The 144,179-nt window shown below is 35.2% G+C and overlaps 1 protein-coding gene across 1 annotated transcript; it reads right to left on the bottom strand.

Moving 5' to 3' along the window:
• Positions 1 to 33,215: 33,215 nt before the first annotated feature.
• LOC141394702 (uncharacterized) lies at positions 33,216 to 35,072 on the bottom strand. The gene has a single exon (XM_073969532.1). The coding sequence runs from the start codon at positions 35,070 to 35,072 to the stop codon at positions 33,216 to 33,218; it is 1,857 nt and encodes a 618-aa protein (XP_073825633.1).
• Between the last annotated feature and the right edge of the window lie 109,107 nt (positions 35,073 to 144,179).

Genomic DNA, 144,179 nt, shown 5'->3' with positions numbered 1-144,179 from the left:
TGAGGATGTGAAAACTTTTTGGAAAATGTCGATAAATGGCATTGTGCTACAAAATTTGAGCAGAAAATTATTCAAGCGTTCTGATGTGAATTTCTATCGTGTTGGGATCCATGGACAACGAAAATGCCTTTAGTTAGTTTGGGTCACTTCGATTTGTTTTTTTATAACGGTAAAAGTAGTGAAAATCTGGGTTTATTACATTTGCAATTTAAAGGGGCATATCTTCTTTTTTTCACAACGGATTTCTATTGATTCTTCTTCCTTTTAAAGATGCGAATAATGTCTTTCGAATAAGTTATTATTTGTTTAAATCGGTTAAAAATGGAGGTTTAAGCCTGAAACCCCCCACAACAAAACTCTAACTGAATTTCTCACAATTTTCAAAAATATAATAATGTCTTTTTGTTTTGTTCAATATTTATTTTGAAAATTGTGAGAAATTCAGTTATAGTTTTGTTTGTGGGGGTTTCAGGCTTAAACCACTATACTTAGCCATTTGTGAACCGATTAAAAAAATAATAACTTGTTCGAAAGATATTATTCACCCCTTTAAAAGGAAGAAGGATCAAAAGAAATCCGTTGTGGAAAAAATAAGATATGCCCGTTTAAATTTGAAAGAAGCTCAGATTTTCACTACTTTTACTGTTATAAAAAAATAAAACGAAGTGGCCCAAGCTAATTAAATGCATTTTAATTTTAATTAATTAATCCATGGATCCCAACGCGATAGAAATTCACATCAGAACGCTTGAATAATTTTCTGCTCAAATTTTGTAGCACAATGCCATTTATCGACATTTTCCAAAAAGTTTCACATTCTCAAGGCCAGAACTGCCTAAAGGAGCGTTCCAATGCTTTTGCGATGTATTAGAGAGTTCTTAATTACCCTCTTGGCTACAATTTTTGTCTTTGTGTTGGATCGAAAATCTTAATGGGTTGGCTGTTAAATGCCAAAATGTCAAAAAACGTGGATAAAAAACTTAAAGTCAACATCGGGAGGCTCGATTTTCATCGTAGACATATGGTCCAGTAGACTTTTTTGCTCAGTTCAACCCCAGGAATCAGAAACGCGAAGGGCCCATTAAGGTTTTCAAATCGCCCCGGCCTAGTATATACACTTTGATACGAAATATGTCTGTCTGGTTTGTGCGCAGGATAACTCTCGAACAGTTGAACCGATTCGAACCAAATTTTGGGAATCGTAATATTTTGTCCAAACTTAGTTTAAGTTCGAAGATGGGCCATATCGGTCCACCCCTTCTGGTACCTCCCCCACAAAAGTTCAAAATTTCTGTGTAAAATGGTCTGAACGATAACTCTCGAAGGGAGCAATCGATTTTGTCAAAACTTTGCACATCGTATTATTCCTTCCAGATAAAGATCTGGTTCGAATGTGAACTATATCTGTCCACTCATTCGGGTACCTCCCACACAAAATTCGGATAAAGTGAAGTTTAAGGGCTCCTCTCGGATGGTTTTCCAATTTTTTCAGTAAGTTTTCCTTGCGGCTCCCTTTTAGATCGTACCATTTTTTTCTTGCGGAAGTCCATACTTCCTGAGATATTGGCCCAAAAGCTCCAAGAAACCCTGACGACACCAACCAAAATGGCAAATCCATAAGATAAACCTCGCAGGGAATTTCTGATTGGTGCAGGATTTGCACATCTTATTATTTCATCCAGTCATATATCAGGGTGGAATATGGATTGTATCGGTCCACTCCTTCGAGTACCTCCCACACAAAATTCGGATAAAGTGAAGTTTAAGAGCTCCTCACGGATCGTTTTGAATTTTTTTCAGTAAGTTTTTTTTGTGGCTCGTTTTACGACGGTACAATTTTTTGCCGGAGTAAGTCTATAATTCCTGAGACATTGGCCTAAAAGCTCCAAGAACCCAGACGGCACCAACCAAAATGGCAAATCCGCAAGATAATCCTCGCAGGGAATTTTTGATTGATGCAGGCTTTGCACATCGTATTATTTCATCCATTCCAGTATGGGATTGAAATATAGACTATATCGGTCCACTCCTTCGGGTACCTCCCACACAAAATTCGGATAAAGTGAAGTTTAGGAGCTCCTCTCGCATCGTTTTGACTCTTTTCTAGTAGATTGTTGGAGCGGCCTCATTTACAATGGAACATTTTGTTCCGGAGTAAGTCAATACTTCCTAAGATAATGACCCAAAAGCTTCAAAACCCTGTCGGATATTGTGCAAGATAACTCTAAAACTTTTTCAAACTTATTTTAACATAATTTAATACTTTGAGTCCCTTATGAGGAAGTTTGGTTGCCAAAAATGTTTAGTATATGTCAATGATTTGGTATAAGCCCACTTTACGGTACCTACAGATTTTAACGCAAACTCGTGATATAAAATCAATATATTTTATATACGGCATAATTATTGTGTTTGGTTTTGTTGTTTTTTTCTTGGTCGGTGGCTTAGAGTATTTTTCCGTCAACACAGCTGACTGATACGTACTTACTTGTTGTAGTTGACTGTATCCTTGATTTTTGGGAGGTTCGGTATCTGTGAACCGGAATCGGAGAAAAAAGTACAAAAATCTTCTACAAGTAAACCCAAATTCTTAGCGGTTTAGAAGATATGTGCTTAAGCAAATTATCCCTTTTGACATCAAGGCCTCAGGTCTTTGGGGCCCATAACCGCGAAAGTTGAAGTGATAGGGAAAAACTCCTTAATTTTGGTCTTCTATTCCGCTGCGGTGTCAGAATATGGTTAATAAACCATGACTCAAAAAATTACACACACACTGATATTTAAACAAGCTACTCAATTTTTTTGTTAGTCATCCACATAGTTCCCGACAAAATGGTAAGGATGGCCAAATCGCCATCGCCAACATGGTTTCCGGAAGCAGCATAGCGCTTAGCTTCATACCATAAGCACACATGTTAGCAGAGGACGTAACCAGTACAAGTTGTGTAACTATCCGGTTGTAGTGGCGCTAGATTTGTAGATATCATTCGACACGCTCAGCTTACAAATTTACAACAACAATTCTTTCCACATGGATGATGGTACAGGTCGACTGTGTAAGAAATCCGACCCCAAATTACCACAAGATTTTTAGGGTCACATTCGACAGTCTATTTAGATCGTCCGGGCATGTCACAAGTTGATAGCCGGCAGCAGTTAGGGAAACCATGTTGGTTACAGACAACGCGATGGGGCGGTCTGTTGTAAATTATGCGGCATGGTTGTGGTCTGGTTATGTTACTGATACTCAGTGGAAGATACTCCAAACCTGCCAAAATGCTGCCCTAAGAACTGCAACAGGGTGTCTGCTCATGTCGCCAAGATCAATTCCGTGCGCCGGCATAAGAAAATGCTGTCGATGCAATGCCTGCTTGGGTGTTGCCGACATAGTCATTCATGTCACCAACATAAGGGTTGAGATATCCCGCCCAATTTAAGATAGGTTAACTGTTTAAGTCATATTTCAAATCGATTCTAAATAGAAATTTTTTGTTCCCAGTGGATAGACAATATTTTTAACGAAAACCGCCAATATATGTTCTCGTTTTGAATCCAACGGCCACGACGAGGGCATATGGTCGGTATCTTCCAAATTGCCACCCGTTTCTCAGTCGGAGAAGCCGAAGGTACAGACGCCAATAAACCAGTCACACATAGTCTCTCTTTGGATGGCTTCGGGAAAGGTTCAGGAACACCGATTTTGCCCCAGGAAAGCTCAAAGCCTTCAAATGATTCCGACCATTCTGAGTATAGTGGAGTTGGAGAAGGAAAAGGTGCAGCATGGGGGGCTAAGTGGCTGGAACCGGTGACGGACCTACAACCTCTAAGTACACTATGACTCGAAGTTGATTGTGCTGAAGTCACAAGAAGAGAGTTTGAAGAGGGGGCAATTTTCTGAGGGCCTGCTGCAAAGCGGATGGTGGGTCATCTGTCGGGCAATCATTCGACTTTCTATGAGAGAATTTTTGCAATAACAGGGAAGCCAGTCACATTCGACAGCATGTTCACGTTGTCCGCGCTTGCCACAACAAGAAACAAGGTCCTCAAGTCCGTAGCCGCATCACTTGGGGTGCAAATAAGAAACCTTGTTGACAACATATAACGCGATAGGTCGGTCTGGTCGCGATAGGTTACAGTTGCACATACCATAAACAACTATCGTATAAATACGATAGAGAACATTCCCCATCTATCGCAGCTGAGGAGCGTCAGCTGCCACGACAAACCAGGGAAGTTTTGGCTCAGCTATGCTCGGGTGGGTGCAGCCGTCTAAAATCCTACAGGGCAAGGGTCGATGACACCGTGCAAAACATCAGCCCAGCATGCAGCACAGGTCCGTACGACGCACTGCACCTTTTCAACATCCCATCAAGGCAACCACATTCCTAGAATTTGAGATAGACCCAGAGCCCGATTAAGCAGAAGAATAAACATACAATCATATAATAAAACAGGCCTGTACGGCGAACTATATTTAAGTGAACAGGAATAATAAGTATAATTTCGTTAATGAAATACTAAGCGCTTCCTCTTATTCCTTGCAGGAGCATAATGTCTTTACTGATAATACTCCCTTTTAAAAGAGCTCATATGGGGCGTCATCGTTGTTCTTTCCAAAACATGAACCAATATTTACAATTTTCAGAATGGAGTTTTTGTATCCTCTAGCAACACATAGTATTTTTACAAAAACCCCTCGAAATACATAAAATTGGGAAATACCGGCAAGACTAAAACCAAGATATTGCCGACATAGACAGAGGTGTCAAAGGAGGGAAAATTTTATACATGAAGATCCCTCCTAAAGACTAAATACCAAATTTCAGTCGTTTCGCTGGAATATGTGGGCACAATTTTTGCTTTTATAAGATCCCCAACCAAAGCTGTGATACTCGTCATTATAATTAAAATCGCAAAAATGAAAAGTTGGGATTAATTTCCGGCTATTGCGATATCTTCGTTGTTTGACCACCTACGACAACCTACTATACATTGTTGTAAAGGTGATATTTTCTACTTTCGTTAGCAGGTTTTGCTTTTGATATACCCTTTATAGATCCGGAGATATTCGCTTTAAAATAAAACGTTGACTTTTTCTTGAAATAAGTTTTTTCCCCATTCCGATCCGATTAAAATTCCGACCTATAGTGGTGTAGGGTATAAATATCGAAAAAATACCGACAAATTTCAAGTGGAAATTTTATACATCTAACGAAGACCAAATACCACATTTCAACCATTTAGGTGCGATATTATGTCCACAAACTTTAAAATACCGAAAATCGGGAGGTACCGTTCTATGGGGGATATATGAAGGCGTGGAGCTATACCGACAAAGACGTGGACCTATACTGTTAATTCTCTTCTGGAAAATTTTGCACACCCACGGAATACTAAATATCAAATTTTAGTCATTTTCAATATACCGAAAATCGAAGGGAACCGTTCTATGGGGGCCTACATGAAGACGTGGACCTATAACCACAAACTTCAAGTGGAAAGTTTTATACCCCAACGAAGACCAAATACAAAATGTCAGCCTTTTCGAGGGATATTGTGTTCATAACCTTAAAAATACCGAAATTCGGGAGGTACCGTTCTATGTGGGCTATATGAAGGCGTTGAGCTATACCCGCAAATTTCAGGTGGAAACCTTTATTAAGCTGAAATCTTCAAAATACTGAAAATCGGAATCGGGCTCTATACGAAGACGAAGACCTATAAGGACAAATTTCAAGTGGAAAGTTGTATACCCCCAACGAAGACCACAGACCAATTTTCAGCCATTTCGGTGGGATATTGAGCGTGATTACAAGGTGGGATATTGAGCGTGATACCCCCTACGGAGATTAAATACGAAATTTTAGCAATTTAAGTGCGATATTGAGGCCACAACTTTCAAAATACCGAAAATTGGGATATTGAGGCAACATCCTTCAAAATACTGTAAAGCGCGAGGTACCGTTTTATGGGGCTATATGAAGTCGTGGAGCTATAGCGACAAATTTCAGGTGGAAAGTTTTATACCACCAACGGAGACTTAATACTAAATTTAAGCCATTTAAGTGGGATATTGAGGCCAAAACCAGGGCTTCGGAGTTGGAGTCGGAGTCTGGAGTCGGAGTCTAGCAAATTTTGCTGGAGTCGGAGCCGGAGTCGTGACAAAAAGCTCGACTCCGACTCCGGGCAACAATCTGTTCTACATTCATCAAAATTTTTCAAATCAATTTAAATTATTTAAATGATCATAATTTAAAAAAAAAAACTCTTAATCTCTATTTTGACTACAAAATGCATATCGGAAACATTTTTGGGTCAATTTATTGGAATAATGTTTGCATGTTCCAAAATATACTTAGGAAAGATCTTTTAGAAGATTTACAGACATTTTATAGAAGACTCACTGGTCTTCTCTTGTGGCTTTTATTAGAAGTCATTTATGTCTGCTGTGAAAGTACTTTAAGGGAAATCATACGAAAGACCTACTAGACTTCTTGCTGAATTTATATGAGAAAAGTTAGAATCTTCTTAAAGACGATGTTCGTTACAAGGTTTCTCTACCTAAACACCGACATACGAGTATATTTACAATTTTCCGAATTTGTCTTATGTACCCAATGAGAAATACCAAATTACCATAATTACTGACCGGTAACACTCTTCCTGCTATTTTTTAAACGACATATTCGGTCTTTTGCAGAACCATGCGCTTTTATAAAGAAGTCTGCTTTTTTATAATAGATTAGTGTGTGGTTATCTATAAGTAAACCTACTTAACCATTTCTCTCTCTATTTAAGGGGATATTCCTATGCTATCCTGTTGTTCTTCGATGAGAAGAGATCAAATGATTTTTCGATTAAGCCATGCATCTGGGATAAATTTGTCAATATATTTATGCTGAGGAATGAAAATTATTTAACATATTGACGTTAAATTATGAGCATTACCTCTATAGGATGGTGGATATATAAATTTCTAGAACTATTTAATCATTTCAGTTCGGCTTAGCCGTACTAAACGTTGGTTTTACTTGTGTTCTTTTTGAGGTGGTAGACAAAAGACACTTTCCACCATAAGATACTAACTTGTCATTCCGTTTGAAACACATCGAAATATTCGTCGGGAACTTTATAAAGTATAAATATGTAAACTTGATTTAGTATAACGGCACGGCCCGATTTTATGTATTTCGAAGGTTTTCTTTTGTCACATTAAATGGTACGTAAAAAATAACTATGGACGGACAAGAATCCGAGATATTGTCCTTGAAGATGAAGAGTTATGTAGACAAGTGAAAAGTGTAGTTATGTGTAAATCAAAATTCTTAACGGTTTGAAGAAAATGATCAGTTTTGACATAAAGCTTTCAAGTAACCTTAACCACGAAAGTGTATGTTAAGGGGCAATACGCTATTTTGGTCTTCTATCACTTTGCGATGTTAAAATATCGTTAATTTTCCATAACTCAAAAATTATAAAGAGTGTTACCGGTCAGTAGTTAAGGTAATTTGGTATTTCGAATCTCATTGGGTACATAAGACAAATTCGGAAAATTGTAAATTGTCGGTGTTTAGGTAGAGAAACCTTGTAAGGATACCGTCCGATTGCAGTTGCTTTGAAGAGTTTTACTACATGTTCTGAAGTGTGAAGTTTGCTGAAGTGCTGTATCTTGAAAGTTTAAACTGAGATGACTTTAATTTAAGTTGTGAATTTTATTTTATCTATTTTCGGAGTCGACTCCGGAGTTGGAGTCGGAGTCGAGAAAAAAAAATTTGACTGGAGTCGGAGTCTGACCAAAAATGGCTCGACTCCGAAGTCCTGGCCAAAACCTTCAAAATTCGGAAAATCGGGAGGTACCGTTCTATGGGGCTATATGAAGGCGAGGAGCTATACAAACAAATTTCAGGTGGAAAATTTTATACCACCAACGAAGACTAAATACCAAATTTTAGCCATTTCAGTGGGATATTGAGGCCACAACTTTCAAAATACCGAAAATCGGGAGGGATCGTTCTATGCGTGGCTATATTAAAACGTGGACCGATATAGGCCATTTTCGATACCAAACATCCTAGGAGTAGTAGAAACTTCTATGCCAAATTATGAAGCTCTATCTTAAAAATTGCGAGATGTGTCCTGATTTACACAAACGGACGGACTGACAGACGGACATGGCTATTCCAACTTAGAATTGTATACTGATCAAGAATATTTATATACTTTATAGGGTCTCCAATGGATATTTCGATGTGTTACAAACGGAATGACAAATTTAATTATACCCTCCATATTATGGTGGAGCGTATAAAAAAGAATACGGCCAAAATGTGTCCACACTGAATGTATTTTCAGCGTGCCACCTATACTTATTTTCACTTCCTTCAATACTAATCTATGGAGAAGAATAAATTATGTTTTAATGTGCCACTTTGTTGTATAAACGGCTGAGTGTGGCATGAGTTAGGAGAGTATATTAAATAAATTTGCTGTTTATTGTTATTAAGAAGCAAATGACATCGGCTTATCAGTGGGCGCAACTACTACTTGTCGTCATCTCTTTCTTTGGCTGTTTGTATGATTTCCCATTTCGGCATGTCTTTGGCTCAACAAGATACGAAGAATGCAAAGACACGGCATTTGTCAACTGTCAAAAGATTTGCATGCAACACGAAATGTTGTCGAAATTTTGTTTTCCTTCTTCTCCCAAAATGGCAATTTTGTGACTTTTCGATAAATACAATATTTAACAACAATATAAGTAGTATCTCCTTGCAGCCAGCCAATCGGTGGTAGTCAAGTGAAATTAACCGAACGCAAAGACACAAAGATCCAATAAATAAGATATCAAACTGCGGTAATAGCTGTTTCTTTAGTTAATTTTGTTAAAATAAAACAAATTGCCTTTGGCGGGGTCAACAAGTGTCTGTAATAAAACACAATAATACACTTGTCTCCGAATATGTCTGTTGCGTGATTACACACGCATACAAACTAATGTAAGATTTCAATGCAAATTCCTTTAATGGAATTTTGAAAAAAATAATAGAAACGTTTGCTTTCTTTAGCAAATGTTACTTAAGATTAAGTTTGTTTACCGAAAATGCATGTAACATCGCGAAATATCTGTCACAGACCCCCTTGTGGTATACCATTTTCATTATGACGAGATATGGCAATTTAGCGATGTGTTTCTGTGCGGAATTTCATATGGAGGTTGGGGTTCGTCCAGAATAGACATAATTAGTTATTGTTTATGATCGTAATAATTTAGGGTGTGAAATGGACCAAACATAATAAGCCGATGGACACGAAATTTCAAACAAGGTTTGGTTTTATAACAGCAGTACAAGATGTGAGAGTGAACATAAAAAAAATTGAATATAGGTGAAGCCAATGTTCGCACTAATATAATACTATTGCAGTATACCATAAAGTATGACTGTAGTTGGACCAAACGAAGTGTTTTTGAACAAAACTCAAAAATGTCGCTAAAAAGTTAATTTTCGTGAAAAATTGGTAAAAACACGTTGAAGCAAACGAGTTGCTTATGCTGTTATTCGATTGCTGGTGAAACCATGGAAATTACGGATATCCGTTCAAAGAAAAGTAGAAGAATACAAATTGTGGGTTACACTTCTAATGTATCAATTTTCAAAATCTCTACTACATCCACCATTTATGGATGCTGACATTTTAAAGCCATTTTTTGTATTTTTGATCTGGATGCGACGTGCATTCGGGTATGATTAAATTACTCGCGATTACGCATAAATTGATATGTATATTAACTATGTAGCCCCATTGTAATATTTTCCCAAAGGCAAATATTTTGGGCTATATTTTTTTCTAAAACCCCCCTAGATATTTTAGTTTTTTAACGGTCCGGATCATATAAATCATAGGGTACTGCAAAAATAGAAAAATTTGCCAAAAATGTTTTTGAATATATCGCTGGTTTAATCGCCTTATATGTGGATCGTTTTCACTTTAATAAATAACTGAATCATCATTCGCAAGTGTGAGGAAACGAAGAAACAGAAATTTCACGAAATTTATGAATGTACATTAGGCGGCACGGGTTAACGTTAACCGATAGCCATAAAACTTCACATATATGTAAGGCTTTTGAATAAAATGGAAAAATGTACGGGGTATGCGTTTCAAAAAAAGAAAAAACAAGTAAGCAAAGGCTATAGTCGGACGGGGCCGACCATGTGATACCCTACACCACAACCTCTAGGAAATAGCCATATGCAACCACTTTGCACCCTGAATGTCCGGGTGTGATTCCCAGGCCTGGCCACATCAAATCAAACGGTAATGCTGCCGATACTTTTTGAGTATTTCAGCCATGAAAAACTTCTCTACAAGTGACAACTTAGGACTCGCCTTTTGGATTCGGCGATAAAAAATACGTCACATATCAATTACAAAACATGAATCCATTGGTATAAGATAAGCCTCCCTTGTCCTTATTGTGATATATGTGGAACAATTATATAAATTATACATACATATATACATATATACCAAAATTGGAAATTTAACATTGATTGTGGGTTTATTAAAGATCTATCGTCCTCACATATGCTTGGTAATGCAAACAGTTTTGTGATTTTCAGGGCATTTCGAAAATAGTTCATTGTGGTTATATACATATTTTATACCGATAGAAATAACTAATAATGAATAGAAAAATTCAAATAATTTGCATGCAAACAAATTTATAAATCCCATAATTATTCATATTCAATTACACACCAAGTACGATAGTATAAGTCAGCTCCGCTAACGGTGATATATGTATGTGCCTTCAGCATCTGACCAAAAAAGAAACAAACACAATAATTATGCCGTATAAAAAAATCTATATATTTTTGTATTTTGTAGGTATCGAAATGTAAGGCTATACCAAATCAATTGTAGTAAGCTAGCTTCTGATCTTTGAAAAAGTTTGAGAATTATTTTTGGAAATTTTGGACCATTACCTCAATAAGTATGGACTTACTCCGTAAAAATTGTACCGTTGCACAAATCCAAATTTTCTGGCCAAAACTATTTCAACGTCCATTTTGTATTGAAATTAATTATTATTTATAGTAAATGTGTACAAACAGCAATTCTTACGTTTTATCGACCAAAATTACCAAAAACTGCCAAAATTTGTTGACAGGGTGGTCCCGTTGTGTGGGGTCTAAACCAAAACATTGACCTATGTTGATAATTTTTGGTACGAAGGATTCATATCTTCCAAGAAGTCAAAATACCAAATTTCAGCCCATTCGGTCATAAAGTGTCGCTAAAATCCACAAAATATCTAAAATCGGACAGTACTTTTATGTGGGGGCTATGACAAAAATTGACCTATTTTCAACACTCTGAACCTCTTAATCTACACACTGAAACCCTTAAATATGAATTTTAAGGAAAATCGGTTGATAGATATGCGTATTACCGTTCTATTTCAATTGGATACTACGTACAGTCACAACAGGTATTTACAAAAAAGTCTCCCATCTTAAAATAGAAAAATCCACTTTATTTTAACTGTGGCAAATTTGAGCACGATTTGACTTCTGAAGGTGTGGACCGATATAGTCTTACCCGATCTATATCTGGAAGGAATAATAATATATTGAAAGTTTGGACCTAATCGATTTCGCACTTCGACAGTTATCGTTCACACAATTTTTCAGAAAATTTTTAACTTTTGTGGGGGAGGTGCGCAAAGGAAATTAAACTATGTTTGGGCAAAAAAATACGAGGCGCAAAATTTGGTTCGAATCGGTAGATGCGTTCGGGAGTTATCGTCAGCTAGACAGTAAGACAGACAGATAAACGGACAGGGCTAAATCGACACAAAATTGTTTGAAACAAATTTCGTCCAAACATACTTGGGGTCTAAAACCATTTTTTCGATGGGCACATCTTTGGTCGTATTTTGTATATTTTATATTAACCTAAAGGCTAAGGGTATAAAATAGGGGGCGAAGCGATCCCATGCTGCAATATTTGTATAAAAATTCAATTGGACAACTGAACTGAAATTTCTCTGTCATCCTTGAGACAATATGTAGTATCAGAGGAAATTGTGGTTCTCTACACAAAACCCATTATATATTAGACAGTAGGCCAGTTATCTAGCAGACACGTTATTGCAATTTGCATCAGGGGAAATATCAGTATTCGTTTTCCCATATGAAGACTACTTTGCCGTTATGAGCCCTCCAGGAAGTAAAATATGGACCAAAAATAAAATTTGTATATTTTTTATACAAAAGTAATGGTCCATTTCACCCGCTAAATAATATCGGATCATCATCCAAAATTGTAGGCATCTTCTTCGACCTAAACCCTTACATCGTGCAAAATTTCGTGACTTTTTAGCTATAATTGCGACCTCTAGTGTGTTGTTGATTATACTTCAAGCAAAAAACTGGATATATTAGGCTGTAACTCTGTTATCTGAGCACGTAAATCAACGTAATTGGCATCAATGGAAAGGTCAAGCGTTCCTCTTCCAAGTATAGCTTACTTGCCCGGAATGTCTCTTCCGGGAAAAAAGATATAAGCTGTATATTAAAAATTTTCACAATTATCACACAAAAGTTGTGGTCCATTTAACCCTCTAAATATTATCTGATCGCCATCTCTAATTGCAAGCTTTTCCTTTGTCATATACTCTTACTTTATTTCTTACTTTATTTATTTATTTTCGAGGCGATCTGACTATTTTTGCGACCTACAGAGCATCTACAAAATCGGATAAAAATTATGTTTTTGGTCCATTTCACCCGCTAAATATTTCACGATCATCACCAATTAAAATAGCGATCTATTCTGATGTGAAACCGACCTCCATACCAAGTTTCGTGACGATCGGTCCATAATTGCGGCCTGGAGTTTGATTACAATTTATAATGGACAGACGGACACACGGACGGACGGACGGACGGACACACGTCTCAAAATCGCTTTATCTCGCCGAGATATGAAGATTGGTATACCACATTGGGGGTCTCCGATGAATATTTCGCGGTGTTACATGAATTTTTACCAAAACAAACTTATAATACCCTTTCCACATAGTGGTGTAGGGTATAAAAACTTTGTCCTTTTTTGGGCCACCCTGATTTACATCAATGGTTCTTGATGGATTTTATTCAAATTGGTTTAGATCGGATCGGAGGCGCATAAAAGCTGTATGCACTTTGTACAAATTATAAGAATAGAAGAATAACTCCGAACTATTTTCTTACAATTTCTTCACTAACTCACAAACACGGTGCTCTTGAAGCAACTTTAAATAGAATGGATTCTGAAACTACAATGTTCATAGATGAGAATAATCAAAAAACAAGAAAATCGCCGGATCGCTTTTTAAATAAATCGCAAATCAAGTTGACATTTTTAGAATTTTTTTAGATTTTCACGATTTTGCTTGAAAACCGCAAGTCCAATTGAAATGGGACTATAGAAAATGTTGTAGCTATGTTTTAGCTGTGAAAATTCTCTACAAGATTGGCTTTCGCATCTTTTTCCTAGGTTGTGCCATTTTTGTATAAAAGTTTAAGTTGTTAATTTGCAGTCATGACACTGTTTTATAAGGAGACAATATAGTCAGTGCATTGTCCCAAATTGAAGTTCTATATCTAACAAATGGCAAAACCTACAAAAATACCATAGAGGTAAATATTGTAGAGAGTTTTCATAGCTACAACATTTTTTTCGTCCCATTTCGATAGGACTTGCGGTTTTTAAGCAAAATCGTGAAAATCTAAAAAAACCCTAAATATGTTAACTTGAATCGCTATTTATTTAAAAAGCGCATTGGCGATTTTTTGTTTTTTGATTATTCTCATCTATGAACATTGTAGTTTCAGAATCCACAAAAACTTCCCAGGTGTACGCACCTTCCATTTAAAGCTGCTTCAAGAGGACCGTGCAAAATAAATTTGCAATTTTTTTTCTTACAAAAATATTATAAATTTGCTCAATATATAATTTTTGTTTTTGCTATAATATGCAAACAGCTAAGCACATTTGTATAGTTTTGGTTTCGTGTGAATCTTCGGGATGTTTAGATTACGTACATACCCAGCAAAAAGTTTGCATCCAAAGAGGCAGTTCAATCATATGTATGTATGTACAAGTGATTTGGAAGTGCATCACATTATGCATTTTCACTCATTATTTTTACAAGAGCGTGACCACAGAAAGAGGCACTCCATTAGCACTACATTTTAACTAAACCTTTGGCACTGCATTTTAATGACCCTTTGGCCCGGCATTTTACCTATCCCTTTAGCACTGCATTCTAACTGACCCTTTGGCGCTGTATTTTAACTAACCCTTTGGGGTAGAATCGGATACAGTTCAAAGCACGTGTTTTGATACAGGCATTCTGGGGAATGTGTGCAAGACATTCCAAAATATACCAGAACAAATACCATGCATTTATTATTTGTGTAAAACAAAAAAAATAAGAACTTTATTACATTAACAAAAATTATGAAAATTCTCCATCGAATTCAATCGCAACCATGAGTGTTTCCTCCGCTCTCCATTTAATCCAAGCTGAACAGTTTTTGCTTCATCTGCTAAATGGGTTTGTATATATAAGCAAGTGCTAATAAAATGTAACGAACGGAGTGCTTTTTTCACGACTCCGTTTGAACTACATCCAGATGCTGTTAAAATGTGATAAATTACTCCGTTCGGAGTGCATCCAGATGCTGGTAAAATGTGAGGAATTGGAGTTCCTTTTTCACGATTCCGTTGAACTGCATCCGGATGTTGTTAAAATGTGACATATGGATGTGATCCTTTGGACTGCTTCCAAATGCGGTAAAAATGTGAGGAATAGAGTGCCTTTTTCACGACTCCGTTTTAACTGCATCAAAACAGACCGTGAAATAACTAGTCCACATTGCACTACTTCCAATTTATTTTGCTTGGTATTTTTTAAATATTTCTAAGATGCATAAGTAGCCTGAATTTTATTAAAAACAAGTTGTAAACTACCAACTTTTTTGCATTCAATCTTAATTTCCGCAAAAATTTTCAACTTTTTCACTAAAGTTATGGGACCTCAGTAATTATATAGTATATAGGAAGCCATAAATTATATGTTAGAGAGGCCGTTTTTTCTGCGTGTATATACTTTATAGGGTCGCACATTTCAATGCTGTACAAACGGTAAAACAAACTTTATACACCATCCACACTATGGTGGAAGGTATAAAAAGAAGGGTACGCAATAGGCGCTGAGTAATCCCAATAGGGTCAGTAGAATAGAAAAAGGGAGACAGGTCCAACAGAAGCAATAAAATACAAAATATCCAAATATTAAATTTGACATTTTCAATCAATCCTCTACACAGAAAAAAAGCCACCCCGGAAATTTTGACTAAAAGCTTTATCACCATATTTTTGTCGAATGGCGATAAAATATAATGGGAAAATGTTTTCCAAACATGAAAATGTTACTAGAAAGCGATCAATAAACGATTTTAAACATATAATATATTGAAATTTGTTTATGGTTATTAATAAATTTCTGTAGTTAAAATGGTTTTCAACGTTTGTCCTATGTTCTCGCTCTCAAGAGCGAGAGAAACAACTTTTTTAGGGCTTAAAGAGAGCGCTACAACAATGTGCTGTGTTTTTTTCTTGAGATGTGAGTGTCATTGCTATGTATATTTCAAAGAATGGTGATGGAATTTTTGCGGCATGGAGGGATGGTGCGTTTGTGTGGCATTTGGATTGTTTATTTATTTGTGCTCGGGTGAAGGCTTGTATGTATACAATAAGTTACTGTTTTTTGTTGCTGATTTTTATGAACCTAACAAACGAAGAGGGAAAGAAAAAAGCGGTACAAGTTCTCGTGTTTTATTCTGTTTGGTGGTTAAGGAAGGCAGATAAAAATTTTTAACCATCAGTTTGGTTTATTTTGGCAGTTTCTTTAAAGCAGTCGTTGTATGTGCATCGGTAGTGCAGAAATAAATCTGAGTTTGTGTGTTTTCTTAAAGTAAAGGTGCTTTTCAAGTAAATTAAATGGCCAATACATTTTATAATTGAATTCACGAATATGAAAAAGGATAATACGAATATTTTATTGGACAAAGAAACAACCGCATGTGATATTGGTAATAATATCAAAACATTTTATATATTTGAAATATGTATGGATGTACTATTTCTCACATTACAGATACCCATTTTCCGCTGCTGATTTTCAATGTGGCAGAAGAATGTGTTTAAAAAAAAAAAAAAAAAAAAAAAACAACAAAATAATTGTAAGTATGAATATTTTTTTATCGATTGGAAAAAATGCATTCAACAATTTTTTAATCTAGAACATATTTTGTTTTTATCAAGAAAAATGTGGTATATTTTGATAAATATGTTTGTCAATATGTAAAATATTTTATCAGTTTAAAAATAAAAAATCGATAAATATTTTAATCAATATCACAATGTGGAAAAGGGTATTATAAGTTTGTTTTGGTAAAATTCATGTAACACCGCGAAATATTCGTCTGAGATATGTGTTCCCCCCCATGTGTGTCCGTCCGTCTGTCCATTATAAATTGTAAACACGCTCCAGGCCGCAATTATGGACCGATCGTCACGAAATTTTGTATGGAGGTCGGGTTCAGATTAGAATAGATCCCTATACTTATTGGTGATGATCGTGAAATATTTAGCGGGTGAAATGGACCAAAAACATAATATTTATCCAATTATATTGCAGGTCTGTAGGTCTCAATAATAGTCCGATCAACGCGTAATTTTAAATAAGGTAAGAGTATATCACAAAGGACAAGCTTGCAATTTGAGATGGCGATCGGATAATATTTAGAGGGTTAAATGGACCAAAACTTTTGTGTGAAAATTGTGAAAATTTTCAATATACAGCTTATATCTTAATTCCTGGAAGTGATATTCCGGACAAGTGAGATATACTTGAAAGTGGAACGCTTGACCTTTCAATTGATGCCAATTATGTTGGTGTGCATGATCAGATAACAGAGTTACATCCTAATATATTCCGTTATTTGTTTGTAGTGTAATAATAAACTTGCTAGAAGTCGCAATAGTCACGAAATTTTGCACCGGGTAAGAGTATAGGTAGAAAAAGATGCCTACAATTTTGAATGATGATCTGATATTCTTTAGCGGGTGAAATGGACCATTACTTTTGTATGAAAAATATAAAAATTTTATTTTTGGTCGATATTTTAATTCCTTGAGGACATATATATTTCGCAAAGTAGCCTACATATGGGTAAAAACTACTGACCTTTCCTCTGATGTAAATTGCAATAAAGTGTTTGCTAGATAACGGGCCTACTGCCTAATATATAATGGGTTCTGTGTAGAGAACCACATTTTTATCCCATGCTACTTATTGTCTCTCCAAAAGTCTATGTAACACCACGAAATATTCGTCCTAGACCCCTCTTTTGGTATGCCGAAATTCATATCTCGACGAGATAAAGCGATTTAGCGATGTGTGTCCGTCCATTAAAAATTGTAAACAAGCTTATGGCCGCAATTATGGACCGATTGTAACGAATTTTTTAAGGAGGTTGGGTTCGGGCCACAATAGAAATGATTAGTTTTTGGTGATGATCGTGAAATGTTCAGGGGATGAAATTGACCAAAAACCAAATTTTATCCCGCAAAATTTTAAACAAAGTTTGAGTTTATTATGAAGATGAAGCGTACAAACCAACGTGAAGATCAGATAATACTTAGCGGGTTAAATGGACTGAAACTTTTGTGTGAAATTGGTAAAAATTTCAATAACGTAGCGGTTAAACAACGGAAGTAGTAGTACTACATAAGTGGGTTTCATTACATTTTACGTGAACTAAATTTTCCTTTCCTGCTACAAAAATTTCTTTGTCATGCTAGATAACTTTTTGGTTTTGGTCATAAGTATTATACATTACACCTCTGATATTTGATAATTAAATTTTCACAATCATTGAAAGAAGTTCCGTGGAGAGCGATTGCCCAGGGATAGTTTTCTTACTTGTTTGTTTTTTTTTTTATTGAATATTTGAACTTTTTTATCAAATGGCTACAATTTTTTCCGTGTCCTATTTTGTGTTACATTCTTAGAATCCGTCTTTAATACGGCGTCGCAATGGGAGAACTGAAATTTAGCTGGAAGGTACCGCCAGGGGCTATTGGACATGAATAAATTGCAATTGTATAATTCAAAGTTGTTAGTGGTTATACTTTTATGCCATTTAATTACTGTTCGTAGTCAATTGGTAAGAATTTCAAAAAAAAATCTTTGTACGGGTCTCACCTCTGCACATCAAGAGTGACCCACATTTTCAATTTCAGAATTCTAGATGCATGCTTTCACTTACACAGCATTTTGTGCTTCTTGGGAATTTTCGTGTCCTTCCAAATTTCAGAATATAGAAGTATATTTTAAAAAATAAACTGCTTATATTAACACGGTGCCGTGACATAACTCCCAAAACGATTTTGGGAGTTATGTCCGCCTTGGTTTGCGAATTGTAAAAATATCTGTTAATAAAATCGCGCTATTTTTTCAAAAATATTTTCGTTTTTCAGAAAGTATTTGAATATTTGTACAACCACTTTTAAACTTCTTAAATTGTGAACATATTTTTCACAAATATTTTCGACTATTTTTTTCTCTCTTAAATTGTGAAAATATTTTTGAATACTTTTGCAAAAACTTTTTATTTTCTTAAATTGTGAAAATATTTTTGTAAAAAATCACGCGATTTTTATACCCTATACCACAATGTGGAAAAGGGTATTATAAGTTTGTTTTGGTAAAAATTCATGTAACACCGCGAAATATTCATCGGAGACCCCCAATGTGGTATACCAATCTTCATATCTCGACGAGATAAAGCGATTTTGAGATGTGTGTCTGTCCGTCCGTCCGTCCGTCCGTCCGTCTGTCCATTATAAATTGTAAACACGCTCCAGGCCGCAATTATGGACCGATCGTCACGAAATTTTTTATGGAGGTCGGGTTCAAATCAGAATAGATCCCTATTCTTATTGGTGATGATCGAGAAATATTAAGAGGGTGAAATGGACCAAAAACAAATTTTTTATCCGATTTTGTAGCGGCTCTGTATGTCGCAATTATAGTCCGATCGCCTCGAAGTTTTAAATAATGTAAGATTATATGACAAAGAAGAAGCTTGCAATTTGAGATGGTGATCGGATGATGTTTAGAGGGTTAAATGGACCACAACTTTTGTGTGAAAATTGTGAAAATTTTTAATATACCGGTAATATCTTTATTTCTGGACCACACATTCCGCCCACATAAATAATATTTGGAAGGACAACTCTTGCCCTTTCAATTAATGCCAATTATATTGATTTATGTGGTCAGATAACAGAGTTACAGTCTAATATATCGAGTGTTTTGCTTGTAATGTAATTAAAAGCATACTAGAGGTCGCAATTATAGATCAATAGTCACGAAATTTTGCACGAGGTAGGGGTTTAGGTCGAAGAAGATGCCTACAATTTTTGATGATGATCTCATATTATTTAGCGGGTGCAATGGACCATTACTTTTGTATGCTAAACAAAAACATTTTAAGTTTTGTCCATATTTGAATCCCTGGAGGCCATATACCGGCAAAGTCGCCTATATATGAAAAATTAACTACCGATCTTTCCTCTGATGAAAATTGCAATAATATGTATGCTTAGTAACGGACATACTACCTAAGATATAATGAGTTTTGTGAAGAGAACCACATCTTCCTCCCATGCTACAAATTTTCTCTATCATGACAGACAAATTCCCAGTTCTTACAAATTGCGTGGAACCCTATCATATTACCTGTCCAATTGTTCAAAATTTAAAGATGTAGCGGAAATTGCTAAACAAGACCAATTTTCAAATTTAAGGATATTTCTTAAAATGTACTGTATATAATTGTTCCACAAACATCCCAGTAGGGACAAGGGAGCCTTCTCTCATATCAATGAGAGCACCCCGATTAATATAAGCTCAATGATATGTAGACAGCGGAATTTTACGCAACACCTATTTTTGTAAAATTTGTTTTTGGCATCTAATTAAATTCCAATCGAAATATATCACATATGCAAAAATATGCGAAATGTATAAATTATGCATATGCAAATATTATTTTTGCATATGGAAATTTTCAGTATTTCACATATTTTCGTATGCTACATATATTTCAATAATATCTTCTAAAATGTTTATGTGTACATTTTTCCGTTTGAAATTCACTTCAGACAAGTCAAAATGTCGAAAATGGGGAGCTTTCGTTGTATGGGAGCTATATGAACGCCTAGACCTATACCGACAAATTTCAGATGGAAAGTTTAATACCCCCAATGAAGACTTAATACCAAATTTTAGCCAATTCGGAGGGATATTGAGACCATAACCTTCAAAGTACAGAAAATCAGTAGGTTCTGGTTATGGGAGCTATATGAAGACGTGGACATATAACGACAAATTTCAGGTGGAAAGTTTATTTTACCTCCAACGAAGACTGAATACAAAATGTCAGCCATTTCAGTTTGATATTGAGGCCACAACCTTCAAAATACCGGGTATCGGGAGGTACGGTTCTATGGGAGCTATATGTAGACCTGGACCTATACCGATAAGTTTCAGGTCGAACATTGTGATGAACGAATACTTAATACAAACTTTCAGCCAATTCGATGGGATATTTAGGGCACAAAGTCTTGCATATGGTTTAGAAAATATATCAAAATATGCAAAAAATTAGGTCCAGACTGAATTTCCGTTCAAAAATTACTTATTGGTGCCACAATGGTACAATTGTTTGCACACCCGCCTTGCACGCTGACTGTCGGCCGTTCGATTCCCGGCCAGCAAACATAAAATTTCCAACGATGGCAAAATACCCCTCAGAAAAGTTGGCGACATTTTCTGATTATTTCAACCATGTACAACTTCTCTACAGGTGGTGTTTTAAGACATGCCTTTCGGACTCGGCGATAAACAGTAGGCCCCATACTATTGCTGTAATATGAATCATGGTGCACGCCCTATCCCTTCTGTGATGTTTGTGGAACAATTATTATATTGTTATTTAAACTTAATGTGATAAGGTTGCAGACTCCAACAATTTATTTCTTACTATGAGCTTATTTGTCCAAAAGAAACTTTGATTTGCTGAAAGCTAACTCGCAGGGTAGTGGTGTAGGGTATCGTATGGCGACTATAGCCTTTGCTTACTTGTTTTTATTACTTTTGCCTGCGGCGCTTTTCGTTTTTCAGAAAGTATTTGAATATCCCAGCAAAATAAATTGGAAGTAGTGCAATGTAGACTAGTTCTTTCACGGCATGTTTTTATGCAGTTCAAACGGAGTCGTGAAAAAGCACTCCATTCCTCACATTTTAACCGCATTTGGATGCCATCCAAAGAATCACATACATTTGTCACATTTTAACAACATCCGGAGGCAGTTCAACGGAGTCGTGAAAAAGGCACTCCAATTCCTCACAATTTAACAGCATCCGGATGCAGTGCAAACGGAGTCGTGATAAAGGCACTCCGTTCACTACATTTTATTAGCAGTTGTTAGAGATCCCTACATGTACATAAATCAGTTTGTACATCTCTACAGGCAGCGGAATACATTTCCAAAAAGAGATAATCGTGTTAACATTTCCAAACATTTGTTAATACAAACTAAATAATGGGGGTTATCATGAATGAAATTTCCCCGTGAGTTTGTTTTTCCGCCGTTGCAACTTAAGGGAGAAAGTGAAAAAAATTCACGGGGAATTGCCGTTCATGATAACCCCCAATATTTAATTTGTGAACATTTTCCGGTAACTCACGAGAAGAAAATTTCCCAATGGAGTGCTGTTGGAGTACATGTCGAAATCTTAACTGGTGATGGGAAGACAATATCAAACCCATTTAGCAGATGAAGCAAAAGCACTTAAGCTTGGATTAAATGAAGAGCGGAGGAAACACACATGTTTGCGATTGAATTCACTAGAGAATTTTCATAATTTGTGTTAATTTAATAAAGTTATTAATATTTTTGTTTTACACAAATAATAAATGCATTTTGTTTTGTTATTCAAAATACGTGCTCTGTACTGCCTTCTATTCTACCCCAAAGGGTCAGTTAAAATGCAGTGCCAAAGGTTCAGTTAAAATGCAATGCCAAAGGGTCAGTTAAAATGCGGTGCAATGGAGTGCCTCTTTCCGGGGTCACTCCCTTGTAAAAATCATGAGTGAAAATGCATAATTTGATGCACTTCCAAATCACTTGTACATATCATTTAACTGCCTCTTTGGAGGCAAACTTTTCGCTGGGTATAATTACAAAAACTTCGCGCGATTTTTACAAAAATATTTTCACAATTTAAGAAGATAAAAAGTTTTTGTAATTATATTCAAATACTTTCTGAAAAACGAAAAGCGCCGCAGGCAAAAGTAATAAAAAAATCGAGCGATTTTTTACCAAAATATTTTCACAATTTAAGAAAATAAAAAGTTTTTGCAAAAGTATTCAAAAATATTTTCCCAATTTAAGGGAGACAAAAAGTCGAAAATATTTGTGAAAAAAAAGTCGCGAGATTTTTTAGAAAAATATGTTCACAATTTGAGAAGATAAAAAGCGGTTGTACAAATATTCAATTACTTTCTGAAAAACGAAAATATTTTTGAAAAATAGCGCGATTTTCCTAACAAATACTTTTACAATTTAAAACTTTTCTTAACTGCTACTTACATAATTTGGTTGGCACTAAGGCATTCTCAAATGTATAATTCGGCTAACATTCTAACTTCTACTCTAAAATTTAAAAAAATTTATAAATATAAATTTCAAAATTAAGCAAAGAAATAATTTATAAATTAAGAAAAAATCGTTGGGAGTTACGTCCGCAATTTTTTTGGGTGTTATGTCCGCTTTGCTTCACGGACATAACTACCAACGAATTTTGGGAGTTACGTCCGCAAAGCGCAGCGGACATAAAGCCCAAAATCATTTTGGGACTTATGTCCGTGGGAGTTATGTCCGGGCACCTATTAACACTATATCCCAAGTGCATTTCTCATACCAAACTTCACATTTTCAGCACTTATCTTCCCCAAAAATTAATTATAGCACTATTTAATACTTTTTGTATACATAAGTACGAATTTCCAAAACCTCCTCCTTATCTCGACTATAAACACCAATTACTACCCTAATACCAAATTTGGTATCTTTTAGTAATTTTCGTAGCACGAAATTCCAAAACCATCCCATGTCCCAACCCTACACACTAATAGTGACTCTGAGACCAACTTTCAGAATTCTGCTTCTGTCTTACACCTAATACCAATTAAGTACGATTTAGTAGTTTTCGTATACGTATAGTTCCTATTACTTAAACATTCTCTATATATCAACCCTACACACCAATTTCATATCTTAGAATTCCAGCTCTACAGTGTACGAAATTTGTTACATGGTTCAGATATACATATCAACTCTACGTCTAGAGCTTCATTCTAATTTCAACATTCAAGCTTTTAGCTCTATCCGTTCAATAATACCAAATGTTACCACATTATGTATATTTTATTACTTTTCGTACACATATTTGGAATTTCTTAAACTCTTTAGTACGCCTATCTTACAATCCAATAGTAACCCTCTTTCCAAACTTCAGAATTCCAGTTCTACCTCAAGTCACAGTGTTAGGTTTTTTTGTTAGGTTTTTACGATTTGCTTGAAACGGTAAGTCTTATTGAAATGTGAAAATCTTATAGCTGTGAAAATTCTCTACAAGATTGGCTTTCGTAATTTTTCCTAGGTTGTACCATTTTTGAGATATGAGTGAATATTGCGAATAGACTTGTTTCTGTGTACCGACGCATTTAAGGTTAAAACAAGTAAGAAAAGTCTATAGTCGGACGGAGCCGACCATGGGATACCCTATACCGCTATCCCTGGACAATCGCTCTCCACGGAACTTCTTTTCAATGACTGTGAAAATTTAATTACCAAATATCAGAGATGTAATGTATAATACTTATGACCAAACCCAAAATGTTATCTAGCATGACAAAGACATTTTTGTAGCAGGAAAGGAAAATTTAGTTCACGTAAAATGTAATGAAACCCACTTACGTAGTACTACTACTTCCGTTGTTTAACCGCTACGTTATTGAAATTTTTACCAATTTCACACAAAAGTTTCAGTCCATTTACCCCGCTAAGTATTATCTGATCTTCACGTTGGTTTGTACGCTTCTTCTTCATCATAAACTCAAACTTTGCTTAAATTTTTGCGCGTTATTATTTTGACCTACAGAGCCGCTACAAAATTGGTTAAAATTTTGTTTTTGTTCCATTTCATCCCCTGAACATTTCACGATCATCACCTAAAACTAATCATTTCTATTCTGGCCCGAACCGAACCTCCTTAAACAATTCGTTATAATCGGTCCATTATTGCGGCCTTAAGTTTGTTTAAAATTTTTAATGGACGGACACACATCGCTAAATCGCTTTATCTCGTCGAGATATGAATTTCGGCATACCAAATAAGGGGTCTAGGACGAATATTTCGTGGTGTTACATAAACTTTTGGAGAGACAATAAGTAGCATGGGATAAAAATGTGGTTCTCTACACAGAACCCATTATATATTAGGCAGCAGGCCCGTTATCTAGCAAACACTTTATTTCAATTTACATCAGAGGAAAGGTCAGTAGTTTTTTTTCCATATGTAGGCTACTTTGCGAAATATATATGTCCTCAAGGAATTAAAATATCGACCAAAAATAAAATTTTTATATTTTTCATACAAAAGTAATGGTCCATTTCTCCCGCTAAAGAATATCAGATCATCATTCAAAATTGTAGGCATCTTTTTCGACCTATACTCTTACCCGGTGCAAAATTTCGTGACTATTGATGTATAATTGCGACTTCTAGCGAGTTTATTATTACACTACAAACAAATAACGGAATATATTAGGCTGTAACTCTGTTATCTGATCATGCATACCAACATAATTGGCATCAATTGAAAGGTCAAGCGTTCCACTTTCAAGTATATCTCACTTGTCCGGAATGCCACTTCCAGGAATTAAGATATAAGCTGTATATTAAAAATTTTCACAATTTTCACACAAAAGTTTTGGTCCATTTAACCCTCTAAATATTATCCGATCGCCATCTCAAATTGCAAGCTTCTCCTTTGTGATATACTCTTACCTTATTTTAAATTACGCGTTGATCGGACTATTATTGAGACCTACAGAGCCGCTAGAAAATTGGATAAATATTATGTTTTTGGTCCATTTCACCCGCTATATATTTCACGATCATCACCAATAAGAATAGGGATCTCTTCTGATCTGAACCCGAGCTCCATCCAAAATTTCGTGACGATCGGTCCATAATTGCGGCCTGGAGCGTGTTTACAATTTATAATGGACAGACGGACGGACACACATCTCAAAATCGCTTTATCTCGTCGAGATATGAAGATTGATATACCACATTGGGGGTCTCCGAAGCATATTTCGCGGTGTTACATGAATTTTAACCAAAACAAACTTATAATACCCTTTTCCACATTGTGGTATAGGGTATAAATATTGAAAACATTTTAATTATTAGAAACGGAATAAGTAAAACAAAATATCCTTAAACGAGGCTCGAAAATCAAAATAAATTCTACATATTTATATGAAAAAATTTGGTCGCAAGGTGTAAATACTCATTGATGTGGCGTGTCCCCAGTCGTTTTGTGCTAAAAAAAACACTGATATTCATTAACATTTTAAAATCTATATATATATATAAAATTCTTCGAGACTGCCATGATGTTCGAAATTAAACTCCTCCGAAACGGCTGGACTGAATTCGATGAAATTTTGTATGTGGTGTTTTTAGATCTGAGAATAGGTTTTTAGCTATTTTTTATATTGGTCAGTGGAGTGACCAGGGTACCTCCCCCACAAAATTTTTTAGGAAAACGTGAAATCAAAGATAATTTTGAACGTATTGTTTAAAAATTGATTGCAATACTATGGTAATAACTGTCTTGATCCTGAGTGGTCATCTCGGAAGTGGAATATCGCGGTCAGCCCAATTTTTTAAAAATGTATAATTATAGGTAATATCATTAGTTTTAGTAAGCGTGACTACAAAAACGCTATAAGCACTGGCTTCAATAATTGGGAAAGCGCGATCAACCCCACATTTTGGAATACAGTACAACCCAAATAACGTGAAATCTCCCTTGACCGAAATTCCAAAAAATCGATTGAGAAATCAGGCAAAACATAATTTCAAAGATGGTTAAATAACTAGAACGTCTAAAAAATGTGCATCGGTGTATCTATAAACTATCTGAATGTATATGGGGTTCTTTAAATCTGACATGATTTCCTAAGTAAAACTTCCGAATCGGCTGGATTAATTGGATGAAATTGTGTGTAGGTTCATAAGGTGGGAGAATACCGAAAATGGAGGGTGTGGGGGACCTCCCCAACAACGGGTTTTAACAAATAGCTAAATATCAGAGATTATTAGACGTATTGGTACTCAATACAATTGCAATTGTGGCCTCTGCCATTAATGTGTGTTTTGGAAGCAGAATACCGCGATTGCGTCCAATTTTTGAAAACTTTATTCTTACTGATTAGATTTACAAATTTAGTAAGTGGGACAGCAAACATGGTATGAACATTGAATTCAGTGCTTAGAATAACTCGATCAAGACCACGTTTTTTTAATACAGCAAAGTCTAGATAAACCCAATAGCATTTTGAAGTCATTTTTTATGAATCACAGATGTTTTCATGTTTAGGAGTGCAAAATAATAACGTGTTCAATGAAACATCTCTCTGTTAACAAGAAGTAAAAACGACGTTAAGTTCGACCGGCCCCAACTTTTATGCAAGCCACCATAAATTATATTGAAATCAGGTTTAAGCCATTCTGGTTGAATAATGTGGCTAAAACATTCAAAATCCCCAAAAAATCGGTAGGTATCGTTTTATGAATGAAAACATGGATTTATACCGACAATTCTCTGCTAAAATATTTGATACCTCCAAATATAGCCATTTCTGTTGAATAATGCCGCTAAAACCTTGAAAATATTGAAAATCGGAAGGTACCGTTCAATGAAGGCTACATAAAAAAACTTCTACCGAATATTCTATGCGGGAATGTTTTATACCCACAATGAAGACAACAGACCAAAATGTTATAGCCATTTCGGTTGGATAATGAGACTAAAACCTACAAATTATCGAAACTCGGGAGGTACCGTCCTATATGCCGATAATTCTCTGCAGAAATGTTTTATACTCCCAAGGAAGACTAAGTACCAATTATAGCCATTTCGTAGGAATAATGTGGCTATAAACTTGAAAATACCGAAGATCGACAGCTACCGTTCAATGAAGACGATTTAGAAACCTTGACCTGTACCGAATATTATATGTTTTATACCCCCACACTGAATGCTAAATAACAAATTGCAGGCATTTCGGTGGGATAATGGATTAAAACCTCCAAAATATCCACAATCGGGCGGTACCGTTCTAGGGTAGTTCTATCAAAACGTGGACCTATGCTGATAATCCTATGCAAAAATGCGTTATGCCTCTAAGGGAGACTAAATACTAAAGTATTGTCATTTCGGTAGGATAATGCGGCTAAAACCTTGAAAATTCCGAAAATCGGGCGGTCAGTCGCTTCTATATCAAAATGTGGACTGATATAACCAATTTTTAATACCAAACATGCTACGTGAAAAAAATAGAAACTTCTGTACCAAATTGAAAAGCTCTATGTTAAATATCGCGAGCTGTATCTTGATCAACAGATAGACGGACATCGTTATATTCACTTATTTTTTATGTTGATCACGAATATATACTTTATAGGTTCTCCGAAGAATATTCCGATGTGTTACAAACAGAATCATATTATGGTGGAGGCTATAATTAAAGTAATCTTCTATTTTACATCTGGAGATACCATTGCATGAGGGTTATACCAAAATATCTAGAGGTAAGCCTAAGCCTTACACGGAAATCCAAAATGACGGGCCAGCAACGCGGAACCGGGTCAGCTAGTATCTATATATATAAAAAGAGCTTAGTGATGACTGAGTGAGTGAGTGAGTGAGTGACTGACGGGCATATCATTGCCCAGACGAAACCGCTGAAGCTAGAAAGCTGAAATTTTGACTGTGCGTTGCTGTTGGTGTGTAGGCGTGAGATAAGGCTGGGTTTTTGGAAATTCGACCTAGAAGGGTACGAAAAGTACTAAAAGGTACTAAATATGGTACCCTTTGTATTAGGCAAACGGGAAGAGCAAGAATTCTGAAATTTGGAGTGAAGGTAACTGATGGAGAGTTAGAAAGATGTGCCAAAGGGTTTTTGGAAATTCGACCTCTAAGTGTACGAAAATGTCTAAAAGTTACAAAATTTAGTACCAGTTGTATATTTTGAACGGATTTAGCTAGAAACTTTGAATTTGGTATGTAAATGAAGGTTGGGAAGTGGTGTTTATAAAAGGAAATGGCTTAGGAAATTCATACTCATGTGTACGAAAAGTACTAAATGGTACTAAATTTAGTACAATTTGGATTTGGGTGAAAAGATAGAGCTGGAAACCTGAAATTTGGAATTAAGACTACGAACGGAGTATATAATTGAGATATGGGGGTAGTTTTGGGAATTCGTACTTATGTGTATGAAAAGTACTAAATGGTACTAAATTTACTACAACTTGGATTTGGGTGAACGGATAAAGTTCGACACCTGAAATTTGGAATTAAGATTACTGTTGGAGTGTAAAATTGAGATAGGTTTGGAAATTCGTAAATTATGTGAACCAAAAGTACTAAATGGTACTATATTTAGTACAACTTAGATTTGTGTTAACGGAAATAGCTGGAAACCTGAAATTTGGAATTAAGATTACTGACGGAGTATAGGATTGAGATATGGGCTTAGTTTTGGAAATTCGTACTTATGTGTACGAAAAGTACTAAATGGTACTAAATTTACTACAACTTGGATTTGGGTGAACGGATAAAGTTCGACACCTGAAATTTGGAATTAAGATTACTGTTGGAGTGTAGAATTGAGATAGGTTTGGAAATTCGTAAATTATGTGAATGAAAAGTACTAAATGGCACTATATTTAGTACAACTTGGATTTGGGTTAACGGAAATAGCTGGAAACCTGAAATTTGGAATTAAGATTACTGACGGAGTAGTTTTGGAAATTCGTACTTATGTGTACTAAAAGTACTAAATGGTACTAAATTTAGTACAACCTGGATTTGGGTGAAAAGATAAAGTACGAAACCTGGAATTTTTAATTAAGATTACTGTTGGAGTGTAGAATTAAGATAGGTTTTGAAATTCGTAAATTATGTGAACGAAAAGTACTAAATGGTACTATATTTAGTACAACTTGGATTTGGGTTAATAGCTGGAAACCTGAAATTTGGAATTAAAATTATCGACGGAGTATAGGATTGAGATATGGGGGTAGTTTTGGAAATTCGTACTTATGTGTACGAAAAGTACTAAAGGGTACTAAATTTACTACAACTTGGATTTGGGTGAACGGATAAAGTTCGACACCTGAAATTTGGAATTAATATTACTGTTGGAGTGTAGAATTGAGATAGGTTTGGACATTCGTAAATTATGTGAACGAAAAGTACTAAATGGTACTATATTTAGTACAACTTGGATTTGGGTTAAAGGAAATATCTGGAAACCTGAAATTTGGAGTTAAGATTACTGACGGAGTATAGGATTGAGATATGGGGGTAGTTTTGGAAATTCGTACTTATGTGTACGAAAAGTACAAATTGGCACTAAATTTACTACAACTTGGATTTGGGTGAAAGGATAAAGTTCGAAACCTGAAATTTGGAATTAAGATTACTTTAGGATTGATATAGGTTCAGAAATTCGTACTTATGTGTATGAAAAGTACGAAATGGTACTAAATTTGGTACAATGGGGATTTGGGTGAACGGATAGAGCTGGAACCTCGAAATTTGGAATTGAGATTACTGGTGGAGTGTGAAATTTCGTAGTTTTGAAATTTCGTACTTATGTGTACGAAAATTACTAAATGGTACTAAATTTAGTACAATTTGGATTTTGGTGATCGTATAGAGCTGGAAACCTGAAATTTGGAATTAAGATTACTGTTGAAGTGTAGGATTGAGATATGAGGGTGGTTTTGGAAATTCGTACTTATGTGTAAAAAAAGTACTAAATGGTACTAAATTTGGTACAATAGGGATTTGGATGAACGGACTGAGCTGGAATGCTGAAATTTGGAATTAAGATTACTGTTGCAGTATACGATTGGGGTAGTTTTGGAAATTCGTACTTATGTGTATGAAAAGTACTAAATGGTACTAAATTTTGTACAATGGGGATTTGGGTGAACGGATAGAGCTGGAATCTCGAAATTTGGAATTGAGATTACTGGTGGAGTTTAGGATTGTGGAAGTTTTGGAAATTCGTACTTATGGGTACGAAAAGTACTAAATAGTACTAAATTTAGCACAGTTCGGATTTGGGTGAACGAACTGATCACTGATGAAGACTAAGAAAGATGTACCAAAGGGGTTTTTTTTTGGAAACTATGAGTGTACGAAAAGTACAAAATTTAGTACAATTTGGATTTGGGTGAACGGATAGAGCTGGAATCCTGAAATTTGGAATTGATATTACTGTTGGAGTGTAGGACTAAGGTATTTTTGTAAATTCGTATTTATGGATATGAAAAGAACTAAATGGTATTAAATGTAGTACAACTTGGATTTGGTTGACGGATAGCGCTTGAGTCTTGAAATTTGAAATTAGGATTACTTTTGGGGTGTAGGAGTTAGGTGATTTTAGAAATCCGTAATTATGGGTACGAAAAGTACTAAGTGGTACTACCTTTTGTACAATTTGGATTTGGGGGAACGAACAGAGCTGGAATCCTGGAATTTGGTCAGACTACAGTTGGAGTGTAGGATTGAGATGGAGGTAGTTTTTGAAATTCGTACTTATTGGTACGAAATGTACTAAATGGTACAATTTGGATTTGAGTGCACGGATAGCGCTGGAATCCTGTTATTTGGAATTACGGTTACTGTTGAAGTGAAGGATTGAGGTAGTTTTGGAAAATCGTACTTATGGATACGAAGAGTACTTATTGGTATTAAGTTTGGTAAAATTTGTTATTGGACGAACGGATAGAGGTGGAATTCTAAAAATTTGAAATTAATGTTACTGTTATTATTTGGTATTAATGTCAGTGTGGGGTTGATATATGTGGTTGTCGAAATACGTACCACATGTATACGAAAATTACGAAATGACACTCAACTTGTTATTGGAGTCAGGGAGAGTGTTGCTGCGTAGCGTTGGTATATGGAGGTGGTTTAAAAAATACGTGCACAACATAAATATACGAAAAGTACTAAATCCTTTTAAATTTGGTATCGGGTGTAGAGCTGAAATTCTACAATTTGTTCTTGGGAAGTGGCGTTGAAATTAGGAAATGGTTTTGGAAGTTCGTATTTATGAGTACGGGCAGTACTAAATTTGGAATAGGGTGAACGGATAGAGCTGGAATCCTGAAATTTGGAATTAATATTACTGTACAAGTGTAGGATTCACGTAGTTTCGGAAAGTCGTATCCATGGGTACGAAAAGTACTAAATGGTACTAAATTTGGTACAATTTGGATTTGGGTGAATTGATAGCGCTGGAATCCTGAAATTTGGAATTACGATTACAGTCGAAGAGTAGGATTCGGGTAGTTTTCCAAAATCATACTTATGGGTACGAAAAGTACTAAATTTAGTACAGTTTGGATTGTTCTAAATTTGGTACAATTTGGATTTGGTTTAACGGATAGAGCTGAAATAGTGAAATTTGTAATTAAGATTTAACAGTAATTGAGGATTGAGGTAGTTTAGGAAAATCTTACTTATGGGTACGAGTAGTACGAAATGATACTAAGTTTGGTACAATTTGGAATTGGACGAACGGATACATCTGGAATCTTGAGATTTGGAATTACGATTACTGTATTTATTTTGTATTAATGTCAGTGTATGGTTGAGATATGTCGTCGAAATACGTACCATAAGTATACGAAAAGTACTTAATGATACTCAATTTGTTTTTGGGTATAGGGGCAGTGCTGGACTGTACTTTTTGGAGTTAGGCTGAGTATTGCTGTGTACAACGTTGATTTCGCCGTTAATGTGTAAGGGTGAGATACGGCTGATCTTTTTGAAAATCGAAATAAAGGGGTACGTACAGTACTAAAATTAAAATAAATATTATGATTAAAATTGGTATAAGTGCAACAAAATTTTCAGTGTTTGCAATTTCCATATTATATATTGTTTATTTTTTATATCCTTTCCGCATACGAAGTAGCGGGCATTTTGCTAGTATTATATAAATGAAGTACGCCGAGTTATTCTAGAAGAACGAACAAAGTCTATTTTAATTTTATAAATATAATTTTATTTTTTAATATTGGGACAATTTAGTCGTGTCCCTATTTTTTGTCATTCCCGTGCGCCAATGTGTTTATTAAGAAAAAATGCTTTAAACCGGTTTTTTGTTTATATGTAATCTGTCATTCCCGTTAGTTTTAAAGATAATTTCTTAAGCCTTCATTGAATTATATTATAATTTGTAACAAATTTTGAAGATTTCCACATTTAAATCTAAGAATAGTCACGTTTCTATCATTACCCTGGACTCTTTACTGTGGGTATATTTAATGTAAATTTATGATTGTTCAATATTTAAATATCATTTCCGCTGGTCTATGTCATTCCCGTGGGTTAAAAAATCCTTAAAAATACATGACCCGTTGCTAATTTATGCATAAAATTGTCTTATAAAATAGTATCAGCCGAAAAATATTTATTTAAACCCAAGAGTCAGACATATCTCATCACCACATTCCAAATTGCAGGCTTATAGGTCTACCCATTGCAGCATTCAGCATCGAATTTTCGTGTGAATTTTTAAAAATCCTGGCATATCTCATAACGTAGAGATTCGCAAATTCATCAATAAAACACAATTTACAAAAAAAAATTAGTTATTTATTAAATAAATAAAATTTATAAAGTAACATCTAATAATAATTTAAATTTCTTCTTCGGCCCGTTTACAAAGATATCGTTTAGTCTTTTGTAGAAATTTACCACGATTTGGCCAATACAGTTCAGCTATAAAGCACGCAAATGAGCAAGTAAAACACACAGCAAATACAATAACAAGTTGTGTAATATCTTCCAAACGGACTGGTTCAAAAGTGTTGGGCACGCTCATATCCAACAAACGCATACGTTTCATTTGTAAGGCTTCAAGAAAACCAAATTCTTTCCAATGTTTTTTCAAACCACTTTGGATTGTACGATCGATTAAAATGTCCAAGTCGTCTTTAAAAGTGGAATTCACCTGCAAAGATAGTCCCAGTCCGAGCATACGAACAAAACACATGTCGGATAAGCGAAACAAAGGTCTAGAGAAAAACTTTTGTTGTTCCTCATAAAGTGGCCACTGGGCTGAAGTAACGGCATAGAAATATTGAGGGTTATAATTATCACGCAATTCATATAACTCCCTGAAGGTGGGAACTACCTTGGCCACGGCTTTATAATCTGAAAGGTTGCCATAAACATCCAACAGTGCAAATTCATCTCGTTGTATGACATAACGCATTCCTGTGGCTTTCATAGCCTCCAAGGATGAGATTTCGGCTAATGTTGGTGGTTGCGTTTTATAAGATTGTAGGTAAGTCACGAAGGTTGTGTTAAAAATGATGCCAGCTAAGGAGACCATGATATAGAGGCAACTTCGTATACCAACAAAATTGTGTTCCATTTTGTACGAATTTCCTACCAAGCCATTGAGAATATAAATACACAATAGCAGATCTCTTATTCCAATAGGGAGACCATCAACCCACATTTTTGAAATCAGAACCATGGTAATTACCACCGAAGTAATAAATATGAGTGAAAACGTGACCATATCAAAGACCTCTGTGTAAAACATATAGCCCGGCATTTCTTTGCCAACTGGAATCATTATACACCAATCCATATAATCGTAGACCTGCGAAAAGTCCATATCCGAGCCCATCAAATTTATAGAAAGTTCGGCAGACATGTCATATATTCCTTCCTCAACCAGTTTGTCCCAATTGCTGGTAACAAAATTCGTGTCACTGTCACCAAAATTCGGTATCTCTATGGTGGCATTATGTTGTCTGGCAAATGCCGCAATCAAATGTCCAACATAACCACCAAGTATAACTTCGCCGTTGGCTTTTCTTCCCAAGGAAAATGCCTTATTGCTGTCCTTGTTCATGGCAATTCGTATGGTCCGCCCATGCATGTTTTTGATGGGATTATCGTAAAAAACAAAATCCTTCGATTTCAGAACTTTTTTGGTCAGCATCGAAAATTTTGGAAACAATTGAATCACATACAACTCTTCCTGGCTAAGAAATTCGGAATCTTTTACTGCCGCAACATGAAAAGCTTTTCTTTTAACACAATACTCCAAGAGTTTCCTTAAATATTTCGCAGTTACGTTTCTGCCCGCCACTAAAAATAAACGAGTTTTTATGCTGCGTCTTAAGGATGTCCATAACGCCTGCAGCAATTTCTTGTCCTTCTCTTCATTTCCCCATATGGTTACCAATGCAAATAGCTCTCGATTAAAATTACGCCACAGAAAATATGAAGTTTGTCCCCTGAAATTCATCACCGAAATATTGTAAACTTGCATACATATTCGCAACACTTCATCCTGATTATAGGTCATGTTGTAGTATTCAGCTTCCTTAGTATGACTTGAAAAAATCATGGTATGATAATCACGCTCCTCTTTGATTAATTTTGTGATCTCTGCTATCCTTGCGCTTAGCGCATTTTCAATGGACATTGTTTGCAGGAAACTTAGCAGAACAGTGGTATTAGTTAACGTTGTCATTTCTCTTTTACTACTGAATTCTTTGGACATTCAACTTCGTTTAGAAATTTTTATGAATGACTGACATTCCGTCAGTGATTACCGGAAGGAAACAACTACTTTGTTTTCGATGGAAAGAAGGTTAAACGCTACGTAGGCTCAAGGGAATGGTCTTTATGCCAGTTATAACGTCATTAGTATGTCACTATTAGTTATTGGTATGGGGAAAGGGCAAATACAACAACAAACTGGTTTTTATTGTCATTACATTTATGGTAAGCATGACGTCATACTAAAACATAAAACACGATTATTTGTCGTTATTTCTGCACCCGTCTATGTAAGGCTGTTTTGTCATAGTTATTGGTCGACCTCGATTTCGTGATCCTTGGGGATTCCATTCAAGGGCGATCCTGTTTATGCTATGAACAATTATTCTAAAGGTAAGACTAAACCACCTCAATTTTCTACGTTTATGCATCGACTTCTGGTTCATTATGTTCTATACACAGGAAAAATAGCCGCCCCGGAAATTTTAATTAAAAGCTTTATCACCAGATTTTCGTCGAATGGCGACAAAATACTACGAATATATTGGGAAAATGTTTATCAAATATGAAATGTTACTAGAAAGCGATCGATAAACGATTTCAAACAAATAATTTATTGAAATTTGTTTATGGTTGTTAATAAATTTCTGTTGTTAAAATGGTTTTTAACATATGTCGCATGTTCTCGCTCTCAAGAGCGAGAGAAAAACTTTTTTACGCATAGAGAGAGAGAGCGCTACAACAATGTGCTGTGGTTTTTATTGAGATGTGAGAGTCGTATTTATTGCTTTATGAATTAGGTTTATGCACACAGAAAAAAAAAATTGTAGCCATTTGATAAAGAAATTCAAAGATTCAACCAAAAATTTATCAATTTTCCGGCAATAAAAAAAAATTGTCATATTGACAAAACTCGATAAAATGTTGTGATCACAAAGTAAAAATACATGTTGATAAAATAAAATTGTAATATTGATTAAAATATTTATCGATTTTTTTATTTTGTACTGATAAAACATTTCACATATTGACAAAAATATTTATCAAAATATTCCACATTTTGCTTGATAAAAACAAAATATTTTCTTGATTAAAAAAATTGTTGAATGCATTTTTTCCAATCAATAAAAAAATATTCATATTTACAATTATTTTGTAGTTTTTTTGTTAAATACAAACCCAAACGCCACAAAAAAAGATACATACACACATTTATAAATGGTGGTGGTTATTTATTTATTATTTGAAATGCCAAGAACAAAAGCAACACCAGACGCATAGGTACATAAAAAATAACAGATGAAAGAAAGAAAAACGGAATGGAATAATTAATAACAGAAGTACATAATTATTTAGTGCCACACATTAATTTTAATATAAGAAAACAAATAAATCACTTTTAAATATAAAATACAGGGAACATCATTAAACGTTGTGAAATAAAACACATTCTTCTGCCACATTGAAAATCATCAGCGGAAAATGGATATCTGTAATGTGAGAAATAGTACATCCATATATGTTTCAAATATATAAAATGTTTTGATGTTATTACCAATATCACATGCGGTTGCTTCTTTGTCCAATAAAATATTCTTATTATCCTTTTTCATATTCGTGAATTCAATTATAAAATGTATTGGCCATTTAATTTACTTGAAAAGCACCTTTACTTTAAGAAAACACACAAACACAGATTTATGCACTACCGATCCACATACAACGACTGCTTTAAAGGAACTGCCAAAATAAACCAAACTGATGGTTAAAAAATGTTATCTGCCTTCCTAAACCACCAAGCAAAAAAAAAACATGAGAACTCGTACCGTTTTTTTCTTTCCCTCTTCGTTTGTTAGGTTAATAAAAATCAGCAACAAAAAACAGTAACAAACTTACATACAAGCCTTCACCCGAGCACAAATAAATAAACAAGCCAAATGCCACACAAACGCTCCATCCCTTCATGCCTCAAAAATTCCATGACCATGCTTTGAAATATACATAGCAACGACACTCGCATCTCAACAAAAAAAAAAACACAGCACATTGTTGTAGCGCTCTCGTTATGCCCTAAAAATGTTGTTTCTCTCGCTCTTGAGAGCGAGAACATGCGACAAACGTTGAAAACCATTTTAACTACAGAAATTTATTAATAACCATAAACAAATTTCAATAAATTATTTGTTTGAAATCGTTTATTGATCGCTTTTTAGTAACATTTTCATGTTTGATAAACATTTTCCCTATATATTCGTAATATTTTATCGCCATTCGACAAAAATATGGTGATAAAGCTTTTAATCAAAATTTTCTGGGTGGCTTTTTTTTCTGTGCAATGTAAAAATGTGAACATTGGAAATAATTTTTGAACACTATTAATAAATTGAATGAATTTGTTTTTTTCTGTGTATTTCTAAGCATGGTGATGACATTTTTGCAGCATGGAGGAATGATGCGTTTGTGTGGCATTTGGATTTTTATACCCTACATCACTATGTGGAAAGGCTATTATAAGTTTGTTTTTTTTTTTTTTTTAATTCATATAACACCGCGAAATATTCATCGGAGACCCCCAATGTGGTATACCAATCTTCATATCTCGGCGAGATAAAGCGATTTTGAGATGTGTGTCCGTCCGTCCGTGTGTCCGTCTGTCCATTATAAATTGTAATCAATTTTAAATTGTAATCGATTTTGTAGCTTCTCTGTAGGTCGCAATAATAGTCCGATCGCCTCGAAATTTTAAATAAGCTAAGAGTATATGACAAAGAAGTAGCTTGCAATTTGAGATGGCGATCAGATAATATTTAGAGGGTTAAATGGACACCAACTTTTGTGTGAAAATTGTGAAAAGTTTTAATATACAGCTTATTTCTTTATACCTGGAACAGACATTGCGGGCAAGTAAGCTATACTTGGAAGAGGAACGCTTGACCTTTCTATTGATGACAATTGCATTGGTGTACATGATAAGATAACAGAGTTACAGCCTAATATACCCAGTTTTTTGTTTGTAGTGTTATCATAAACACGCTAGAGGTCGCAATTACAGCTCAATAGTCGCGAAATTTTGCTGGAGGTAAGAGTTTAGGTTGAAGAAAATGCCTATAATGTGCATGATGATCTGATTTTATTTAGCGGGTGACATAGACCATACATCAAACATCTATCTATATACACTGGTGGCCAAAACTAAAGCAACTGAAGTTGCAAAGAGAATAAATGCTCTGTAACTTTTATAAAAATAAACATATCGTAAAAGCTCTTTCAGTTTTAAATTAGGTATTTTATTCACTTTTAAAAAACAAAAAACATAAATGCTAAATTCATTTTGAAGGAAAAATAAAATATGGAAAACTAAATTGACCCAATTTTTGCTTGGTCAAAACTAAAGCAACTTTTTAACTTTTTATTTTAAAATAAGTAAATTTGGCTAGTAATCGATAGCATAACCATTATTTTTGATAACGGCTGCACACCTGCGGGGCATTGAATCAATAAGACGCTCAATTTGATCCTTGGGTATGCTACTGCAGGCATCCTGAATCCTTTGGAAAATCTTGTGTTTGTTTGTTTCCGAATCTCTCTTGATTTTCCTGTCTACGATACTCCAAAGGTTTTCTATGGGGTTAAGATCAGGTGATTGTGCGGGCCATGACAAAACCCTGATTTTTGACTCCCGCAACCAATCCTTGACAAGTTTTGATGCATGTTTTGGGTCATTGTCATGCTGAAACACCCAAACAAGCGGCATATTTTCCTCAGCGAATGGAAGCATCACGTTTTCCAACACATCTTTGTACACAAACCGATCCATAACTTCCTTTATTTCATGGATAGACCCAAGTCCATAAAACGAAAAACAGCCCCACACCATTACCGACCCTTCTCCATGTTTGACAGTACCCTTGCAATACTGCGGCTTGAGTCTTTCATTTTTTGGCCTCCTGACCGTAAAATTTTTTGTGTCTGAGCCTTTAATATTAAACTTAGACTCATCCGAGAACAAAATATTTCTCCACTGAGCCGGATTCCAATTGATATGTTCGTTTGCGAAAGCCAACCTGGCTTTCCGATTCTTTTCAGATATAAACGGGTTTTTTGATGGCTTCCGGGCATGCAGGCCAGCTGCCACAGGTCGTCTACGCACTGATCTTGAGATTATATCCAATGATAGCTCTCTCACCAACTCTGTTGAACTCTTAAATGGGTGTTTTTTTATTTCTCTCACAATTTGTTGATCAGTGCGGACTGAAGTTTTTCGCGGCCTTCCTCCGTGGTGGACTGTCACTACTGATCCAGTTGCATAAAAACGACTTATAATACAAGAAATCACCGATTTATTTATGCAATATTTCTCCGAAATCATTTTCTGTGATAAATTATTTTCATAGTCACTGATAATTTGCTGTTTTATCCATGTACTGTACTTGTTTCTAGCCATTTTTATAATTTTTTTGGCGGTACTTAAAAATCGATAACAGACACGTGCTGTTGTGATAATAACTTCTTAAACATGATTTATGACAAGCGAAATAGGTGTAGAAAACAAAACGCGATAATTATAACGGTAAAAACAACTAAAATTACAGTGATCATATGTCTGTACAGTAGAGTTGCTTTAGTTTTGTCCAAGCCAAAATTGGGTCAATTGCATTTACCTGAGATTATTTTTTATCATAAAGTGAATTTTGCATTTATGCTTTCTATTTTTTTAAAAGTGAATAATGTGCGTAATTTAAAACAGGAAAAACGTTCACGTTATCTTTATTTGTAAAAAAGTTACAGGACATTTATTCCCTTTGCAATTTGAGTTGCTTTAGTTTTGGCCACCAGTGTATATAAAAAAGAATGATGTTAGTTACTACGCTTATAACTCAAGAACCGCTGAAGTGATTTGTACAATTCTCACCAATTCGGAAAGGTCTCATGGAAGAAAAGTATAAAACCTAAAAAAATCGGGAAAATCTGCGAAAAAAATGCAAAATTATTTTTTGAAGAAAGTCAATTTTTCCACACATTTCTATCGAGATTCGCGTTTGGAGTATACCGTGACACTTTTTTGTAGTTTTTTTTTTTTTTTTTTTTTTTTTGCTAAAATTATATATGCACAAACTGTAAATTTTTGAAAGTTGTATAGAAATTTTTTATTCACAATCAAAAGATTTACATTTATTTCCAAGCGTATTTTTGGGAAATTAACAGCAATGCAATGGTTAAAAGCATGTTGCAAGCAAGAACAATAATACCAACTGATGTATTCATTCTTTCATTCTATTCTGTCAAAGCATATTAAGCATATTTTTAATCAAAAATAAATAACACATAAGCTTCGTTCCAGTACTTTTTTAATGGTAAAATGTTCAAAAAAGAAAACTGTCAAAAATGAGTTCAACGCACATATTTTTCCAAAATGTACTGGAACGGAAAAATGGCAGAAACGTCAAAAAATCTGGAACAAATGTCAAAGTCGTCGTGTCAGCGAATCGGAAGCCGGCAAACATGTTGCACATTTTTGCTCGCTCAAATTTGTCGTGTAAAAAGTTTCTAAAGAGAAAGCCATTCAGCGCCATTTTTGTTCAAAGAGAACTTTTTTGGTGTACGGGAACGCATTTCGGGGAAAAATGTTCAAAATGTGTTAAATGTGTAAAAACTTTTTAGTTGTGGAACGAAGATATATTTCGCTTCTGTAAAGAATATATGCGTATAACATCATTATTTAAGCATTGCGAAGAATATTTTAAAGTTGTCTTCTACCTTTTGGGGATATTTCGCCCAAAAAATTTTTACAGCAAATAAAGACTATGGCCTGAATTTGTCCGAATTCGCCTTTTGGTTCACCTTACTAAATTCGACTTGGTTAAAAGGAGAGAGTTTAGTTTAGAGTTTGTAAAGATTAGTAGAAGTTTTGGTCACATTCTGATTGAAAAGATGAAGATAATAACGCCGAAAGTGGTTTCCACAGTTTGAAGGAAAAAAGTTTAAAACCCACAAAATTGGTGGGTTATTTGAAAAATCAAGAGCTCGGAGGAAAATTCATTGGAAGTGAGGTTACGCCATATATGTGTACTTTTAAACTGTAAGTAAAACATCTTCGAAAGATCAACTTCCGATTTATATCGTATAAAATTTGAGCAGTACCGGATATATATTGTTACTGTCTAGGTCCTGTTATGATACTAAATTATTTTAGGTCCCGCTAAGCTGTAAGGCAACTACAAATGGCCAAATACATTCAAAATTGGAAAGAATAAAGCAAGAAACGGGCGACATAAGTAAGTAAATACGTATTAAACGATTATAGGTTTGTGATACTAATTTGAATATTTTTATTTACAATGCTGCAAGTCAGAAGATTTTATCTTGGGCACCAAATCCGTACGGTAACATGATCTCGAAATTAAATACAGGTTGACCAAGAATCGGTCGATAACAGTCAGGTGTTAGTGAAAACACATACATATGTAAAAAGCATATTGTGTAATGTAGCCATTAGTAATGAAGCACTAGAAGTTTTTATCACAATAATAAATTATCAAATAATAAGGAGTCATCAAAGGACTTAAATTGGAGAATGTATTGCGAATTATCATTGACTCCATCCGAAATTTAACTTAAACAACGTCAATTTAGTTCGGTATCGCCTTTCTATTATAGAAAATCTATGATCCATAAATGGCACAATTTATCATTTATTTATTTATTTCATCTACCGAGGTATGCTCTCACAGATTACATTGGATTGGACTTAAAAACTAGAATTTTAATAAATTGGCAAACATTAGATGTATAGTTAAGGTTCATTTTCAAGCAAAGATCTAACTAATCTCTTGAAAACATGACGTTCTATGTGGTAATCTATATGGTTTGCAATGGAGTTAAATAAACAAAGACATCGTGTTAACGGCTCATTCTTCCCATAATTAGTTCTATGAAAAGATATATTAAATAATTGATGTTCTCGTAAAAATCGATTTGGAACGTGCAAGGGTAACAAAGACAAAAGCTCAGAGCAATCAATATTTGAATCAAATAGATCTTTTATAAAAACAATACCTTGTAGCTTCCTCCTTTGATATAGTTGCTGAATACCAAGGATTCGGCATCGTTCAATATAGTGAGGCATATTATCAATGTTATAAGTAGTTCTTAAAGCAAATCTTGTGAAACGTTTCTGAATTCTTTCAATTCTGTTTATTCCTTCATTGTAATAAGGATCCCAAATTATGGATAAATATTCAATATGAGGTCTAACCAGACTCTCAAAAAGTATTTTTTGTGTATTTGTTGATAACTCCTTAGAGTTCCGTTTAAGGAAACCAAATTGGGAATTAGATTTCGAAACAATATACTCCATATCGGCGCCTCCAAACAATAGTATGCTAAGTCGACTTAGCATGTTTTCAAGTTCTTTGCATTTTTATATTTAACGTCCTTTAACTTAAATTCTGTCAAATTTTGGTAATAATCGGACAATCCGAACAGAAGTTATAACCAAATATTTACTTAGCATAGTCCGAATGCAGCTTCACGATCTCAAACCATCCCATCGAGTTTGTCAAAAATTTTTGTTATCTGGGTAGCATGATGTCGACTGACAACGGTGTTGACGACGATATTGACAACCGGCTGAAAAAAGCCAGGTCAGCATTTGGCCGCTTAAACAAAATCTGGAGAGCATCACAAATATCCCAGAATACTAAATTAAAAATCTTCAACTCATGCGTGAAGTCAACACTTCTTTATGGCAGTGAAACATGGCTCATGTCAAAAACGTTAGCCCAAAAACTGCAAACCTTCATCAACAAATGTCTCCGAATAATCTGTGGCATATTTTGGCCAAACACTATTTCAAACACAGATTTACATACCAGGATGAGAGAAGAATCTATTACAAAGCAAATCGCTAGACGGAAGTGGAGATGGATTGGGCACACTTTAAGAAAGCCGGTCACCAGTATTTCTCGTGCGGCTCTTGAATGGAACCCTCAAGGATCTCGACGTCCAGGACGTCCCAAAAATACATGGCGCAGAACAATCCAAAATGAATTATCGAGAATTAATATATCAATCAATGACTTAAAAACAATATGTATCGATAAAATAAGATATAATTTTCTTGTAGAAGCCCTATGCTCCCAAGAGGAACAATAAAGGAAAAAAAAAAAAAATAGTGCTGAAGGTCAAAGAAATTTCCAAACTTTTAGAGCTTGTCCTGCAAAACTCGCTGTTCAGAATTAGCAAACTATTATTTGGAGGTGTCGAACGTCCTTTAACTTAAATTCTGTCAAATTTTGGTAATGATCGGTCAATCCGAACAGAAGTTATAAACAAATATTGACTTAGCATAGTACTGAAGTTCAAAAAAATTTTCACACTTTGAGAGCTTCTCCTGCAAAACTCACTTTTTAGACTTAGCATACTATTATTTGGAGGTGTCGATATGATGCTTAAAGGAGAGAATTGGATCGAAAAATACACCCAAGTCTTGAATTAAATTTACTCGAGTAAAATCGGTACCAGAGTTGTAGGAATAGTTAAATACAATTGGAAAGTTTTTACGAGTGTAAGTCATGGAAAAATTTAACATAAGTTGATTAACATGGCACCAACTTAATATGCTGTTGATATCATGCTGAAAATTTAAACAATCTGTATAAGAACAGACTTCGTAGAATAGTTTTAAATCATCTGCGTAAAGCAAACATTTAGCGTACGAAACACTCATAGGTATATCATTTATAAAGAGTAAAAATAATAATGGTCCAAGGTGATTGCCTTGGGGAACACCAGATATCACTTCGATGGGGTTAGACAAACAATCACCAATTCTTACGAAAAGAGTTCTGTATGATGAAATCCATGACAATAAGTTGGAATGTATCCCTATCTTTTTGAGCTTAGCAATTAACATATTATGCGGCAATTTGTCAAATGCCTTGCTAAAATCAGTATAGAGTACATCTACCTGTCTACCTTTTTCAATTGAGTTAGAGCAAAAATGTGTGAATAGAGCTAAATTTGAACCGGTTGATCTGCCGCGAAAAAATCCATGTTGTGTTGGAGAAATATGGTTTCTAAATATCCACGAAAGGCGATTGTTAACCAATTTATCAAGAAGTTTCGGAATCGTAGAAAATTTCACTATTGGGCGGTAATTTTCAATTATATCTTTCCGTCCAGATTTGAAAATTGGAGAAATAAAGGCCAGTTTCCAATCATCGGGAACGTGGCCTTGAGAGAGGGACTGATTAAATATTATCTTGAGAGCAACATGTAAAGAGTATGCACAATTATGAAGGAATAAAGGAGGCAGGAGATCAAATCCCGCACCTTTATTAATGTCTAAGTCAAGTATTGCTTTAAGAACTTCAGAGTCGTCAAAATGGATATGCCCTATATCGACAATCTCATTGACATGATCTAAAAATTGAGTAGTAAAACCTTCATTAAAATTTAGTGTTGTGCTATATACAGAGGAGAAATATGACGCAAATAAATTAGAAATATCCTTTGCGTCGTTAGCTTCTGTATTTTGAAACCACATAGAACGCGGAATTCCATTAGATTTTCGTTTATTATTAAAAAATATCCAAAATTGTTTTGGGTTGTTTATGATGCGACACTCCATTTGATTGATGTAACGGTCATATAAAAACTTAGACAAACATTCATACTCCCGTCTACGGCGAAAAAACAATTCTCTGTCTGTATGTAAACCAGTATTTTTGTACAATCGGTGTGCTTTATTTCGCAAATTCGTCATATGTTGTAGTCTCCTGTTGAACCAAGGCAGTTTGTAAATTTTTCTCTGCCTTTTAATAGGAACATGTAGAAAAAGGCATTCGTTAATCGCTGTTTTAGATTTCGAATACATAGCTGTGACGTCATGATTCTGCAACAAATCAGACCAAGATATAGAGTCTAAAAAATGTATTATTGCTCCATAGTCAGCATTTTTAAAATCGTAATAAGTTTCTTCCGCATCATTTTGAAGAATAAAGTCATCGTAGAAATCGATTTTTAATAGAAGTGCTTTATGATGTATAGATTCTGGTGTCAGAGGTACATCACATCTTGATACATTATATTTGATAGAGTTGTCTACAAATATTAGGTCCAAAATGCGACTTATATCATTCTTTATATCATTTATCTGGAACAGGCCGAGGGCATACATTCTGTCACAGAATGAACTCTCAATTTCAGCTGAATTATTATATGGAAGAAGCATCTGCTCATAGGAACTGAAATCCCAAATAATTCTTCCCATGTTAAAGTCACCAAGAATGCAAGGAACTTGGCCATCATGTAGGGTGGAAGTCATATACTCGATATTCAGTAAGTGCATGTTGTAAATTTCTAATGTGCTATTTGGTGGAATATAGCTCACGATGAAAACAGTTTCGAAATTGTTATGACTGGCTGAATTCAAACTAACAGCCACACAAATTTGTTCAATGTTGGAATGATCATATGGGAGATCAACCGCCTGCTAGTGCCAACAGTATACCACCACCTCTGGTTAAATTATTAGAAAGAACTCTATCTCTCCTGTGTATATTGTAAAAAGAGTCTAGAATTTCACTAGATAAAAAATGTGAAGTTAGCCATGTTTCGACAACAATGATGACGTCATAATCATGCGAACATCCGGATAAAAAAATATCATTGGTTTGGTGCGTAAACCTCCAGCGTTATGGAAATAAACTGATAATGTTTTTGAAGAACTGTTTCCACTTATGCGTTTTGCTGGGCTGTTTCTCCCGGCCCGTCTAAGTTTTTTGGCCGATGTATGAAAGGTGTTAACTTCACCGACAATGGCCACAGATCTTTATCGAAAACTTGTTGATATAATGGTTCTGGAACACCCAGTTTAAAATTGACGAAATGAAATTAATATTTAATTTACCAGCAACATATTGAGTAATCTCCTCAGGTGTAGTTGTTGTTTTGAATTTAGATAGATGAAAAAATTTCATGCTATGCACTACTTCAAATGCGTTACAAGCAGAATTGGCACCATAAACTTTCTTTTTGTTTTGATGATTCCTTTTATTATTTTTGTTATGTCTCTTCTTTCTGACTGTGACAAATTGTTCATCAGCACTTTCTGTGGTATTTACAGTCAGTGCATCAACAAATTGTTCATTATCTTCTGGTACTTGATGAGCGGAGGCAGAAGGTAAGGGAAGAGAAGTAGTTACACTCTTCTCGTTGTTTATATTCTTTTTCGCTTTTGCATTGACTCGTTGAGTGGCGATGGATGAGAGAGATATAGACGACGAGTGACTTCTTTCGTTGTCTGTTATTTTATTTGTTGTGTTTGCTTTGTTATGTTGATTTTCTGGAATTTAAGTCCATGCTTTTCCAATGTAACCCGTTCGTTCATTCGCCATTGAACGTCAAATACTTGGCATTCAATTAAAATCCTTACGATCTATTCCTTCCTTCGAATTCAATTGCTTGATTGCAATCTCATGTTTAGGGGTGAAAATAAGGATTTCATAAAACCATACATTTTTAAACGATAGGCGCGTTATTATATTGCTTTGCTTCAACTGTTTTACCGAATATTTTTATTTACATCGCAAAATGTGTTATTTTCTTAAATAATATATCATACTCCCGATTAACCATTGCCTAATTTTCTAGCGGCAATTGTCAGTGTATAGGAGAGAGAGATTTGAGGAAAATAGAAACACATTGCCTCTCAGCACGCTCTCTTCGACGAACTGACAATTGTCTAATGTGCATCTTTCTAAACAGTTCAAAACAAAGAAAGGTTTGCAATTGAATGCTACAAGGTGATAGCAATAACAGGTGATAGCAATATACACTACCGCTCACTTGAATAGAACCCCCCTGCAAAATTTTTTTCAACCTCCATTTTTTCCAAATTATACAAGATATGAAATTATTAAGTTTTATTATATTTTGCTTCATGTATTTGGAGTAAACTTAGTCATTCATTTGCATTCAAATCCAATTTGTATAAGAATTATGTAAGGAAAACAAAATAAAGTCAAAAATTTAAGTACAAAAAATTGGCTCATTTGAATAGAACCCCCCTTTAAAACTTGGGAATACAGAAAGATTGTAGTAGAATATCGATGCATATTTATTATATATTGAAAACGAAGTACTTTCTGTAATATTCAGAAAAGTATATCCCTCCTTATTAAGGATACACCCGTATATCCTGCTTTGGCAAGGATTCTTTAAATAGTCGGGTGTAATGCCCAACAAAGCTTGCTTTTTTCATTCAACAAGTTTATTTTTGGAAGCGTGCTGTCTCCTTTAGTCGTACATTTTACGCGTAAATCATTCCCATACATTTTAGAGAATATTTTCCACTCTAGAATATGGCGGTCCGGCAAGGACATCCGCATTTCTTTTCAAAATTTTAAGTTTTTATGACTCGAAGTGTACAAACGTTTATAAAATCGTGATGAAATTTCCACACGGGATATCCAAAAATATTACTCACTACTGGATATGTCTGTTTCAGAACTCCTTTGTAAATTGTCGTGCGCATTTAGGGTGAAAGAAATTGACGCCCAAGTCCTTCATAATTAATAAGGACTATCCTCATTAAGTAAACAATTGCATAACTATAGAACAATTTTTTTTCACGTCTATTGAATGGAAGACCATCTTCAAAATTGTTTCTGTAGCGATTAGTGTGCTTTTATGGTGCTGGAAGACATTACTAATTATTAAGGACATGAACGTCAATTTACTTCACCTTAATGCGTACGGCAATTTATAAAGGAGTTCTGAAACAGACATATCCAGTAGTGAGTAATATTTTTGGATATCCCGTGTGGAAATTTCATCACGATTTTATAAACGTTTGTACACTTCGAGTCATAAAAACTTAAAATTTTGAAAAGAAATGCGGATGTCCTTGCCGGACCGCCATATTCTAGAGTGGAAAATATTCTCTAAAATGTATGGGAATGATTTATGCGTAAAATGTACGACTAAAGGAGACAGCACGCTTCCAAAAATAAACTTGTTGAATGAAAAAAGCAAGCTTTGTTGGGCATTACACCCGACTATTTAAAGAATCCTTGCCAAAGCAGGATATACGGGTGTATCCTTAATAAGGAGGGATATACTTTTCTGAATATTACAGAAAGTACTTCGTTTTCAATATATAGTAAATATGCATCGATATTCTACTACAATCTTTCTGTATTCCCAAGTTTTAAAGGGGGGTTCTATTCAAATGAGCCAAATTTTTTACTTCAATTTTTGACTTTATTTTGTTTTCCTTGCATAATTCTTATACAAAATGGAGTTGAATGCAAATGAATGACTAAGTTTACTCCAAACACATGAAGCAAAATATAATAAAACTTAAAAATTTCATATCTTATATAATTCGGAAAAAATGGAGGTTGAAAAAAAATTTGCAGGGGGGTTCTATTCAAGTGAGCGGTAGTGTATGTAGGTTTGAACCAAAGCCATCAAGTTCAGTACCTAACAGACTGCGAGACGAAGTTCACCGGGTCCTCTAGTCTATATATATAAAAAAGGATGATGCTAGTTACTACGCTTATAACTCAAGAACGGCTGAACAGATTTTGACAATTCTCACCAATTCGGAAAGGTCTCATGGCAAAAAAGGATAAAACCTAAAAAAATCGCGAAAAATTTGCAAAAATATTTTTTTAAGAAAGTCAACTTTTCCAGAAATTTCTATCGAGCTTCGCGTTTTGAGTATACCTTGACACTTATTTGGACAGTTTTTGGCGAAGATTGTATATGCACCCACTGTGAGGCTCCATTGTACGCCTCTGTTTTGTCAATTTTTGAAAGTTGTATAGAATTTTTTATTCCGAATCAAATGGATTTTCGTTCATTTTCAGGCGTCTTTTTAGGAAATTAACAGCGATAAGGGTTAAAAAGATTCGGTCGGATTCCGATTGAAAAGATGAAGATGACAACGCCGAAAGTGGTTTCCACAGTTTTGAGGAAAAAGGTACAAATCCACAAATTTGTGGGTTATTTGAAAAATCAAGAGCTCCGAGGTAATTTTATTGAAAGTGAGGTTATGGCATATAAGTATACCTTTAAACTGTAAGTAAAAACATATTCGAAAGATCAACTTCCGATTTATGCGGTATAAAATTTATTGATACTGTTCAGATCCAGTCATGATACTAAAACATGATGTCCCCACTGAAAAGGCGTATGAATTCAATCAGTTTAGTTCCCGCAGAGCTGGAAGGCAATTACAAATGGCCAAATACATACATACAAAGATGTCAATATTATAAGATAGGAAAAGTCAATTGTTCAAAATTAACTGTAGAGGGGGTTAACCTCTGTTGCTACGACATCATAGCAACATTCTGTTAAACGAAAACTGTTATTCATTGGAATATTGACAAGAAAAACATTAAAACTCAAGTTTGACGGCAATCACTTTTGATTTTTTTATTAAATAAACAATAAAAAAAGAAAAGAAATAAATTTCAGCCACAAAACACAACGTTAATGTTTTCTGCCGCGAGAAATGGGAATCAAAAACGATTGGCATTGCTGTTATCAATTCCAGTGAGTTGTGTAGCCATCTGCAACCAAAATGTAGAACTATTGTCATATGTTTTTGGAAAATGCATTTGTTCGGGTCTTTATTGCTATACGTCTTTGATACATATGTACACTGGTACTGTTGGTACACTGTATGTCTGTACATCGAAAAAGGATGATATTCAAAATTTTAAAGAAAAAAAAAAAAACAAGAAATCCGAGGTACTGGATATTTTTTGTTCGAATAATTTGACAAATATTCTTTATCAGGCGACATAAGTAGGTAAATACTTATTAAACGTTAATTAGTTTGTGATATTAATTTGACTATGTTATTCACGTCGGAAGTAAATATAGGGTGACGAAGTAATCGACAACAGTTACCAGAGCCATTTCATCTAATTCCGAACTTGCAATGCAAGAAGAATTCGGGAGATCACGTTAAACAGAGAAGTCAGAAAAAAGGCAGATAACGATCGGATCCCTCTGCTCAAAATAGGTTAATTGAATAAAACGCAAATTTATAAAAGGACTATATTCAGCATTAAATTCAAATTCCTACGATGGTATTCCTTCCTTCATGTTCAATTGCTTGAGTGAAATACCGTGTTCAGTGGTGAAAACAATAATTGCAGAAAACCATCCATTATGACACAAATAGGGGCTTTATGATATTATATTGCTCAACTGTGCTACCAAATATTTTTATTTACATCGCAAAACGTGTTATTTGCTTAAAAAATATATCTTAGTCCCGATTTACAGTTGCCTAATTTGTTAGCGGCTATTGTCAGTTTATAGGAGAGAGAGTCGAGGAAAATAGAAACACTTTGCCTCTCAGTACCTTCTCTCTTCGTCAAACTGGCAATTGCTTATTGTGCATCTTCTTCAAAGATCGTCCTAAACAGTTCAAAACAAAGAAATGTATCGGTTTGGAAATTAATTAGTGAGACAATCGTGGACCCAAAGACTTGACCACGGCCACTTTTTATTTATGTTACATCTACAAAACTACTAAACCGATTTTCCTAAAATTTTCAGGGAATGTCCCCCGGTGGAAATAGGATACATATTTCCTTGAATTTCGAAGGGGGCAGGGTATTTCCAGATATTTAAAAACCCCCTATATCTTTATGAATAAAAATCAAATGCCGTCATAACCCAACTTAGCTTTTTATGGAATAAAAATTTTATCACGCCCACTTTTTTCAACTGAACCGATTTTCCTGAAATTGTCAGGGAATGTACAGATTTTATTGAATTCCAGATGGGGCGGGATAACTCCCCTATGCGATATTTTAAAAAAAACTCTATTTTTGCAAAACTTACGCATGTATCGGTCAAAAATTTATCGATTAATTTACAATCTAGGTACATCTTTGGGGCCTAAAGATCCGACCAAGCCTTTTTTTTAATATGTTATATCACCAATACTATTGAAAAATTTCCATTAAGTATGCAGCAAAAGCTCATTGATTGCCGTTGTTATGTTTATTTTATGAATTTCCCCACGCCTTTCTTTTAAACGCTATATCTATAAGTCAAACTTATGATTATATAGGTTTCAGCATAAATTTTGGGAGGCAATGGGGTTGGGTGTACCCTAGGTACATATTTGTAGCCAAAATAGCGGGCCACACCCACTTTTTAAATACTTTATATCGTAAAAACTGATGATCATTCCCACTCTTTTCAATACATTTTTTTTTTTTTCAAAACTACTGAACCAAATTTCATGTAATTTTCACAAAATTCTCAGGATTCTCGCCAAAATGCTATAAATTTGTAGACAATTTCGTTTGTTTTATAATCGCTATATTTGCTATACTTATGAGTGCATCGGATTGCAAATTAATTTTCTACAGAGCGGCTGTTGCGCTCCCGGTCAAGAAAAACGATATATTTACAAATTTCCTTAAATGGTGCGGTTCAACGGCGATCAGCCATGAAAAACTAACTTTTAACTTAACTTTTATAATTAGATCGCTTTAGGATAAAGACAGAGGACATGGACGATAATAAATCGTAAACAGCATCAATGGGCGAACAAATCCGACAAAGTCTGTGAGAGAAAAAAAGGTTACAGTCAAAATATGTTGATAAATTTAAAATCCTCCTCGGTTTGGCAATTTACCAAAGAAGTAAGGTAGAAAATACCTATTTTTGAATTGTCAAGCATAAAGTCCATAAAAATTGTCTTTAAAGCTCATTACGACGGGGTCTGCTAGTACATATATAAAAGGAAATGATGTTAGTTACTACGCTTATAACTCAAGAACCGCTGAACTGAGTTTGACAATTTGCACCAATTCGGAATGATCTCATGGCAGAAAAGGACAAACCCTAAAAAAATCGCGAAAACCTGCGAAAATTTTGCAAAAAATATTTGGAAGAAATTTGTTATTGTCTTTTTAGGACGAAGGCCATTATTTATGAAGTTTTTAATTAATTAATTGGATTGATAAAGAAAAAAGACTTCAATAAATACTTCATAATTACAAATTTGTAAAAATGTTTGTATAAATAGAAGTTATCAATATCAGCCTTTGAGCCTGACTTAAACCACCAGGCGAAACGATCGTAGCGTAATGGTTGAGTGTGTGGTATTTCGCTAGAATTCATTTTTCAATACAAAACTCCTTAGGCCATGTTAGCTCGATTAATCCAATTAATTATTTGGAAGAAAGTTAATTTTCCCACACATTTCTTTGGAGCTTTTATTGCTGATTTACTATATCTTTGCACTTTTTGTCGCATTTTAACGAAACATATGTATACGCAAACTGCATTTGACATTTTATATTTCAGTTTTTCAATATTTGAATGTTCGAAAAAATTATTTTATTTACTACAAGAAATTTGATTTGTATTGAAATTATTTGAAAGAAATGAAAAAAAAAACGCAAACGTTTTTTGGCGGATTATTTGGGATACTAGATACATTTCAGTGTGAATGACATACCGTCGGTGTCATGCTTAAGTGTTCCATACGCCATTTTTGACATTTTGAGATAAAGGTACATTAAAAGGTTTTGAACCATGCTCTTTTCGATTTTTTGGTCGGTTTTTCTCTATCTCTTATAGTTTCTGAGATATTCAGATGCCAGTATGTTCCATATCCGCTTTGTGACCCAAAAAATCTTGTCGTTTTGTTCCATATCCATAAAGCCTGGCGTATGGAACAAAACAACTTTGAACTTTTTAGTTCCATATCCATGTCGTTCGGCGTATGGAACAAAAAGAGACAAAAACGAATTGTTCCGCACCAAAAATGATGGCGTTTGGAACAAAAAATTGCCCATTTTTGCCAAGTTACGAATAATGTGTCGTATGGAACAAATTGTTTTAAAGGATTTGGTTTAAAAACTGAAGAATAATAGTTTCTAAATCCAAATATTTTTGAATATTGTATTGTTATATGAAAATTAATCAATCGTTTAAACGAAAAATCCCTAATTTAAAGACAAAATTTTGATGTAAGTCCACAAAAATATACGCAAAAACGTCCATTCGACTTGAAGCTAGTTTTGACACCGACTACAAAAAAGGTATTATAAGAAAAACGCGTTTAAATGTTTTATGTCACCTTAGAAATGCAAAATATCAATCCGTTTTGTCCGATCGAAATTTTTACCACAAAGAAATAGTGATAAGTTGAGGCAATCCCTTAAATAAATGTTAAGGAAACCTATAATAATGGTCCTTTTGTATTTATATGAGAAAAATAAATATTTCATTTAAGGTCCTGATTTTTTGACTCCACAATAGCACTTCATATAAGGGAGGTGGAACACGATTGATAAAAAGTGTTTTGGTTGAAATGTGACAAAACGTGTTCCATGTGACACAAACTGCCAAAAACATGAAAAAAAGATTCCATGGAACAATTCAGCAACTTTTTGCAATTATAAAAATTGGCAATAACTTCTAGACTATCACAGATATATGACTAAAATAAACTACTGATATATTCTATGAGTTTAGTAAAGTAGAACTGAGCTCTTAAAGTATTGGATTATTGCACCATTTTTATCGTGTATGGCCTTAAACATTAACTTGAGTTTTTCTCGAATCAGGCAAATGGCGTATGGAACACTTAAGCATGACACCGACGATACATGTAACAGTATGTAACGATAAAAATGCTTTTTATGTGGTTGTAATATGTTTTCACATATTCCAGCGCCGAGAGAAGATTCGAATAAGCTCTATTTATTGTTTATATGTATGTAGGTGACTAAGAATACGCAAAGCGGCGCGTTGAAATGGCCAGATGTTGTGTATTAAAACATGAAAATATACGAATAATTGTCTCAACCCACAGAAATACTGAATATCGGGCGGTGCACAGTGTTGCCGCTTCCATACAAAAGTGGACAAAAATAGAAGGAGTTGACCTAGGTTGATAAATTTTTGCACAAGTGCTTATAAGGGCATAGGAATGAAAAATTTCAACTTTGGTCCATATCGGGTCAGATTTGGATATAGCCCCCATATATATCTTCCCCGATTTTGCTATAACTCGGTCAATTTTGATCGAACAGTCTTCAAGTTTTATGCGTGATATTTTCTTATGGCCCCGAGTAGTTTCACCGATTTTCGTAAAAATAGGTTCAGATTTGGATATAGCTCCCATATAAGTTAAAAGGATTCCTGTTGTCTTAATTAAAGGCCTTCTCGTCTAATCCAATGCTACGCACTTTGTTGAGTGGCCGGGAGATCCTTGTGATTTTATTAAAACACTTGATGTTTAGTTCAGTGCTATGCACTTGCTGATTTTATTTACTTTATTAAATTAATCTGTTGGTGGCACTATGTGCCTTGCTTATTCAAGTTAGTTTCTTAGAATGAATATAAAAAATCAATGAACCTAGCTTTGATTATTACTTATACCAAATATTGCTTATTCGACAGCAAACGTTGTTTCGCTGTCTTGCAGTACTGGAGTACGTTCACATTAATAAAGCATAAGGTTACAACAATCGTTGAACTCAGTTGTTTATCAGAGTGTAACGTTAACTCCTCCCTTCTGAATAATCAAGCGTCCCGATTGATACTTAAAATGCTATTTTGCAGATTTTTTTGTTTGAGCGTTTCAATTTTCTTCTGTGTTGTTTCCATAATTTTGAAGCACAATCATCATTTTTAGCGTTAATTACTTTTGATTTTGGACAAAGGTGGCAACAGTTATGTTTTACATTCGCTTATCATAACAAATGTTTCATCCTTTCGTTTTAAATTTTTTGTGGCCAAGTTTTTCTTATAGGTCTAATAGTTAAGGTTTTACAATTTTCTTGAAACATTTTAGCATTTGTAAAGTTAAGAGCTTGTTCTACATTTTTAAATTGAATAATATTTCTTTTTAATTTTTTTAATTCATTTTCTTCTTAGATAGCTATTGGTTCTTCTTATTCATAAAATGTTATTTCTTTTATTGTTTATTGTTTCTATGGTGCTATGCACCTTTTATTATAAACATTGTTACAAACAAAGATTACTATTATTTATTCAATTACAATGATTTGATTTATTTTTTAGATGGCTTATTAGTATTTCTTTTTGATTTTTTTCAATTCATTTTCTTCTTAGATAGCTTTTAGTTGTTCTTATTCATAAAATGTTATTTCTTTAATTGTTTGTTGTTTCTATGGTGCTATGCACCTTTTATTATAAACATTGTTACAAACAAAGATTACTATTATTTATTCAATTACAATGATTTGACTTATTTTTTAGATGGCTTATTATTTATTCTCATTTACAAACTATGCTTTTTTATTGATCAATGTTGTTCTTTTTCCGGTGCTATGCACATTTTATTAGGACAATTTTTAATGTTTTAAGTAATTATTGTGCTGAGCACATTTTTCAAATTACAATGTTTCCTTTTTTATAATATTTTGAAAGTACCAGTTTGTATTTTCCCTATTCCATTTTCGATAAAGATAATCTCAGACTGAGAATAGTCTAAGATTTCCGTAAGACCTAGGCAACCTGTAAGTAGAACCTAAAGACAGATGAATTTATATTATTTTCTAATATGACTTTTATGAACTACTTTGCCTGATTGGGTCAATACTGTGGAGTGCCTATTTTCCTTTACGATTTCTTCTTTGAACCTTTTGGATAACTTAGTACCTAGTCGTTTGTTCTGCTTTACAAAAATTTTCTGGCCTTCATGATATTCTATGGGTTCTTTCTTATTTTTGTTGTGGTATTGTAAATCGTATTCTTGTTTTTTTAAAAGCTTCTCATAATTATTCAATCTAGTGCGCTCATAGTCTTCGGGTCCAAAAGTTGTTGGTCTACCGAAAAATAAATCTACTGGTTTTTTTTCCTGTGGAGGTATGGATAGAGTGATTATATTCATTGACACTGTCTTCTAATAATTCGATGAACTCTTTATTTGGTTGTTCGTTCTTAAGACACCTCATTATTTCGGCCAAGGTGGAGTGAAATCTCTCAATTTGACCATTTACTTCACTTTTGTAAGGCGGTGCGGTAAATGTTTGAATGTTGAGTTCATTTTCTAACATAAATTTTATAGATTGTGAGTTAAAAGACCTTTCGTTATCGATTATGATGACCTTTGGAACTCCAAAGTAGAACAGTATTTCTCTTAGAGGTTTCCTAACGTTTTCTATACTCTTTCCGTCCAGCATTTTTGTTACTACGAACTTGGTGAATTTATCTATTGCTGTTAATACCTTAAATTTGTCGGTTGAAAATATGTCAATGTGGAGAGTGTGACCGGGGTATGTGGGAATTGGTGTTTGGCTCAATTTTGGAACATTGGGATGTCGCTCGTATTTGTTTTCCTTACAAATTTTGCATAATTTGACAATGTCCTTAATTTTCCTTGTCATCGAAGGAAAGTAAAAATTTTCTAAAATTTGCTGTTTATTTTCTACGTGATTTCTATGTGCTCTATTATGGGTATCAATTATTATCTGTTTCTGTCTTTCTTCGTCTGTAATATCCTCTAATATTATTTGTGTAAATTTTATTTGGAAACTGCTGAAGTATGCTGGGTATATTGATTGAATTTTCAGCATTAAGGATTCCGAAGTTTTTATGCAATTTACCACAAGTGGATTAAGATATTTTAATAAAATTTCTTTTAAGGTATCATGATCAAATGCACTTCCCCTTACGATGTGACGATGGTATGATGGAAATATTATTTTAAACTCATAAGAAGAAACGTCAGATTCTTCTTTTAATATTTGGTTTTTGAAGGTATTTATAGGGGACTTCTACTGAATGGATGAGATTTTCAGATGAATTTTCAGCACTGTGAATTGTTGGTGTTAAAGAATTCACGTTAGTGATTGGGGGTCTAGAGCGCATCTGCGACTACGTTAGAACTACCTGGTTTATAAATCAATTCATAGTTGTATTCTTCTAACTGTGCCTTCCATTTCTTCATTTTTACGTTAGTATTTTTGTTACTTAACGCAAAGGTCAGCGGTTGGTGGTCAGTGAATATTTTTATGTTTCTAGCACCATATAAATAGCAATTTAACTCTTTCAAAGCCCAAATGATGGCTAACATCTCTTTCTCATTAGTTGCGTATTGCTCTTCTGCCTTACTAAGAGTTCTAGATAGGTACGTAATCGGTCTATTATTCTGAGATAAGACTGCGCCCAGTGCGTAATTTGAAGCATCTGTAGTGAGTTCAAACGGCTTATCAAAATCTGGGTAATGCAGTACGACTTCATCCGAAACTAAGCAATTTTTAAGTTGCTTAAAGCTTTCAATCTGTTCAGGGGTCAAGTCAATGCTAATTTTTTTTGATTGGTTTCTAGGAGTTCTACCAATATCACCTCTCATTATCGAAGTCAATGGTTTAGCTATTTGAGCGTATCCCCTAACGAATCTTCTATAGTGTCCAGTCAATCCTAAGAATGATCGCAAATCATGAACTGTTTTGGGTTGGGGAAAGTTCACTATAGCCTTAAGCCTGTCTGGATTTGCAGAAAAACCTCCTTGTTTTACGTTGAATCCTAAGAAATTAAGTTCTTCCTTTAGAAATTCACTTTTCCCTAAATGCACCTTCAGATTGGAATTTTCCAAAGTTCGAAATATTATCTTCAGGTTATTGATATGTTCCTCCTTAGTTTTACCAAATATTAAAATGTCATCTATGTAGACGTAACATCGTTTTCCTATATGGTCCCTAAGGATGTCGTCTAAGGCCCTTTGGAAGATTGATGAAGCGTTGCGCAAGCCAAATGGTAATCGAGTAAATTCGAACTTTCCATTTTTGACCGAAAAGGCTGTCTTTTCAATGTCAGATTCCTTTAGGGGAATTTGATGGAAACCACTTTTTAGATCTAGAGTTGAAAAGTATTTATTTTCACCTAGATTTGCTAAGATGTCTGTTATTTCAGGTATAGAGTATCTGTCAGGTCTAGTTATCTCATTTAATTTCCTATAGTCAATTACCATACGATACTGTTTTGTACCTGAATGGTCTTGTTTTTTTGGTACTATCCAAACCGGAGCATTATAAGCTGAACGAGATGGGCGAATTATTCCGTCTCTTAAGAGTTCTTCGATTTGCTTGTCAATTTCAGGCTTCAATGCCATGGGGTAGGGGTATGATTTTGAGTAAACTGGACTATCACTAGTTGTATTTATTTCAGCTTGTACTACTGTTGAGAAAGTAAGTTTCCTATTAGGGTCTGCGAATAGGTTTGGATGTTCATCCAGAATTCCTCTTATTTTCTTCTCATCCTCATGGGTGAGATGATTGAGTCGTAAAGTAATGTTGTTTACCTCACTAATCACAAGTTCTTTCAATGGAAATTGTTTTCCGTTTAGTATCGTAAAGTACGATTCCTTTGTGAAAATTACAGCATTTAAAAACCTTAAAGTATCATTTCCGATTATTCCATCAAAGGTTTCTAATCCCGGAAGTATGTAGAATTTAAATTTTTCAGTTCCACAGTCGAATATGTCAATGAAGCTATGATTGTTAATGTGAATTATTCCGCCAACAGAATTCACAGAAAAAGGTTTATTGTTCGGTAGAGGATTTTTGATGAATTTGCTTTTAATGTAATTTTTATTTGATCCTGTATCTATTAAAAATTTCAATTCGTTGCCGTTTTTCATTTTGTATGGGAAATAGGGCAACGTTGAAGCTAATCTAAAAAATTTACGTCATCAACTATTCCTGATTGCTCGTCTTGCTCTGTCTCTGTTCCGTCATCATAATTTACTTCATAATGATCTTCTTGTGGGTCGTTAGAATAAAAATCGTTCTGTATGTCAGCCTCGATATTAAACATTCTTTGATGTTTGGGTGGTTGATGGATATTCTCTGAAGCTTGGTGTTTATAATTGGACGCAAATGCACGACTAGTTTGTGGTCTATTTTGGTAATTTACTTGTTTCGTTTGAATAGATTGGTCAACATCCATGGGAGGTAACGGTTTTGGAGGGAGTGGAGGTCGATATCCTCCAAACTGATTGGATCCAGGATGAGGCACTGCTGAAGGATTATTTGGAAAACCTTGTTGACCTCCATATTGCCGTTGTTGGAATGTTCGGTTATAATTTGGTCCTGCATATTCTTGCCTATGATTAAAGTTTTGATGATGTGGGTTAGCTTCAAAAGTTAATTGAGGATAACATTTTCTTGGGAGATTTGGTTGGAGATTTTTATTGGGCCTCGGACCCTTTTCTGTGGCATGTTGTATCCGAACACCTAGGTTACCTAATTTTAAACAAGCGTTTAATGCCTGTGGTAAGCTCGTTGGATTTGTCACACTCAACAAACTGGGGAGATTTCCGTTTAACCCTCGGACAAAGGTATCTAATGCTTTGTCTCTGAATGTTTGTGTTAAAACATCTAGAGCTTCTTTTCCGAGCTCTAAGCAATCAATCTTATCCAGAATTAGGGATAGATGGTGGTAAACCTTCTGATAAAATTCCGTCACCGTTTGATTTCCCTGGGCCAACACAGTCATTTGATATTCCAATGTTGAAATATCTCTTTTGTCTGAAAAGTGAAGTACCAGACATTTTCTTATTGCCCTCCAATTTAATGGAGTTCGATATGACTCTAAAGCCGTGTCGGCTTCGCCGACAATTTTGTGCCTAATGGTGTGAAGAATCGCAAAATATTTTGCTGTGCCTTTATGTTGTTCATAAAGGGACATGATTCTGTCAACTGCCTTCCTCCAGGAGCTGAATTCTCCGGGTTTCCCTGAAAATTCTCTTAAAGTTTTCACTATATCGGGAATTTTTTCGCAATCAGATAAGTTTTCCGGGGCGTTTATATTGACGTCTTCGGTAGTGCAGTTGTCCTCCCCACCTTTTAAAAGGTTTGCCACCGTTTCTGTAATAACGTTAATCAACTCACTTGTTTGATTCTCAGTGAAAAAGCTGAATTTTTTGGTGGTGCCACCAGAATTTTGGGTTGTATTGTTGGAAACACTCATAGTTTCAACTTTGCTGATTAAATCCTCCAGGTCACTTAACATAAATTCCAAATTTGCCTACTACTTTTATTACACACTTTCTTTCACACTCTCTTTTGAAAATTTTATGTTGCGTTGCTTTCTTAATTTTTGTTTCACGCTTTTTAACTTAATATTAAAGATCACTTTCTTTTGAAATTATTACGTTATGTTTACTTTAATAAATTTTTAATTTAATTTTGTGTTCTATTCTTTGATGCTTATTACTAATAATATTTTTTTTTTACTTCACTAACTTACTGTTATTATAATAAACTTCATGTTTCACGGTCGGCAGCTATCTCGTACGAAAATTCCTGTTTGCCTATTGTTCACGGCTACTGGGGGGCTGTCCTTCCTTCTTTGTTGGGCGCCAGTTAAAAGGATACCTGTTGTCTTAATTAAAGGCCTTCTCGTCTAATCCAATGCTACGCACTTTGTTGAGTGGACGGGAGATCCATGTGATTTTATTAAAACACTTGATGTTTAGTTCAGTGCTATGCACTTGCTGATTTTATTTACTTTATTAAATTAATCTGTTGGTGGCACTATGTGCCTTGCTTATTCAAGTTAGTTTCTTAGAATGAATATAAAAAATCAATGAACCTAGCTTTGATTATTACTTATACCAAATATTGCTTATTCGACAGCAAACGTTGTTTCGCTGTCTTGCAGTACTGGAGTACGTTCACATTAATAAAGCATCAGGTTACAACAATCGTTGAACTCAGTTGTTTATCAGAGTGTAACGTTAACTTATATATCTTTTCCCGATTTTGTTATAAATCGCTCAATTTTTGATGAATAGCCTTCAAATTTAATATGGGATGTTTCCTCAGGCCACTGTTCAGTTTTACCGATTTTGATTTGATTTCGCAAAAATCGGTACAGATTTGGATATAGCCTCCATATATATCTTTCACCGATTTTGCTATAAATCGATCAATTCTTGAAACATAGCCTTCAAATTTAATATGGGATGTTTTCTTAAGGCCTTTTTCAGTTTCACCGATTTTGACAAAAATCGGTTTAGATTTGGATATAGCTCTCATATATATTTTCACTAAACCCGCAATGTATATGGGATATTGATTAAATTAAGAAAATATGACGTAATTATCCGTAATTGAGTGACATCGGGCGAATTATATATCGAAGCCATATTTAAACCTGAACCGATATGGACCAAAGTTGATATTTTTCATTCCTGTACCCTCATAAGTACTTGTGCAAACATTCTCAACCTAGGTCAACGGTAAAACTGAACAGGGGCCTGAGGAACATCCCATGTTAAATTTGAAGGCTTTAGCAAAATCGGGTGAAGATATATATGGGGGCTATATCCAAATCTGAACCGATATTTACAAAAAATGTGAAGGCTATTCGATTAAAATTGACCGAGTTATAGCCAAATCGGCCTTATATCCAAATCTGAACCGATTTTCGTGAAAATCGGTGTAGCTATTCAGGGGCCTAGGAAAATAACACGTACTAAATTTGAAGGCTATCCGATCAAAATTGAACAAGTTTTATATGTTATTAGGTTGCAGGGATTGGCTTCGGAAGAGATGTCCAATTAATGGAAATCAAGAGCCAAGATGGCAAAAGGTGGTATTCAAAAGATATGCTATACCAAATATTAAGAATTTATATTTTTTTTATCAAATTTAAATTTTTAATTCTTGATAACGGTACTTTGCAATGTGCAGTTGATGTCAACTTTTTGTACTAAAATTTTATATTTATAGCCCACCCATCAAAACCCCATCCAAAACTTTTAATATTATCAACAAACTTTTCAGAAAATATTATTTTAAATGTCGTCTAATTTTCATATGATTATCACTTTGGATTACCTGGGAAATATTTTTCATATTTAAAGAGCTATAACATCAGTATGGGCGCATATATCGACAAAATTCTTTCAGATTCGTTGTATCGGATGTGTTTATTGTAAGAAAAGGATTTTTGTCCAAGCGGCAACACTGTGCGGTGTCGTTTTAGTCTGTGTTTAGATCAGCGTACGTAAAAATACTTTAACCCCCTGTTTATGTATTTCGAAACGAAAATGTGTGCGCATGAAACACACCAAAACTTTAGTTTTTGAAAAATATATCCTTTGCTTTTGCTTCAAAACAAAAAATCAAATTTGAAAAACACACTCAAATTTGGTAGTTTTTCTTACGCATTCATTTTCTTATCGACATACAGTGACACAGAAAAGTATACATACACCCTACAAAAATGCAGTTTTGGCTAAATCGTTGGGTTTTTTACAGCAACAACTGCACTGTGTAGCTCCTTGGTGACAAAATAACCATAATTACACACATTTATTTTAATCTAATACGTATATTTAATACAATTAACGAAATTCAATTTTCGCAACACAGAAAAGTATACATACACCCCAAGGAAATACGAGTATTATCGTAAAATTTATGGAATTAGTAGCAAAATTTATACATTTTTAGTTTTGGCGAATGTCTATGGGTGTCTGAGATATATTTTAGAGAAAAGAAAATAATTTTTGGGGGTCAAATGCCGCTCTTTAGGGTCAAATTTCTCATATACCTCGTTAAAGCTGACCCTTGCTTAATTTTTTGCGTTTTTAGGTATTGTACTTTATAAAAAAGCACAAAATTCGTATTAGATGGTAAATTTTGGGACCCTAGAAAGCTTTGAAGTTGTTTTTGTGCATAATATACCTTCCTTAACGTCGATAAATGCACGTTTTCCCTCAGATTTCTCAGGAAGTGAATAGATTCCGCGGAAATCTTGGTGCAAATTACATATAGATGGCCTTGAATTGCCTTGTAATATTGTCGGATACAATCCTTGGGCATCAATTGACTCAGAAATGTACAATTATACGAAACGTCTCGGGCCTATTGTAACGGTAATGATCATAATACGAAAATGACGTTGTTCACAGTACAAATTTCATGCTTTTTTGGTAGTGCTTATATTTTGTTGCTTTAAAAGCTTTGGGAACAGGTTTGTAACAAAATATGTCACATTTCTGATTCAATTAATGCCCAAGGATTGTATCAGACCATAGTACAAGGCAATTCAATGCATTTTGTATGTAATTTGCGCCAGGAATTCCGCAGAAAATATTAACTTCCTGAGAAATTTGAGGAAAAACGTGCATTAATCGACGTCCAGGAAGGAATATTTTGCTCAACAAGAACTCGAAAGCTTTCTTGGGTCTCAAGATTTGCAATATGAAACTAATTTTTTGCTTTTTATAAAGTACAATACCTAAAAACGCAGAGAGTTAAGCAAGGGTCAGCTTTAATGTGCTATACAAGAAGTCCGACCTTAAATAACGGCATAAAACCGCCAACAATGATTTGTTTTCTCTAAAATATATCTGAGACACCCAGATACATTCGCCAAAACTAAAAAATGTATAAATTTTGCTACTAATTCCATAAATTTTACGATAATGCTCGTATTTCCTTACGGTGTATGTATACTTTTCTGTGTTGTGAAAATTTAATTTCTTTAATTGTATTAAATATACGTATTAGATTAAAATAAATTTGTGTAATTATGGTTATTTTGTCACCAAGGGGCCACACAGTGCAGTTGTTGCTGTAAAAAAACCAACGATTTAGCCTAAACTGCATTTTTGTAGGGTGTATGTATACTTATCTGTGTCACTGTACATAAACAGGCCCTAAATACATAACATTTCCAATCGTTTCGTTTCGTATTTTGCATAGGAACAATACAAAACGAAACATAACCCAAGCTGGCGGAGTTCGCTGTTTAGTTTCGTTTTGTTTATATTCGTGAGTGCGAACAAAACGATAAGCGAAAAGTACTCAACTCCACAAGAGCAGATAGAAAACTAAATAGTACTAAAAACATGTGAATAAATCAAAAACGTTTGGTGGTTGATAAAATATTCTCTGTGGTATGTTGATGTTTGTTTATGGCAGGGGTGAGCACGCATGTGTGCTAGCACACAGGCAAATTGTGAAGACGTACTCTTAGTTTTTTGTGAACCATAAACAATTAAAAGTTTATGCAATTCTTTATATATTTTTTTTATTATTTGCATTGTGGACGATTTTAGACAACATTATGCCTGTCTGCGTACTCTATAATTTGTAATAATTATTACTAATGTTTCGAATATTGACAGTTGTATAAAGGAAAAGTTGCTAAAAAAATTGTTTCAGCAACATTTAGTAAGTAAAAAGACACACCAATTATTGTTTAAAAAATGTTGAAATAAGTAATGACACATCAAGAAAAATTAAATAGTAATTCTCCCTTAAATTTGCCTCTCTCTCGATTTTGCTCAGCTCTGGTTTATGGGGTTGTTAAGCAATCACATGTGTGTGTGTGTGCCTGAGTGTGTCATTGACCATAACGCACGGCAAACGTTTGCCAAAATTTTTTTTGTTCCGGTGGTGAATGAAACAACTCGGCAATAGTGTTGGGCAATCTCGTTCGTTGAGCGGATCGATCTTTTTCATTCCGTTCACTAAAAAGATCCGGATCTTTCACTTCGTTCTTTGGCTCTTTTTCGTTCAATAAAACATTTCAGTCTATAATTTTTTGTGAATATCGTTAGTTATCTGCATCAATATTCAATAGTCGTTTTAACAGTCTTAAAAATAAACCAAAAATGTTTCTTTCCATTCAATATAGAAAAACTAATTTTTATTTAAACATAATTTCAATATATTTTTAACTTATACCTATAAATTAAAAACACTACATTCGACACACAAGATATTTATTTTTTAATTCACCAACAATTAACAAGAAAAAAAAAACAAAATGTTTTCATCGTAAGGGATAGATAGAGCGAAAATTAACAGACGTTCAACTTAAAAACTAAAACAAAACAAGCGCTTTAAGAACGAGAACAGTAAAAAGAGCGAGATAAGCAAAATACTGAACGAGATGATTCAGCTCAAAATTTAAACGTACGATGTAAAAGAACGACACAACTCTACAACCACATGCATTTGTTTTTCTTGCTTCTGTGTGCAAAGCTAATTAATGGTGGTGGTTTTGTTTTGTAAGCAGCAATGTCTTGGCCATTAGCGATCTAAATGAACGATATAAATGAATGAGCTGGATACGGATCCGTTCGTTCTTTTCACGGAGTCGTTCCTATGAGCCGGTTCGTTCATGAACGACACAACTCTACTCGGCAAAGCATAGCCGAAGTACATTTGAGCAATCGTACAGTTTTCATATTTTTACATTGAAAAGTTTGTGGTTTTGTTTTGGTTGTGAGAATGAAACGATTCAGAGAAGTTGAAAAGTTTGTGGTTTTGTGTGATTGGTACGGGAATCGTTTTGTTTGTTTACGTTCATTGGTTTAGACACACAAATTTCTCGGGAAAGTAAATTGAGTTCTTTGGGAGAGAGCGGAGAGGAAAGAGCTCCTCAATACTCCTTCCTACCCCCTATTGCCTAAAAACTGAATTTACTTTCCCGAGAAATGTGTGTGTCTAAACACGGACTTAGCAGTGCTATATCGAAAAGTGCAAGAAATGTTTGAATCTCTACACAAGACCAAGTACCACATTATATCCGTTTCAGTTGTATAACGAGGCCCTCCACCATAAATTATAATGAAACCAGATTTCGGTCGGATAATGTGGTTAAAACTTTAAAAATACCGTAAATCGGCAGATACTATTCTACGAAGACTATATCAAAACGTGGGCCTTTACCAACAATTCTCCGCAGAAATGTTGTATATCCCCTACCAAGACTACATACCATATTTTACCCATTTATGTAGACTGAAGCGGCTAAAATATTGAAGCTATCGAAAACCATTCTACAGGAATTATATGGGGTCTATATCAAAACATGGACCAGTACTGAAAAATTTCTAGAGAAAAGTTTTGTAGCACCACCGAAGACCAAAAATCAAATTTCAGCAATTTCCTGTGATAATGAGGCTCAAAACTTTAAAATACGTTAAATTGGTCGGTACCGTTCTATGGATGGCTTTATCAAAACATGAACCTGCTGCGACAAATTTCTCGGTTAATATTTTGTAAACCCAACGAATATTAATTCCCAAATTTCAGTCATTGCAATGAAATACTGGGGCTAAAATCCTCAAATTATCGAAAATCGGGACGCGGACTTGCACCAACACATACAAAATTAAATAACACATTCCAGCCATTTGCGTGGGATAATAAGGCTAAAATCTTAAAACACCGAAAATCAGGAGGTGCCGTTATATGGGGGCTGCATCAAAACGTGGATCGATATAAACGTGGCTTATATAGGTATTACTCTAAATTCATAATGCATAGTATACTCGAAATAACTCTAACCCCCAGTTTTTGTAAAAATTGTTATTCTTCTCACACGAATTTTCAAATTTTGTAGATCGATTTACTCGCTTTAACGCAAATGTAGAGCGCTGATTTTTAGATGACGAATTCTTAACGATATATGGAACGGGTATACGAAAAATTAGATGTGTATGTCTTCTGGGGGCTGTGCTATGGATGCCTAAATTATTACGAATATAAACGAACGAACAAAAATAAGTTACAAAAACAGGGGGTTAGTGTACATTATAGCGGGTGTTTGTTTAAGTCCGATAGAACTTGAAATTGTAAAAAATAACACAAAAAATTAAATTGTAATCAAAATTTTTTTTTATTCGAAAGATCAATACGTGACATTAATATTTGAAAATGATTTCGGGCATATGGGCACCGCCAGGGACGTACGCAGGGGGGGGCACGGGGGGCCCGGGCCCCCCCCCCCGAAATGGTTTGGTCGAACAAAATTTTTTAAGCTACTGTAACTAGTCATTATATTTTTTCTCATAAACATGTTTGTATATTTGAAGATTTCAAATTAAAACTTATATTTTCTTAAGTTTCTGAACAAAAAATGTACATCATTAACAAGTTTTGTAAGAAAATATTTTAAACATTTTTGTTTGTAAGCTGTTTTTGAGAGAAACTTCCAATAAAATCTGAACTACTTCTTCCTGTCATATCATACCACTATCAAATGCTAATTCCTTAATGAATATACCCCATGCCTTCTATTTATTCGAACTGTATAGAGTTCTCGAGGCTTAAAACTCATCCGGTTATAACAACAATAACGAGTTCAGTATTATGGGAATGGAAATATATAAAAAAAAATCTATCGAATAAAATGTATGAAGCGTCGGTCCTTCGTGGACTACATATTGAAAGCCAATTAGAAATTTATTTTACTGCCATCGCCGAAATGTTGTTATTCTGTTTTAGACAAATTTGCTGCTAAACAGTATGAGAAAATAATGAAGACAAATGAATTTTTGTGCGTCACTTGATTTTTACTTATCATTACCGAAGTATAATTGTAACCTCAGACTTTAGATTACGAGATTAAATATACTAGGATTGTATCGTATAGATTTCATCAAAATAATGAGTTAAGACTCCACATATGTTTGGACGATATTCGTTTCAGCCAAGATGGAAGTACTTACCACACCGTCCGTCCGTCTGTATCTCTGTTTGTCTGGCAGTTTGGAATTCATGATAACTCTCGGTCCAAGTTATGGATCTCGTAATGTATTGTCCAAATTAAATTTAAGTCATATCGGTACCTCCGCCATAAAAGTTCAAAAATATTCACTAAAATGGTCGAAGGGACTAACCGATTCGGTCTAAAATCGAACCTAATATGGTTCGCAAGATTACTTCCAAAAGTACATCAAGGTCCAAGAGAATATGTTTGGACAACATCTTCAGGTCTCTTATACAAGTCTAACATAACTGCAGTTTAAAGACTGTTCGATGATTTTTTGGACATTTTGTAGTCTTGTTGACAGCGATATCCTACTTTTCGTGGACAAGTTTATGCTTCCTGACAAAGCTCTAATTACTACGGTGGCCAACTAAAAAGCTTATGGGCGCGGTAACTATCGAGAGGAGTGTCTCTCAAATAATTATTAGTGAATAATTGTGTGGGGTTCAATAAGGATCGATTGTTATTTGTCTAAACTATATAGAACTAAGTCCATCAAAGTGTTTGTCATCGAGTCCAAAAACTTCTAATCGTACAATTAAGAAAACAAATTATAACGCTTCTTTTGTAACATAATATTAAAAGTAAAAATAATCCTGGTATCAGAATCTATCTCTTTCGTAAATAACACTGTGCAACATTTTTAAGGTAATCTTGTGCAAATAATTTGAAGTGAGGATTTTTTGAAAGTACAGACCCAAAGTGCAAAAGCCCTAGTTCCGTTTTGTTGAGTCAGATTTAGCTTGGATTTTATGGCCCCATCTAAACATTGTTAAATATCGACTTTTTAAACAACTCGGGGCTATATCTCTGAAACCAATGAAAATCTTCTTCTGACCTTTGCAGCAAATTTGTAGATAAGGGCCAAAATAAAATATTTGGATAAATGAAAAAAAAAAAATAAATTTTATAATATATCTAAAAATTCCATAATTTGTATACATGTCGCACCATATCTCAAAAACTGTTAAATTTTTCTTAATGTTTTCATTTGGAAACATATCAACGACAACGACAGCCGATATTCTTAAAAATTAGGCTAAGATCATCGAAATAGTGAAAATCTTGCTATAGCAAAGACAACGGCAATTCTTTGTGGTTGTAAAATTCTGCGATAAACCATAACGTGGACCTGTATGATTAAAAACTTCAATATACTTCAATACATTTTACATGGCGACATTACCGAACGTGGCCCGATATTGTCTATTTTCAATTCTAAATATCCTACTCTGTAAATATTTAAAATTGTATCCTTTGTCCCAATTTACATTAAACGATTTTTCTTGCGGCAATTTTTCTCGTTCTCTTTTAAACTTGCCTCTTGCGTTTATACAGGCAATTCTGTTTTCAAAACAATGAAAATAATGTCAAAAACGAAAAATATAAAAGGAATTGCCTGAAAATTGCCGGTACGAGCAATTTTTTTCCACTTCCATACCCCTTACGTGTCTCTCCTACAAACTGAGACTTGCCGCAAGTAAACTCGCCTAATGTAAATTGGGACTAAATATTATGAATTCTTTCTATTGAATTTATATACTTTGTACCATTATTTCATATAAAATATAGAATAGAATATGTGCCAATATTTCCAGTCCATCGGACAAAAATTTACCGAGATATGAGCTTTCGAAGGGAAACATTTATTGTATTTTGTATGTAGCATAGAAACTAAAAACGTCTTTTCTTCGAAGTGGCACTTTATATGTTTTTGTGGGACTATTGTACACATAAATCATGTGCTTAACCGAGAGTCTTTAAAAAAACTGCTGACGGAGTCAGAAAAAATATCTATTTTGTACAGTGTTTTGTTTTTGTTAAAATCGAAATTTTGATTTTAACTGTTCAAAATTTTTAAAAATTGATTTTTTTAATTCCTTTTCGATAATAGACAATATTATTAGGTTCGTAATGATCCCACAAAAATATATGCTGATCGGTTTATTCTTTTTCAAACTACAGTGGGTACCGCAAACTGCTTTAGTAAAAACAGTGCTTTATAACCGGGCATTTGAATGTAAGATTTTTCAAAAAAAAAGAAGTTAACTTAAGGTTTAATAGATTTTTTATAAAAAATTCATGAAAATGGCTTTTCTCATACTTATAAGTGGCCATAACCCCTTAAAATAGCTTTACGTAACGCTACACAACATTTGAATTTTTCATGATTTTTGGTCAAGTTGTGCCCCCCCCGAAATCAAATCCTGCGTACGTCCCTGGGCACCGCGGCTGTTCTTGACGAAGTGCATTCTGGACGTCCAATTTTTGGCCACTTTTTCGAGAACTGCTGGCCGTATGTCACGAATAACACGAACAATGCTGGCCTCCAAGGCATCAATTGTTCCTGGTTTATCAGCATAAACCAGTGACTTCACGTAGCCCCACAGGAAATAATCTAGATCGTACGACCTTGGAGGCCAATTGACAGGTCCACTTCTCGAAATCAACTTATCGCCAAATTTTGATTTCAATAAGTCGATGGTTGCGTTCGCCGTATGGCACGTAGCGCCATCCTGTTGAAACCACATCTCCTCCGGATCAATGTCATCCATATTTTCAAACAAAAAATCATTGATCATGGTGCGGTAACGATCTCCATTGACCGTAACGCGAGCTCCGGCCTCATTTTTGAAGAAATAAGGTCCGATGAGCCACCAGCGTGAAAACCGCACCATACGGTGCATTTTACTGGATGTAATGGAGTATGTAGGGTCTCTTGTGGATTGGTCTCACTCCATATGCGGCAATTTTGCTTATTAACAAACCCGTTAAGCCAAAAATGCGCCTCATCGCTGAACACAATTTTGCGATAAAACAATTCGACAATCGACGACTGATTTTCAAAGTAAATTTGGATAATTTCGTAGCGTTGTTCAAGCGTGAGTCTATTCATGATGATTTGTCAGAGTATACTGAAACAAATAAAAAAAAGTTTCATAAAAATTTAATTTTTTGTGTTACTTTTTACAATTTAAAGTTCTATCTAGCTTAAAAAACACCCTTTACAACGCCTCAAATTTTATGCCTGTCTGCGTACTCGATAATTTGTAAAAATTATTACAAATGTTTCAAATGTTGACAGGTGTATAAAGGAAAAGTTGCTGAAAAAATTGTTTCAGCAACATTTAGTAAGTAAAAAGACACACCTATTTAAAATCAAAGAAACAAATTTCATATACATGTTATAGCAACCTCAAAGAGTATACATACATATACACGCAGAAAAATTTATGTTAGAAATATGTTTGGATCCAAACAAATATATGTTTGGGACCGGTTACAAACAAATATATGTTTGGGTCCAAACATAATATGTTTGGGTCCAAACAAATATATGTTTGCAACATTTTGTAACATATCTCAATTTGTTATGTTTGGGTAAAACATATTTTTTATGTTAGAACATTTTTGTCATGGGTGGAGAGAGGATGTTTGTCAACGAGATTAATAACAGTGCTCTCCCGGCTGTGGAATGTTGTTTTATAATAAAGAGTTGTGTGTATTGTATAATAGAAGACGTGGAAGCGAAGGGGGCTTTGGTGGCGTGTATGCGTCAAACTCGTTTGTTTCTTGTTTTGTTGTTGTTAACCAACGTGTTGTTAACCAACGCAGGCGAAGAAGAAAAGAAGAAATGATATGAATTATATTTTTTTCTTTCTTCAGTGTTTTAGTTGCCTTTGTAGAGTCAATACGGTAAAGTGAGTGAATAAATCAGTGTTTTGTGTTTTCTTAAAGAAATTGTGCTTTTTAGTAAATTAAATGCCCAATACATTTTATAATTGAATCGGAAAGTTGAATGGAATTATTTTATTGGACAAGGAAGAAATCGCATTTAATATTGATAATTACATACATACTTATGTATATTTGAAATATGGCATATCCATATTTATTTATTACATTACATAATCATTTGATTCTAGATGCCGATTCCCCGCTGATGATTTCAACTATGAGGACAATTTGTTTTATTTCACAACTAATGAGAAGCGTTCAACTACGTTTCTATATATTTTTCCTTTTTAAAAGTGTGACTATTTACAAATTACTAGCAAAATACCCGCTACTTTGTATGCGGAAAAGGAATAATATACAAATAAACAATATTTAATATGGAGAACACTGAGAATTTTGATGTACTAATTAATACCTATTTGAATTGATATTTAATTTCCTTCAAGTACTGCTCGTACAAGTTTTGTTCGAATTTAAAAAAAAGACCCCTATACTTCAACAGCGGCCTACATTTTAAGTTCCAGTCCATGCTTTATTAGAACGGTATGGGTATTTTAAAAATTTAATCCACATTTTCCAACCCAATTTTGGAATTTGTGATATAAAAATGTAGAATACCATTATTCAGAAAATGTTACTCTAACAGTTAATTTTTGAGATATTTTATTTTAGACCTTTTTTCTCAGGATGTAAAAACATTCAGTACATTATTTAGAAACCGAATTCGTTTTAACTTAGAAACAATAGTACATTATTCAGTACAATTTTTAAAATCCAGGACCTTAGCTCAAACGTTCCAGTTTTAGCTCTACTTGTTCACCCAATGTCAATGGTATTACATATAGAAACCTTTCATACATTTAAAAGCTGATTTAAATAAATGTTCTGATCCAATCTCAACGGTGACCCTCATAACAAATTTTATTTATCAATTCACCCAATACAAGTGCCTCAATATTTAGTATTATTTAATACATCTAGTACACTTATGGTACGACCACCTCCACCAATGAACCTGACAAATCAATAATATATCAGAATTTCACTTCTATTCCTTAACCCAATACCAAATTTATTGCAATTTTGTACTTTTCACGCACTAATGATATACTTCCATCTTCATTGCTACACCCAACGTCAAATTTAATAGCATTTAGTACATTTCGTATTTCTCTAATTTTAGAATGGGTATCTATTTCAAAAAATCCGTATCTAAACACCGACACAATCCCTCATACAACAATTACACCTATGTATATCCCTTCATGCAACACCAAACTGGTAACAAATTTAGTACTTATAGTATGTACAATGTACATATGTATAAGTTTCAAAAATTACCTCCTTTTATCCAAAACTATATCCCAAGGCGATTTTGTATTTTTCGTATACATTAGTACGCATTTCCAAAACTTCCTCTCTATCTCCACTCTAAACGTCAACTGCTATGCTAATACCAAATTTCACAATTTCAGCTCTACGCCTTAGCACAATAACAATTTGGACCAAATTCTGTGCCACTTAGTAGTTTTGGTACACTTATTGTACGTACATCCACAACCACATCCATATCTCAACCCTACATACCAACAGCGGCTATAATACCAAATTTCCGAATTCCACCTTTATTCACGCAGAGAAAAAAATATGTTTGATCCAACAATATTCCAAGAGCAAAATATGTATTGTTAACATATTGTTGGATTCCTCATGTAGTATTGTAAATCCAAAAATAGTTTGTGTCAACTGAACAATATTTCTCTCTTTTCTTCGAAAATTTGTTTCTCTTCTCTCGCTATTCGATGCCGTGATGACAAAACAATTTTGGTGAGTTGTGGTGTGTTTGTATGACATGCTGCCTTTACCTTTGTTTTTGTGTGTATGTACTTGTGAGACTCTTGTTTTTATTTGTTTCTGTTTTGTTTCATTCTTCTTTCCTTTTCATGTTTGTTATGGTGTTTAATTATTCCTTATGTTGTGGTGGGTTCTTGTGGCTTTTTGTTTGTCTTTGTTGTCAGCCAATGCAGCAAACCATGTATTGTGTTCATCAATGATTGCAATATTATACGCGACATTTATATCCAAGTTATGCGAAAAGTGTATCTGAGAAGTATATGCACTCAAATCAAACATTTCTGGGCTGGTTTTCTGTATTGACAATACTTTTTGTAAACAAAATTAGATTATGATAGTTCCTACAATCGGTATTGTTAACGATTTTAACAATATTGCGGAAATTCGAAAGTTGTTTTTGTTTTCTATGTTTGGAACAAAAGATGGTATTTTTGGATTTGGATTACAATGTTTGAACAAAACAAATACATTTTTGGAACCAAAAGATATATTTTTGTTCCAACAAAAGCGAAAAATATTTTTTCTCTGCGTGTTCATAATACCATTAATACTTTTAGTATGAAAGTACGAATTTCAATAACTATCTCCAATAGTAATTGCGAATTTCAGGATTCCACCTCTATTCGTTCTCCCAAATCCAAATTGTACCAAATTTAGTACCATTTAGTAATTTTCGTACACATAAGTACGAATTTCCAAAACTACCTCAATCCTATACTGCAACAGTAAACATAACTCCAAATTTCAGGATTCCAGCTCTATCCGTGCAACCAAATCCAAATTGTACCAAATTTAGTACTTTTCGTACACATAAGTACGAATTTCCAAAACTACCCCATATATCAATCCTACACTTCAATAGTAATTTCAATTCCAAGTTTCAGGTTTCCAGCTCTATCCTTTCACCCAAATACAAAGTGTACCAAATTTAGTACCATTTAGTACTTTTCGTTCTCATAAGTACGAATTTCCAAAACTACCTCAATCCTATACTACAACAGTAAACATAACTCCAAATTTAAGGATTCCAGCTCTATCCGTTCTCTCAAATCCAAATTGTACCAAGTTTAGTACCATTTAGTACTTTTCGTACACATAAATACGAATTTCCAAAACTACCTCAGTCCTATATTCCAACAGTAATCATAACTCCAAACTTCAGGATTCTAGCTCTATCCGTTCTCCCAAATCCAAATTGTACCAAATTTAGTACATTTCGTACACATAAGTACGAATTTCCAAACCTACCTCAATCCTATACTCCAACAGTAACCGTAACTCGAAATTTCAGGATTCCAGCTGTTTCCGTTCACCCAAATATAAATTGTGCCAAATTTAGTACCATTTAGTACTTTCCGTACCCATAAGTACGAGTTTCCAAAACTACCTCAATCCTACACTCCATAAGTAATCTTAATTATAAATTTCAGGATTCCAGCTCTATCTGTTCAACCAAATCCAAAATGTACCAAACTTAGTACCATTTAGTACTTTCCGTACCCATAAATACGAATTTCCGAAACTACCTCAATCCTACACTCCATATGTAATTTTAATTCCAAATTTCAGGATTACAGCTCTATCCGACCACCTAAATTTAAATTGTACCAAATTTAGTACCATTTAGTACTTTCCGTACCCATAAGTACGAATTTCCAAGACTAACTCAATCTTACACTCCAAAAATAATTAGTTTCCAAATTTCAGGATTCCAGCACTATCCGTTCACCCAAATCCAATTTGTACCAAATTTAGTACCGTTTACTACTTTTCGTACCCATAAGTAAGAATTTCCAAAACTACCCCCATATATCAATCGTACACTTCAACGTTAATCTAAATTCCAAATTTCAGGTTTTCAGCTCTATCCGTTCACCCAAATCCAAAATGTACCAAGTTTAGTACCATTTAGTACTTCTCGTACACATAAGTACGAACTTCCAAAATCATTTCCTTATATCAACTCCACCTCCCAACCTTGATTCCCACACCAAATATGAAGATTGTACCTATATCTGCTCAAAATATGCAATTGGTACCAAATTTAGTAACTTTTCGTACACTTATAGGCCGAATTTCCAAAAACCCTTTGGTACATCTTTCTAACTCTCCATCAGTTACCCTCAATCCAAATTTCAGAATTCTAGCTCTTCCCGTTTGCCTAATACAAAGGGTACCATATTTAGTACTTTTCGTACCCTTCTAGGTCGAATTTCCAAAAACCCAGCCTTATCTCACCCCTACACACCGACAGCAACCGACAGTCAAAATTTCAGCTTTCTAGCTTCAGCGGTTTCGTCTGGGCGATGATATGTCAGTCACTCACTCAGTCACTCAGTCACTCACTCACTCACTAAGCTCTTTTATATATATAGATTTCAATCAGTTTTTCTTTTATTAAAGTGTGTTATGTATTTCTTAGGAATTTTGTATGTACCTATGTGTTTGTTGTTCTTTTGCCTTTCAATAAAAAACCACAACATTTGTGTGTATACTATAGAGATAGCCAGTGAGTTCTTACTGAGAGCAAGTGAGCACACATTTCAAAGTGTTTACATTGAATTTTACGCTCCCTTGCTCTCAGTAAGCGCCCACTGGTGCATGTGTTTGTTTTTTATTGTGCCTTTTGGGTTTGTATTTTCTTGCACCCAAACATATAAAATGTTTGCACCCAAACATATAAAATGTTTGCACCCAAACATAAAATTGTTTGCACCCAAACATATAAAATGTTTGCACCCAAACATATATATCTTTGCACCCAAACATAAATATCTTTGCACCCAAACATATATATGTTTGCACCCAAACATATATTTGTTTCCACCCAAACATATATTTGTTTGCAGACCCAAACATATATTATGTTTGGGACTGTTGCAAACATATACATGTTTGCTGCAAAATATGTTTGGGACTTATGTTAGAGAGGCCGTTTTTTTTTTGCGTGTACATATTTCAACTCAAATAATCAAAATCAATGCATGTCTGCGAGACGAAGTTCGAGGGACCACTAGTTTCTAATAAATATTTTAAAATTGGAAAATTTACATTGTTTTGTCCCTTCTGCTACATCGTTACATTTTCTTTGATTATCAGGTTCCTTTTTGGAATACAAATATTCCCAGTTACAATGACACTCCTCGATTCAATTGCTGGTTAAATCATTCAAATGACGGACATCTGTCCAAAGTAAAAGTAGAAGAATACAAAGTGAAGATTACACATTTTAATGATGCCGGTATTTTGATTTTAGGTGTTTTTTTACTATTTTTGATTTAAGTGGGACGTATTTCAAAAAACCAATAATAGGATTAAAGTTATCGCGATTACGCATAATTTATATGTACAGTGACTGTCACTGAAAATTATGCAACATGAAATAAAAAATGTAATCGTTGATAACTTCGAAACGAGTAGAAATTTTTAACAATTCAAAATTCAAGTTTGTAGACTGAAAAGTTGTCTTTAAGATGACATAAATAAATATTTCATTTGCAGTACCGTTATACTAAAATTTTCCCGGAAAACCAAAAATGGGCATTTTTAAATTGAGCATTGAAAATGATGCACCACAATAATCGATTAACAATTCCGAAATTTTTGAATTTTTATGCTATTTTAGCAATCAGAAAGGTAGAATAACACTGTGCAAAACGAAAATTATTAACCGTATTCTGATACCGCAGCGTGATAGAAGACCACAAAATTGAAGACACGTATCTCGCCGTTTTTCCCTATCTTATCAACTTTCGCGGTTGTAAGCCTCCAAAGGTTTGAGGCTTTGATGTAAAAAGGGGTAATTTTTCAAGACTATATCTTCAAAACCGTTAGGAATTTTGAATTTATCTCAGAGGCAAAGTTGTAGATCTTGTCTTAAGGAACACAAATTGTGAACACATACATATAATCCATCAAACTTCATATGCAAGGTCAAAATCGCCAAGGTCAAATTTCTTTTAAAAATGTTTCTCGGGGTTTGGTCTGCAGCTATCAAACCGATCATATTTGAAGCAAACAACCAACTATAAAAATGTACCTCAGATCCCAATAAACATCTTTCTGGAACATATAAACTCTGTATAGACGGTTCTTAAAGGTCAAAATAACAAAGCAAATGGGATTTTTATCCTGTTTTCTCTGGTTCTGATCCACAGATACTAAACCGTTCAATATTTAAGAAAACAACCAACTGCAATAATGTAGCAAAGACATCAATTAACAACTTTCTGGAACATGCGAAATGTCTATGAACGGTTCATAAAGGTGAAAATAGCAAAACACATTGGAAAATATTCAATTTTAATATTTTTTTCTGAGATTCTGGTCCAAAGATACCCAACCGCCCAAAAATTAGGGATACCGTCAACTACAAAAGTGTACCTAAGATTTCAGTAAACAACTTTTTAGAACATATGAGGATTCTTGGAATGATTTTTCATAGCCACTTTTTGGAAAATAACTACAAAAACTAGAAATTTCTAGCCAAATTACCTACAAAGGGACATTAATTACAATCATGCAAAAATTACGTCAGGAACATTCTTTTTTCTATAGGAATCAATGGCAAAACTACTGAAAACGATAGAGAACCAATTATTCCACCATTCTGATTACTAAAATTGCATAAAAAGCGAAAAATTTGGAAATTATTGATCGATTATCGTGGTGCATCATTTTTAATGCTCATTTTAAAAATGCCCATTTTTTGTTTTCCGGTAAAATTTTAGTATAACGGTACGAAAGTTATCGGTCTTCTTCTACCAGGTTCTGTAGGCCAATTGACTTAATTTGTAGGAAAGAAACTTCTAACTTGCTCAGTTCTAAAATTGAAAATCTAAAACAGCAAATATCTAAAATTAATCAAACAAAATTTGAGACATAGCAAATTCAATAAGAGTTTCATTTGACAATGATTGATGGAAAAGTTTTGAATGTAATAGCTGAATGACACATAGCACAAAAAGTTATGATTGATTTAAAATTTATTATCCAGATTACACACATGGTTGAGATGTTTATAGTGTATTTTGCATATTAGGTTGCCGATTCAAAAATGTTAAGTTCAGTACACTCACAAATCCATTACACAAGAAACGAAACAAACTATTAAAGAAAAGTTAAGACGTCGGATGCAGCTATTAGTTGACATTCCAAAATCTGGTTCGGGGAATACAAATTCTGGTAATACACCTAGACGTTTTTTCTGAAAACCTAAATTACTAATCGGACGTATCAGAGGTAAAAAATGGCTAACTTTATAAAAACAACTACAAAACAGATGATATAGCAGTTGATGTTACTTGAAGAGGGACCCAAAATAAATCAAGTTTTCAATAATTTTAGTATTACAAAAGGTTAGTTGACCTACTTTTAAAACAAGCTAAACTTAAGAGTAATAACATTTTTTTTAGATATATGGCGTGCACAAAAATATAATCTGTCTAAGGTCTTAAAACTTCCAAAATCGGAGGTACCGTTCTATGGAGGATATATCAAAAGATGGACCCTACCTACAACTCAATGCCGACAATCGAGAAGTACCATTCTACCAACAATTACTCTGGAAAAATTATATATCCCTAAAGAACCTTAATGCCAACTTTCAACCATTTCGATTGGATAATGAGGCTGAAGCCTTTGAAATATTGAAAATCTTTAGGTACCGATCTATGAGGGCTTTATTAATACATGGACCGATATACCAAACATACTCGGATTATATAATGGTCTTTCCGAAAAATTGCGAGCTGTATCTTTATTTGAACGGACAGACGGATAGAATTTTTATCCTGAATCGGATAAAATTTTTATCCTGAATTAATAATATTTTATCCTGATCAATAATATATGTATACTAAGAGTGGAAGCAATAACTATACACAAAATACTAAATTTTAAAGGAATGTAGCTGCTTAAAAGAATGAAATGAATCATGAAATTGTTGATTTGTTGCTTTTGTTTTGGGCAACATTGTACATTTGGGCTCACGCTAAAATGTACACTATGTACACGGACGGAATTATTTTGCAGTTATTTTTCACTTAAGGAAACATACACGTGTTTTATTGTTGTCACAAGAAACTTGTTTGTAAAGCCTAAATCGATGTCAGCACGTGGCAATTGATGACATTGACATATCGTCGGTGTCATGCTTAAGTGTTCCATACGCCATTTTTGACTTTTTGAGATACAGGTGGTTTCTAGGGTTTTCCGGTATGCTCTTTCTGAATTTCTAGTCGGCTTTCTCCTATCTGCTCTAGTTTCCGAGATATCCACGCCCCGACGGAAAAGCATCAACTTTTTTCGGTTATGAAATTAATATTTTAAAAACTTACAAGTTTAAAAACACATTTCAAAAATCAGAATTTTAATTTTCGATTTAGAAGTATTTAATTTATTGAGGCAAAGATGGAAAATTTTTTTTGTCACTTTGTTCCATGTGATTTACAATATTTCACATTTGTGTCATAAGTGCGGATATGGAACAAATCGACAAAAATGCATTTTTTAAAAAATCTCTATAACTTTTATATTCCAATACATATTCCTGTATATTTTTGCAATTATGTTCTATATACTAGCTGACACGGTCCGCGTTGCTGGCCCGTTGTTTGGGTTCTCCGTGTAAACTTTAGTTATCTATCCAGCATTGATACAGCCATAATTAGGCATCCCTCTAGAAACTTCATAATATAAATCAATGTTTTGACATAAATTCCATATAATGGTATCCTTCAAATTTAAGATATTAAATCTCTTTTATTATACCCTTCACCATAAATTGACAGTTTAAAGCACTTTGTGACCTACATATAATGATCGGTGCACGTCAATTGACAATGCTATATATTGGATTGTAGGTATCGGTTGGGGTCGTAATTATTATATAGGTTCCATAAAGCAGTACCTCCCGATTTTCGATAGTTTGGAGATATAGTCACTTTTGGGTGTCGTAAACAGTCTTGCAGAGAATTTTCAGTATACGTCCTCGTTTTGATATAGCTCACATAGAAGGGTGACCCCTGATTTATGCTATTTTGGCGGATTTAACCTCTGGATAGTGACATCTCAAGTTATCCGGATTTTACTGTATTCCAAAATGTGGAGTTGATCGCGCTGTCCCACTTATTGTTTAGTGTTCAGCGTTTATAGCGTTTTTTAGGCACGCTTACAAAATTATGTATATTATCTGAAATAATAAATGTTTGCAAATTTTGTGATGACCGCGATATTTCACTTTTCGCGATATTTCACTTCCGCGAAGACCATTCAGGGTCAAGACAGTAATTACAGTAGTATTGCAAACAATCTGTAAACAATACGTTCAAAAATATCATGGACTTCAGATTAAAAAAAAAAAAATTATGAAGGAGAACCTCCGGTCACTACACTTAGCCGTATTAAAATAGCTCACGACCGCGCTATCCCACTTGTTCAAGCTAGTGTTTATATAATTTTTGTGTCACGCTTACTAAAATTATGTATATTAATTGAAATAATACATTTTTGAAAACTTTGTGATGACCGCGATCATTCAGGGAAAACAATCTGTAAACAATACGTTCAAAAATATCAAAGATTTCAGATTTTCTTCATAACATTGTGGGGGAGGACTGCCGGTCACTACTCCTATCCGTATAAAAACAGCTTACGACAGTTCTAATTAATTGAAATAATACATTTTTAAAAATTTTGGGATGACCGCGATTTTCACTTCCGCGACGACCATTCAGGGTCATGACTGTAATTACCATAGCATTGCAAACAATTTGTAAACAATATATTAAAAAGTATCTTGAATTTCGCGGTTTTCTTAAAAAAATTGTGGGAAGGACCACCGGTCACTACACTTAGCGGGATAAAAAAATAGATTACGACCTATTCTCAGACCTAAAAACTCCACATACAAAATTTCATAAGATTTCCCAATCGTTTTTTCGGAATTTCTATATAGTGACATCTCAAGTCATCGGGATTTTACTGTATTCCAAAATATGGCGTTGACCGCGATATCCCACATATTGAAGCCAGTGTTTTAGCGGTTTTGTAGTCACGCTTACTAAAATTAGGTATATTATCTGAAATAATACATTTTTGAATAATTTGGGATGACCGCGATATTTCACTTCCGCGACGACCATTCAAAAAAATATATAGCCTATTTTCACCACCGGTGTTCCCAGACATTATCTGAAATTTTCAAGAAAATCTATTGAGCCGTTTTTGAGTCTATTCGGAACATACAAACATACTAACATACACACATTGCCTTTTATATATTAGACTAGCCGACCCGGTCCACGTTGCTGGCCCTTGAAACAGTTTTATGTTACCTTTTCTTAAGTCAATTATACTTTTCTTGCATCGCTTATTAGTCGGGAACTGCAAGTGACTATAAATAAAAAATCTTCAGAAATGTTGGTGTCGATATGCAAGTTTAAAATACCGCTAAGGAAGTGATGACTTGAGGTATGTATTCATTTCATCTGCTGGAATAAAATAACTGGAAGTGTTTGTCTGAAAACTAAACGCGGATTGCTTCTTCAATCCTTCAAGAAGATCTAAAGCTTCTAGGGCATTTTTATGTGCCATCGTACATTCGTTCCAGATGATAACTTCTATTTAATATTGTATGTGTGCCCTTCATTCAAATGAATGACCAGCGACAACTTAAGGGCCCACTTTATCCACCTTCTTTCCACCTTCTTATAATGTATGTTATATACCTGACCTATAGCTATATGTTGCCTTCTAATCTAAACACTTGCTTTCCAATAAGACCAAAGCTTCGTTATGTATATTTCCACTGGTATTTCCATTAATTTGTAACATATTTAAGAAAGGGGAGTGGTCGGGGCTTATGGCTAAAATATGTACCCAGGGACGGGGATACGGACACGTTCGTAAGTTTCACATACGTATATAGCGCATTTAAAAAATAGGGCACATGGGATGACCCGTTCCACCGAAATTTAACAAAATATATAGCCTATTTCCAACATTGGCCATCCCTCTACATCATCTGAAATAGACATTGAAATCTATTCGGAAGTTTAGGAGATATATTATATTTAAAAAAGTGGGCGTGGTCGGGTCTTAAGGACACAAATAAGTGCCTCAGGTCGGAGACACTAACATCATTGTCTATCGAACTAATTTTTCAACAAAAATATAACTTATTTTCATATGTACATCATATGAAAAATACATGAAAATTGGTCCAGAAATTGTGGAGGTAAAAATTCATGGTCTGGCCTTTAGGTCCCAACTAAGGACCTAGGGTGGCTAACACAACCACCATTGCAAATTCATTTTCAAACCAATATATTCGAAAAATTTACAAAAATAGCGTTTTTTAAAAAATAGGGCCCGCCCCCTCCTAAATTCAACAAAATATATAGCCAATTTTTAACAGAGATCATTCCTGTACATTCTCTGAAATTTTCAGGAACATTGGTTTAGTAGTATTGGGTCTTTAGGTCCTAAATAAGTATATTGGGTAGGAGATTCAACCACCGTTGCCTCGCAACCTCTAACCGATACGTCCGTATGCTTTTCGAAAATAGGGGAGTTACCCCCTCCAAAATTCAACCAAATGTTTAAGCTATTTCCATCACTGGTCATCCCTATACATTCTCTGAAATTTTCCATTAAACACTTAAGCATGGTCATCCCTATACATTCTCTGAAATTTTCAAGAAAATCGGTTAGGTAGTTTTGTATATATAACATATTTATAAAAGTGGCCGTGGTTGGGTCTTTAGGCACTAAATAGGTAATTAGGGTCGTAGATTCAACTACCGTTGCCTCGTAAATAAATTTTCTAAAAAATTGAGATTTTGAAAATTAGGGCATTAAGGGGTTTCCCCGTCCCCTCCGAAATTCAACCAAATATTTGACCAATTTTCACCACTGGTCATTCCCATCCATTCTATGAACTTTTCAAGAAAATCGGGTAAGTAGTTTTGGATATATAAAAGTGGGCGTGGTCGGGTCCTTAGGCCCCAAATGAGTACATAGGGAGGGAGACACAACCGTAATTGCCTCGCAAATTAATTTTCTCTACAATACGTTCGTCAGTTTTGGTAAAATATCGTTTTTTTTTTTTAAGTAGAGCATAGTGGAGATTCCCGCCCCCTCCACAATTCAACCAAATATATTACTTATTTTCACCACGGGTTCTCCCTGTACATTCTCTGAAATTTTTAGGAAAATCGGTTCATGTATATAACAATTGTCTCACAAATTAGTTTTCTCATCGATACGTTCGTCAGTTTTGTTAAAATAGAGTTCTTAACAAAATACATACCCTATTTTCACCACGGGTCCTTCAGTAGATTATCTGAAATTTTCAGGAAAATCGGTTAAACAGTTTTTGATATATAAGCTATTTAAAAAAGTGGGCGTGGTCGGGTCTTTTTGCCCAAAACCAGTACCTATGTTCGGAGACAAAACAACAATTGTCTCGCAAATTAATTTCCTCACCGATACGTTCGTCAGTTTTGCTAAAATAGAGTTCTTAAAAAAGTAGGGCATGGGGGAGGTACCCCGCCACCTCCGAAATTCAACAAAATATATAACCTATTTTCACCACTGGTCCTCCCAGTAGATTATCTGAAATTTTCAGGAAAATCGGTTAAGCAGTTTTTGATATATAAGCTATTTAAAAAAGTGGGCGTGTTCGGGTCTTTAAGCCCCAAACCAGTACCTAGGGTCTGCGAAACAACAACCATTGTCTCGCAAATTAATTTTCTCACCGATACGTTCGTCAGTTTTGTTAAAATAGAGTTCTTAAAAAAGTAGGGCATGGGGGAGGTACCCCGCCCCCTCCGAAATTTAGCAAAGTATATACCCTATTTTCACCACGGGTCCTTTCAGTAAATTATCTGAAATTTTCAGAAAATCGGTTAAGCAGTTTTTAATATATAAGCTATTTAAAAAAGTGGGCGTGGTCGGGTCTTCAGGCCCCAAATCAGTACCTAGGGTCGGCGAAATAACAACCATTGTCTCGCAAATTAATTTTCTCACCGATATGTTCGTCAGTTTTGTTAAAATAGAGTTCTTAAAAAAGTAGGGCATGGGGGAGGTACCCCGCCCCCTCCGAAATTTAACAAAATATATACCCTATTTTCACCACGGGTCCTCCCAGTAAATTATCTGAAATTTTCAGGAAAATCGGTTAAGCAGTTTTTAATATATAAGCTATTTAAAAAAAGTGGGCGTGGTCGGGTCTTCAGGCCCCAAATCAGTACCTAGTATCGGAGACACAACAACCATTGTCTCGTAAATTAATTTTCTCCACGATACTTTCGTAAATTTTGTTAAAATAGCGTTTTTAAAAAATAGGGCATAGGGGAGGTACCACGCCCCCTCCGAAATGCAAAAAAATATATAGCCTATTTTCACCACCGGTGTTCCCTGTACATTCTCTGAAATTTTCAAGAAAATCGGTTAAGCAGTTTTTGAGTCTATACGGAACATACAAACATACAAACATACTAACATACACACATTGCCTTTTATATATAAGACTAGCTGACCCGGTCCGCGTTGCTGGCCCGTTGTTTGGGTTCTCCGTGTAAACTTTAGTTATCTATCCAGTATTGATACACCCATAATTAGGCATCCCTCTAGAAACTTCATAATATAAATCAATGTTTTGGCATAAATTCCATATAATGGTATCCCCCAAATTTAAGATATAAAATCTCTTTTATTATACCCTTCACCATAAATCGACAGTTTAAAGCACTTTGTGACCCACATATAATGGTCGGCGCACGTCAATTAACATTGCTATATATTGGATTGTTGGTCTCGGTTGGGGTCGTAATTAATACTGCAAAGAATTGTTGGTATAGGTCCACATTATGATATAGCTCCCATAGAACGGTACCGGCTGATTTTCGCTATTTTTGAGGATTTAACATCATTATCACACCGAAATGGCTGAAATCTGGTTTTAGTATATTTTAAAGAGGAGAGCATAAATATTCGTATCGACCGAAAAACACGCCTTTTTATTTGCGCTCGGTATGTAACAGTAATAGGTTCACGTTTTGATATAGCTCCCATAAAACAGTACCTCCCGATTTTCGATAGTTCAGAGATATAGCCACTGTTCAGTATACGTCCTCGTTTTGATATAGCTCCCATAGAACGGTGGCGCCTGATTTTCGCTATTTTTGGTGGATTTAACCTCATTCAGGCCGATCGAACGTAACGCTTTTTTTCTTCGCGCTCTATATGCAATAGTGGTAAAATACCCCTCAGCGAAATGTATGTTCCTTCGGGATATGTATGGCAACATTTATATAATTCATAAAAAAATTACTTCTATAAATTGTAGTTGTTATTATCGAGATTTTGCTGTATTTAAAAAATATATCTTTATCTAGCTATTCCAAGGACTGAAATCAATGCTCATGAAGTTTCACTTCCCACATTTTGAGATTTTATCCGTAATTATAATATTTTCAAAAATCGAACACGATCGCGGTATTCTGATTCCAATGATGATATTGTATTGTATATCAATAACTTTGTCTGATTTCCAATGGATCTTTCTGGAATTTCGATCTTGTGACATCTTAAGTTATCCGGATTTTACTGTATTTCAAAATGTGGAGTTGATCGCGCAATCCCACTTATTGTTTAGTGTTCAGCGTTTATAGCGTTTTTTAGGCACGCTTACAAAATTATGTATATTATCTGAAATAATAAATGTTTGCAAATTTTGTGATGACCGCGATATTTCACTTCAGGGTCAAGACAGTAATTACAGTAGTATTGCAAACAATCTTTAAACAATACGTTCAAAAATATCATGGACTTCAGATTAAAAAAAAAAAAAATTATGAAGGAGAACCTCCGGTCACTACACTTAGCCGTATTAAAATAGCTCACGACCGCGCTATCCCACTTGTTCAAGCTAGTGTTTATATCATTTTTGTGTCACGCTTACTAAAATTATGTATATTAATTGAAATAATTCATTTTTGAAAACTTTGTGATGACCGCGATCATTCAGGGAAAACAATCTGTAAACAATACGTTCAAAAATATCAAAGATTTCAGATTTTCTTAAAAACATTGTGGGGGGGGGGGGGGACCACCGGTCACTGCTCCTAGCCGTATAAAAACAGCTTACGACAGTTCTAATTAATTGAAATAATACATTTTTGAACATTTTGGGATGACCGCGATTATCACTTCCGCGACAACCATATAACCTATTAACCGTAATTACCATAGCATTGCAAACAATTTGTAAACAATATATTAAAACGTATCTTGAATTTCTCCGTTTTCTTAAAAAAATTGTGGGGAGGACCACCGGTCACAACACTTAGCGGGATAAAAAAATAGATTACGACGTATTCTCAGACCTAAAAACTCCACATACAAAATTTCATAAGATTTCCCAATCGATTTTTCGGAATTTCTATATAGTGACATCTCAAGTCATCGGGATTTTACTGTATTCCAAAATATGGCGTTGACCGCGTTATCCCACATATTGAAGCCAGTGTTTTAGCGGTTTTGCAGTCACGCTTACTAAAATTAGGTATATTATCTGAAATAATACATTTTTGAATAATTTGGGATGACCGCGATATTTCACTTCCGCGACGACCATTCAAAAAAATAGATAGCCTATTTTCACCACCGGTGTTCCCAGTACATTATCTGAAATTTTCAAGAAAATCTATTCAGCCGTTTTTGAGTCTATTCGGAACATACAAACATACAAACAAACAAACATACTAACATACACACATTGCCTTTTATATATTAGACTAGCTGACCCGGTCCGCGTTGCTGGCCCGTTGTTTGGGTTCTCCGTGTAAACTTTAGTTATCTATCCAGTATTGATACAGCCATAATTAAGCATCCCTCTAGAAACTTCATAATATAAATCAATGTTTTGACATAAGTTCCATGTAATGGTATCCCCCAAATTTAAGATATAAAATCTCTATTATTATACCCTTCACTATAAATTGACAGTTTAAAGCACTTTGTGACCCACATATAATGATCGGTGCACGTCAATTAACATTGCTATATATTGGATTGTTGGTCTCGGTTGGGGTCGTAATTATTACTGCAGAGAATTGTCAGTATAGGTCTACGTTTTGATATAGCTCCCATAGAACGGTACCGGCTGATTTTCGCTATTTTTGAGGATTTAACATCACTATCACACCGAAATGGCTAAAATTTGGTTTTAATGTAATTTAAAGAGGAGAGCATAAATATTCTGATCGACCGAAAGACACGCCTTTTTATTTGCGCTCGGTATGCAACAGTTATACATAGGTTCACGTTTTGATATAGCTCCCATAAAGCAGTACCTCCCGATTTTCGATAGTTTGGAGATATAGTCACTTTTGGGGGTCGTAAACAGTCTTGCAGAGAATTTTCAGTATACGTCCTCGTTTTAAAATAGTAGCTCCCATAGAAGGGTAGCGCCCGATTTTCGCTATTTTTGGTGGATTTAACCTCTGGATAGTGACATCTCATGTTATCGGGATTTTACTGTATTCCAAAATGTGTAGTTGATCGCGCTATCCCACTAATTGTTTAGTGTTCAGCGTTTACAGCATTTTTTAGGCACGCAAAATTATGTATATTATCTGAAATAATACATGTTTGAACATTTTGTGATGACCGCGATATTTCACTTCCGCGAAGACCATTCAGGGTCAAGACGGTAATTACAGTAGTATTGCAAACAATATGTAAACAATACGTTCAAAAATATCATGGACTTTAAAAAAATTTAAGGATAACCTCCGGTCACTACACTTAGCCATATTAAAATAGCTCACGACCGCGCTATCCCACTTGTTCAAGCTAGTGTTCATATCATTTTTGTGTCACGCTTACTAAAATTATGTATATTAATTGAAATAATACATTTTTGAAAACTTTGTGATGACCGCGATCATTCAGGGAAAACAATCTGTAAACAATACGTTCAAAAATATCAAAGATTTCTGATTTTCTTAAAAACATTGTGGGGAGGACCACCGGTCACTACTCTTAGCAGTAAAAAACAGCTTACGACCGTTCTAATTAATTGAAATAATACATTTTTGAAAATTTTGGGATGAACGCGATATTTTACTTCCGCAACGACCATTCAGGGTCAAGACAGTAATTACCATAGCAATGCAAACAATTTGTATACAATATATTAAAAAGTATCTTGAATTTCGCGGTTTTCTTAAACAATTTGTGGGGAGGACCACCGGTCACTACACTTAGCGGTATAAAAAAATAGATTACAACCTATTCTCAGACCTAAAAACTCCACATACAAAATTTCAAAAGATTTCCCAATCGATTTTTCGGAATTTCTATATAGTGACATCTCATGTTATCGGGATTTTACTGTATTCCAAACTATGGCGTTGACCGCGTTATCCCACATATTGAAGCCAGTGTTATAGCGGTTTTGTAGTCACGCTTACTAAAATTAGGTATATTATCTGAAATAATACATTTTTGAATAATTTGGGATGACCGCGATATTTCACTTCCGCGACGACCATTCAAAAAAATATACAGCCTATTTTCACCACCGGTGTTCCCAGTACATTATCTGAAATTTTCAAGAAAATCTATTCAGCCGTTTTTGAGTCTATTCGGAACATACAAACATACAAACAAACAAACATACTAACATACACACATTGCCTTTTATATATTAGACTAGCTGACCCGGTCCGCGTTGCTGGCCCGTTATTTGGGTTCTCCATGTAAACTTTAGTTATCTATCCAGCATTGATACAGCCATAATTATGCATCCCTCTAGAAACTTCATAATATAAATCAATGTTTTGACATAAGTTCCATGTAATGGTATCCCCCAAATTTAAGATATAAAATCTCTATTATTATACCCTTCACCATAAATTGACAGTTTAAAGCCCTTTGTGACCCACATATAATGATCGGTGCACGTCAATTAACATTGCTATATATTGGATTGTTGGTCTCGGTTGGGGTCGTAATTATTACTGCAGAGAATTGTCAGTATAGGTCCACGTTTTGATATAGCTCCCATAGAACGGTACCGGCTGATTTTCGCTATTTTTGAGGGTTTAACATCATTATCACACCGAAATGGCTAAAATTTGGTTTTAATGTAATTTAAAGAGGTGAGCATACATATTCGTATCGACCGAAAGACACGCCTTTTTTTGCGCTCGGTATGCAACAGTTATAGGTTCACGTTTTGATATAGCTCCCATAAAGCAGTACCTCCTGATTTTCGATAGTTTAGAGATATAGTCACTTTTGGGGGTCGTAAACAGTCTTACAGAGAATTTTCAGTATACGTCCTCGTTTTGATATAGCTTCCATAGAAGGGTGGCGCCTGATTTTCGCTATTTTTGGTGGATTTAACCTCTGGATAGTGACATCTCAAGTTATCGGGATTTTACTGTATTCCAAAATGTGGAGTTATTGTTTAGTGTTCAGCGTTTATAGCATTTTTTAGGCACGCAAAATTATGTATATTATCTGAAATAATAAATGTTTGAACATTTTGTGATGACCGCGATATTTCACTTCCGCGAAGACCATTGAGGGTCAAGACGGTTATTACAGTAGTATTGCAAACAATCTGTAAACAATACGTTCAAAGATATCTTGAACTTTAAAAAAAATTGAAGGAGAACCTCCGGTCACTACACTTAGCCATATTAAAATAGCTCACGACAGCGCTATCCCACTTGTTCAAGCTAGTGTTCATATCATTTTTGTGTCACGCTTACTAAAATTATGTATATTAATTGAAATAATACATTTTTGAAAACTTTGTGATGACCGCGATCATTCAGAGAAAACAATCTGTAAACAATACGTTCAAAAATATCAAAGATTTCTGATTTTCTTCAAAACATTGTGGGGAGGACCACCGGTCACTATTCTTAGCAGTAAAAAACAGCTTACGACCGTTCTAATTAACTGAAATAATACACTTTTGAAAATTTTGGGATGAACGCGATATTTTACTTCCGCAACGACAATTCAGGGTCAAGACAGTAATTACCATAGCAATGCAAACAATTTGTAAACAATATATTAAAAAGTATATTGAATTTCGCGGTTTTCTTAAACAATTTGTGGGGAGGACCACCGGTCACTACACTTAGCGGGATAAAAAAATAGATTACGACCTATTCTCAGACGTAAAAACTCCACATACAAAATCTCATAAGATTTCCCAATCGATTTTTCGAAATTTCTATATAGTGACATCTCAAGTTTTCGGGATTTTACTGTATTCCAAACTATGGCGTTGACCGCGTTATCCCACATATTGAAGCCAGTGTTATAGCGGTTTTGTAGTCACGCTTACTAAAATTAGGTATATTATGTGAAATAATACATTTTTGAATAATTTGGGATGAGCGATATTTCACTTCCGCGACGACCATTCAAAAAAATATATAGCCTATTTTCACCACCGGTGTTCCCAGTACATTATCTGAAATTTTCAAGAAAATCTATTCAGCCGTTTTTGAGTCTATTCGGAACATACAAACATACAAACATACAAACAAACAAACATACTAACATACACACATTGCCTTTTATATATTAGATAATATTTCAAGTCAAAAATATAAATATTTGCTTTAGCCAGCTCCACACAGTTGTGACGGAAAACATTAAAATGCGATTATCTCAAAACAGGTAAATGGCGTATGGAACACTTAAGCATGACACCGACGATATGTATGTAAGTACAAGAACTACCTATTTTGGCAACCCATAAATGTCGTCTCGCCTCTCTCACTGTATAGTTTGTAAATTAAACCCATGAGAATATAATATTTACTTCCGCATGTAGCACGTGTATCTAATATGAAAATTAAGAAAATATTTGAGGTACATACATACCTATTGCTCATTTACTCAAAGACTGTCACATCTCAAAAAATCAAGTTTCTAGAAAAACGCGTTTTAAGTTACCGGTTGAAATTTGAATTCCCAACTAAAGTTTTTTTAGAGATATCATGAATGAAATTTTGACACAGGATAAAGTAGCAGTGATAGAAACAAGTAAGAACGGCGTTAAGTTCGGCCGTGCCGAAATTTTCTTGCCCTCTACCAGCATTGTATTGAAGTAAATATAAACAACTAGTAACTACAAAGCTCTTTCTCTACGTTAAGTATGATTCCTTGGAGGATAAAAATATCTTAGCTGCTGTTAATCACTTTATAATGATAATTTAGTTTGTGGATGTTTCCTATCCATTGAGATTCAAAAATACTCAGTTACATCCAGTCCTGAAGGAAAATGTAGCGAAACTTTCTATCCTCTGACTAAACACAATACCAAATTACAGCAATCTCGGTTCGAAAAATTTACAAAAAAAAAACCCTCGAAATACATAAAATTTGGCAATGTCGGGTTAGACTACAGCTTCGTTCCCGTACTTTTTATACCCTATACCACAATGTGGAAAAGGGTATAATAAGTTTGTTTTCCCAAAAATTCATGTAACGCCGCGAAATATTCGTCGTAGACCCCTCATGTGGTATACCAAACTTCATATCTCGACGAGATAAAGCGATTTAGCGATGTGTGTCCGTCCGTCCGTCCGTCTGTCCGTCCATTAAAAATTGTAATCAAGCTAGAGGCCGCAATTATGGACCGATTGTCACGAAATTTAGTATGGAGGTCGGGTTTGGACCAGAATAGAACTGATTAGTTTTTGGCGATGATCGTGAAATGTTAAAGGGATGAAATGGACCAAAAACAAAATTTTTGCTCGATTTTGTAGCCGCTCTGTAGGTCGCAATAATAGTCCGATCGGCGCGAAATTTTAAACGTAGTTTTGGTTTGAGATGAAGAAGTAGCGTGCAAGTCAACGGTATGATCGGATAATATTTAGCGGGTTAAATTGATCAAAACTTTTGTGTGAAAATTGGTAAAATTTCTAATGCACATCTTATAACAGCTAGCCCGGAAAGCTAGTGCACAGGGATAGTGGTATAGGGTATCACATGGTCGGCCCCGTCCGACTATAGTCTGTTCTTACTTGTTAATAGTAAAACTCGTAAAAGAGAGAACTGTAAAAAGATTGTTCTCACACAAAATTTTTTTGAAATAGTTCGGGAACGGAAATATGGAAAATACGTCAAAAAAACTGGAACAAATGTCAAAGTCGGCGTATCCACCAATCAGACGCCGGCAACCATGTTACTATTTTTTTACTAGCCCAAATTTGTCCTGTAAAACGTTTTTAAAGAGAGCGCCGTTCAGCGCCATTTTTGTTTAAAGAGAAGTGAACATTTTACAAGTTTTTAGTGTACGGGAACGCTTTATCGGGTAAAATGTGTAAAAGTGGTAAAAATTGTAAAAACCTTTCAGTTCTACAACAAAGCTTATGTATATGAATAGTTTGCGAGTAAGTCTTCCAACTTCTGGGATTACAAAATTCCAATTAACAAACTATTGGCTGAGAATATATTACTAAAATCTTAAAAAAAAACTTTAATTGGGTTATACCCTGACATTGGGCCTTTGGCAAAATGTGGGCGTATGTATGCTGTCTGATTTTATTACAAGGAATTTGTTGTACCTATTATAACGTTTTGTACCCCTGACTAAAACTTTCAAAATATCGAAAATTCGTTGATGTCCTATACCGAAAAATTTCAGGTAAAAATCGTTTCACCCAAGGAAGCCTAAATACCACATTTCAGCCATTTCGGGGCGATATTGAGGCCACAATCTTCTAAACACTGCAAATCGTGAGGATCCGTTCTATGGGGGGCTTTATGAAGACGTAAACCTGTATCGACAAATTTCAGGGGGAAAGTTTAATACCACCAACGAAGAATGCAAAATTTCAGCCATTTCAGTGGGATATTGATTGTAAATCCTTCAAAATATCTAAACTAAGGAGGTACCATTCTATGGGGGCTATATTTAGACGTGAACCTATATCTAAAAGTTTCAGGTGGAAAGTTTTATACCCCCAACGAAGACTAAATACCAAATTTCAGCCATTTCAGTGCGACAATGGGGCTAAAACCTTTAAAATACCGAAAATCGGGAGGTACCGTTATATGGGGGCTATATCCAAACGTGGACCTATATAACCCATTTTTAGTACCAAACATCTTGGGGCGTATATAAACTTTTACACCATGTTACAAAGGTATGTCTGGAAAATTGCGAGCTGTATCTTGATTTCAACAGACGGACGGACATTGTTGTATACATATATTGGTAAATACATATATCGAAAAGATTGGTTTTTGGGGTCGAAAACAGCAAAGTGTTTAAATGGCTATAAATAATTAATTATACCCTACACCACTATGTGGAAAGGGTATTATAAGTTTGTTTTGTTAAAAATTCATGTAACACCGCGAAATATTCGTCGGAGACCCCCAATGTGGTATACCAATCTTCATATCTCGACGAGATAAAGCGATTTTGAGATGTGTGTCCGTCCCTCCGTCCGTCCGTCTGTCCATTATAAATTGTACTCAAACTCCAGGCCGCAATTATGGACCGATCGTCGTGAAATTTTGTATGGAGGTTGTGTTCAGACCAGAATAGATCCCTATTGTTACTAGCGATGATTGTGAAATATTTAGCGGGTGAAATGGACCAAACTCATAATATTTATCCAATTTCGCAGCGGCTCTATATGTCGCAATAATAGTCCGATCAACGCGAAATTATTAATAGGGTAAGAGTATATGACAAAGAAGAAGCTTGCAATTTGAGATGGCGATCAGGTAATATTTAGAGGGTTAAATGGACCACAACTTTTGTGTGAAAATTGTGAAAATTTTCAATATACAGCTTATTTCTTTATACCTGGAACAGACATTGCGGCCAAGTAAGCTATACTTGGAAGAGGAACGCTTGACCTTTCTATTGATGTCAATTGCATTGGTGTACATGATAAGATAACAGAGTTACAGCCTAATATACCCAGTTATTTGTTTGTAGTGTAATCATAAACACGCTAGAGGTCGCAATTATAGCTCAATAATGACGAAATTTTGCACGAGGTAAGAGATTAGGTAGAAGAATATGCCTCCAATTTGGGATGATGATCTGATATTATTTAGCGGGTGAAATGGACCATAACTTTTGTATGAAAAATAAAAAAAATATTTGTGGTATATATTTTATTTCCTGGAAGGCATATACCGGCAAAGTAGCGTACATATGGAAAAATAACTACTGACTTTCCCCCTGATACAAATTGCAATAACGTATCGGCTAGATCACGCCTAATATAATGGGTTTTGTGTAGAGAAATACATTTTTCCATTCCCAGTATTTGCATTCTTGCAAATTACAAGGTGCCCTAAGGTATTAATTGTCTAATTGGATTTTTATACATACATTGCAGCATGGGTCGCTTTGACACCTTTTTGCAAAACGATTCCCCACCCAGACAACATAAAATTTTCAACGGTGACAAAATACCCTCCAGCAATGTTGGCGACATTTTCTGAGTATTTCAGCCATGTAAAACTTTTCTACTAGTGGTGTCTTAGGACACGGCGTTTCGACTCGGAGATAAGCTGTGGGTCCCATATCATTGAGCGAATATGAATCGGGGTACACTCACTCATTGATATGAGAGAAGTCTGCCTTGTCCCTTCTGAGATGTTTGTGAAACAATTATTATATTATTACACTGTGCAACTCTGAAAATGTAAACAACTTATAGTGGACACTTTCTGAAAGTACATATTAAGACTACAAAACCCCTAGTTGGGTTTCGTGTTTTTAGATTTAGAATTTAGAAATTTGCTTTACGGTCTTCAGCAATATTGTAGTACTAAAGTAGTAGAACTTATATATACAGGCGAACTACGAAAAACGCATATGGCGCATTAAAATTGATTAAATATAGGGAAGATTACATAATTTCTGGAATTATGACCAAACTATTGAGAGTTGAACAAAGAAACCTTTCACAAAAATTTTCCAAATAATGTGCTCAGCAATTTTTCAGAACATTCTGAAACTGTAAAACACTTATATCATGTTGTTTAGGCGGTATTTCATATCATACTTCTACAAAGCATATTTCAAACAACGTTCACACAGGCTTTTTGTTATATTTCAAACAACGTTCACACAGGCTTTTTGTTCTAATATTTGATATTTCAATGTATTGTTGATATATTTATCAAATTGCCGTTGAAAAATATGATAGAAACAACGCGTTAGAGGAATTTTACAACAATGATTTGATCTGAAGAGTTGTTAATTGCATTCCAGCGAATATTTTTCCCAAAGATAACATTAAGAAAAATTTGACGGTTTTGGAGATACGCTGCGAAATATATACAAATCACGGAAAATTTTAATATATTATAAAAATTTGAGTCAATAAAAGAGGTTATGTCTCCAAATACATTCTTCTTGTTCTTATCTACAAGATTGCTGCAGAAGTCATGGAAAGATTTGTATTGGTTTCAAAGGTATAGCTCCGATTTGCTTTAAAAAGCCAATATTTAGCCATGTTTAGATAGGGCCATAAAATTCGAACCCGATCTAACAAAACAAAACCCAAAGAGCGTCTTTGTCTATTGCGTCTGTACTTTCAGAAAAACCGCATTTGAAATTGTTTGCACAAAATTACCTTGAAAATATTGCACAGTGTTATTTAAGCTTGGTGTGATACGGTGCCAGAATCTACAAAGTTATTTCTTATAATAAGTTTATTTGTTCCATAAAAAAATTTTAATTTGTGGAAAGCTAATTCCCAGGGGTAGTGGTGTAGGGGATCACATGGTCGGCCACGTCCGACTATAGCCTTGGCTTACTTGTTTTCGTTTGATACTGTTGTATAAGACTATTTTATGCATTAATTAGCGATGGGCAATTTTTTTGTTTTTTTGTCATTACCGTGGGTAGAAAATACGCACGGTGATGACGACACGGCAATGATGGAAACGTGTGTATTCTTAGATTTAAATGTGCAAATCTTATTTTTTTATCAAATTTAAAATAATTTAATACAGACCAAACTAATTAACCTACACATACCATTAATTTGGAAAATATAACTTAAGTAACGGAATGACGAAATTTGTAGGAAATGCACAAAAAACACTAAACACTTCAACAGCTCTAACACAACTGACCACATTTTTCACTTCTGTCGATTATCGTTAAAACTAACGGGAATTGACTTGACTTGGTTCATTCTTTTGGAATAACTCGGCGTACTTCATTTATATAATACATTTTGATAAATTAATGAATATCAGTGTTTTTGGAACACAAAACGATTGGGGACACGGCACGGTAATGACGTTTTGTACCTTGCGACCAATTTTTTTTGCATATAAATATGTAAAATATTTTATTTTGATTTTCGGACCTCGTTAAAGGACAATTTGTTTTACTTATTCCGTTTCTAAAAATTTAATTTTTTCAATATTTTTAACCCTAAATGCCTCCGGACACAGAAACCAATCTTTTCGCAAATTCACCCGTAGTTCAGGGTAAAATTCTAAGTCGATATAACCCTGTCCGTCTGTTGAAATCAAGATACAGCTCGCAATTTTTAAGATAGAACTTTGTAATTTGGTATAGAAGTTTCTTTTACTCCTATGATGTTTGGTGTTGCAAATGGCCTATATCGGTCCACGTTTTGATATAGCCCCCATAGAACGCTACCATCCGATATTTTTAGGGGTTTATCCTCATTATCACTCCGAAATGGCTGAAATTTGGTACTGAGTCTTCTTTGGTGGTATAAAACTTTCCCCCAGAACGGTTCCTCCCGATTTTCGTAATTCTTAATGTTGTGACGTCAATATCCCACCGAAAGACTGAAATTTTTTATTTCCATGGGGTTATAAAATATTCCAGAAGAGAATTATCAGTACAGGTCTACGTATTCCTATATCCCTATAGAAGCGTATCTCTTAATTTTCGGCATTTTAAAGGTTCTAGCCACATTATCTTACCGAAATATAGGAAACTTGGTATTTAGTCTTCTTTGAGTCTAAAAACTTTCCGTCTGCCACAAAAACAATATTCAATACGCCTGAAGATCGGCTTAACCACCCGTGAAACGAAGCGTAATGGTTGAATGCGTGGGACTTCCGTAGACTCCTAATTTTTCAATGTATATAATAGGTCTAATAAGCTCAAACTCGAAAGAGAATTAATTAAAATCACTATAAATGACCTTCGGCTTAATAAGGCAAAAATAAAAAATAATTTCAGCATGAGCCAGGCTCATATTCGAACCTGGGTCTCCGACAACTGAGTGTCAAGGTTGCCGGCGTCTTAGCGTTCTGAGCCACCATCAACTTGTCAAAACTTTAGTAGACAATAATTGATGATCAAAAATCTTCTGATATAGGAGAGCAATTACTAATGACGTAGGAATAAAACTTACCATAGTATTTGTGAACATTGAAAAATGGGATTACCAAGCAGGACTATAGGAAAAGTTTGGAGTTTCAATTAACTGACATAATTTCGCATATGCATTTATCTAATGAAGTGCGATATATATACTAGTTCCCAAGCTTTGCCTTCGTCTGCCACAAAAACAACATTCAACACGCCTGAAGATCGGCTTAACCACCCGTGAAACGTAGCGTAATGGTTGAATGACTTCGGTAGACTCCTATTTTTTCAATGTATATAATAGGTCTAATAAGCTCAAACTCGAAAGAGAATTAATTAAAATTAAAAAAATTATGTTTCAGTGTTTTACTTATAAATGCACTGAAAAGTGAAAAAAAAATATATTCTTCTTTCTTCATGATGGCATCTCTCAAATAAAACTCTTGCATTTAAATTGAAAATGGTGACAAAATTAAAAGTCAATCGTTTTATTTGAGAGATTCCATCATGATGGAGAATATATGTATGTACTTTTTTAAGGCTTAGCGAAAAAATAACTTTTCAGTTTTCAGTGCATTTATAAATAAAACAGTGTAACATAATTGTTCTTAATTATTTTGTATTTTTTGCTTTCAAACAATTTTTTAAAATGTTCTTTTTTGTTCAGAATTAATAAGAGAGAGAAACCTGACAAAATAACTTTTTGGTATACAGACTTTCATGTAACTGCAATGAAAGAGAAGACAAAATTGACTATTCTTTGAATGTATACTAATCGTGGAACCGTTTACTTTTCATTTATGTTTTGCAGTTTATCTAAAAATGTTGGTGTTTTTAATACATTTTTAAATTTTGTATTTTGTCTGTCATAATTAATTCATTTAGATAAACACTCTCATTTGTTAGAGATGGGACATATTTTATCGTCGTCCGGAGAGTGTTTTGAAATGAACAATGTACAGAAATAAAGTAATTAAATTATAATTAGTTGTCGAATAGGGAGCGAACTACCGTCGGTATGAACGAGGCATTATGAATGTTGTCGCATTTACGAGGGCTACTAGAAGAGTTTCCGGCCGAGTAATGAAACCTTTTTCATACGCTCAAATCAATTGCTAAAGCACCTTTTCCACTCCGATTGAGATACTTCCAAAACACGGTTTTTGAACGCTTCTACAACATCTTCTGGCGACATACCGTCAACCAAAAAAGTCTACATACACCCTATAAATGTCGATTTTAAGGAAACATTTTTAGGAAAATCCAACTACATAGTTCTATTTCATATCCCTAATGAACAAAATTAAATACAACAAAAATATATTGCATAATACGAATAACGGTAAATTCTATAAAAATTAAAAATTAATAAGGAGATTACCGTAAAATTTATGGAATATGCAATATGCAATACAAGTTTTACATTTTATTGCTTTATCGAATGTATTTGGTTGTCCATGATACCTTTTAGTCAAAATAGGAACATATTTGTGGATTAATTGCCGTTATTTAAGGTTAGACTTCGCATGTCATTTTCACCAATGCTTTGGCATGTCATTTCCTCCAATGCTAGGCATGTGATTTTCACCAACACTTTGCAATGACATTATCATTACGACAACTGCACTGCACTGCATTTTAACTGACCCTTGGGCACTGCATTTTAACTGACTCTTTGGCACTGAATTTTAACTGATCCTCTGGCACTGCATTCTAACTGACCCTTTGACATTGCATTTTAACTAACCCTTTGGTGGTAGAATAGGATGCAGTCCAAAGCACGTGTTTTGATACATTCTGCGGAATATGTGCAAGTCATTACAAAATTTCCCAGAACAAATAAAATGCATTTATTATTTGTGTAAAACAAAAATATTAAGAACTTTATTACAGTAACACAAATTATAAAAATTCTCATTGAATTCAATTGCAACCATGTGTTTCCTTCGCTTTCCATTTAATCCAAGCTGAACTGTTCTTACTTCATCTGCTAAATGAGTTTGATATTGTGTTCCCATAACCAGTTATGATTTCGACATGTACTCCAACAGCACTCCATTGGGAAATTTTCTTACCGAAAAAATGTTCGCAAATTAAATATTTTTTATTTTATATTAACACATTTTTGGAAATGTTAACACGCTTATCTCTTCTTGGAAAATGTATGCCGCTGCCTGTAGAGATCTCTAATAAACGCTAAAAAATTTAGCGAACGGAGTGCCTTTTTCACGACTCCGTTTGGACTGCATCCGGATGCTGTTAAATTGTAAGGAATTGGAGTGCCTTTTTCACGACTCTGTTGAATTGCATCCGGATGTTGTTAAAATGTGACAAGTGGATGTGATTCTTTGGATTGCATCCAAATACAGTTAAAATGTGAGGAATGGAGTGCCTTTTTCACAACTCCATTTGAACAGCATCAAAACATGCCGTGAAAGAACTAGTCCACATTGTAATACTTCCAATTTATTTTGCTGGGATTCTAAGGATATTTTACTTAGAAATCTTTATAACATTTAAAACGTTGGGATTAATAGCTTAGTTTTTAGATTTAGATTTTTTAGATTCTCTAACTCATGTTTTCAGTTACTGACGAATCAGTAACATTAAAAATTATGAATGAAACGTTTAAATAAAAGTTGACAGCGCTCTTACAATAGGCGGAACTTAACGATTAATTTTTTAGTCGCCACCTTACTAAAAATTATCGTTGATTACCGAAATTATAAGCATTTTAATTTTACCGATTTTTGTAGGCAACGCAAAAAAAGAGTTAGAGAATCTCACTACTTATATAGAAATTTCAATAAATTTAAAAAAAAAGTACGAGTCCTTTTATTTTCATTCTCTGATATACAAAATTACCGGCAACACGGATTGTTGTTTTATTCTCGTAATTATGCATCCAATAGATTTAAATTACATATTGTCTTATTGCAAGACTATAACATTAATATAAAACAATACCTTTTTTTGGTTTCGACGACGAGTTGCTGATGTTCATAGAAATTACTAAAATATATTCACCATAAGGAAATGAAGACATTCGAATTCAGAAGTTATATCTCAAGTCGTAAGAGGCTCGTGTTCCATTGACTCTGAAAATCAAGATCCGTACATGGGCTACGAAGTTTATATCCTTGAAAAAAAAAACTATGAATAAAACTACACCAATAGTAGAAAAGTTTAAGACTATGAAAATACACAGGAAATGTCAACTATATTACGTTGGAGGAGTAAAATTAAGAAGTAAATTTGGTAGCCAGGATAGCTGCTCCCAGTCTAAAAATGGTCGCAAGCAATGATATTTGCTTAACATGATTTCGTTGTGCTTAGATGTCAGGCTATTACCTAGTAAACATCCGTTATAAATGATTTTAATTACAAAATTATATGTTTTTATAACTAGTCGGTAATCCGGAAAATTCGATAATCCGGACATCGCCGAAACATGTGGTGTCCCCAGTGGCACGTGTTAACATATTCCGATTGAGCTCAAACTTTGGCAATCTTAATTTTTAACAAAACTAAACATTTTAGGAGGGTGCCGCATAAAAAAATTCGACATCGATTTTTTAAAACCACTCTAATGCTCCTGAACTTCATAAAATGTATGAATTCCTGACTTTTCTCATAAAGTTTATAGGTTTCACAGCATTCCAAGGGTCTGATTACATGCAGAAACCTTGGAAATACCTTGCAATAAGGCCTGGTACAATCCTCGATCATCCATTGAATCACCAATGTAAAATTATCTACATTTATAGCGCTTTAAGTGACCCTAATGATCATAACACGAGAGCATAGTAGTTAACAGTGTACATTTCATACAAATTTCATGTATTCTTTGGTGGTGCATTTATTTTGATGCTTTGGAAGCTTTAGGAGCGGGTTTGTAGAATAATGTTGTACGTTTCTGATTGAGTTAAGGTCCAAAAATTATATCAGACCTTATTATATGGTAATTGTAAGGCTTCTGCATGTAATTTGCCCCTTGAAATTCTGTGAAAGCTATAAACTTTCTGAGAAAATTCAGGAATTCGTATATTTAGAGAAGCTCAGGAGCATATATTATCCACAAGAACAACTTAAAAGCGCTCAAGGATCTCAAAATTATTGGTCCCACTGTATTTTCTGGGGTTTTATAAACAACCAGACTGAAAAACTCCATGAAATCTGCAAGGGTCCGCTTTAACGTGGTATACGCGAATAAAGGCAATTAATCCACAATTTAATAAAGGCAATTAATCCACAAATATGTCAGAAAGATATAATGGACAACCAAAGACGTTCGATAATGAAATAAAATATAAAATTTGTAATTCCATAAATTTTACGATAATATCCATATTTCATTGGGGTGTATGTACACTTTTTCCCTATTATTTTTTTTTTTTAATTTTCATACAATTTACCATTATTCGTATTATGGGGCTGGACTCTTGTTCTATGAAAATTTGAAATGAAAAATATTCCCTTTATAATTTTTTTCATTTGACAGTTTTTTCCTTTACAAAACTTTTCATTTCACATTTTCATAGAAACTGATTTGAGCCCCTGGGATACAGTGTTCACGGCGATCTTGCGTTTTCAGTTCTAGCACGGCAACAATCGACCTTGATCGAGCATCAGTCACTATTGAATTCTCGTGATAATCCAAGTCGAAAGTTGTAAAAAATTATCATACGGAAATGTTTACAAAATACTTCATTTTTTTGGCAAATTGATTTTTCAAATCGCTGTAAACAACACAACACATAATACGTACGACCATGCCAATCCATCCTTCCAGATATAAATCGAGTTCGAATATGGACTATTCATACTTCAGGAGATAACGGTCTAAAATCTCCAAAAAAAAACTTAATGCAACTAAAATGGCAAATCCGTAAGAAAACTCTCACAGGGAGCTTCTGATTGGTTTAATCTTTGCACATTGTATTATACCATCCAGTCATATATCAGGTGGGAATATGGACTATATCGGTCCCATCTTTCGGGTTCCTCTCAAAAAATATGTGGGAAAAGTTCGTGGACTCGTCTCGGTAACATTTTTTCCAAAGTAAGTCCATACTTCCTGAAATAATGGCCCAAATTCTTCAAAAACCCTGCCGGCACATACTAAAATGGATAAAGGATAACTCTCGAAATTTTTTAAAAATTTCTTCCATATTTAGTTTATGGTAATTAAATATTTCGAGTTGTCCATAAACCCGAAGTTAGCTTACTAAAAGTTTTTGCGCTATATGTATGTGAATGGTTTGGTATAGCCCCACATTACGGAACACTCATGATACAAAATCAATATTCTTATTTTGTTTGCTTTGTATGACCTCCACCATAGTATGAATGGCATATTAAGTTTGTTTTTCTCTTTGTAACACATCGAACTAATCATTTGCGACCATATAAAGTATATATGGTAAATTTCAAATTTCCTTTACAATTACATAGAAAAAAAATTAAAAAACTTTTTGGCGAGCACATCCGCCATTTTTGGTACATGGGTTACGAAAAAAATCGTGGTTTCAAAAATCAAAAAATATTGAAGAAATCTTGGAATAAATTCTATTTATTCTAAATCATAGTCCAAAAAATCTCTAAAAAAAATAATTTAAAACAAGTGAGCCAAGGCTATAGTCGGGTCGGGGCCGACTATGTGATACCCTACACCAACTACCCCTGTTCATAAGCTTTTGACTAATAAAATTCAAAATATTAAAATTGGGATAGCTTAGCGCCTTTGCTCTGAATGTCTTCATTAACACAGGCCAATTTTTTTGAAACGCATTTAAGTGCATCGACAGTACAACCCAAATAAAAAATGGAAAAGTGGGATGTATGCCAACCATCAATAGGCTTCTTTCTCTGTTAGACCCCCATCAACCACCAAAATTTCGTGAGAATCCGATCAAAATTTCGTAGTGTGATTGCACAAAAATGGAAAAAGGGATGCATTACCGACTATTGCGGTATCTCTGTTGTTTGACCACCTGTGACAACCTACTTCACTTCGTTGTAAAGGTGATATTTTCTACTTTCCTTGCCAGGTTTTGCTTTCGATATACCGCCTACAGAAGGGAGATATTAATTAACTTTGAAATAAAACGTTGGTCTTTTTTCCAAATATTTTTTTTCGTTCCGACCCCTGAATAATATCCGACCATTATCAAAAATCAAAAGGTTTTTTTCTCCTCTGTGGGACCCCCAATAACACCAAAAATTTCGTGACGATCCAATTAAATTGCGACCTGTAGCGTGATTTCCAAAAAAGTGGAAAAATGGAATGTATTACCGACTATTGCGATATCTCCGTTATTTGGATACCTACGCCAACCTGCTTTACATCATTGTAATGATGGGATTTTTACTTTCATTGTCAGACTTTGCTTTTGGAAGGTCCCGAACCAAAACTGTGATATTCGTCATTATTATTAAAATCGCAAAAATGAAAAGTTGTCTTCTATTAGCGGCTTTTGCGATATCTTCGTTGTTTGACCACCTACGACAACCTACGTAACATCGTGATATTGATATTTTCTACTTTCATTAGCAGGTTTTGCTTTTGATATGCCCCTTTTAGAAGCGGAGATATTCGCTTTGAAATAAAACGTTGACTTTTTCCTCCAAATAAGTTTTTTGCCCATTCCGACCCCTGAATATTATCCGACCATCACAAAAATCAATAGGCTTCTTTCTCTGTAGGATCCCCATTAGCCCCCAAAATTTCGTGACGATCCGATCAAAATTGCGACCTGTAGGGTGATTACAAAAAAATTAAAAAATGGGATGTATTGCCGACTATTGTGATATCTCCGTTATGTGGCCACCTACGCCAACCTACTTTGCATCACTGTAAATGGGATTTTCTACTTTCATAGTCAGACTTTGTTTTTGGAAGATCCCCAAACCGAAGCTGTGATGTTCGTCATTATTATTAAAATCGCAAAAATAAAAAGTTGGGTTCTATTAGCGGCAATTACGATATATTCGTTGTTTGATCACCTTACGTGAACCTACTTTACATCATTAGAAAGGTGATATTTTCTACTTTTATTGTCAGGTTTTGCTTTGGTATACCCCGTATAGAAGCTGAGATATTCGCCACATAAGTTTTTTGCCCATTCCGACCCCTAAATATTATCCGACCATCACCAAAATCAATAGGCTTCATTTCCTCCGGTACCCCCATCAACATCCAAAATTTCGTGACGATCCGATCAAAATTGCGACCTGTAGCGTGAAAGTCCCCAACCAAAGCTGTGATATTCGTCATTATAATTAAAATCGCAAAAATGAAAATTTGGGTTTTATTTGCGACTATTGTGATATCTTCGTTATTTGATCACCTACGAGAACCTACTTTACATCATTAGAAAGGGGATATTTTCTACTTTTATTGTCAGGGTTTGCTTTTGGTATACCCCGTATAGGAGCTGAGATATTCGCTTTGGAAAAAAACGTTGTCTTTTTACCCACATAAGTTTTTTGCCCCATTCCAACCCCTAAATATTATCTGACCATCACCAAAATCAATAGGCTTCTTCTCCTCCGGGACCCCCATCAACACCCAAAATTTCGTGACGATCCGATCAAAATTGCGACCTGTAGCGTGATTACAATGTTTAGATGGACAGACGGACAGGACGGACGGACGGACGGACTGACGGACGGACACACATAGCCAGATCGACTCAGCTCGTCGAGACATTAATTTTGGTATATATAAGTATGGGTCTACGACCATTACTTCGATGCGTTACAAACTTTTTGGCCAAAACCAACTTATAATACCCTCCCCACATAGTGGTGCAGGGTATAAATACGTACAGAATCTAGACAACACGTAGAAAAAATGTGAGACCAAAATTATAAAGATCGCGTTTATAACTTGCATATTACAGCAACAACAAAGAACGGAAGCTTATTGTTGGAAATTATTGCAAAAATATATTTTTGGTTAAATACGAAAATTTTGAAAAATAAATGTTGGGAGTTATTCTATTATTTCGCTAAATTTCGATCCAAATCCTGAAGTATTTTGCTTAAACTTCTACGAGAAAAGTAATTAGTCATCGTGAAAGTATGTATATTTGCTTTCTGTGATAAGCAATAGAACTAAGAAGTAGAGAGTAATATTGAAATTACGATCAAAGAAAAAACATAGAAGTTAAAAAACCGTATAATTCGCGAATTGGTTTTAAATCAGTTGAGGTGCATGTGCTTTTCGGATAAAGGGAGTCCATGTCTATCAATATGCATGGATTTTCCCATGTTTCATTCAGCGCCAAAGTGTGCCACCAGTTGCATCTTACTATTCAAAAAACCTTCAAGTGGGCAAAAATTACGCGATGTGCATATGATTATAAGGTGCATCCGATTTCAATGGCCCCCCTATTAAAAATACGTCAATATAAATTATTTTAGACAGATTCGTCAAGAACTGCGGATGTGCCACCGCATTCTATTTTGGGATAAATAGGGATATTACTCCTGAATCTTTGTAATTTGTGACACACCATTTTGGCAAATACTATAATCGCGTATAAAGGATTACATTTATGCAAAAATAATCAAAGAAAATCGCGGTTCAATTCGCGGAATTGTCAAAATATATTTTTGCAGATTTTCCTACTTTCAAGGTATCTATATTCGGCGTTTTAGTGGATGGATTTGACCGCGGAAGAGCTCATTAGATCCGGCACGTAAAAAACTAAAATCACGCGGGGTTCAGGGGTACCTGTACGACAGTTGTAAATTTTAAAGCGAAAAAATAGGTTTTTTCAGAAAATTTACGCACCAAATTTTCGCCTTTGGACTCCTATTACTAGGAAGCTGTACGGAGCACACTCATGAGATATACATCGAACGACGTGGAATCGCGAGTTCTATGATCCTATAAACTAGTTTGGATTATTATCTACTTGCACCCTATAATTATAAGAAAAATTCGAAAAATACTGAAATCAAAACTTCAAAATGTCAGCATCGATTTTAGGGGGATGCAGTGTATATATCCAAAAGTCATACACTAGAACCATGTTGCCCAAGGGGTATTCTTTAGTTTTTCTTTGAGTACAGGTTCGAATTTTGGGTGGTTTGGCCAGAAATCAAAAAAGAACACAAAAAAACATGATTACTTCAACACATTTTTCCCACCTTTTATACCCTGCACCACTATGTGGGGAGGGTATTATAAGTTGGTTTTGGCCAAAAAGTTTGTAACGCATCGAAGTAATGGTCGTAGACCCATACTTATATTATTAATTAATGTCTCGACGAGCTGAGTCGATCTGGCTATGTGTGTCCGTCCGTCAGTCCGTCCGTCTGTCCGTCTGTCCATCTAAACATTGTAATCACGCTACAGGTCGCAATTTTGATCGGATCGTCACGAAATTTTGGGTGTTGATGGGGGTCCCGGAGGAGGGTCGGAATGGGCAAAAAACTTATGTGGGTAAAAAGACAACGTTTTTTTCCAAAGCGAATATCTCAGCTCCTATACGGGGTATACCAAAAGCAAACCCTGACAATAAAAGTAGAAAATATCACCTTTCTAATGATGTAAAGTAGGTTCTCTCTCGTAGGTGATCAAATAACGAAGATATCACAATAGTCGCAAATAAAACCCAAATTTTCATTTTTGCGATTTTAATTATAATGACGAATATCACAGCTTTGGTTGGGGACTTTCCAAAAGCAAAGCCTGGCTATGAAAGTAGAAGATCTCATCTTTACAATGATGTAAACTAGGTCGGCGCAGGTGACCAAATAACGGAGATATCGCAATAGTCGGTAATACATCCCATTTTTTTCACTTTTTTGGAAATCACGCTACAGGTCGCAATTTTGATCGGATCGTCACGAAATTTTGGATGTTGATGGGGGTACCGGAGGAAAAGAAGCCTATTGATTTTGGTGATGGTCAGATAATATTTAGGGGTCGGAATGGGCAAAAAAACTTATGTTGGTAAAAAGACAACGTTTTTTTCCAAAGCGAATATCTCAGCTTCTATACGGGGTATACCAAAAGCAAACCCTGACAATAAAAGTAGAAAATATCACCTTTCTAATGATGTAAAGTAGGTTCTCGTAGGTGATCAAATAACGAAGATATCACAATAGTCGCAAATAAAACCCAAATTTTCATTTTCATAATGACGAATATCACAGCTTTGGTTGGGGACTTTCCAAAAGCAAAGCCTGGCTATGAAAGTAGAAGATCCCATCTTGACAATGATGTAAACTAGGTTGGCGTAGGTTGCCACATAACGGAGATATCACAATAGTCGGCAATACATCCCATTTTTTAATTTTTTTGTAATCACGCTACAGGTCGCAATTTTGATCGGATCGTCATGAAATTTTGAGGGTTAATGGGGGTCACACAGATGAAGAAGCCTATTGATTTTGGTGATGGTCGGATAATATTCAGGGGTCGTAACGGGCAAAAAACTTATTTGGGGAAAAAGACAACGTTTTTTTCCTAAGCGAATATCTCAGCTTCTATATGGGGTATACCAAAAGTAGAACATGGCCATGAAAGTAGAAAATATCGCCTTTCTAATGATGTAAAGTAGGTTCACGTAGGTGATCAAACAACGAATATATCGTAATTGCCGCTAATAGAACCCAACTTTTTATTTTTGCGATTTTAATAATAATGACGAATATCACAGCTTCGGTTGGGGATCTTCCAAAAACAAAGTCTGACTATGAAAGTAGAAAATCCCATATTTACAGTGATGCAAAGTAGGTTGGCGTAGGTGGCCACATAACGGAGATATCACAATAGTCGGCAATACATCCCATTTTTTAATTTTTTTGTAATCACCATACAGGTCGCAATTTTGATCGGATCGTCACGAAATTTTGGGGGCTAATGGGGATCCTACAGAGAAAGAAGCCTATTGATTTTTGTGATGGTCGGATAATATTCAGGGGTCGGAATGGGCAAAAACTTATTTGGAGAAAAAGTCAACGTTTTATTTCAAAGCGAATATCTCCGCTTCTAAAAGGGGCATATCAAAAGCAAAACCTGCTAATGAAAGTAGAAAATATCAATATCACGATGTAACGTAGGTTGTCGTAGGTGGTCAAACAACGAAGATATCGCAAAAGCCGCTAATAGAAGACAACTTTTCATTTTTGCGATTTTAATAATAATGACGAATATCACAGTTTTGGTTCGGGACCTTCCAAAAGCAAAGTCTGACAATGAAAGTAAAAAATCCCATCATTACAATGATGTACAGCAGGATGGCGTAGGAATCCAAATAACGGAGATATCGCAATAGTCGGTAATACATTCCATTTTTCCACTTTTTTGGAAATCACGCTACAGGTCGCAATTTTAATTGGATCGTCACGAAATTTTTGGTGTTATTGGGGGTCCCACAGAGGAAAAAAAACCTTTTGATTTTTGATAATGGTCGGATATTATTCAGGGGTCGGAACGAAAAAAAATATTTGGAAAAAAGACCAACGTTTTATTTCAAAGTTAATTAATATCTCCCTTCTGTAGGCGGTATATCGAAAGCAAAACCTGGCAAGGAAAGTAGAAAATATCACCTTTACAACGATGTGAAGTAGGTTGTCACAGGTGGTCAAACAACAGAGATACCGCAATAGTCGGTAATGCATCCCTTTTTCCATTTTTGTGCAATCACACTACGAAATTTTGATCGGATTCTCACGAAATTTTGGTGGTTGATGGGGGTCTAACAGAGAAAGAAGCCTATTGATGGTTGGCATACATCCCACTTTTCCAGTTTTTATTTGGGTTGTACTGTCGATGCACTTAAATGCGTTTCAAAAAAATTGGCCTGTGTTAATGAAGACATTCAGAGCAAAGGCGCTAAGCTATCCCAATTTTAATATTTTGAATTTTATTAGTCAAAAGCTTATGAACAGGGGTAGTGGTGTAGGGTATCACATAGTCGGCCCCGACCCGACTATAGCCTTGGCTCACTTGTTTTATATTACCACCAACGCAGCTTCCACGAAAATTATTTGTTATGGTCCATATTATGAGATCGTGGCTAAAACACTTCAATTAATATAAATATATTCATATTTTATAAAATATATTAACAGTTCGCGACTTATTAAATGGTGAACCTCAACTTCAACGATTGAAAAACTTTTTTGAATATTACCATATATATTCTTGAAAAGTATAAAATTCTAAGACGATCTAGCCATGTCCGTCTGTTGTAATCACTCTAGCATTCGCAATAATTAAGCTAAAGCGCTATATTTTGTATCCGAGTGTCTTTTTTCATAGGCAGGTCAAGTTCGAAGTTGGGCTATGTCGGACCACTTGTTGGTATAGCCCCCATATAAGGGTACCTCCCGATTTTCGGTATTTTTGAGATTTTAGCTACATTTTTTGACCAAACTACTTGTAATTTAACAGTTGAGGTTCCTAGTAATCAGAAAACATACCCACGTAAAACTCTCAACATAGGTCCATGTTTTGGTATAGCCCCCATTTTAACGGTACCTCTCGATTTTTGGTATTTTGAGGATTTTAGCTAAAATTTTTCAACGAACTACCTGTAATTTTACTTTTGGGGTTCTCAGTGGTCACAAAATATCGCCACTAAAAACCGTCATCATAGGTCCATGTTTTGGGTATAGCCCCATATAACGGTACCTCCCGATTTTCGGTATTTTGAGGATTTTAGCTAGAATTTTTGACCACACTACCTGTAATTTGACAGTTGAGGTTCCTAGTAATCAGAAAAAATATCCAAATAAAACTGTCAACATAGGTCCACGTTTTGGAACAGCCCCATATAACTTTACCTCTCGACTTTTGATATTTTGAGGATTTTAGCTAAAATTTTTTATCCAACTACCTGTAATGTGGCAGTTGAGGTTCCTAATGATCACGAAACATCTCCACTAAACACTGTCAACAGAGGACCATGTTTTGGTATAGCCCCCATATAACGGTACCTCCCGATTTTCGATTTTCAAAATATCACCTTCACAAAACTTCCAAAAATATAGGTACACGCTTTAATTTAATCCCATATAAGGTTCCCGACCGATTGAATACATTTATGATTATTTTACCTTATTTAGGTATAAGTGGTCACAGAATATCTCCTACCAAAATTGTGGACAGGAAAGAAAATAATTATTTCGTTTTACTTCAGAATATTTTATGGTGGAGGGTATAAAAGTTCGGCCAGGCCGAACTTAACACTTTTTTACTTAAAATACGCGGTTCGGACTCGGCGACAAACAGTAGACCCCATATCATTGAACTAATATAAACCGGGGTGCACTCATTGATATGAGAGAAGTTTCCGTTGTCCCGTTTAGAATGTTTGTGTAACAATTATTATTATATTATCCTACGAAAATGGCAGAAATTTGGAGGGGATGTACAGCATTCCATCAAAGAATTGCCGGTATAGGTCCACATTTTGATATAGCCCCCTATTTTCGGTATTTAGATGGCTTTATCTACATTATCTAACCGAGATGACTAAATTTTGGTATTTAGTATTCGATATGTGTATAAAACATACCTCACGGTGCGCCTGAGCCAACTTTAAATGGAAAGTGCTTACACCGGGAATGTTATTGGGGATTCTGAAACTGCAATGTTTATAGATGAGAAAAATCAAAAAACAAAAAAATCGCCGGAGCGCTTTTTAACTAAGTCGCGTTCAAAGTTCACATTTTTAGGTTTGATTTAGGTTTCCGCGATTCTGCTTCGAAACCGCAAGTCCTATCGAAATGGGATCAGAGATAACGTCGTAGCTGTGAAAATTCTCTACAAGATTGGCCTTTTTGATATATTCGTAGGTTTTATCAGTTTTAAAGTTCAAATTGGGACAATGCACTGACTGTATCGCCTTCTTATCAAACAATGACTGCAATTTCCCAACTTAAACTTATATATCTCAAAAATGGTACAACGTGTGAAAAAATTACAAAACCCACTCTTGTAGAGAATTTGTACAGCTATTAGATTTTCTCAAGTCACATAGACAGACTTGCGTTTTCAAACAAACCTAACGTGAAAAACTAACAAAAAAACTAAAAATGTGATCGTAAAACCTAAGAAAAAATCATAAACGTCAATCATCTAGAGAATTTTCAAGGCTAAAACATTTTCATTAGCCCCTAAAATAACCCTAAAAATGTGAATTTTTAAAGCGATTTATTTAAAAAGCACTCCGGCGTTTTTTTTTTTTCTTTGCTTTTTCTCATCTATAAACATTGTAGTTTCAGAATCCGCTAAACTTCCCAGGTGTAAGCTTCTATTATTTAAAATTGGTTCAGGCTCACCGTCTCTCTGTTGGAATCGTGATATAGTCAGCATATCTTTGAGGAATGAATGAAGTTTTATGTACTCATTTGTAGTAGTCCTAAGATGATTGGTATTAAAAATGGGTAAAATTTTGGCACTGTCCCTTATATGACGGTACCATCGGATGGTATTTTTTTAAGGTTTTAACCAGATTTGCTAATTTAATTACATTAAAGGTTACCAGTGGAAGGATTTGTCTACTTTAGTGTATGCAACTTGGTATTCCGGATTGTCAATGGTAGAAAATGTTGGTTTACACCTAATGCGAAGGTACATACCTCCAAATGTAACGTCCAAATGGAATAGACTTTAACATGGTATTTCGGATTCTGAATGGGTAAAAAAAAACATCTATATCTCAAAATAGCCAGGAAAGTAAATGAGTGCAAATAATTTATAACAAGGAGCTCTTTTTTGGAATTAAGTTATTTGATCGAAGAAATAAAATGGTAAGTCATGAGAGTCCTGAATACACTCAAACTTTTCTCTGGTTACTTTCCCATCAAGAATTGTCCAGCAAGAACTTTCTCGGATAGTAAGAGGGTTTTATTCTCTTTTGCTTTTTATTTTCTACAATAAAATTGTTTTCAATTTGCACAAACATAAATCACCGAATAATTAAAAACAGCTGATTTATTGTTTGCAGGAAGAAGAAGAGTTGCAAGTGCTTGCTAGAAGAAATTTGTCCAGCAAGAATTTGCAATATTTAACAAATTAAAATTATAAGGAAACAAAAAACTTAAAACAATAACTTTCACAAGACACTTATTCACTTAGGATTAAAAGCAAATATCTACTCGTACATTTATACTGTATCACTGTAGGATTGTCAAGATTGATATCTATGAATGGAAAATCAATACAGATAGATGACTGACTGGAAATCAGATGTTTTGTAATGCAAATAATGACAAACATATCGAAAACTAAATACGATGTTGATAATAATGATGATGATCATCATCATTTACTGATAATGAAGAAGAGATAGTCGACAATAGAGCCGTTAAATGTTTGTGAATACGGATGTTCTGTTGCTCTTCAGAGTAAAAATATTGAATTCATTTAAAATGGAAATTAGATGAATTGCGTTTTTATACTACCACCACTCAGTTAGTGGGATAAGATGCACCATTCTCGGATATGAGAATGTCTTTTTGTCCATCAGCGGCAAAGATGCCTTTTTGATATGATGATTCCCAGTCTCGTTGCCAATGCGAGCCTACAGCTAAACGTTGTATGTGAATGAGGATGAAAATCACATGACTTGTAGACATAGCCATCGATATGATCGCCGATGAAGATGATTCTGTCCTCTTGATGTAGTTTTTGTTGTTGTTTTTTGTGAAGCGCGCAGTGATGTTGCATTAATCTCCAGTGTTTCGTTACTGCCGTACAATGTTCGAAATCATGGTGCAGGTGTTAGATAAATTTCTAAATAGTGGAAAAACGTGCAACCAAATTTGTACGTGTTTAAGTTTTCAAGTTATTGATTCCCCTTCTGACCCAATGCCTAGGCGATTTTTCTGCAATGGCATACATACATAAGTTTCGTCTTCTTGAACGTCATTTGTCTCATGTAGAACCATGTCATTGTAAATGATGTTTAATGTTAATATTTCCATACATGTTTAAATGATTGCTGTCGAATACAGTATTTGGAAATTGAATGGGTACTAATATCATTGGCAAAGATCCTTGGGGTGGGGAACTCAAAACTATGTTTTAGTTATGAATTCAGGGGTGATACATGGGTTTGTACTGTGAACGTCGAATGGTCGTCTGACGTCAACCTACAATCCTCAAATTAATCAGACCAATTTACTTATCACCTCAGAACGCCTCATTTTTTTGCAGTGGTTTACATACACTCCGTTTCATCTGAATAGAACCAACCAATATTTGCCTACAAATACCGTTATATCTGACGATAGGAGAGAACTTGTAAATAATATTTTTGTGGACATGTAGAGTATATAGTAGCCGCATATATGGTTTTAACGGTACTTTTTACTCGCTTTATGAAAAAATGTCAAAATATTAGCATGTTTTAATGGTTCACCAGGATAGAACCACCCTAAGAATTTACACAAATCCTTTGTCGGATGGTAAACTTTTACAAAAAAACTATTTTTAATTATAAATAAAGGCCGTGAGTGTTGATTACCAACAAATATTGTGCAAAAAATTTGTATTAGGGTCTCGGAATTTGATGAAAATCGATGCTTAGGGCTCCAGCAAATATTCATATGAAGAAATCGGTAGAAATAATTACAAAGTCAAAATTTTATACTGAATTATGTTCACAATTTTCTAGACTACAATAAAATTGCAAAACAAGTAAGAAAAGTCTATAGTCGGACGGAGCCGACCATGGGATACCCTATACCACTATCAGAGATGTAATGTATAATACTTATGGCCAAACCCAAAAAGTTATCTAGCATGACAAAGACATTTTTGTAGCAGGAAAGGAAAATTTAGTTCACGTAAAATGTAATGAAACCCACTTATGTAGTACTACTACTTCCGTTGTTTAACCGCTACGTTATTGAAAATTTTACCAATTTCGCACAAAAGTTTCAGTCAATTTAACCCGCTAAGTATTATCTGATCTTCACGTTGGTTTGTACGCTTCTTCATCATCATAAACTCAAACTTTGCTTACATTTTTGCGCTTTATTATTTTGACCTACAGAGCCGCTACAAAATTGGTTAAAATTTTGTTTTTGTTCCATTTCATCCCCTGAACATTTCACGATCATCACCAAAAACTAATCATTTCTATTCTGGCCCGAACCCAACCTCCTTAAACAATTCGTTACAATCGGTCCATTATTGCGGCCTTAAGTTTGTTTACAATTTTTAATGGACGGACACACATCGCTAAATCGCTTTATCTCGTCGAGATATGAATTTCGGCATACCAAATAAGGGGTCTAGGACGAATATTTCGTGGTGTTACATAAACTTTTGGAGAGACAATAAGTAGCATGGGATAAAAATGTGGTTCTCTACACAGAACCCATTATATATTAGGCAGCAGGCCCGTTATCTAGCAAACAATTTATTTCAATTTACATCAGAGGAAAGGTCAGTAGTTTTTTTCCATATGTAGGCTACTTTGCGAAACATATATGTCCTCAAGGAATTAAAATATCGACCAAAAATGAAATTTTTATATTTTTCATACAAAAGTAATGGTCCATTTCACCCGCTAAAGAATATCAGATCATCATTCAAAATTGTAGGCATCTTTTTCGACCTATACTCTTACCCGGTGCAAAATTTCGTGACTATTGATGTATAATTGCGACTTCTAGCGAGTTGATTATTACACTACAAACAAATAACGGAATATATTAGGCTGTAACTCTGTTATCTGATCATGCATACCAACATAATTGGCATCAATTGAAAGGTCAAGCGTTCCACTTTCAAGTATATCTCACTTGTCCGGAATGCCACTTCCAGGAATTAAGATATAAGCTGTATATTAAAATTTTTCACAATTTTCACACAAAAGTTTTGGTCCATTTAACCCCCTAAATATTATCCGATCGCCATCTCAAATTGCAAGCTTCTCCTTTGTGATATACTCTTACCTTATTTAAAATTACGCGTTGATCGGACTATTATTGAGACCTACAGAGCCGCTAGAAAATTGGATAAATATTATGTTTTTGGTCCATTTCACCCGCTATATATTTCACGATCATCACCAATAAGAATACGGATCTCTTCTGATCTGAACCCGAGCTCCATACAAAATTTCGTGACGATCGGTCCATAATTGCGGCCTGGAGCGTGTTTACAATTTATAATGAACAGACTGACGGACGGACGGACGGACGGACACACATCTCAAAATCGCTTTATCTCGTCGAGATATGAAGATTGATATACCACATTGGGGGTCTCTGAAGAATATTTCGCGGTGTTACATGAATTTTAACCAAAACAAACTTATAATACCCTTTTCCACATTGTGGTATAGGGTAAAAAAAGTCACATTTGATAGGTTTATAAGTCCAAAACAGAGGAAATATTATAAAGATAACTCAAATTTCTACCTTTCCAATCCAAAAATTTATATTTTATCTCAGGAAAGTGAATGCAAATCGTTTGTTGTGGATATCTACAGGTCCAAAAAATAAAGAAAATCCCACCGCCGAACGCTTCATGTCAACATCAAGGGCTTTGTTTAGAAGATATCGCATAACATGAAGAGCACAGAAACATAGGTGCTCTTTTTTGTATAATAACAGGTCAGAAATATTTTGTCGGTACTTATACCTTGAGTAAAAGTTGTGTGGACAAAATAACCATCAAAAGTTAGCTCGTTCCTTTCGAAAAAATTAACGTCTGCCTTCCCCTATCGCTAAGTTGTTTCTTTACACCAAATATCTTAGAACATTTTGAAATTCCAAGGATTTGATGGTGACATGAAGCTTTCGGCGGTGGGATTTTCTTTATTTTTTGGACCTATAGATGTCCACAGACAACGAAACTGGGTGGAACCCAGCGATTTGCATTCACTTTCCTGAGATAAAATGTCAATTTTTGGATTAGAAAGGTAGAAATTTGAGTTATCTGTATAATATTTCCTCTGTTTTGGACTTATAAACCTATCAAATGTGAGTTTTTTGTACATAATTCAGTATAAAATTTTGACTTTGTAAATTGCTCCTACCGATTTCTTCATATGGATATTTGTTGGAGCCCTAAGCATCGATTTTCATCAAATTCCAAGACCCTAATACGAATTTTTTGCACAATATTTGTTGGCAATCAACACTCACGACCTTTATTTATAATTATAAATAGTTTTTCTGTAAAAGTTTACCATCCGACAAAGGATTTGTGCAAATTCTTAGGGTGGTTCTATCCTGGTGAACCATTAAAACATGCTAATATTTTGACATTTTTTCATAAAGCGAGTAAAAAGTACCGTTAAAACGCATATGTGAAACATGTTAGGTATTGAAAATATCGGCTACTATATACTCTACATGTCCACAAAAATATAATTTACAAGTCCTCTCCTATCGTCAGATATAACGGTATTTGTAGGCAAATATTGGTTGGTTCTATTCAGATGAAACGGAGTGTATCACCGCTTCAGATGTAGCAGAACGGAATGCTGCAGATGTTCGCTTTTCCATTTTAAATAATCCAAAAAATTTTTTTATGCTACATCAATGATTTTTGGTACATAGATTAAGAAAACAATCGTCAAACCAAATATGCTTTTGTAACTAATAGCGATGATGCAAAAACAATCCCGAAATATATATATAAAACAATTTTAACAATTTAACATATTTTTTTAAAAAATAGCGCATGTGCTAAAAAAATTTAAATAAAAATTGCAACAGCATCCAGACATTTGAGAAAGGTAATGAAGCCTATGTCAAGAAGGTCGAGCTGTAATATTCGTGTTAGTTGGAAGAAAATACAAAGAAAATTTGAGTAAAAAAATAAAAATTATATTACTCTAATTTTGTTATTTTATGATTTTATAGGAAAAGTTGAAGAAACTATATTAGAGTTCTTTCTCTTTTGTCGCTAAAATGTCATGCTATATGAAAATATTCCGTTGTAACAATTTTTTCCTTAGAGTTTTCTTATTGGCAAACACTTTTAGATCATTATATAAAATCACAAGGAATTTCATTTTGGCATAAAATTAAAATAAATTTAAATTGAATATGACAAGGCTTGAAACGCATATCAACCGCGTAATAGTGGAAATGACATTGTGCTCATCCGCCTTTCCAACACAGCTAATGAATCCCTTTTTAGTTGATACACACAGTGTGAAATTCTATTTGGCGGCCATGATTTAGCATCAGTTGCATACTAGGGTGCAAAAAATAGTGAAATGCCCATAATTTCCAAATTATATTTTCAAAAAGCCCTTTCGTGAATCGTGCTAAAATAATTGATTTCACAGAAATGCTTATGGTGCAGTACAATTGTTCGCTAGTTACAATATCCCATACCTCAGTTTCAACACATATTAATTTTCTACAATAAGGCCCATATCTGAAATATATATTTTTCAGTGAACGTGGCAATTGTGAGTGACAAATGATGTAATCACCTAATAAATGTTTGTCTATACAGGCAGAAAAATATATGTTAGAAATATGTTTGCATCCAAACAGATATATGTTTGGGACTGGTTCCAAGCAAATATATGTTTGCATCCAATATATGTTTGCAGTATTTTGTGACATATCTCAATTTTATTTGTTTGGGTACTAACATATTTTTTAGGTGTGGAGAGAGGACAATTATTATTATTTTTAATGACAAATCCTACATCTCCACCAAAATTCAGCGGCTGGACCAATTTGGATAATTCTTTTTGTGAAATGTTCGCCATAAGAAATGTTCAAAGAAAATTTTACCACTCCCACTTTTACGCACACTTTTTTCAATTTTCATCTTCTCTACAAAAACTATTGAACCATTTTTTTTAATTGCCTGGGAATGTACAGGGATGTCCCCCGGTTAAAACGGGCTAGAAATTTTGTTTAATTTCGGAGGGGGCGAGGTATTCTTTATTTCTTTGAAATATTTATTTACAATAAATATGAATATATCAGTTTGGAAATTAATTTGCGAGATAAATCTGGTTGTGTCTCCGACTTTGCCTATTTTTTAGGACCCAAAGACTTGACCACGCCCACTTTTTAAAAACTACTGAACAAATTTTCTTGAAATTTTCAAGGAATGTACAGGGATGGCCTCCGGAGAAAATAGGATGCATATTTTCTTAAATTTCAAGGGGGCGAGGTACCCTTCATATCTAAAAATATCTTTATGAATAAAAATCAAATGCCATCATAACCCAACTTAGATTTTTATGGAAAGAAAATTTTACCACGCCCACTTTTTTCAATTTCCATCTAAATTTGTTCTGCAAAAACTATTAAACCGATATTCCTGAAATTCCCAAGGAATGTACAGGGATGGCCCCCGAAAATATGCTACAGATGTGATTGAAATTCAGAGTGGGCGGGGTACATCCCCTCTGCAAAAATTACGCATGTATCGGTTTAAAAATTTACGGATTACACTACAATCTAGGTACTTCTTTGGGGCCTATTTTTACCTATGGAAAGGGTATTATAAGTTTGTTTTGGTAAAAATTCATGTAACACCGCGAAATATTCGTCGGAGACCCCCAATGTTGTATACCAATCTTCATATCTCGACGAGATAAAGCGATTTTGAGATGTGTGTCCGTCCGTCCATCTGTCCATTATAAATTGTAAACACGCTCCAGGCCGCAATTATGGACCGATCGAAATTTTGTATGGAGGTCGGGTTCAGGCCAGAATAGATCCCTATTCTTATTGGTGATGATCGAGAAATATTTAGCGGGTGAAATAGACCAAAACAAAATTTTTATCTGATTTTTATCCGATGTCGCAATTATAGTCCGATCGCCTCGAAATTATAATGTAAGATTATATGACAAAGAAGAAGCTTGCAATTTGAGATGGTGATCGGATGATGTTTAGAGGGTTACCACAACCACGACCACAACTTTTGTGTGAAAATTGTGAAAATTTTTAAAATACCGGTAATATCTTTATTCCTGGACCACACATTCCGCCCACATAAATAATATTTGGAAGGACAACTCTTGCCCTTTCAATTAATGCCAATTATGTTGATTTATGTGGTCAGATAACAGAGTTACAGCCTAATATATCCAGTGTTTTTCTTTTAATGTAATCAAAAGCATACTAGAGGTCGCAATTATAGATCAATAGTCACGAAATTTTGCACGAGTTAGGGGTTTAGGTCGAAGAAGATGCCTACAATTTTTGATGATGATGATGATCTGATATTATTTAGCGGGTGCAATGGACCATTACTTTTGTATGCTAAATAAAAACATTTTGTTTTTGGTCCATATTTGTATCCCTGGAGGCCATATACCGGCAAATTCGCCTATGAAAATTGCAATAATATGTGTGATTGGTAACGGACCTACTACCTAAGATATAATGAGTTTTGTGAAGAGAACCACATCTTCCTCCCATGCTACAAATTGTCTCTATCATGACAGACAAATTCCCAGTTCTTACAAATTGCGTGGAACCCTATCATATTACCTATCCAATTGTCCAAAATTTAAAGATGTAGCAGAAATTGCTAAACAACGCCAATTTTCAAATTTAAGAATATTTCTTAAAATGTACTGTATATAATTGTTCCACAAACATCCCAGTAGGGACAAGAGAGCCTTCTCTCATATCAATGAGAGCACCCCGATTAATATCAGCTCAATGATATGTAGACAGCGGAATTTTATGCAACACCTATTTTTGTAAAATTTGCATATTTTTTGCTTCTAATTAAATTCCAATCGAAATATATCACATATGCAAAAATATGCGAAATGTATAAATTATGCATATGCAAATATTATTTTTGCATATGGAAAATTTCTGTATTTCACATATTTTCGTATGCTACATATACGAGTATTTCAATAACATCTTCTAAAATCGTTATGTGTACATTTTTCTGTTTGAAATTCACTTCAGACAAGTCAATAAAATAGAGAAATCTGTAACCAGAGCCACAAACTTCAAAATGTCGAAAATGGGGAGCTTTCGTTGTATGGGAGCTATATGAACGCCTAGACCTATACCGACAATTTTAGATGGAAAGTTTAATACCCCCAATGAAGACTTAATACCAAATTTTAGCCAATTCGGAGGGATATTGACACCATAACCTTCAAAGTAAAGAAAATCGGTAGGTTCTGGGAGCTATATGAAGACGTGGACATATAACGACAAATTTCAGGTGGAAAGTTTTTTTACCTCCAGAGCGAAGACTGAATACAAAATGTCAGCCATTTCTGTTTGATATTGAGGCCACAGCCTTCAAAATACCGGATATCGGGAGGTACGGGTCTATGGAAGCTATTTGAAAACCTGGACCTATACCGATAAATTTCAGGTCGAAAATTGTGATGAACGAATACTTAATACAAAATTTCAGCCAATTCGATGGGATATTTAGGACACAAAGTCTTGCATATGGTTCAGCAAATATGTCAAAATATGCAAAAAATTAGGTCCAGACTAAATGTCCGTTCTAAAATTTCTTATTGGTGCCACCATGGTACAATTGTTTGCACACCCGCCTTGCACGCTGAAGGTCGGGCGTTCGATTCCCGGCCAGCAAACATCAAATTTCCAACGATGGCAAATACTACTGAGCCGATATATTTGTACACGAATTTCGGGGGTCTATTGTCTTATAATCGCTATATTTGCTAAACTTATGAGTGCATTGGCTTGCAAATTAAGTTTCCAGACAACGGTGGTTGCGCCCCCCGATCTTGAAAAACGGTATATTTACAAATTTCCTTAAATGGTGAGGTTCGGTCCATCAACCATGAAAACCAAAACATATAAGTCTCAATAAGCGGGAGAATTCGATTTAACCATTTTTTAACTTTTACAATTAGATCGCATTAGGATAAAGACAGGGGATATGGACGATAATAAATCCTAAACAGCACCAAAGGGCGAAAAAATCTGACAAAGTCCGTAAAAGAAAAAATGTTACAGGCAAAATCTGTTGATAAATTGAAAATCCTGTTTGACATTGGACCGAAGAAGTGAGGTAGAAAATATCTATTTTTGAATTTTCAAGCATAAAGTCCATAAAAAGTTTTCATTAAAATTCATCACGACGGGCCAGCAACGTGGACCGGGGTCTGCTAGTTGTTTAATAAATATTTTAGAACCGAATACGTTTGCATTAAAAAATCTTCTTCGTCTCATGGTGTTTTTAAGTTTTTGTATTTATTTTCCAACTGAATTAACTAGATAGTTGAAAGAATCTGCCGATATAGCTACTCCCTAAGCCCTATGGATCATGAAGATTTTGTTTCCTCAATAAATTGTGTCTTTGTGTGGCATTTAGGGCATTTAGGTAATGATGAAATAAAATATTGAACTTTTTTCATAATACTAATCCCGAGGGTGTTTGTTAGTTCTCCTACCGGGCGCGTCCCCACCGGGTATAGGGGGAGGCGGATGACCGTACTAATTTGTTCTAGATCTAGGGAATTCATTGGTGATTAAACCTGTTCCGGAACGGATTAGTACGATCACCTACCTCAGGGAAAGTTATTTTCCCCGCGGACAAGAAACTGACTATGGGGGTGTTCCCCTAAAACAAAAAACACAATATGAAGAAAGTTGGACAATTTGAAAAATTTACGGTGCAGGGCCTAATAAACCCAGTACCGGCGGGTGATGTTGATCTGCCTACGAGTCACACCCCGTCGTCATCATGCGATCGTGAGCAAATCTCTCCCACAGGTGTGGGTGCCTTGGCACCTATGGTCGAAGGTAATGCGACAAGCACACAGCCTAAGGGCAGATACAGGGAGGAAGAGACTGAGAAGCTAAGATGAAGTTCATGCTCGACCCAGCCTTCAGATACAGGTAGCGACTCAGACTCCAAATCCGATAGCGAAAGCAAATATAATATAACCGTCATGGAAATCCCAGAAAAGGAGGAGGTCCACAAGATGGTAGACGAAGTGAGCGACAGCATTGAAAAGCTCACAACACACAAGAAGCAGCTGTCTGTTGCCCAACGACGCAAGTTAAGGAAGCAACGGGCATGCAAAAAGGCTATATCGCAGGATGCTCCCACAGGGATCATGAACACATCCTCCACTTCTTCGGAATCGGCGAAGAGGATCAGATCCCCCGAAGAGCAGAACACTGTAAAGCCGAAGAAGAAGAAAAGAAGCTCCACATCCCCAAACGTCTCGAGTGCACCGCGTCAAGTACCACGCAAAGGAGACTGTTCCGAGAATCCTTTGGCAGAGGGCGACAAAGTCAGCTCGAACGTGAAGAGGGTGTGCCCAGCCGCTGAATCGACTGCAGTGCCTGGGGATTCTGCGAAGAAATTCCGGACCCGGCAGAAGAGGAAGAGGGCTGCGGAGAATGGTAGAGAGCCGCCATCTTACGTCAAGGTAGCCAAGAAACGCTACAGGGACGAACTCTGCTATGCAGTGATCGATACCAATAGAGGTTCCGGAATGCTACCCAAAGACCATCTTCCAGCAATTGAGGAAATGGTCAACAATAAAATATTGGATCACATAATGAATGGAGGTGATCCAATTCAAATTATCAGCAGTGGGGTCAAAGGGGACGTGATGGTGTTCCAATTTGCCCAGCATGCAAACGTTGCCGCCCTCAAGGATATTATCAGCAGCATAATACCTCCATGGGAAAGCGGCAAACTAAAGTTGGTGAGGAAAGACCAAATTCCTCAACTAACAAAAACTTCGGTATTCGTCAGAGGATGGGGCAGCAAGTTCGAGACGGAACGCATGCTCAATGTCTTTGGTCGCCAAAACAAGGACTTGGACGTGAAGATATGGGAGGTCTTCCACAGGGAGGAGCAGGAGGACGGAACTCTCCTTGTGGCCGGAATTGACCATCTCTCCATGGCTAGTCTGACAAAGACTAAGGGCAGGTTTTTCTACATCTCCAACGCTGTCCGCTTCAAAGCAGGAAAGGCGGTAATCGGCGAAAGCGAGGAAGCCAAACAAAATAGCCAAGAGGTTTTACCTTCCAGCAAAAATGAAAAGGGAGTCGATGCCGTAATCACCGACTCTCAAGAAGCCCGTTTACTGGAGGACCAATGATTGAGGTCATCCAGATAAACCTCCATCGGAGCGAGACGGCAACTATGGCCCTGATGGAGCAAATCAATACAGGTAAAATCCATATTGGCTTGATCCAGGAAGCTTGGACTATTAAGAACAAGGTCTCTGGACTAAACCATATAAACTACCAACTGTTTTATGCAAATACGGGGTCTCGACCGAGAACCTGTATAATATGTCACAATAACTTATGTTTTCTTTTCTCTCCAGAGTTGTCAACATCGGACGCAACTGTGCTGAAGCTGGGGAATGGTAATATATACCTTGCGTCAGTATATTTACCGTTCGACTCGCCGACACTACCACCTACGTCGGAGCTTCACCGGTTGGTGAGGAAAGCAAAACAAACAGGTAACGAAGTACTACTAGGTAGCGATGCTAACTCACACCACATTGCGTGGGGTAGTACTAATACTAACAAAAGGGGCCAAGCCCTTTTAGATTTTTTAAATACTAACGACCTACTAACCCTTAACATAGGAAATAAAGCCACCTTTGCTAACAAGAATAGGGAAGAGGTATTAGATATAACAATATGTTCCGAAAATCTTATAAACGAGGTGCAGAATTGGAGGGTCTCGGAAGAGCATTCCTTCTCGGATCATCGGTATATAAGATTTGAACTAACACGGCCTCCGCCGAAACCTATAAGTTTCCGAAATAAATCCAAAACCAATTGGATAAAATTTGGAAAACTAATAAAAGATAGGCTAGGGCACGATAGATATGAATGCCTAAGCACGGAAGATATAGACAGAAATGTCAACATTATAACGGAGGTCATTCGAAGAAAGTTGTCCCCTTCGAGAGAGGAAATCTGCCTACGAAAAACCCTGGATGACAGGAGAAATTCGTAACAAAGGCAAAGAGGTCCGAAGGCTTTACACAGAGCTCGACGAAAGAATTTAGCTGTATTCTGGGACAACTATCACACAAAACTTAAAGAATACAACAAAATGACTAGAACAGCAAAACGCAATTCCTGGAAACTTTTCTGTGAACAGGTAGACAGCTTAAATGATGTATCCAAAATAAAAAAGTTTCTATCGAAAACCCATACACAAACCGAGATCATGGTGAATGATATGGGAAATAAGATGGAAACAATCGAGGACACGCTGGGCCTTTGATGAATACACATTTCCCGCCGAACACTGTGACGCACGCAGGGGTGCCGGTAGTTAGGGAATGTGTTACAGAGGAAGCACCAACAATTGATGAAGCGATGGTAAAGGATGCCATCAAGAGCTTCAAACCCTTCAAAGCAGCGGGACCGGATGAGATATTTCCGGCCTTACTCCAGAAAGAGATGGACTACATTGCGCCCAAACTATCTGGAATTTTTAACGCATGCTTAAAACTTGCGTATACCCCTAAAGCCCGGCAGGAGGCGAGGGTAGTATTTATCCCCAAACCTGGGAAGGCAAGTTACGCAATTCCTAAGTCTTATCGTCCGATAAGCCTAACATCCTTCCTGCTTAAAACCATGGAACGAATAGTCGACACCATGATTAAGAGCAAGATTCCAAACGATATGCTTAAATACAAACAACATGCATACGTTAAAAGTAGATCAGTGGAAACCGCATTACATGAGGTTGTACACCACATCGAGAGAACCTTCGACAGGAAGATGTATACACTAGCGGTATGCATTGATATCGAGGGTGCTTTCAACAACGTCAGCACCGAAACCCTTATCCAATCCTTAGATAAGTTTCAGGTGAATCGGGCCCTTAGGGACTGGATAAGCCACATGTTAAGGAATAGATGGATAAGCTGCAGGATATTTGACGTAAAAATAAAGGACAAAGTTGGTCAGGGTACGCCACAGGGGGGGATTTTATCCCCACTCCTATGGGGGGCCACCGTGGTGCAATGGTTAGCACGTCCGCCTTGCACTCAGAAGGTCTGCGGTTCGAATCCCAGGCCAAGCAACATCAAAATTTCAACGGTGGCAAAATTTCCCCTCAGTAATGCTGGCGACATTTCCTGAGTATTTAAGCCATGAAAAACTTCTCTACAAGTGGTGTCGTAAGACACGCCGTTCGGACTCGGCAATAAAAAGTAGGTCCCGTATCGTTGAGCCAATATGAATCGGCGTGCACTCATTGATCTGAGAGAAGTCTCCCTTGTCCCATCTGGGATGTTTGTGGAACAATTATTATTATGGGTCACTACCATAAATAGCCTATTAAGGACTTTAACCGATGAGGGATTTGACCCAGTCTGTTATGCAGACGACGTTATAATACTTCTGAGGGGTAAGAATCCAAACTTGCTATGCAGAAGAGCTGAATCAGCCCTAAAACTAGCGTACAACTGGGCTAAACCAAGAGGTCTTAATGTAAACCCGGAAAAAACGGAAATATGTATGTTTACTAGGAAAACAAAACTGGGACACTTTGACGAACCAGTTTTCCTAAACAAGACGATCAATATTTCCAACAAAGTCAAATATCTGGGAGTAATTCTGGATAGGAAACTTAAATGTAAAGACCATATTCAAGAAAGAGCCAATAAAGCTCATAGATGTTGGTCAACCTGTAGAAGGGCTATAGGCGCCAAGTGGGGTCTTAATCCTAAGATGACACACTGGCTATACAAAAGCGTAGTTAGACCTATTCTAACATACGCTTCAGTAGTCTGGTGGACAGCTATGGATAAAAAGTGTAATATTAAAATACTACAGAAAGTCCAACAAATGTGCTGTCTAAGTGTTAGAGGCGCAATGAGGACAACATCAACGAGGGCATTAGAAACTATTCTATATATACACCCAAGAGAAATCCAGATAAGGTATGAAGCGGCTGTCGCAGCTATTTGACTTAAAGCGATGGACGAGTGGATCAGTAAGGACCACGTAACATACCATCAAAACATTCTACAGGTAACAACGGGAGAGTCAATGGATAACATACCTGAAACATTTGTAGCTGCCTCATGCGAGGTATTAATTCCAGACAGAGACTCGTGGATCGGCGGAAATCTAGCACAAATGCCGACTGGAAACTGTTGTTATACAGACGGCTCAATGCTAGGTGGGAGAACGGGACTGGGTCTCTTTATTGAAGAACCAGAGATCGAAATATCTCTGCGTTTGCCGGATCACAATACGGTCCATCAAGCGAAGATCCGAGCGATCACAGAGTGTCTGAACTGGCTTAATGCCAATACGAGGCCAACTACTGTAAACGTCCTTACGGACAGTAAAACTGCAATCAAAGCAATAACATCCAAGACAGTAAAATCACAAACAGTCTTGGATTGTATAAATTCGATTAACAGCTATACTAGAGGTAATGAGATAGCAAATTCTCTGGCAAAAAAGGGAAGGGTATTAGCAACCGTAAACTTAGCGAACGCAAAGCCACTAAACGCGTCTCGGCTTGAGTTAAAAATTATGCAAAAAATGCCCACTTATCCCTATGGAATAGAGAGGAATTCCTATGGGGAGACCCAAATGAGGAAAAAACTAAAAACCTATTACTGCTAGGTAAAGCAGAGTTGAGTAGACTTACAGGTGTTCTTACAGGTCACCTGGGTTTACAAGCTCATCTGCAAAAAATTAATTGTGCAGACAACAGCGTATGCAGGGCATGCGGAGAGGATGATGAAACATTGGAGCATTTTCTCTGCCAATGCCCCGCTTTCGCAAATAACAGATCCCAGTTTGTAGGGAATGACACAATACCAGATCTTAATCAGGTAATTGTAGACGACCTAAAACAATTACGGGATTTTGTTAAGGGAACAGAATTCCTTAATTAAATTATAGTAGAGTCCCCTTCTTCAAAAAACTTAGACTAGAGCGCACAACAGGCCTACTTCATGGCTTATGTGTATGTCCACCAGGACATGTGGCGATTACTCGCCCCTCTTTTCAACCTAACCTAACCTAAATCCCAGAGGACTACATAAGTCTGAATCTGGACCCAGTGATAGTATTCTTATTGTATTGCAAACACATGCATTATGCACAAAAAAATCTAATCCATATTTATGTTTCTAATTCACCCAACAGTTGCCGTATTTTCAACGCTTTGGTACTAATTTTTTTGTTTCACTTCGTTGTTGTTTCCCCTGAAACTGTTAGCGCTGGTAGGAGGTCAATATTTTAAACAAGCTGTATTTTTGTAGTATTCAGCAGTTAATTCGAAAGGAGGTGGTGGCGGTAGTGGAGTATGCCGTATTAGTGATGGAATCACCAACCCCCTTTGGAGCAAGAGAAACATCATCTACTTTAACCATTAAAATCAGAGTTTTTCTTTTTTTGGCTAAACACTACAAGCTTTAATTTTACATTTAATATTCGACCTGTTGTCGAAGTCAACCGACATTAGTGCAACACCAGATTACAGGTACAACAAATAAGTTAGTTAAACATCAAATAAAATTCAGCAAAATGTGTCTGTAATAGAGTTGGGCCAGTGTTTTCCTCTTCATTTGGCTGCCAAAAATAAACTCAGCCACCAAATTCGTTTGCAATAGTTTTTTCTTTGTTATTTGTTGGAATTTGTTGCATGATTTCAATTTGCTTAACTTGTTTGTTGTAAATTTGTTGTATTTATGAAGACGAAGTAATACTGGGTATTTTACTGGAACGTTGGTTATCTTGCTAAGGAAGGGAACGCTACTATTTGTAAATAGGTAGTTTATACATATATCTCGTGATGGATAAAAATACACTTATATAATGTATATTGCCCTGAGCGTATGGTCGTGAAGTGGAATATAAGAGAGACTTACATATAAAAATTAAAATATGGCGATCAATATGCGATTTTGTTGGTGTAATTGTTTAAGAATCCTAATGTAAAAGAGTTCCCCTATGTGAGAAAATAGAAATTTTTGTCCTTTAGATTTTTAGCATATTTGCCGGACTCATTGATTTGCTGATAACATAGACTAAGAAAATATGTAGATCTTCATTTAAAGTTGACCCGATAACCATTGAAATCTGATAATAATAACTGAAATTTGTCCCTCGTGCTGCAGGGGATATGATATTCGACCTCGTTCAATTGGTTTCAACTGGTAGATATTGTCATTACCGTTGCAGTACTTGTTTGTTTTTCCTTTGAATTTTCCTGCTGCTCATCATCATTGAGATTCGTCAAAGCAAAGTCTGCTCATGTCAGAACGTGTGCTTGTTTTGCATTTTCTTCGTTTTATTTCGTCTTGTTTTACTTTTTTTCTGTAGCAGGAAAAACGATTTTTCAAATTCAAACATTTTGTTCATTTCAATTCATTTCTGTTTGTAATTCTGTTAAATTTGTTCGGCTGCTGCTGTTGCTTATGGGTGCACAATTGCGCCATCTTTCAGTAGTTTGTAGCCGTTTTGTTTTCTGGTGTCGTATGAATTTTATTTATTTATTGGTAGGTTGTTGTTGTTGCTGTTTATATGTTTTGAACCTGTCGAGTCTTCATTTCAAAATTTGACATACATGCATAGAGAAGACGATGAACATATTCACGAGCATGTTAAAATATGTATGTATGTCTAACTGTGTGAAAGTATGTGCATGCATAAAATATATGCTCACTTTTATTTTGTAGACGGATGGATGAATGCCTGGAGTTGTTTAGTGTTGTTTTTGTTGCATGTTGCAATATTTGTTTATTTTTAAATAATTTTTTAAACATTACAAACTGTGCCGTTTACGTGTTGTAACTAAGTATGACAGGGATGTTGTTTCTAAGTTTTGTTTTTTTTTTCTACAGCAAAATTTCGAAATTTTTAACAAACAATAAATTGTGGCAAATAAAATTTTACATTAACACAGGTCACAAAATCTATTTTAAGAATATTGTGTTTAATACACTCCACCATAATATGGAGGGTATATTAAGTTTGTCATTCCGTTTGTAACTCATCGAAATAATCATTTGCGACCATATAAGTTATATATTTGCTTGATCAGCGTAAAATTCCAAGTCGATATAGCCATGTCCTTCCGGTTTGTCCGTCTGTTGTAATTACACTATATTCCGAATGAGTTGAAATAGAGGGCTAAAATTTTGTATAAATGTGTCTTTGATCTGAACTTATATTAAGTTTGGTCTGAACTTATATCAAAACGGTTCACGTTTTGGTTCCGCCGGATTTCAGGTATTTCGAGGGTCTTAGCTACATTTTCTGACCAAATTGGCTATAATTTGGCACTTAGGGTTTACAGTGGCAAAGAAACTTCTCCACCAAAAATTATGGACTTAGGTCCATGTTTTGTTATAACCCCCATATAACGGTACCATCCGATTTAGGGTATTTTTACGTTTTTAGCTACGTTTTCGAATTGAATTAGATATAATTTGGCATTTAGGGTTTCGAGTGGCCAAGTAACTTCTCTCTCTCTTTTCACAACAGAAATAAATCGATTTATTCTATATTAGCTACTCTGGTGGATGGTATAAAATGTTTGTTCTGGCCGAACTTAACGCTTTTTTACTTGTTTATTATTAATCCTTAACAAAGAGCTACGGACGGCAACTTCAGACTACACGAGGTAACATCTGACAACGAAATAAGGCTGATCGATTTCGAAGTGACTTAACATACAAATATGCAGCACAAGATTCGCACATCTCGATATGCATAAGGCCGCGTGGAAGTCCTTAGATATCAATACCAAAAATGGAAGATCGTTTCGCAGTGCGAACATTGATTAGGACTATTTCTTTGTAGCAACCGTATTAATCTTGCGGCCAAAATGAGATCTAACACAGGACTCTGAAACAGAATGTCGAGGAGCTGCAAATTCAACAGATTGCATGAGTCTACTCCGCTTAACTCGCCAACTTGCTGAAATACGAAGTGTCCCGATTATGTGGAAGTGCAATAGCAATAGATTGGAACCTCAATATTTCAAGTCCTATGCACAATAAGAGAGGCACGATGGTATGTGCCAACTGCAGACGTATAATTCTCTTTCCAATTGAATATAAAGTTTCGTCGATCAAATTGTGTTACAAGATAATTGGATTATAATAATACATTTGACCTAAAAAATCCACCATAGACCAGATCTTCACCTTCCACCAAATCCTAGAGAACATCAAATAACACACAAGTCGACACATTTCTCGTATTCTTCGACCAAAAGGCCGCTTTCAACTCCCCAAAGATCAAAAGTTAATCAAACCAAGTTCGAGTTTGGCATTGCTACAAAATTTATACAATAATCCAGGATAACATTAACTGACACAAGATCGCCGGTTAACCGAGCTTTTAGACAAGGCGACAGTCAAACGAGTGATCTATTTAAGATACATACATATATATTTTCCCATACACATCCAGGAAGGGGCACGGGAGATTTCTCTCATATCAATGAGTGCACAACGATTCATATTAGATCAATGATATTGGACCTACTTTTTATCGCCGAATACGACACTGGAATACTCAGGAAATGTCGTCTACATTAAACTGAGGGGTATTTTGCCAACGTTGGAAAGTATGATGTTTTGGCCCGCCGTGTAATTGAACCGCAGACCTTATGAGTGCAAGGCGGTCGTGCTTACCATTACATCACGGTCAGCACTACAAAATATTTTAAGTGACGTGACGCACACACAGTTTGACAACAAATGTATTGCAAAAGTCAAAATTGTAAAAAATTTCATATTAATTGTTCGCTGATGACAACAAATTATGTAAAAACTATAAGGCTTTTTGTTCACAACTCTTGCTGTTGGTCCTCAAAACAATATTCCGTAGAAATATACAAAGTTTATTTGCAATTGATAACAAATACGGACTAAAATAAGAATTACCTACTACTTTGAGGTGACAATAAATGTATTGCATAGGGAAAAGCAGTACTATAAAACTAATCATTTTTGAAAATATTTGTCGTCATTATGCATTTTTATGACTTTTGTGTCCAATAATAGACTAACAGTATTGAATGTGATAAAGTTCAGTGATAATAAAAGCCGTCGTGGAGGGTCTTCAGACAGGCAAAAAAACATATTGACAATAAACAATTACGAATCGGCCGCAGACAAGTTTGCAAAGAATGAATATTTGACTCAATATGTATTGTCGGATAATGGACCCTATATTTCCTCTTTCAATATTATTGGAATCACTTCATTTTTAATAAAAGGATAGATATTATACTCTGCTATCATAAGAAATCCCAAAAAGTGCACCATCAAATATGGAAATTATACACCTTCTAGAAAAGCTGGAATACCGAATTTTTGGGTACTATATTTTTTACCAAGCAAAAAAGTATGGCAAATCGGGTTCAAGGACATAATAATGATTGGGAAGACATCCCCACTGACATCATTAGGAAATAAATAAAAGTCATTATTCTGAAAGTCGGTAAAACGGGTCCAAAAAGCTCACACACGTTCAAATACCACAATTCCAAAGGCCAAATCATAACATATTAATCATATTTGTGTAAGTTGCTGATGTAATATAACATAACTAAACTGATAAATACCTCGGGCCAAACTCCTGATATCAACACTTATAAATTTTTTGTGTCCAGTTTAAGAAAAAAAAAAACTTGAAAAAAGTCCTCCAACGAAAGATCAAGATTTAATAAAAATTGGGGAACCAGTACCCTTAGAGTGTAACATGCCGAGCCTTAAATTTTGGTTTAACTAAGCTCATTACTGCTCCAATGAATGTCCAAAGTGAATAGACAACTCATTAATGAACATAACTTTGGTAGTTCTCCAAAAAACCCTAGATTTGGTAATTTTTGTAATACATTTATTGTCACCTCCAACTAGTAGTTAATTCTTATTTTTGACCGTATTTTTATAAATCGCAAATAAACTTTACATATTTTGACGGAATATTGTTTTGGTGACCAATAGCAAGGGATTTGCTCAAAAACCGTGTAGCTTTTATAGTCCGGTCAAAATAGACATTGAAATAGCAAAAATTCCCACAAAGCTGAATTTTGGTGGAGAGCTATGGTTTGCCATTAGAAGCAACGTCCTAAAAGTCCCCATCGATCCCATGTGTGCAAAAAAAATTATTCGGGGTCAAAGGTCAAAATTTAAGGGTTTTTAGGTTTACGGATTTATTTTTTGAAAACGGTTGATCTAATCAAAAAGCGACTAAAGTAAATATTGTAGACAGAAAAATTATCTACAAGTTTTACCCTTATAATTTTTTTCTTAGAAGGAACCATTATTGAGATATAGCTGTTCTAAAAAACACATGATCTTTATGCACTTATACGGGAAATATGCACATATTCAGACGAACCGGCTAAAATAAGGGAAGTAATCGGGTCTGTCTCCCAAAAATATATATATTTTCTTGAAGAGCGAAATTATAGCTATCTTTTAAAAAAATTCCAACAAAATCGGATTGTGTTTAGTAGCGTTATTCAATGTTAGAGTCATTTTATGCAAAAATGGCCCATTTAACCCACATGTATAATCGAAAGCCCAACGGGAACGACCCCAACGAAAACTCTCCGATTTTTTTCAAGTTTTGTCCGAAGGTAGGGTTTGTTGCGCTGATTACGGAAATGTATAATTTTCAACGGTTGCGGATCCGGTTCGCCGGTTATTAGACCCGAAAGGCCAAATTTAAAAACCGGGTTAGACCCGGTTCTACTGAACCGATTAATGCAAAGTGGATATCGTTTGAAAGCTTACGGAAATATCTAACACACAGTGTCGTTACTTTAACCGGTTCGCCTCATAATGTACTTACGCGGCTAATTTTTTATTTGAACTTTAGATCGAGATATCTCGAAAATGGTAAGTCTTTTTTAAGAATCATAAGGACCAATCTTGTAGACAATTATTGAATCTACAACTTTTACTTTAGCGGGCTTTTGCTAAGTATTACCGTTTTTGAGAAAAATTAAAAAAAAACTGAATAATGTCTCGAAAAATGACCTTTGACCCCGAATAACTTGTTTTGCACACATGGGATCGATGGGGACTTTTAGGACGTTGCTTCTAATGGCCAACCCTAGCTCTCCACCAAAATTCAGCTTTGTGGGAATTTTTGCTATTTCCCCCTTATACGCATGTCTATTTTGACCGGACTATTACATAATTCGTTGCCATAGACGAACAATTAATATGAAAATTTTTACAATGTTCACCTTTGCAATACATTTGTTGTCTAACTATATTTATGTAAAACACGTAAAAATAGCACAATATTCACAAGAGATATATATAAATAGAGAAAGAGTCTGTCAAAGTTAGTCTGGCAGCAAGTGCCCGGTATTAACACGCACCCAGTAGGGTTGAAATTACTGAGACAGTTTAAAACTACAATTTTGAGGTAGATAATGCTTTTATTTACCTCGGCACCGCCATAAATAAAACACCCGAAAACAGCTTAAAAAATAATTAAAAATGTTAAGATACGGTGTTTTATTTATAAATGCACTAAAAACTAGAAAATAATTTTTCTCTTAACCTCTGTAAGTGTACTTTTCTTCATGAAGGGTTCTCTCAATTAAAGCGCTTGTCGTTTATTGTAATTTCATTTGGTCACTATTTTTAATTTAAATGCAATACTGTACCTTAATTTTTATACCCTACACCACTATGTGGAAAGTGTATCATAATACCTGAAACCGGGTTGTACCGCTATATGGGCGCTATAGGAAAAATGGACCCACATTGGTTGTGGGTGTTGAGTTACTAGATTAGAGCTAAACAGACAACAAAGCAAGTTAATTAAAACAGTGTAATAATAACAAGAAAAAAAGCGTTAAGTTCGGCCGGGCCGAAAATTTTTACCCTCCACCATAAAATATTCTGAACTAATATGGGTTCCAGTGGGAACCCTAAACACCTATTTTTAGTTCGGTAAGGTTAAAATTTTAAACTAAATGGGACGGAACCCTTATTCAAAATTTGTGTGGGAGGTACTCGAATTTCAAAATTTGTGTGGGAGGTACTCGAAGGAGTGAACCTATATAGTCCATATTAGAAGCTGATTTATGTCTGGAGGAAATATTACGACGTACAAAGTTGGGACTCAATCGGTTGCTTCCTTCGAGAGCTATCGTGCACTTCATTTTACCGAAAAATTTTAAACTTTTGTAAGGGTGCACCCGAACTAGGAACGGTTCTCCCAAAGTCACACTTTGATACGACGAAAAAATTAGCCTCATGGAAATAATGGGTTTAGACGCCAAGTATGTTTGGACGAAATTTGTTTCAGAAAAATTAGAGTCGATTTAGCAATGTCCATCCGTCTGGGTTGCTATTTTGTGCAAACTTAGCTAAAGTTCGAAGATGGGGCATATCGATCCACTCCTTCCGGTACATCCCCCAAAAAATTCCAAAATTTTCGCTAAAATGGTGCACACGATAACTCTCGAAGGGAGTAACCGAATTGATCATACCTTTGCATATGGTAATATTACTTTAAGGCATAGATCGGGGTCGAATATGGACTATATCGGTCCCCTCCTTCGGGAGTAAAGTTCGGATCGTTTTAAATTTTTTCAGTGGATTGTCCTTGCGGCCTATTTGGCGACAGTAAAATTTTTTCGGGACAAGTACATACTTCCTGAGATAATGGCCTAAAACTTCCAAGGTACCTTGACGGCACCAACTCAAATTAGAAATCCACAAAATAACTCTCGCAGGGAGATTCTGATTGGTCCAAGCTTTACACATCGTATTATTTCATCTAGTCGTATATCTGGTTGGAATATGGACTATATGGGTATCATCCTTAGGGTACCTCCCACACAACATTTGGCAAAAGTGCAGTTTAACAGCTTATTTAATTTTTTTCCAAAAAGTTCTTCTTGCGGTCCCTTTTGTGACGGCACAATTTTTTCGGGCATCTCCATACTTTCTGAGATTATGGCCTAACATCTCCAAAAAGCCTGCCGGCACCAACTAAACTAGGTAGTACGTAACATAACCCTAAAAGGGGAATCCGATTTGGTGCAAACGTTGTAAATCGCATTATTTCTTACAGCCTCGAATTATGTCCGAACAAAGACAATATCGGACCACTCTTTCGGTTACCTCCCACACAAAGTTTAGAAAGAGTGCACTTTAAGGACTCACCTGGGATCAATTTTATACCCTCTAAAAACTGCTCAATATTTGCATGGGTAGTCCAATTTTTTTAATTTTATTTGATTCAAACCTATTCTGATGATCGCAAAAATTTTACACTTTTTTGTAAATTTTTTATTATAAATGGGATTTTATCCGAAAATATGGCAACACCGTTATGTTTTTTTGTGAATGTTGGCATAGGACTCTCAAAAACTAAATAGTATGGATCTGTAATACGAACACATCAGAAGATACCTTAACATATTAAAATAAAAAATTTCAAACCTATTCAGATGATCGGGAATGTATATACCATATGTACCATAATTTGTACATTTATACTAAAAAACAAATCCAACCCGCCTATTTGTAGTCATACGATTTCACTAGAATATCTGCACCCTTTTTTCTAAAGAGCCAATATAACTAATTCCGATTGATAATTTTAATCCAATTATTCAGAAGCACTAATTTATAACTGCATGAAATAGTAAAATTGAATAAAACTCAGCACTTAATGTTTTAAATGACTTTGCATTGTAAATTACATTGTTGGCTGGATGGTGGTTCGAAAACAACACCTAAAGCTTAAACTTTAAATGTTGGCAAAACAACTAAATTATAATGAAATGTAAACTTAAAGCCATTGATTGATTATTTAAATTGACTTTGACGAGAGCGTGGACGTCGAACTAGATTGCATTCTTTCCCCGCTGTACACAGCTGTAGAAATTAGTTTAATACAAATTGAGACAGAGGCGTCTATGTGAAAAATACATAACATTCCCTTAGCATCAAAGCATTGCCTATATATTTACAAAAACTACATCAACAGGCATATATGTACTTACGATATATGTATATTTTTATAAAGGACATTATTAGGAAGTTTCACAAAACAAATAATCTTCTTTTCGTTGCTTTTCAAAACAATACCTCCATACGACCTCACTGATATTTTAGCCACCACTTATGTTGTTTATACCGCCAACAGTATGTAGATAAACATGATCATTGCCTACATACATTTTGCTATGGCATCTTTTTAGGTTTCAATTTCAGGTTACCCGGTTAAAAGAAACTGCAATAATGCCAACCAACCATCATCGACTTTTGATGAATAAATTAGTAAAAATGACACAATAATTAGGTTTGCAATAAATCATCGCCAAGAAAGCAATAAATTATAGAACAAATTTAAATATCTTTTTTTTCTATTTTCTATCCATCAAGGGAATAGACAATGGGTGGCATTTCCATTTCAGCGAATATAGGAAAAATTATGTAAATTAACAGAGTTTAGTGAGATTACTATCCGAGGCATTCAAAGAAATGAGTGGCAAGCAGGAGTGGAATTTCTTTGATATAAAAGTTTCATTTTTTTCCAAATATAGAGAAGCATAAATATGATGTAATTCGGAATACGTAATATGTAATTCTAAATATGTAATCAATGTACTCAATTAAGTTATATTTGATCGTGGAGGCTGTTTTCAATTAAGTTATATTCGATCGTGGAGGCTGTTTTACCGAAATGTTAATAGGGGTAAAATTATATTTATAAATAAAACTAGCGGACCCGGCGAACTTCGTCTCGCTATTAAGGAATAAAATTTCATACAAAAACTTAATTTTCGATTTTTCCAATTTTCCGACTTTTCCAGAGGGATTTTCCAAAATTTTCTTCCGCAAAGACCTTCTCCTCGAAAATGCGAATAACTGACAAAAAATTTTACAGAAATCGGCCTAGCCGTTCTCATTTTATGAATTACTATACATTTTTTACACCATTTTTATATATATAGATATGCATGTATGTATATCAGTCTTTTTGTAGAAAATTTACTTATCTTGAAACTGAGCTATGGGGTAACTAGCAAGCAGTTGTACTATACCAGAACTTTCAAACTCATTTCGGTGAAATAAGCTGTCATAGCCCGATTTGCATATGGGCTACTTAAAATAATAATTTGTGTGGGGGCTGGGGTCGTTTTTATGTAAAAGTGGGAAGAAAACGTTGAAGGAAACGAGTTTTTATACCCTACTCCACAATGCGGTAAGGGTATTATAATTTTGTTTTGCTAAAAATGCATATAACGCCGCGAAATATTCGTCGTAGACCCCCAATATTATATACCATTTTTCGTATCTCGACGATATAGAGCAATATAGCGAAGTGTGTCCGTCCGTCTGTCCATTATAAATTGCATTCAAACTACAAGCCGCAATTATGGACCGATCATCACGAAATTTGGTATGGATTTCGGTTTCACATCAGAATAGATCGCTACTGTTATCGGTGATGATCGTGGAATATGTAGGGGGTGAAATCACCAAAACCATAGTCCGATCAGCGCGAAATTTTAAATAAGGTGTAAGCTTACGACTGTGAATAAGCTTGCAATTTTACATGATAATCAGATAGTTTAGCGGGTGAAATGGACCGAATCTTTTGTGTAAAAATTGGAAAAAAATTAATATGTATATCTTATATCTTTATTCCTGGTAGACACTTGTCGTGAGTTATTGTTGAAAGACGATTTCTCGACCTTTCCATAGATGGCAATTATCTTACTCAAATAAAAGAGTTACAGCTTAGTATATACAGAAATTCCACAGTTTTAATTGTATGTATAGTAACCATAACCACGCTAGAGTTCGCAGTTATAGTTTAATACTGACAAATTTTTACACGAGGTATGAATTTTGGTCAAGGAATATGCCAACAATTTGGATAATGAGCGAATAGTTCTTAGCGGGTGAACTTTTGTGGGAAAAATATCCACATTCACTTTTTGGTCTCTATTTTATTTCTAGAAGACATATTTCGGCAATCTACGAAAATAAACCTGAAAGCCAACATGAATTTGGCGGTTAGATAACTGAACTACTGCCTAACATATAAGTGTTGTGTTTTTATTGTTGTAATTTTCTTGCATAGAACTACATTTACATTCCATGTTACAAAATGTCGCAATCATGATAGAAAAGTTTTCAAATCATGAAAGAAGGATTCCCAGGTTTTTAAATTGTTACAAATTACAATGCTGTAGGGGGCCTTGAAGTTTTTGTTATATCTTTGGCAAAAAGTAATGTAATAGTACCTTGAAATATTGGTTTTTTCTCATTGATCGATTCGATAAAAATGGCCGAAAACTATTTCAAAAATTCTTTTAATATCTGTTTATACCCTCAACATTTAGACCAACAAGATTTTCGAAATAATGATTTAAGACCCAAGTATTTTTGGACGAAATCCATTTCAGACAATTTGGAGTCGATTTACCCATGTCCGTCCGTCTGTCTGGCTGGTTGGTGCGCACGATAACTCTCGAAGAATCAATCTATTTGGTTCAAATTTTAGGTCTCATAAACATTGTCCAAACATAGTTTAAGTTCGAAGATTGACCAAAGTTCAACATTTTCGCTAAGATTATTCGCACGATAGTTCTAGAAGGGACTAACCGAATTATTCCAAACTAAGGATGGGGAAATATTACTTCCATGCATATATCAAGTTCGAATATGGACTATATCGGCCCACTCCTTTGGGAAAAGTATAGTTTAACAGCTCTTTTCGAACCGGCCTCTTTTACGACGGTGCATTTTTTGGGGCAAGTCAATACTTCCTGAGACGACGCCAACTAAACTGACTAGTGTCTAAGATAAACCTCGAAGGGAGAAACCGGTTTGGTCTTAATTTTGTGCATAGTATATTTCTTAGAGACTTGGATTACGTCCGAATATGGACTACTTCCCACACAAATTTTGGAAAGACTGCCGTTTAAGGACTCGTCTCGGATTGTTTCAATTTTTTTGTCTTTATAAAATACGGAAAACAATACCTTACGTTTCCAGTAATGACGGCGTATATATGTATGTATGTTCTATATCTCTGTTATGTTACCATTTATATATATCAACTTATGTATGTATGTATGTATGTATGACCGGGCGGCTAAAATATGTCGCAATCATATAAGAGAAATTGCTTGGAAAATAGTGCCCAGGTGTATTGGAGTAGGGTATCACATGGTCGGCACTGTCGGACTATAACCCTATCTTACTTGTTTTAAGTTAATTTCCAATTAGTGGCTTTAGAACACAATTAGAGCTCAATGTTCAAAGTTCGGTCCAAGTTTTGATATAGCCCCCATTGAAGGGTACCAGCCGATTGTCGGTATTATGAAGGTTTTAGCTTCATTATCGCACAGAAATGGCTGAAATGTGGTACATAGTCTTCGATGGGGGTATACAACTATTCTCCAGAATTTGGTCTGTATAGGCCCACGCCTTTATATAGCCCCCCATAGAAAGGTAGCTCCCGATTTGCGGTATTTTGAAGGTTGTATCCTCAATATTCCTCCGAAATGTCTGAAGTTTGGTATTTAGTCTTTATTTTGGGTATAAAAAATTCCCATACGAATTTTGTCAGAATATGCCCACGCCTTCATATCGCCCCATAGAACGGTACCTCCCGATTTTCGGTATTTTAAAGGTTTTGCCCTTAATATTCCTCCGAAATGGCTGCAAATTAGTATTTAGTCTTTCCATATGAAATTTGTCGGTGTATGTGCACGCATTCATATAGCCCCCATAAAACGGTACCTCCAGATTTGCGGTATTTTGAAGGATGTGGCCTCAATATTCAACCGAAATGGCTGAAATTCGGTATTTCGTATTTATTTGCGGTATAAAACTTTCCATACGAATTTTGTCGGTATAGGCCCACGCCTTCATATCGCCCCATAGAACGGTACCTTCCGATTTTCGGTATTTTAAAGGTTTTGCCCTTAATATTCCTCTGAAATGGCTGAAATTTGGTATTTAGTCTTCATTTGGTGTACAAAACTTTCCATATGAAATTTGTATAGGTATAGGTCCACGCCTTTATATAGCCCTCATGGGACGGTACCTCCCGATTTTCGGTATTTTGAAGGTTGTGGCCTCAATATTCCACCGAAATGGCTGTAATTTGGAATTTAGTCTTCATTTGTGGTATAAAACTTTCCATATAAAATTTGTCGGTAGAGGTCCACGCCTTCAAAACGATACCTCCGAATTTTCGGCAATTTGAAGGTTGTGGCCTCAATATTCCTCTGAAATGGCTGACATTTTGTATTTAGTCTTCGTTGATGGAATAAAACTTTCTCCCAGAAAAGTGTCGGTACAGGTCCACTCCTTAGTGTAGCCCCCATCGAACGTTACCTCCCGATTTTCGGCATTTTCAAGGTTATGGCCACAATAATCTATTGAAATTACTGAAATTTTGTATTTAGTCTTCGTTGGGGTGCAGAACTTTCGACATGAAATTTGTCGGTATAGGTCCACGTCTTCATATAGCCCCCATAGAAAGGTACCTCCCGATTATTGGTATTTTGAAGATTGTGACCTCAATATCCCCCCGAAATGGCTGAAATTTGGTATTTAGTCTTCGTTGGTGGCATAAAAGTTTCCAACGTCTTAATATAGCCACCATAGAACGGTAGCTCCCGATTTTTGTTTTTTGTTTTTTTTTTTTTTTTTTTTGTTTTAGACTCAATATACCAATGAATTTGCTGGAATTTGGTATTTAGTCTTCGTTGGGTTATAAACCCTAGGTTAGGTTAGGTTAGGGGATGTGCAGCCACTAACTTGTGACTGCGTCACTCGGAGACCTTCCGGTCCATTGTGATCATCCAGTAGAAAAAATCTGCAAGAAAAGAGGAGATGGAAAGGAGAGGACAGGGGGAAGAAATAAAAAGAGGATGTTGTCAGAAAGGCAAAGAACAAATAAATTACAAGAAAGTTTAAGAGGGGAGGAATAGTTTTAGAGGAGGAAAAATATTTATTGTTAATGGTAGGCAGAATAGTTAAATTAATTTACGCGTTCAGGTTGCGCTGTTCCAGCCACTTCAGATTTTTGATGATGTTGTAGATCACAGCAGGTTCCACAGTTGAGTAGAAAGTTAGACACGGTGGAAAGTGAACACCTACTAATCTATGCCGTCTACGAGCCAAGGCTGGACAAGGACACAGGATGTGCTCGATCGTCTCTAACTCTTTCTCATCCTCACAGAGTCTGCAGTAATCAGTAACATCCTCATCAAATTTGATGGTATGGGCCCTGATATAGCAGTGTCCAGTAAGGACTCCCGTCGTTACTCTAACTTCAGCTTTACTCAGGTTCAACAGAGAGTTCGTTCTTTTGACTGACAGAGACGGCCATATGGATCTTGCCACAATGCACCTAGGTTCATTATGCCACAATTCACTGGCTCGTTTCAATTTTTTGACAGAAATGACAAATTGGTGGTTTGATAGAGGCAATGATAGCTAGATCTGTAGACTGCGATCCTCGTCTAGCTAATTCGTCTGCTCTTTCATTACCCAAATAGTCGCGGTGTCCTGGTACCCAGCATAGCAGGAAGCCGTTAGTTAGCGTTTCCAACGCTGATCTACACTTAAGGACGACATCGGATTTGGTGTTCCAGGATTTGATGGCTTTAAGACCCGCTTAGTCACCGGTTCAAAGATTTCTGCATCCAAACTTTTTATCAATTCCGCTGCCTTCCAAATCGCGAAGATTTCAGCCTGGAAAACACTACAGTTGCTGTCTAACCTGTAGGTGTACTCAAGAGATAGCCTTTCACAGTAGACGCCAGCCCCGGTACCTTCCTCCATCTTGGAACCGTCTGTATAAAAAGCCAGACAGTCCAGAGGGGGGTTACTGCGGTTCCAGTCGTCTCTACTAGGTATAACGACGTCTATATCGTCAAATCTCAGGACTGGTGATATATAGTCGCTCAGTTTTCCGCGTTGGTTCACATTTATGCCTGATTCGTTCAGGATACATCCATGCCCATAGGTACAACCGCGCCAGAGATCCTGTTCATGCAGCCGTAGGGAACTGCGAGTTGCCTGACTCTTAATGCTGAGACTCTGTGGTTTTAAGTTCAGCATTGCGTTCAGAGCAGCCTGTGGTGTGCTCCTGGTGGCTCCAGTTATGAGAATTGAGGCAGCTCTTTGTACCTCATCAAGCCTACCGGATGTTGATTTTTGGCGCAGTGAGTGCCACCAAACAAGAGAACCATAGGATAAGATGGGTCTAACCACGGTGTTATACAGCCAGTGTATAATCGATGGATTTAGACCCCAACTTTTCCCAATAGAATTCTTACATGAATAAAGTGCAATCAATTCTCTCTTCGGCCTTTCCTCAGCATTCCTGTTGCATCGCAATTGACAGTCCAGGATTGTGCCAAGGTACTTTGCCTCGGGCGAGAGTTGAAGCTGCACTCCATCCAGTGTTGGTGGTACAAAAACGCCGAGCTTACGCTTTCTCTTGAACCCTATGTCACCTATGTCTTCATATAGAACGCCCATAGAACGGCACCTTCCGATTTTCTGTATTTTCAATGTTGTGGCCTCAATATACCACTAAAATTTTTGAAATTTGGTATTTAGTCTTCGTTGTTCTCCGCATAAAACTTTCCGCTGGAAATTTCTCGGTATAGGTCAACGTCTTCATATAGCCTCTATAGAAACGTACCTCCCGATTTTCGGTGTTTTCAGGGTTATATATATATTACACAAGGAATTATACTGAACGTAGAAAAAGAGCTTAGAGGTAGTTTGCACTATCTATCAATGTCATATGTGCTGAAATTTTCCATCGTTTAACAGTCGCTAATGTGTGCAACATTGGGAATTTTCCTTGTGCCATTTACTTTTTGTGACCACACCGGTAAAAATGCAATGAAATTACGTCTCCATATTGCCTGTGTGGAATGTGTTTATTTCGGGTCATATGACATTGATAGCTAGTGTAACCTAACTCTTAGTAGTTCCTAAATCTTCATATTTAGGGTATAAAAGTTCGACCCGGCCGGGCTTAACGCATTTCTTGTTTTTTCAATTATTTAACTCCAAATGCGTCGGGCCACAGAAACAAGTATTTTCGCCATATTCACCCATATACCTTCGTTAGTCTAGAGACAAGGGCTAGCAACGCGTGCCGCGCCGAGTACAAATATTTATTTATATTATAATATCGTGCAAACATAAGATTTGCAATTAAATCCCTGCAGAAGATATTGTATTTCTATGTTCTTTCTACAAGCCACAAATCTACTTTCCCACTGATCATGGTCGTAAATTAGCGTAACTTCAATACAGATATTCTAATGCCTTACATTTAGCTTCGACTTCTGCTCCCAATTTACCGAACCTTATGAACTATTACTTTGGAAACAAAGTTGTATGGTACATATTCTGTCTCTTCTTTAAAAGTTTCTTATTATACTACATGTAATGTAAACAAAGTCAACCATGATCATGACACAATTTAGTTTCTCATTTTGTTGTTGTAGATTTTTTCTTTGCTTCCTATCAAAAGAAAATTTATGAAACCACGATTTGTTGACAAATTTTTAAAACATAATAAATCAACAATTAAACTGTGATGACCTTTGGCGGGGAGTAGTTCATA

This window comes from Musca autumnalis, unplaced genomic scaffold (assembly GCF_047663935.1).
Source record: "Musca autumnalis isolate F117 unplaced genomic scaffold, ASM4766393v1 scaffold_1, whole genome shotgun sequence".
NCBI classification, from domain to species: Eukaryota; Metazoa; Arthropoda; class Insecta; order Diptera; family Muscidae; genus Musca; species Musca autumnalis.
Note: the sequence above shows the minus strand (reverse complement) of the source record. Positions and strands in the feature narration are given on the sequence as shown.

Bases quoted from the DNA above. Each gene is read 5' to 3' on its own strand.
- LOC141394702 (XM_073969532.1), bottom strand. From the start codon at position 35,072: ATGACAACGTTAACTAATACCACTGTTCTGCTAAGTTTCCTGCAAACA.